The 144,179-nt window shown below is 35.7% G+C and overlaps 4 protein-coding genes and 6 long non-coding RNA genes across 54 annotated transcripts in view; 5 read left to right on the top strand and 5 right to left on the bottom strand.

Moving 5' to 3' along the window:
- Window positions 1-478, top strand: part of LOC137491393 (uncharacterized) — a 65,425-nt gene extending 64,947 nt beyond the window's left edge. The window contains exon 5 of the long non-coding RNA XR_015482799.1: window positions 1-478. This exon is cut by the window's left edge and continues 1,480 nt beyond it. This is a non-coding gene — a long non-coding RNA (uncharacterized LOC137491393).
- A 24,816-nt stretch (window positions 479-25,294) lies between these two features.
- On the top strand, window positions 25,295-47,658 carry ppfibp1a (PPFIA binding protein 1a). 2 transcript variants are annotated; one of them, XM_087247210.1, is made up of 25 exons: window positions 25,295-25,475; window positions 34,340-34,421; window positions 35,319-35,524; window positions 37,553-37,642; window positions 37,818-37,931; window positions 38,047-38,157; window positions 38,737-38,829; window positions 40,373-40,490; window positions 40,919-40,980; window positions 41,311-41,395; window positions 42,464-42,546; window positions 42,802-42,860; window positions 43,365-43,416; window positions 43,843-44,002; window positions 44,151-44,280; window positions 44,616-44,747; window positions 44,826-44,976; window positions 45,054-45,165; window positions 45,246-45,334; window positions 45,672-45,791; window positions 45,876-46,001; window positions 46,079-46,267; window positions 46,352-46,504; window positions 46,942-47,007; window positions 47,091-47,658. In XM_087247210.1, exons 2-25 carry the CDS (start codon window positions 34,358-34,360, stop codon window positions 47,166-47,168), a joined length of 2,643 nt encoding a protein of 880 aa, XP_087103336.1. In that variant the 5' UTR covers window positions 25,295-25,475; window positions 34,340-34,357; the 3' UTR covers window positions 47,169-47,658. The 2 variants fall into 2 exon arrangements, with proteins under 2 accessions (XP_087103336.1, NP_001038532.1); NM_001045067.1 differs by lacking the exons at window positions 25,295-25,475; window positions 43,365-43,416; window positions 47,091-47,658 and having other exon boundaries at window positions 43,896-44,002; window positions 46,079-46,271; window positions 46,352-46,435; window positions 46,855-47,005.
- Window positions 31,130-44,727, bottom strand: LOC147844642 (uncharacterized). The gene is made up of 3 exons (XR_015482795.2): window positions 44,585-44,727; window positions 35,259-35,444; window positions 31,130-34,907 (listed from the first exon to the last, which is right to left on the bottom strand). It is a non-coding gene; the product is annotated as an uncharacterized LOC147844642 (long non-coding RNA).
- A 1,018-nt stretch (window positions 47,659-48,676) lies between the features above and the next one.
- On the top strand, window positions 48,677-72,643 carry LOC108179116 (stabilin-2). Of its 26 annotated transcripts, none has more exons than XR_015482770.1 (9): window positions 48,677-48,881; window positions 49,328-49,425; window positions 50,814-50,911; window positions 59,019-59,180; window positions 60,366-60,455; window positions 62,224-62,339; window positions 63,440-63,510; window positions 65,949-66,098; window positions 69,064-69,238. XR_015482770.1 is itself a non-coding variant. In XM_087248043.1 (9 exons), the coding sequence occupies exons 6-9, from the start codon at window positions 63,505-63,507 to the stop codon at window positions 69,121-69,123; spliced, it is 300 nt and encodes a 99-aa protein (XP_087104169.1). In that variant the 5' UTR covers window positions 48,677-48,881; window positions 49,328-49,425; window positions 50,814-50,911; window positions 59,016-59,180; window positions 62,224-62,339; window positions 63,440-63,504; the 3' UTR covers window positions 69,124-69,238. The 26 variants fall into 26 exon arrangements, 14 of the variants coding, with proteins under 14 accessions (XP_087104169.1, XP_087104165.1, XP_087104166.1 ...); XR_015482769.1 differs by having other exon boundaries at window positions 59,016-59,180; XM_087248043.1 differs by lacking the exon at window positions 60,366-60,455 and adding an exon at window positions 66,173-66,256 and having other exon boundaries at window positions 59,016-59,180.
- LOC147844641 (uncharacterized) lies at window positions 51,167-58,188 on the bottom strand. Its single transcript, XR_015482797.1, has 3 exons — window positions 58,053-58,188; window positions 51,545-51,629; window positions 51,167-51,313 (listed from the first exon to the last, which is right to left on the bottom strand). It is a non-coding gene; the product is annotated as an uncharacterized LOC147844641 (long non-coding RNA).
- Window positions 63,435-65,524, bottom strand: LOC147844640 (uncharacterized). The gene is made up of 4 exons (XR_015482796.2): window positions 65,375-65,524; window positions 65,237-65,256; window positions 64,448-64,894; window positions 63,435-64,342 (listed from the first exon to the last, which is right to left on the bottom strand). It is a non-coding gene; the product is annotated as an uncharacterized LOC147844640 (long non-coding RNA).
- LOC108183374 (uncharacterized) lies at window positions 71,863-98,661 on the bottom strand. Of its 12 annotated transcripts, XR_015482784.1 has the most exons (8): window positions 98,614-98,661; window positions 97,634-97,729; window positions 96,795-96,840; window positions 96,154-96,223; window positions 93,032-93,129; window positions 91,309-91,402; window positions 90,407-90,490; window positions 90,163-90,309 (listed from the first exon to the last, which is right to left on the bottom strand). It is a non-coding gene; the product is annotated as an uncharacterized LOC108183374 (long non-coding RNA). The 12 variants fall into 12 exon arrangements; XR_015482786.1 differs by lacking the exon at window positions 90,407-90,490 and having other exon boundaries at window positions 98,489-98,661; XR_015482785.1 differs by lacking the exon at window positions 90,407-90,490.
- LOC147844639 (uncharacterized) lies at window positions 73,711-96,873 on the top strand. 5 transcript variants are annotated; one of them, XM_087248054.1, is made up of 6 exons: window positions 73,711-73,912; window positions 74,359-74,456; window positions 78,473-78,518; window positions 79,050-79,119; window positions 88,229-88,324; window positions 94,844-95,344. In XM_087248054.1, the coding sequence occupies exons 2-6, from the start codon at window positions 74,369-74,371 to the stop codon at window positions 94,871-94,873; spliced, it is 330 nt and encodes a 109-aa protein (XP_087104180.1). In that variant the 5' UTR covers window positions 73,711-73,912; window positions 74,359-74,368; the 3' UTR covers window positions 94,874-95,344. The 5 variants fall into 5 exon arrangements, 3 of the variants coding, with proteins under 3 accessions (XP_087104180.1, XP_087104181.1, XP_087104182.1); XR_015482779.1 differs by lacking the exons at window positions 88,229-88,324; window positions 94,844-95,344 and adding an exon at window positions 93,167-93,610; XM_087248055.1 differs by lacking the exons at window positions 88,229-88,324; window positions 94,844-95,344 and adding an exon at window positions 96,144-96,873.
- A 691-nt stretch (window positions 98,662-99,352) lies between the features above and the next one.
- stab2 (stabilin 2) lies at window positions 99,353-141,063 on the bottom strand. Of its 3 annotated transcripts, none has more exons than NM_001290178.2 (68): window positions 140,926-141,063; window positions 140,192-140,319; window positions 139,517-139,623; window positions 135,398-135,483; window positions 135,233-135,299; window positions 135,043-135,138; window positions 134,833-134,955; window positions 132,773-132,969; window positions 132,566-132,696; window positions 132,342-132,475; window positions 130,559-130,641; window positions 129,970-130,113; window positions 129,642-129,785; window positions 129,490-129,552; window positions 128,116-128,232; window positions 127,966-128,019; window positions 127,804-127,884; window positions 127,230-127,382; window positions 125,912-125,971; window positions 125,645-125,740; window positions 125,449-125,535; window positions 125,257-125,368; window positions 125,008-125,185; window positions 124,436-124,529; window positions 122,814-122,972; window positions 122,640-122,735; window positions 122,467-122,562; window positions 121,609-121,656; window positions 119,779-119,915; window positions 119,568-119,682; window positions 119,378-119,455; window positions 119,134-119,223; window positions 118,386-118,493; window positions 118,135-118,266; window positions 117,764-117,892; window positions 117,616-117,678; window positions 115,750-115,845; window positions 115,458-115,653; window positions 115,285-115,380; window positions 115,125-115,170; window positions 114,076-114,155; window positions 113,869-113,994; window positions 113,621-113,697; window positions 112,738-112,809; window positions 112,474-112,593; window positions 112,360-112,407; window positions 112,206-112,283; window positions 109,750-109,899; window positions 109,535-109,675; window positions 109,380-109,439; window positions 108,778-108,954; window positions 108,540-108,629; window positions 108,286-108,432; window positions 108,067-108,126; window positions 107,430-107,553; window positions 106,709-106,858; window positions 105,957-106,061; window positions 105,755-105,862; window positions 105,063-105,256; window positions 104,845-104,986; window positions 104,249-104,382; window positions 103,995-104,160; window positions 103,817-103,923; window positions 102,816-102,932; window positions 101,068-101,217; window positions 100,746-100,994; window positions 100,545-100,643; window positions 99,353-99,740 (listed from the first exon to the last, which is right to left on the bottom strand). In NM_001290178.2, exons 1-68 carry the CDS (start codon window positions 141,004-141,006, stop codon window positions 99,681-99,683), a joined length of 7,632 nt encoding a protein of 2,543 aa, NP_001277107.2. In that variant the 5' UTR covers window positions 141,007-141,063; the 3' UTR covers window positions 99,353-99,680. The 3 variants fall into 3 exon arrangements, with proteins under 3 accessions (NP_001277107.2, XP_087103339.1, XP_087103338.1); XM_087247213.1 differs by having other exon boundaries at window positions 99,357-99,740; window positions 132,562-132,696; XM_087247212.1 differs by having other exon boundaries at window positions 99,357-99,740; window positions 125,645-125,737.
- si:dkey-207j16.5 lies at window positions 110,320-113,669 on the top strand. Of its 2 annotated transcripts, XR_015482781.1 has the most exons (9): window positions 110,320-110,368; window positions 110,605-110,624; window positions 110,917-111,058; window positions 111,153-111,215; window positions 111,325-111,344; window positions 111,460-111,542; window positions 111,651-111,783; window positions 112,483-113,132; window positions 113,368-113,669. It is a non-coding gene; the product is annotated as a si:dkey-207j16.5 (long non-coding RNA). The 2 variants fall into 2 exon arrangements; XR_015482782.1 differs by lacking the exons at window positions 110,605-110,624; window positions 111,325-111,344 and having other exon boundaries at window positions 110,320-110,376; window positions 111,153-111,231.
- Window positions 141,064-144,179: the final 3,116 nt, after the last annotated feature.

Raw genomic sequence — 144,179 nt, 5'->3', positions numbered from 1 at the left:
TATAAGATTGAATCTGACTATTAAGACATTTATTCCTGCTTAGATAAAGCTGTATTTTTCCTTCTTAAACCTTAGTGTTGAATCACATCAAAATTATAGTGCTGAACTGACATGCGCCTCAGCCAAACAAACATGGATAATGTGATGAGGGATGAACTGCAGTCAGATGAGAACAGTGTCAGTAAACTCCTTTTTCTTTATATATATATATGCTATACCCAGCCTCAAAGCAGATCTATTGATAAATATTGATTCCTGTTCATGGATATAAATTTTTTTCCGAGTGACCCAGCACGACCTTTCAGTGTAATTCATTTCAATATTTTTTGTCTCTCAGTGTAATGTATTGCAATCTACATTTCAATATTTATTTACCAGTACTATATTTTGTCTTGAAAGGCTGATCTGACAATGGCAAGTTACCTACTATATATATTTTTTAAATCTCTTGATTTAACGTTGACTATTATTGCATTTGAAGAAAATAATTTATTTCAAAATATATAACAAAGTATGAAAACAATATAGTGTCTCAAACATGCAGGCAAGAAAGATACTGGCTAATAATTAGTTTATTTCATGCTGAATGTCACAAACAATTTATACGTGTTGAATTTAAACAGGCAAACTTAAATTAGTAATGTTCAACTTAATTTGTGTTGAAATTAAGCCCAATTAAATTGTTCACAACCACTTAACTTAAAAAAAACATTGAGTAAATCCAAGAAATCATCTATGAATATTTTTTTTTCAGTTCACAAGGAACAAAAAGGGCAATTTGTATCCATAAACATGAATTAATTGATAAATTTAATGTCATTGACTTGGTTGATAAATAGGTTTATGTATGTATTATCCAGAGTGCGCATTATACATTGACGATCAGGGAGGGGGAAGTTTTTCGGTTATGTTCGGTAATATGCCTCAGTGAACCAAATTTCATTGATTTAGTTACATCTACATGCATTCGCAATGGTTTGAACCGTAATAGGGGTGGTCAAATGTATATCTATTATTTTAATTATTAATATTATTTAGGATGCAGATCAGAGCAAATAATGTCCTAACTATTAAAGAGCAGACCCCCCATACATCTTGTTTTGATGTCCTTAAAGGGGGATCAAGCGTTAATTAGGGGGGTCAGATCCCCCCAAACCCCCCTGTATTTCGCACCCTGATATTAACTCCTTTATGTATGAAATTACACATGCATATGGTTTGAATTGAATCAGTAAAAAATGCTTTATAAATGCTATTTTTAAATTCCCACTACTGAGGTAGCTTACAAATCCAGTGACCCTGCAGAGAGTTCAGTGGCAGAAGCAAACAAAGACGAATGGAGATAGAAGTGTAGTTGCTGACCGCAGGGGCGGAATGAAACCAAATCAAGCATAGAAAAAGAAAGCAGCCACCGGCTGACAGGTAATAAGTATCGAAATCTGAGGTTACGCTCCGGTGTGCTCAGGATACCTAAGTCAATAACCACGAGACATCGACATTCAGATGTTGACATTCAGCTTGACTGACTAGCAAGAAAAGGGAAAGCTAGCTCCTCGTGTAGAGGAACACAAAAACACAGCTGTCCCTCTGAGTTTCCTGCAACCAAGACAAAGTGGCAGTGGCTTCATTCAATTGATCCCATCTGCTGAAATCAATGCGCATGACATGCTCTAAACTGTTATAACCCTAGGCACACGGCCTTTCAAACAAAGCTAAAATTCACAGGTTATGTACAATGCTTTCAAAAAGCAGCCTTTGAACAAGAATACATTGTGATTGTTATGGTATTCGGATCTTTTTCAGTTCATTTGTTCAAACTCATTAAAACAGTAGGAAATAAGTGCTTGCTTATGACTTTAGTCACTTATAAAAATGCTTTGGGTATTAGGAAAATTCATTTCATATCTAATTTTATTCCGCTTGCCTCTTGGCATTTCACGCTTACTGTCCTCACATTTTGAGGACATTCAGCAAACTTTCAGTACATTATCTTACAGATTTTAACATATTTATTTTTATTTTACAAGGAACAAAACAGTGACCAAAAGTGAGGTCTGAATTTTACATTTGCTTTTGTTTTTAACTACCACGGAGGCTCAGTGGTTAGCAGAGTCGCCTCACAACAAGAAGGTCTCTGCGTTTGCATGTTTTCCTTGTCTTTGCCTGGGTTGCCTGGGTTGCCTGTTTCCCCCACAGTCTAAAGACATGCAGTATAGGTGAATTAGATTAGGTTTATTGGCAGTGGTATATGAGTGCATGTGTGAATGAGAGTGTGTATAGGTGTTTCCCAGTACTGGGTTGTGCCTGGAAGGGCATCTCCTGTGTGGCGGTTCATTCCGCTTTCACGACCCCTGATAAGTAAGGGACTAAGCTCAAGGACAATGAATGAATGAAATTAAAATAAATAAATTGGAGCAGGTTGTGTTGAGAAAAGGAAAATGCTCAATTTGACAAAAAAACTGTAGTTTTAGTAGTTTTGCTTTTACAATGCCCAAAGAAAATGCATGGAAAACAAAAAATTTATAAGAGATAGAGTATACAACGTATAATCAGATATTAATGTTTCCACAATTATATTATTATCACAAATTAAACTAATGAAGCCCATACAAAAATGTTATACTATTAAGTAAGTGAAAGTAGAACTACCCTTTTATATTCTTAAAAAATCTATATGTTTAAATAAAGTATGGATTTTACTTGCCTGGACATTAATAATGGCCAGGGCCAGATGGAATCTACGGACATTTTTTTGCTATTTTTTCAGAGAATTTTGGTAAAAAATCTGTGGATTTCTGCGGAATTATTTTGGGAGTATCCAGCGAAGTATCATAACTAAAACCTTAATATATGAAATAAAAAGTAATAAATTACTAAATAAAAACTGAAATTCAGATTTACACATTTACTCAAGTAAATAAACAGAATTAATGATGGGCTTAAAATCTGCAGAAATCTGCGGAATTCTGCGCGTGCAGATTCCATGTGGGCCTAATAATGGCTGCTACTACATATAAAGTAGTCAAAATTTGACTCCAAAAACAAACCCATTTAAAAATTGTCCTGTCCGCTTGTTAAGCGTGACGTCACGCGAAGTGGCTTCCGGGTCCAAGCGCTCTATTCAAATGAATGGGAGACTCATGAAATGGTAATAATAAACATTTACAAAGCGAATTGTTACTTTTGAAAATCACAATTGCAATATATATGTCCATGCCTAATATCCAATGGCCAGAAAGCGATTCATTTTTTATAAATTGTTAAAATTTTGGTATTTGTTATGCAGCAAGCCCAGAGATTGTTGTGTACACTATGACTTTGTATAAAATTTACTTTAATGTGTAATATGAATAAAAAGTGATCATAAACGAATGATTTCTTAACTCAAATGAGCGGCGGCTTGGACCCGGAAACAGTATTACTTACGTCACCAACACGTCATCACTTAACAAGCGGATAAGAATGACTGCTGTTCAATAGTTTTAGGACAATCTCGATGAAACATTTTTAATGTTAGTTGTTACGCCCCATCTTTGAGTGAGAGGCGTTACATAAATGGAAAGACTGCACACATAACGCTGCTAAAGAAAATATATACAGATTTTATTTACACAATGATTTTCTATATAAAATTCATCTGTCAACTTCACAAGCTGACCAGGCTCAAATTCAAATTCACCAGCAAAAGAAACAAATGAAAACACTCTTTATTACCCTTGTTAGTCCCTTGTCCACAAAAAACAATCAATAAAAAAAGAAGGTACAAAAGAAAATGGCGCCAAGCTCCCCACTTACCATGTACAAATATTTACATTCAGCGAACAAATCCAAAATGGGTAAAACAGCAGAGTAGTCAGTTAACAGGCAGAGGTCAGACTTTTAATGTAACAGAGCGAGAGCTAATGCACTAAATACTGCGTCAGAATTTCCTCAGATGAATACACAAACTCTTATTCAATAAGTCTCGCTAACACACACATCACTACCAACCACAAGGAAGCTCAAAACAGCTAAAGTAAGGAAGGGTGTGGCATCAATTGGAGCAGGGGCAGGACCAAGCCAAGGAGCGATTAGCTGAGAAAACAAATACAAAGAACACTTCCCATGGTCACTTAAAATGTTCACTACTTTAGGCTCTTAACAAATATCCATTCATTCATTCATTTTCTTGTCGGCTTAGTCTCTTTATTAATCCGGGGTCTCCACAGTGGAATGAACCGTCAACTTATCCTGCAAGTTTTTATGCAGCGGATGCCCTCCCATCTCTGGGAAACATCCACACACACATTCACACACACACTCATACACTACAGACAATTTAGCCTACCCAATTCACCTGTACCGCATGTCTTTGGACTGTGGGGAAACCGGAGCACCCAGAGGAAACCCACACGAAGGCAAGGAGAACATGCAAACTCCACACAGAAATGCCAACTGAGCCAAGGTTTGAACCAGTGACCCAGCTGCCTTCTTGCTGTGAGGCGACAGCACTACCTACTGCGCCACTGCCTCACCATCTCTTAACAAATATGTAAAACAAAATTAAAAATAAAACAAATCTTTGGTTCTCAAGTCGAGATTCTATTTAGTTGTGCTGTGTGTTTATTCGTCTCACTTCCAACCTGTCTGGTAGTCCTGCCAGCATAATGTCAGTCACACACACACACCGACATCTTCACTCTCCTCTTTCCGCCCTTGTCTCGCCTTTTTAATTAACCTCCAGTCCACCCTTAAATCAATTCACACTGCTGAGATGTCTTGCGGATAACCTGTGCTTCCTCACTGAGCCCTTCTGCGATTGGCTGCCTCTCCCTCAATGCTTTCTGATAGCTAGACAAACACCCCTTCAATTGTGGTGTTTTTGCAGCGTATAGAGGACAATGCATTCAATTTGAGGGGATTTCAGTGATAGATATATAGGGTGTGTTTACTTTCATACTATTGAGATGCCAATTCTGGCCTTTGGTGTGCAGGGATTGTCCTCTTTAGACCCCTGTAGCTCCAGTAATATGGGTTTTACTTTTGTTTTAATTGGTCACTGAGCTGCTCTGTTGCTGTAGATTGGCCTTCATAGCTATTAGAGTTGATTGAGGTCAGATGTTAATTGCGGACTAGTTTTCATATGCGGATCTGTCTGTGAATCCTATTACTGGAAGTGAAAGCTACACCGCGGTGTCAACACGAGCAAAGCAGGAGGCAGGCGCATGGGGTATTGTGCGATGATGCAACGTTTGACAGGGTAATACTCTTTCTTTCAGTGTTAAAACTACACAGATGTGACAACTGTAATTTCCAGACGCAAGGGTTTTCTCGCTGATATTGCTGATGTCTAAACAATTTGTTTAAAGAGTTTGTGTGCTGTCCCGAGGCAACCAGGCATGATGGGTAAACAGGTTTTTTTTTTCATCATGCAATATTACTGATTGGATTCTCAGAAGTGACATTTAAAGATGGATCCGAGCTGTTAATACTTATGCAGCTTAAGAAAACATCTGGTCGGGTCAAACCGAGCTTCTTTTTTTTTTTAATTAGTTACTTTTTTTCCTATTTATTTGCCTTTGTATGAGCATTTGAGGCAGATTCACGTGAAATCTACACGTTTTTTCAGATTTAACAGTCTGTTAGTGTATGCTGTTATTGATTTGGATTTCTACAGTGCATCCGGAAAGTATTCATAGTCCTGAAAAATCACATGTACATCAGTATTCACAGCCTTTGCCATGAAGCTCTAAATTGAGCTAAGGTACATCCTGTTTCCACTGATCATTCTTGAAATGTTTCAGCAGCCTAATTAGAGTTCACCTGTGGTAAATTCAGTTGAAAAGGCTTACACCTGTCTATATAAGGTCCCAGGGTTGATAGTGCATGTCAAAGCACAAACCAAGCATGAAGACAAAGGAATTGTCTGTAGAACTCCCAGGCAGGATTGCACAAGGCGGGGGAAGGTAACTAAAAAAATTCTGCTGCTCTGAAAGCAGTGAGCACAGTGGCCTCTATCATCTGTAAGTGGAAGATGTTAGGAACAACCAGGACTCTTTCTAGAGCTAGACGGCCATCTAAGCTGAGTGATCGAGGGAGAAGGGCCTTAGTCAGAGAGGCAATTAATAACCCGATGGCCACTCTGTCTGAGCTCCAGCATTCTTCTGAGCGAACCTTACAGAAGGACAGCCATCCACAACAATCTGAATACTTATACTGTATGTGTGTGTCAGTGTCCGGATTACTGTCAGCTGTGGCAGGGGTAATTGGAGCAATGACTTCTTGGATTTGTAGTTCATATAATAGCAGATTTGTAGTCCAGGTGACAATGCATGTTTTCCAGCGATCTGTAAAGCCTAGATCGTTGGTGATCGTGACAATATCTATTTTGGTTATTAGTATTAGTAGTATTTTGTTTTTAAATGAATGAATAAATAATGCAAATGATAATCAAACAATATACATATTTACTGTTTAAATACTTTTTATATTGTTTGTATACAGGCATCATTTTATTTATTTATTTATTTATTTATTTATTTTATCTATTATTTATATTATTTTTATTAACACTATTACTGATATAACTTAATATCAATAAAATCTACAGTTTATTTGTTTGGTGACACCTCTGGCACAGAAATGCCTTAAAATGTTATGTTTAAGATCTTCTGATAGTTCTGGACTGCTCTGGCACAGACATAATTCGCATATTGCTCTTATTCTCTTCGATTTGCTGGACATATTCTTCCAGTTTCTGCTGTCCAGCTGCATTGTTTGATAAAATGCACAAGTGCCAGCATTTGTGGCCACAGCTGTTCATCAAACGCCTTCAGAATGCCAATAGCGGACATCCAGCTTTGCCCTCAGGGTATGTTGCATAAGACTCAGCGGGTTTAGGCGTCTTGCCAGGATTTGTCCGTAGCTGCTGCTGGACGCACAGTAGGTCATGAACGGCTCTGTGAATGTGCACTTAGCATGGTACCTTCCTCGTTAGAGCTGTTCACTCACAGATGGGAGAAAAGTGTGTGAGTGTGAAATGAGGGCTTTCTGCTCTAAGTTGCCAAAATTCGTACTTTGCAACCTTTCAGATATCAAAGCACGTGTAAAAACAAGAACAAAATAAAACACACCCCGGGATGGAGAATAAAAGAAAAGTGTGTGCGCTGGAGATTATAAAGAACAAAAAAAGGGAAAATAGATCATTACTAGAAAGACCAGAGAGCACAGACGTATGAATTTGTGTGCTAACGTATGTACCTGTCCTGGTGAGTGTATTTTGGTGAATAATGAAGGACAAACAGGCCTGAAGGGATATTGAAAAGGTTTCTGAGTGGTAAAGTCACTAAGTGCTCTTTCTCCTGGTAAACAGGGAGGATGGCTCTTACGCTTCAGAGATGATTAAATCTTTCTAATGGCCTTCAAATGTTTTATTTACTTCAAAAAGCTGTGCTTTGTTCTCCTCTGCAAAAAAAAAAAAAAAAAAATGGTATTCCACCATATGTCCATATTTACTGTTTAATTAGGAAATTTTCAGGGGTTGACAAAGTGGGCGCTACCAAGTTACATGGTTAATGATTAGTTTATTGGACTTAATTAGTTTATTGGATTAATTGAACTTACAAAATGTAAAAGTTGTAAAAGCCACGGTATTACCACATTTCTGAAACATAATGTTTTTTTGAAATTACTAATTGAAAAACTACTTGGCTAAGTAGAAAAAGAACCCTGAATATTCTGTCCTCATATACCATTCATAGTTTCATAGTTTCTGTCTACAAAAATATCTATCTATCTATCTATCTATCTATCTATCTATCTATCTATCTATCCATCCATCCATCCATCCATCCATCCATCCATCCATCCATCCATCCATCCATCCATCCATCCATCCATCCATCCATCCATCCATCCATCCATCCATCCATCCAACCATCCATCCATCCATCCATCCATCCATCCATCCATCCATCCATCCATCCATCCATCCATCCATCCATCCATCCATCCATCCATCCATCCATCCATCTTCTGTTTTTCTCTTGCTGTCTTTCGTTGCTGTTATTATTAAGCAACAAGCAACAACCCTAACCCACTAAATTTATACATATATATAAATATTAGATCACTTTCTGAGAGATAATGTGGAAAAAGGGTTACATGCACAGCTAGTCTTTTTCAGTCAATGATACACTTCCAGTGAAAGCTTTATGTGACTATTTTCAATTTCATAAGGTTCTTTTTCCAGCATCGATGTCAATTAAATAGACTTATAAGCATCCGTTTGGTTGTTAAAGCATAAAAAGAGACGAAAGACCGTTTAAACTCAGGTGCCGTCATTAGCAGCTGGCTAGCGCAGAAATTCCATAGAAAAGACTGGGGTAAAATTATTTTCCATATTTTAAAGAGATGGTGTGTAAAAATATAATTTTATGTTGTGCATCTTCTTTGGTCTAAGACCATTATATTGTATCTCAGCCAGGCAGTGAAGAACGCAACAATTTTGTATGGCATGACAATTTACCGGAACACAGCCGACTAAAATTAAAAGACCGCGTGCATAAACACTATTAAGGCTGTACAGTTTGTCTGTCAAGCAAGTAAATGTAAAACAATATCTAAAACTATTAAATGAGAAAAACATTTAACTGGCATAACAAAAATTAGCTTCAGAAACAAATCTGTAAAGAAAGAATAACTCTAAAACACCATAAACTGCCAGTAGCGGAGTGTTGTCATTAGTTTCTTGTTATTAGGCAATAGATTTTTTTTATACATATATAATGAATTCATTCGTCATCAACATACTCTGATCACAGATTTATGGTTCAGACTTGGAAATTGTTCTTCAAGGCAAACAGACTGGGAGTTGAAGTCATTAGTGTTTGTAAAAAGAACAAAAGCGCTTGATGGCCTCTGTCGCTCCTCTTCACTCAAGTGTGCTACTTTGTGTGCAAATGCAGATGTAAGTGCTTAAAACCTTGAACATTTGCTGCGGGAAAGAGTGACTTTATGCTTGAAAGCATACTTCAATATTAGCTTCGGTTCAGTGTGTGCACCAACACATATTTTGCAACATTGAAAAGGCAATGCCTGCCAAACCAGTTCAGATAATCTGTCTACATGTCTGTCTATCTATATGTCGATCAATCAATCAATCAGTCAGTCAGTCAGTCAGTCAGTCTGTCAGTCAGTCTGTCTGTCTTATATTTCTTATATTTATAATTTTACATCTAATATATAAATAAATTGTAAATGCTATATTTCTGAAATGACCCTGGTTGCTGAAAGAATAAGCTTTTCATTTACCCATTTTTTTTATTTGTATGCTTTGATGTTGTCTTAATCCCGTGCATGCTATTATCAAAAATTAGTTTATTTTGCTGGCATTTGGTTAAATGGCGAAATGCTGAGCATGTCTAGACATAGCCTGACCTTTATGGTGTTCTTGTTGGGTAAGACCTCAAAGCATTTGGCACAATATTAGCATAAGCGCAGACGAGCGTGCACACGGATGACCTTTTCCTGTTAGACAACAGTCTTGTGTAGTGGTAAGGTTGAGTTAGAAAATACAAGTGCATTGTTTGAGTACCATCAGCTGTTTGGGGCCATTCATATGTCATTTCGAGATAAACATCTCCCAAAGAGTAGAGGGAATTATTTTATGGGTTATTAAATGTTGGTAATGTGTCCTTTACCAATCTCTAATTGATTTTCCTAAGACACAACAAGCCTTAAGCATGTGATTTACGTGTTCTGGTCATTGAACATAGTCTCTGGTTCATCTTGAAATTGTTTGCAAAGTGAATGAATATGAATGTTGTTGTTTTTTTTTTCCTTCAAAGCATAAATGCTGATTTATGCTGAAAGCAAACAGATTGCTTTTAAACCTGAATAACCAAACGTAACCTTGAACATGGCCCTCGTAGGAGAAGGTGCAATACATTTCACAAAATGTATAAATATGTCCAAGGATCAGGGTCTTAAGGTTTAGGATTTATTTACTCATGCTGTAGTCAGTATGGGGGGGCGATAGGTGGCTCAGTGGTTTGCACTATCACCTCACTACATAATCAATCAATCAATCAATCAATCAATCAATCAATCAATCAGTCAGTCAGTCAGTCAGTGAGTCCATCCATCTGTCCTTCCATCCATCCATCCATTACTTTACTTTATCCATCTATCATCTATTTATCCATCCATCCAATTATTAATTTACTTATCTATCATCCATCCATCCCTTTATTAATTTATCCCTCCATCCATTCCTTTGTCAATTTATCCATCCATGTATATTTTTATGCATCCATCCATCCATCTGTCTTTGTTCATTTATCTGTCCATCCATCCATCCATCCATCCATCCATCCATCCATCCATCCATCCATCCATCCATCTATATCTTAATTAATTTATTCATCCATCCATCTGCCTATATCTTTATTCATTTATCCATCCATTTATCCATCTTTCCATGTATCCCCTTATTAATGTATCCATTCATTCATCCAGTCTGTCTATCACTTAATTAATTTATGCATCCATCCATCCATCCATTCAGCCACATATTCATCCATTCATCCATCCATCCATCCATTCATCCATCCATCCATCCATCCATCCATCCATCCATCCATCCACCCAGCCACCCATTCATCCATCCATCCATCCATCCATTCATCCATCCATCCATCTATGATCTGTCTGTCTGTCTGTCTATCTCTTTATTAATTTATCCATCCATCTGTCCCTCACTCTTTCTTTCTTTCTTTCTTTCTTACTTTCTTTCTTTTTTCTTTTTCTTATGTTCTTTTTCTTTTGCAGCAATATCTGTAAAATCAGTGCAATCTTTATCGCAATTTTTTTGCATTGCATCACTGTGTTATATACCGTAACAGTGGCTTTACCTACTGTATATGATAGGTTTTCTTAATCTGTGTTTAATCATTTCTCCTGAAGGATTATTGGATTTTTTAATCTTGGCATTGTGCCCGTGCCAATTAGACAGAACACATGTAATTAGTTCAGTGAGTTCAGACTTTCTGGCTCACATGCAATTGGCAGCGAGCTGAATCTGTGGTCTTTACAGGTGAGCCAGAACCACCGTTATGTAACTGTTAACCTTCAAAGTGCTTGATGTGTTGACAACTTCAAATGAGCATTTAAGCTGGATATAATGATCTTGGTAAAAGAATTATGTAATGCCGACAGTCAATCAACTTCTTGCTGTACCCCCCACCAGCACTTTATCTTTTTTCAAAGGCACCAAACAGCGTCCAGCGTTGTTACATAATGTGTAACAACGGCTGCGGTCATTAAATACATCAAATGTTTACACAGGAGCCTCATGTCAGATGCTTTTTTTTCCACATTGTTTTCTTTTGGACGATGTGGGATGTCAAAAGAGGATTAGGTTTTACAAACACTCTCTGCAGAAAATCACTATCAAGTCTATTTCTCATCAAACTGAGCCCTCATATCGCATGCTCCCAGGAGACCGGAATTAAAAGCTGCTCTGTTTTTATGGCGACAGTAATGAACCATGCCAGTCAAAGTAGCACATTTGAGGAAGAAAGTCAACACAGAAATGTACTTCATTCAAATGTTCGAAGGCATTTTGTTTGGATGTTTGTGAATTGCTGATAGCAAAGTCAACTATATTGTGATGACAGGGTCAGGCAAGAAAAGAAAGTGGAGAAGTGCAATTGTTTACAAAATTAAACACCAACAGCATAAACTAGAAACAATGAGTAGCACAAGATAAAGAGTCACCAAAACAAGACACGGGTGAACATAATCAATGAAGAGTTGTAGAAACAAACTAGAAATTGCGGAAAAAAGAAACTAACGTTCAAAGATTAGAATCTAAAAAATTGTAATTATCATACAAGCAATAAGTATAATTGCATATGAGTATAAATGTAGCTATAAAAATAATATTGTTGATAAATAAATTGTGTGGAACCCAGCATTTTTTACAGTGAACAGAATAAAGAAACTCATAAACATTTGGAAACACTTGAGAGTGAGTAAACAGCGAGTATTAAGTGAGTTATTCATTTTTGGGTTTTCATTTTATCTAATTAACAGTACATACCTAAAAAGTACACAAGTGTATCTCTTGAAATGTGTAGGTACTAATGTGTACCTTTAAGGGTACTAATATGGACCCTTAAGGAACAAATGTATACCTTTAAAAAAGTACCATCGCTTTTTTCAAGATATAGAGTCACCAAACAGAGCCAAGACCCAGGACACACTGGAGGGACTATGTCTCTCAGCTGGCCTGGGAACACCTCGGGATCCCCCCGGAGGAGCTGGAGGAAGTGTCTGGGGATAGGGAAGTCTGGGGTTCTCTCCTAAGACTGCTGCCCCCGCGACCCGGCCCCGGAAAAGCGTCAGAAGAAGAAGATGAATGAGAGTCAACAAGGCACAGGTGAACATAATCAATGAAGAGCTGTAGAAACAAACTAGAAATGTAGGGGGGAAACAAACGTATATAGCCCATACAAGAAAGTACATACCAGCAATACCTTTGCCTTTCTGACTTTTAATGCCCATTCACATGAAGGATGACTATACATGTAGCTATAAAATAATATTGTTGATAAATCAATTGTGTGGAAACTTTTTTTTTTTTTACAGTGAGCAGAAAAAGGAAACTCATGAACATTTGGAAACACTTGAGAGTGAGTAAAGAGTATGTTATCATTTTTGGGTGAACTATCTCGTTAACAGTGCATACCTAAAAATACAAAAGTCTCTCTTAAAATTTGTAGGTAGTAATGTGTACTTTTGAGCTGCTAATATGGACTCTTTAGGAACAAGTGTGTTCCTTTTTTAAAAAGTACCATCCTCTTTTTCAAGATATAGAGTCACCAAACAAGACACAGGTGAACATAATCAATGCATAGTTGTAGAAACAAACTAAAAATGATGGGGTAAAAAAAATAGAAACTAATGTAGCCAAAACAAGGAAGTACATTCCATTCACAAGTTCAAAGATTAGAATCCAAAACCATTTTAAATATCATACCAGCGGTAAGTTTACCTATCTGACTTTTAATGCCAATTCACACGAATAACGAGTATAAATGTAGCTACAATAATATTATTAGCGACAACACCACCACATGATACTGTTTAGTCTAGGTTTGTTCTGCAATTGTGTTGTCTGCAGTTTAAATGGATACTCATTGTCTTTTCATTGTCTGTATTTAACTGAATGATCTGAAAAAAACTACTTTGTGATTTTATTTTATTCTAAATATTGTAACCCGTTGGTTTTATCTTGATAGTTAAGATGTCAAACTATAGCATTGGTATTAGTATAGTTGTCATCTTTCTTGTCAATGGGTCTTTAACATTTTGGGCCTTTAACTTTTATTTTGACAACGCTAATAAATCTGCAAAGAAATATGCTATGCTTTCAATTAATTGGTTTTAAAAACCCATTCATCTTAGTAAGCAAGATGGAACAAAAAAAAATTGGAATTGGATAGTGTATTTTGGCCTTTCTGCTTTCCATAGTTTGCATTACAAATATCATATGCGGCTGAAGTCAAGTGTGAGTTTGTGGTATCCACTCAGCCACTTACAGTGAGTGATTTACAGCTTCTATCAGAGCGTCATTTGTTGAAGAGGTGGACATCTGAACTAATGAGTTATATGATATTGGAACAGGTGGTCTAATGCGAATCCTCCTGTCAGCATAATTTAATTTATGTTCCAGATATGGCCATTTGCATAACTCTGGCTAAATGGAAAAGAGGAGTGATTTTGTTCGACCCATCCATACAAACGCCACCATACAAAGCTATCAAATTGCTTGCATTCACATGAAAATGACTTGGATTAATTGATGTGCTAATGCTTTATAATTGTGTGTCTTTCGGTTTTATTTTGTTTTCAGTGTAGCAATTAGACGGATAAGCGATGTGTCTTGATGGCAGCATATTGTGTTTAAAAGCTCCGGGGAAAGATTATATTTTATGCATTTTTTTCTTTAGCAATACTTAATTACAGTTTAACTTCAAGACAAACAGATTGTAAGTTGTTAAAGCGAATAATGAATAAAGGATCAAACCTGTGAATCTCAGTAGTCCTCGTAGCTTGATTTAACACAAGTATGTGGACGGCTTTCAGAAATGATGTAATTACTTAGTGTAGTGGAGCAGAAGAGGCAGTAGACTGTCTGAAAAACTCAATTATTTCAAAGGACAAATAATTATTATCGCAGCAGTATAATGCAGTTTTGAGCGAAAGAAGTCAAGAAGACTTATGAGCAAAGCCTATGAAAAATGCAAAAAGGAATTAGCACCAAAAGACACTAAAGAAACGGCATCTTATCATAACAAAGAGAGCATACTTTTTGAGAGGACATTTACATGCACATATTGATGAGCAGTTTTTAGGTTGATACAAAGAGTGAATTGATGAAATGAACTAATTATGAAAAACACTTCAACAGCATTTCTTAATCAAAGTTAAAATCCAAATTCATGCTAGTGTTGGAAAATAGGGATCATTTTTTATTATTTTTGTCTCTTTTTCTTTTAATCAAACAATTATTTGTATTGGTCATGTAAGGGTCATATGTTAACTGAACTTCTACTGTTGTGTGTGAGTGCTGTGCATACTAATTAGCATTTTTGCAGAAGTAGATAGATGCGGGTCCAAAATTAAATTCAGCTCTGCAGAAACTTCCTGTCTGAAGAGAGGTGTTAAATCTGAACACAGAAAGTTGTATGCTTTTTTTGTTGTGCAGAGAATTCGTAGAAAAAGAGGAAGTATGTCTAAGGTGCGGCCAATGGAGGACTGAACAATGACTGACAAATGACGTTACACCAAAACTCCACCTGTTAATATCAGTTGTGTATATATGCTGGAGTCAGGAAATGTTAGTTGCGAACCTCTTGAATGTAATTCTTGGATTGCATTGGGGTAACGTAACCCAGAGCTCTGTCATCGAATTATTCATTTGTATCTAATAAATTACTAATATTTTTGGCATTGAAGAAAACAATCTCCAGACCTTTTCTTATTGAACATGCATGGAATTGGCTTGATATTCCAACACTAGTAAACGTTAATGCATGATGAATTAGCTTTATTTTCGTTGACTAACAAAGATGAATAAATACTGTAATAAATGTATATGTTCTTGTTTGTTTGTCATGTTAAAAAACGATATGATCAATTAGTCCTGACAGAATATGTTTTAGTTCATTGTAGCGTATTAAACTACGTTAATCATGTTCTAACTTAATTTTATAAGTTGCACAAGCTGTTTTAAGTCAGTTTAAGAGAATATAAGTTCAATGGAATATAAGTTCAAATAAGTTCATAAGGTTTATTTGATTCAGCTTAAAAAATTATGGCAACCAGGATTTTTTACAGTGTGAGTTAACTTACATGAACTAATACAACCTTGTACAATTGTAAAGTGTTACCCAAGTATCTCACAGCCTACACCAATAAACAGCAGCAGCTTGAAGAGTTGATAAGAAGTGTGAAATTCAAAAGTTTACTCTGTTTCTGCCAAATGTTGACCCTCTATCTGAATTTTTGCAGAAATTAAAACAATTCTTCCATATTTTGTAAGGAAGTATGTCGATCATGTACATAATCTGCTTCAGGGGTCCCAATTCTGATGCTCCGTTTTAACTTCATGTTGACAACAGTATAGTTATGCTGGCTAATCGTCCTAATCAGGGTGACATGGTGGCGCAGTGGGTATCGCTGTTGCCTCACACCCAAGCACTTTCGTAGTATTTTCGTAGTCCATGTGGGCCCCACGCGGGCCAGCCCATGTGGGCCCCACGCATTACTTTAAATGCAAATGTGGTTATTAAGAGTGTAATCTTGGAATAAAGATGCTATATGTGCAACTGAACCAACGCTGATGAAAGCAATGTAGTTTAATCAAAAAGCAAACTGAGCATGTGCGCAGAAAAAAAACATACCCGCGCGCCTCATGCACGCACATCTCCTGCTTGAAGCTGACATGCTCTGCTCCCAGTGTAAGTCCCGTTTGTGAACATGGACGCCGGAAATATAGCCGCACTGCTCACACTCCGCTCATGCATTGTGAAGCTGGCGTAATAGACTTTTATGCGTAGGTGTCAGCACATAGTGAGTTTTGCAAGTCTAAAAAGAGGAATGATAAGTCAGGGAGAACAGACTTAATAAACCTAATTCTCGACCATGAGTTGGGTTTAAGACAACACACAACAGATAATTCTATAAAACATGTTTTTTTTTTTTTTGTATTTTATAGAACTGTCTATAGACTATTGCATCTTTACAATGTCAACAACTCACTCATCCACACAAATGCAGGAGAGCAGGATAATGTGGAGAATCTCAGTGGGCAATCAGTTCAATACTGCAGCTGGAAATCAATGCTGAACAAGATGAGGATCAGATCTCGACACACTGTACAGTCTCTTTGAGAAAGCCTCTGCTGTGACTAAACCTCCCATTGGCTGAATAAACAAAAGGCCAAAGTAACCTTTGCTAAGTAGCATGTTGTGTGTGGCTGCAGTCTGAATGTTGTATTTAGAAGCAGACAACTCTTGCTGGATGTTCTGTGTGCATCTAAAAATAAATGGCTTTTCACAAAGCGCACAAGGACATTTCTGTCAATCTTGTTATCATCAGAGAGACAAAGGGGTACAGTATATATGTAGCATGATGAGATTAGCTCCTCAATTTCATTATCCGCATATCTTTAGCTTGCTTGCCATTATCCTTCAGCTCACAAGCGACCTGTCAGAACAGGGATGTGCAATGCATATCACTATTTTTAGCTTGGATAGGCTCCCGAAAATGAAAACAGAGGGTCTGAACATAATTTATACTGCCATTCCTGTCTTATTTTCCCATGCTAGGCTACTCAAATGTCTTGCGCTATGTGAATGATTGACAGTAGTACGGTTTCTTTGAAATTCCCTCTGCAGAAGTTTTTAACAATGATGCTTCAATAGTGACACAGGCTCATTCTGAAAACGTAACTCTGTATACATTTCTGGAGATTGTGAATTATATAGCCAGAAGCATGTGTGGCTGCATTTCGTCTTCAAAATGAACGCTACGGGGCGGTGTCACATTGTTCCTTTTCCCGCTTACCAGCTGACCGCTTACCTCCCGCTGTAACCAGTTTGTCCACTACTGTAACATTCCAGTCAAATTAGGAGTCCTCTTGGCATTGCAGAGTTCATCACAGCTCCATTATACATCTCCGCCATTGGTTTACAGTAACCATGTGCTTTTCACCATATACAATTCATCTGCTCATGACCTTCTTTCAAATAACATTGTCATGTTTGGTTTCATTTGACAATTTATGACTTTTTTATGACAAACAAAAAATGATCAGAGACATTGATGTATTTCAATATATAATCTATTTGCTATTGTTGAGTCATTGCCTGAGGACAGTATTTTAATGTAGTCTCCATTTTATCTCCTCAACTTTGCGTTCATGTTTAGCTGGTTTTTGGGGTTTGGATTTTCATTAAAGTTTATTAAAAATAAAAAACCTGAAAAATCACATGCATATACGTATTCACAGCTTTTGCTCAATACTTCGTTGAAGCACCTTTGGCAGCAATTACAGTCTGAAGTCTTTTTGAATATGATGCCACAAGCTTGGCACACCTGTCTTTGGGAATATTTGCCTATTCCTCTTTTGCAGTACCTCTCAAGTTCTATCAGGTTAGATGGGAAGCGACGGTGTACAGCCTTTTTCAGATCTCTCCGGAGATGTTCAATAGGATTTAGGTCTGGGCTCTGTCTGGGCCACTCAAGGACATTCACTGAGTTATTGTGAAGGCACTCCATTGATATTTTTCCAGTGTTGATTGGGTCATTGTCCCCCTGGAAGATGAACCGTCGCCCCAGTCTGAGGTCAAGAGCACTCTGAAGTGCCACTGTGCTCATTATAACTTTCCGAGCAGCAGATTTTTTTTCTGTAATCTTCCCGAGCCTTGTGCATCAAAGGTCTACAGACAATTCCTTTGTCTTCATGCTTGGTTTGTGCTGAATTTACCCCAATTAAGCTGCTGAAACATCTCAAGAATGATCTGTGGAAATGTAGTGCTTCAAGGCAATACTTATGTACATGTGCTTTTTCTGTTTTTTTATTTTTAATAAATTTGCAACAATTTTAAAAACTCTTTTTTTCACATTGTCATTATAGGGTATTCTGTGTCGAATGTTGAAAAAATAAATGAATTTAATCCATTTTAGAATAAGGCTGTAACAAAAAAAAAATGTGGAAAAAGTAAACCGCTATGAATTCTTTCCAGATGCACTGTAAGTTTCTCTATACAGTATGCTAGTTTGTTTCATTCTACTGTCTGTATCTTTAAACGTGTAACTTAATAAACAAATTTGCCTGCGTTAAGGCGTTAAGATTCTTTTTGTCAATAATGATAACAACTTTGATGGAGTCAAAAAGATTAATTACAATGGAGTCAGATAAATAATTAATTGAAACACGCCATCCTTGAACTGCTTTCTGTTTTTGACTATTGGTTTAGAATAGCACCATAAGCTTCAAGCCTTACAACTGTGAAAACAGGGTTCAAGTCCTGTGAGACAAAAACAAAAGCCAAAAAATAAAAATAATTAAGTAAATAACAGGGTGAGAATGTGGTAAAATCTGAAAACGGGGTAAAAAAAACAGGCTTTTCTTTTCTGTATTGCTTTTGAAAACACTGTTGGTTGGGTTTAGGCAGGGGTCACCAACCCTGTTCCTGGAGAGCTACCTTCCTGCAGAATTCAGTCCCAACCCTGATCAAATACACCTGAACCAATTAATAGTACCTAAAGCAGCACTTGATAATTAAAAACAGGTGTGTTTGGTCAGGGTTGCAGCTGAAATGTGCAGGAAGGTAGCTCTCCAGGTTGGTGACCCCTGGGTTTAGGGAATTGGGTGGGCAGGTCAATCTGTGATTGTGAAAACACTATTGGTTGGGTTTAGGGAAGGAGGAGCGTGGGTCAGTCAGTCAGTCAACACACCCTCTGATGGATTTTCGCGAGAAGAGTTTGAGAGAAATTAGAGATTTAAAAAAGTGTACACAGTGGCTTCTGATGGATTCGTGAAAAAAAAAAAAAAAAAACGTAGCTCCTGGACGTATTTGGCGCTCTCCAGTAATGTATAAAGGGGTACGTAATAAGAATGAGCCTGGGTTGTTCAATGGAAACCATTCATCAGTCAACATTATTTATTTTTTAATCTCCTTTGGATCCTTGAGTGAACAGACTTTCAGAGGAGGGACAGAAAGCTCTTGGATTTGATTGAAATATCTTCATTTGTGTTCTAAAAATGTGTTTGGAGCGATGTGAGGGTGAGTAAATGATGACACAATTGTCATTTTTAAAAAGTAAGCCTTTATGGGATCAAACTAGCGACTGCGTGGAGAATTAATGATCAAGTAAACAGGATATTTTTCAAGCCAGTGAAAAAAAAAGGCTTTAACTTTTGTCATGGTGAAGTCCTCCGCTAACAAAACCACGCATGAGTCACTGCTGGAGCCATTCATAGCTGGAACACAACTAAGAACAACTCTGAATGACCATCAACACTACACACTCACGATTAGCAGCACTTTCTCCCCCAGAACACTCAATCAACAAGCAACGCTGGTGAGAAAATAACATCATGGCTTCAGCGTGACTTTATTTTAGACTCTTCTAAAAATAATTTGTTTACCGAGAACTTTTACAATGAGTATTTAGAGGAGAAAAACAAAAGCGAGCAGAGCCATGAATAAAAAATGAATCGGGAAGCCGGTGGGATATGAAGAAGCTTCATTGTAAATGAGCGATGAGCTGTGTTTTTCTTATAAAACCCAAGATCCATCTCATCTATCTGACTAAGAGTGGCTTCATGGCTATTTCTTTACTAGGTGTCACAAAGTGCCTTCCCTATGGCGATTCCCCTGCTGAGATCTGGGCTTCTTGTTATACAGGCTCCCAGCAACCACAGATAATTACTGAATGTTGCAGGGCCTTCCATACTACCACAGGCTATTTGTAGACTTCTGCCTCTCTTTTTTTCTTTTTAAAGAGACAGTTCGGCTGTGAATGAACATTCTGTCATTCAGTTATTTAGACGTCGAGTCATGTCTTTCTTTCCTATGAAGGAAACCAAAGATACTGTGAGATATTTCTTTCATCCATACATAACTAAGGAAAAAATAAGTGGGAAGACAAAAATAATGAAATGCTGATTTGGATCTCATTGACTTTACACATCTATTTGAGAAAAAAATGAAGATACACTTGGATATTCTAGGATTCTCTCTATATTGGATGTAAGAGCCAGTTATGCATAATTAATTTGTGATAATAGATAAAAAAGTTCAAACATATTAAAAATAGATATTGAAATATAATTTGAATTCATTGTGAATCCTGTGTTTCTGTGTGGGGTTGCTCGTTCTCCCAGTGCTTGCGTGGGTTTTCCCCGGGGTTCTCTGGTAATTTCGAAAGTTAGCTGAACATACCAAACTGATACCATAGCCAAGCTCTTAGCAAGCCATACATCTGTACTTAGCCTTCCTATATCTGTCATTAGCCAGAAATAAGTCGAGGAGTTCATCAGAGAGGGGTCTGGCTGCAGACTCTGTGCAGATGCAATCTGAGCTGCATCCAATGCTTTTTAATGCGCTCACCTAACCGCTAACCCTACCCCTCACAGTGATGTCACTAGCTCCATTGAGTGCGTTGTGTATGACATTACACTCTCAGCTTGCATTATAAAGGCTGCACTCGATAATAATCCTGTTCATCAAGATCTACCTGAGCTCAAACTCCCCTCTCGCCACGCAAACCGGAGGGAGCCCTGGGCTCTATCCCAGGACAGCATGCCAAACAAGCTGTATTATCAATCATCGGCTAAGTGTGAACTCTTGAAATATAGTTTTATGTTCCAAATCTTATATAATTTGCAAAATAAAAAATATTGGATAATAAATATGGACTGACAATGTTGTGTTGCTTGTAAATAAATATAGACATGTAATTTAAAAAAAAAAATGTATTATTTTATCATAAATAAAAACAGAGAATGCATATTTTCATATGATTTTTTAAATGCTGAAAATCTTTATTTCAAATTGAGAAGAAATGCCATCAGTAGTTCATAGGATAAAACTGAAATTTCTCACCATGGGCTCCAACACAACATTTTAAATCTTCAGGTTTGAATAAAAAAGGTTTGTAAATGGTTAGAAATGTACTATTCATTCTTATTTTTTTAAGGCAGCTCTGTAACAGGCATGGGCCAGTATAAGTTTCAGACGGTATGATAACCTTGGGTAAAATACCACGGTATTGTGATCACTGCTATAAAATAAGTTATTTTTAAATGTAAAAAAAATAACTTTTTTACCCCTTTGAACAAAATTTATTTTATTTTAGGAAACATTTATAATATTTTGGTAGAGTAAACATCTCAGAGTAAATAATTCAAGTAAATAATTGACTTCTACTCTCTTCATTGGTTTCAATACACTGATTTATTTACAACACATAAAAAATACTTACACCATAGGAACAGTAACAGTAAATTTTTGTGGTTTTAAAACCTTGACTTTTCTAAAACGCCGTAAACCTGTAAACAATTTTTTAGGCTGTAAGCAACAATAATAAATCATAACTAAATAACAAAATAATGCTATTTACAACTTTCATCATTTCCATCTTTCATCCCTCCAGTGAGCCTGATCTGTTTGTGACTGAATGTTTGTGTAGAGCTAAAGAATTGCATTTTATTATGTTATATTATTAATCTAAATGAAAAAGATATACTAATAGCTTATTTCGAACGAATAAATCATTTGTTGCTTCAGATTTACTGTTTTAGCACAGGGGTTTCCAAACTTTTCAGCCCACGACCTCCAAAATGACAATGCCAGTGGCTTGCGACCCCCAACACTCTCTGAAATGGTAATATAAACCTTGCACACAACGTCACACTCATACCAATATGCCCAAGTCTATTCATAATTTTGGAGAACGCCACCATGTTCAGTTGTGGCCAGTTCTTATTGTAATGTATTTACTTTTAATGTGTCAGAAAGTTTAATCTTTAATGTGCTGCATCTGAAGCTGTTTGTTTAATATAACATAATCACCCCAGGGGTCGCAAAAAAATCAAAAGGCTGATGGCTTTCTGTTTGCATGTTGTTTTTTTAATTTTTCTTATTAACATGTCAACAGTGGTGCTATTAATACTAGTATTATTTGTTCTTGAGTAGGTTATGAATAAAATGTGATCATTCTAATGGTTTAATAAAATGAACTTGTCACCAAGCGACCCCCAGTCCCCCATCATTGTCCCGACCCCCACTTTAGGAACCACTGATTTATCACACAGCTTAGAACAGCTGACTATATAATTGACATTCATTAGTTATGAAGTATTTATAAATTAATATTTTAATGTTACACATAATTTGGCTGTTCTTCGTTTCTACTGCCTAAATGATTAGGGCTGAAGAATTCAACTAACTTTATTATTAAACAAAAAAGGTGCTGTTAATATTAGCATATTTAACTGAGTTGTTGTTTTCATTGCACTTCATTGTTCCCTCGCATTGCCTGATTGGTAGTATGTATATTTTTAATCACAGGCATTGGACAAGTGTTCTATTTGTAGCTGAATGACATTCTTGTATGCATAGAGGCGAGTCTGTGCCATGCAGTTGCCCAGGTGAGAAGACGAGATCGCTGGTCTTCTTCCCGTTAATTAACATGCTGTGTCCTTATACACAGTGGATGAAACAAACAAAGGTCATCTCTATGACTCTGACACCTTGATGGAAAAATGATTACATAAAAAGTCCTTTATGTTCCAGGTTCAGTGTGGGGTGTTTGCTGGAATAAGTGTCTCCGTGAGTCACTGGTTTCATTCAGAGTTGGATTTAAACAGCTTCTGCTTTCTTATTGAGGATCTTCAGTAATATTTGGTAGGTATAAATGCCTCTGTTTACTATGGCTAAATTCAGAAATGCCTCCGCCAACACACAATTTCTGGGATTCACTTCGGATTTATGAGAAATTACTTTGAATACACAAGTTGTGTGTCCTGTATTAGTATAGTCCGGATTGAGATTTGGATTTTTGCCCTTGTGGTGCATTTTTTCCACCGTTTGCAGGAGTGACAGCTTGACCTGCGGTATAAACTCTTGTTCCTTTGGGCTAATAAGTGGGATGTTTGTGCCATTGAGGAGCAAGGACTAAAAATGATTCCCTATGAGGCTGGTTGCCATGGACACAAAAGTGCCTCTGGATCCAAAAGGCAGAGAAAACACAGCAGACATTACAGTTGAGTGGAAGTAACTTCACTTGTGCCATTTGTCAATGGCTTACAACAATAAAACATTGGCTTAAAACTAAGCACTAAACTAAACCAAGACCATATACAATTACTTCAGATCCTTAAATCAGGGCTCTGACTTTGAAGAACAATGTTTGAACATGTTGGTGCCAGTCACTTTTAGCACACCATATGAGTATATTAAATACAAAACAGATATCATTTCAATGCAGTCTCATAGTAAACCATGGGTTTAGTGGATTACCGTAGCTGTCAGATGAGTATAAAGTTAAAGAACTTAAGGGTTTAAAGAAGGATATAGCCGTTTCATTTAACTAAAAATGCTTGTATTTGCCTGCCATCTAGTGTGAAGTGTTTGCAAATAATAACTCTGATCATAAAGACAGCAAGTAAAATAATATGGCAAGCATGATGAAAGTTTTATATTCTCAAGACACACATATAAAAATGCTACCAGTATAAAAGTAGTGTGATGCGGAAGAATATGTGTAGCAATACTCATTTTTTATTTGCAATAAGCAAAATGGCAATACTCATGTACAATGGCAATGTTGAACATCAAAAGTAACACACGCATGATTGTATTTGATGTGTATGTATAAGCTGAACTGGTTGCAAAATGATCATTTAAATGTTATTTGTTACTTTATTTATAAATTTTAAATTTGTGATTGGAAATAGTGAATGTAAAACATGATGTAATATCATTTTCATTTTATTCTAACTTTTGCAGGTATGCCATGAGGAAAGCTCATTGAATAAATACTCTGCCGTTTTACTAATGCTTTGCATATTACATTTATTAATGAATTTTAGGGCAGAGCAGGGATAGTAACATTTCTTACCTTTCTTGAGATATTGTGCAGACTATGTGTGTGCAGACTTCATAGAGGACAGTAGACTGATCACAAACTGCTTTTGAGTTTTTCTCTTGTAAAACTAAAATAAAACAAATAAATACAGTTTTATTTGCTGTGGGTGGTGGTGGTAACATTTCATTGGTGTTACGTTTTGTTGTTACAACTGACCCAAAGTATTGTAGCCATGAATTAGCTCACCTTACAGCTAACAGCTAAAACATTAGCATCAACAACATGCATTAAAACATCTATACAGACACAGCATTGAAGTACTTGAACTTTAATGGGTTTTACTACAAATTGGGCATCGGTCTCTCAAGAAAGTGAGATAAATACTTGACTTTGTTAGCTCATATATATATAAATATATATATATATATATATATATATATATATATATATATATATATATATATATATATATATATATATATATTTTTTTTTTTTTTTTTTTTTTTTTTCTCCCAAATAAAATCTGCTGTTTGCCACAGGACTCATATATTCATATATGTAACGAGGACTAATATGTACATGTGTGCAGGGAATTTGTTGATCTAACTAATCTCTAGTTGTAGAAACTTGAAGTGTTAAAACCATAGACCGTAAAAAATGGCAACAACTGCCCCGTGATATTAATATACATTATAAAACATATACATTACTTTAAAAGACCACAAGAGGGCGACATTCAGCTGTTAACCTGTGGGATGCTCTTACTGCAAGTTTTGATGCACTTCGCAATGGAACTTTATGTATTACACTGGAATAGTGCATGTGTCGGAAGATACTAAAACACATAATCGTTTAAATATCTGTAAATTAATTTATGATAACTTGTCATCAGAGATGAAGAACCCCATTGACGCTTTAATTTAAATAACTTTCATAGCAATTGCAAATCTGAAATTAATTGCTAAATGAAATGGAACCATAGTGAACAATCAGCTTATTATTTTTTTTTCATTCAAACCTTAACATATTTGGCTAGATCTTTTTTTGTGGTTGTTTGTTTGTTTTGTTTTTTGGCTAAATCTTTGTAAACTTTGTTAGATCGGTTTGTTTGTGTGGATAAATTTGCGCATGCGCACTTCCGCGCACAACTCTCAACTCAGAAGTCTGAAAGTTTCACCGCTGCTTTTGGAGAGAGACGCGTTTAACTCATTTGTACACAGTAATATGAAGGACGCTGGGGAATAGCTGTTGATTTCGGACACAATCATCTGCTGAAGGAAGTTATCATTTCAACTATATTTTGGGACTCTTTGTTACATTAAAAGGTAAGTCATCTCCGATATTTATAAACAATAATCTTCCACTTTAACTGTAACGCACCTGAGAGTCATTTGCTTGATTTATGTACGCCTTTTCTCCTTTTGTTTACTTAATCTGTATAGCTTTCTTACATATTTACAACATTTAAATAAGCTATATAATACGTGCTTTGTTTAAAACTATACTGTTTATTTATTCACATTTGATTACAGTTCTTATTGCTAGAGATGGACTATTATATAGATATTTTTGTTGCTAGAGTTTGTAACTTGTGTGTTGTAGAGGAGTGTTTTATCTTGATAAATACTCAATATATTGACAATGCTTATTTTGGGTGTGGGTGTGACGCTTGGTTGTGTGTGAGTGAGTGAGTGAGTGAGTGAGTGAGTTAGGATGTATATGTGCACACAGTAAAGATCAACTAACTATGTAACTTCCAGGGAGGAACTGTGGCCTTTCAGGGCTGGAAAAGGTTAGCTATGACATCAATTTTTTTTGTATTCTTCACATATAAGCCGCTAAATTGCTCCCATACAAGCTTGAAGTCTGGCTCAGATGTTTCCTATCTTGTCCTCCACATGTTTCCTTGTATTCATTTGAAACAAATGACAGATCCACTACAACAACATGCCAGAATCAAAGCCTTTTCACTATAGCTGCTTGCAGTGTTTATGCAAAACCTGTATTTGAGTAAGAAATGAAAGAACACTTAAGGATTTTCTATTAATTGGTTAATCCTGACCAATAATTTGTTCCATGATTACATCTGAATGCTATTAACACTGTTCAAACTATTATATAAAAAGTCTAAATCTGACCACTTTATTACATTTTTGAAGCATCAAAGACACAAATCACTTCTATAGGTACATAAATATCTCATTTTGTGTTCTGATTATCAACTGCCCTGAATAAAAAGCCATTATTAAATGTTTGAAGCATACATGGCAGAAATCACTCGGGTATATCTTATTTTGTGTGTTCTTATTGTATGTTTTATGGCTTTAAAATGATGCAAGGACTAGACTAACCCTTCAAGGTTTTTACTGATGGACTGCGGGTGTACAGAAGATATAAATGCTTGGGAAACGCTGATGACTCTGGTCTCCATCAGCCAACAGCTCGCTCCTCTTTAAAAGGGATGCTGCTAACATACATACCATACCTTTAAAGTACTTTATCAAACCAAGTGATATGTGATGGTAGCAAAAACTGACATTGTAATATTTTCGTTCACTGCGATATGAATGCAATTTCACCAGATGACTTGAATAGCTTGCAAAGAATTCATCATTTTAGATTGATTGGGATGATTCTATAGGGAAGCATATCTGCATAAAATATCATTTAAAAATTAAATACAACAGAGAAAATATGCAATTAAACTAAGGCTGCATGATAATGGAAAAATCTGATATTGCTTTGTTGAATTTCTTTTATAAATATTGCAATGAATAGTTTTATAAAATGGTTTGAATAGCTTTAACTGTGTTCAGGTACACAATCACAATGCAAAAAATGCCTTTCTTACATTGCTTTGTCTTATTTCTAGTAGAAATATTCTTAGATAAAGTAAAAATATTGTATTGTTTTCACTTTTAACTCAAAAAGAGTTTTTCCTTAAATTTAAATTTTTATTCCTTCATTTTATCTGCCAACAGGGACGTGAAATAATCTTGTTTTTGCTTTGAGATGTAGATATTTGGACTAGAAACAAGACAAAGTTCAAAGCAAGTATAATTATATAGTATAATATACCAAACATCATTATTTTTTGTGCCCAAATGTTTAAAACTCTTGAAATGCTCAGTCACAGGCCTTAAAACCACATGCAAATGATGAACTTTTACTCTATTGTGGTTGAACTTGGTAGTGACTCTGTGGTCAACTAAAATTCAGACTCAACACTGCATATCTTGCGATGTGACTATTGCAGATGCGCACATTGTTAAATCGATGCTGGAACAGTTGTGCAGCCCTAAAATAAACAATGATTTATGATTTTCTGAGGAGTCAAACAGTATTCAGAAGCAAGAATTAAATAACCGCTGTATAATAGGGTTGCACGGTTTACCGGTACTATGGTAGTATCGTGATACTATGGCTCCAAAATACTGGCGGTGCCACTTTAGTTTGTAAACGGTAGTATTGTCATTAACGGTCTATCTACAGTAGATAATGTTGCATGTGGAAAAGTCACTAAAATGCTCACACGTTTGTGCATCAATAGACCATTTTATTTGAATAGTCTGTGGAGCCCTTTAAGGTTGCAAACTGTGTAGAATTTCCACATTTTATGGTAGTCTATTGTACGTTTTCTGACGCTTCAGATCGAATCTGAATCAGTTCATTTCTGCTCCTGTGAATATGATTTAGTAGCTACAACAACTGCGATAATCTCTTAAAAAGAGCAACACACAAAGTTACATTTTGAATAATTTACCTGACAATAGATACTGGAAACATTAAAACTGAGTTTTTGACCACTTTATAACGCCTAATTTGGTTGGAACAATGCCTATTTTAATATTAATGCAAATTTAATTTGGTAAAATTTGTGTCTTTAATTTAATGTATTTTTGTTGGCCAGTTTTTAACAAAAAAAAAAAAAAAGAACGAATACATTTTAGATGAAGTGACGTGCAAATATTTTTTGAATAATAAAGGAATCATTAATGCAATTCAAGTAGGCCTATTATAACATAAAATCTAGTATTTCTGTAAATTTTCTTTATTTTGTGGATTTGAGTTATGAATTACAGCACCACAATACTACTTGGTATCACAATACTACAGCTAGTACAGTATTGTAACATGAATTAAAGGTCAAAACAACCCTACTGTATAATAATAATAATAATAACAGCACTGTATCAATTTAATTGAATAAATAATTACAGTTGAAACCAGAATTTTACATACACTGTATAAAAAGGCACTTGTTAATGTGACTAAACTTTTTCTCTTTAAGGTAAGTTAGGATTATCAAATTTGTTTCTGTTATGCCTAATAGCAGAATAATGAGAGAGATATTTTTGAGAAATTGTTATAACTTGAAAGTCAAGTTTTCAATCCTATAAAAAAAATTGTGGGCAGAGTTGAAAAAGCTTATGCAAGAAAGACAGTCTACAAATCTGACTCAGTCACTCCAATTCTGTCTGGAGGAATGGGCCAAAATTCATTCAAAGTATTGTGAGAAGTTTGTGGAAGTATAACTAAAACATTTGACCAAAGTTAAACAGTTTTAAAACTAAGGCAAAAAAAACAAACAAACAAAAAATCTCTCATTATTCTGGCATTAAACAAATGTAAATCATTTAGGTAATCCTAACTGACCTAAAATTGTAAACGTTTAGTATGATTTATCATCAGACATTTAAAAAAAACATGGTTATGTTCCTTTTTTTTAGAGTGTATGTAAACTTCTGGTTTCAACTGTTCATAATGTACAATTAATCTTTAAGCTACAGATTTATTTTATAGTGCCCAGATGGCTTAAATTTCCTTCAAATTCTTACAGTCAAGTCTTAAAGAAACATGTGAATAATAAACCTTCACTCTAAGGTTAAAATATATGTTGTTAACTGTAATGTCTGGTCATCTACATTGCAGATCCCTGCGATGTGACTATTGCAGAATCGCACATTGCAATATCATTGCTGAAACGATATATCGTGAATCCCTACGAGATGACATATCATTAACTTCAATTCAGGAACTCGAAGCATGTGGCAAATTTAAACTTGCACACTCCCACATCCAGACGAATGATTAGTAGTGGATAAGACCTCAGCACTATTACTGCCAAAGGCCACATATGTGTCTGGTCTGTGTGTTTGTATAGAGTAGAGCTCAGTAGCACACGCTCCATCTGAGGGACAGGGCTCAGCCTGGATAACGGCACAGCCAGCGAGTTGTTTTTCTTTCAGACTTCCCCCACTCCATCCCCTATCTCCACATCTGGCCAACGTCAGAGTATGTAAATAAATCAAAACGACTTTTACCTTTGTGCTCGTAGGCCTGCCTGGGCACCAAGCCAGCCACGACCGTCCCTCCTCCAGAGCCTCGCTCAACAGCCCTTTAAGGGAATATCAAGCCTGGTGATTATTGGTTAAACACATGAATTAATTTGCACGAATGGCTTGATATTGCTTTGGCCTGAGGGCGGTTGTATGATATCTATGTTTAGAGGAAGTGCTGATTGTGAAGGTATGCGAGAGGGAGCTCACATCTGGAGGAGTTTTCCAGCAATCTGGAAGAAAAGGGGGAGGTTTTTAGGGGGGAGCTGGTCATCAGGGTCATGGAGCGACTGGTGCATGGTACAATATGGATCTTCTTGGGAGCAGTGGACGAATCTTTGAGGAAGCAAACAAAACACCTAGTGCCAAATAATTCAGTTTTTCCTCCTCTTTCCGAATGGAAATGTAATTCCTCAGTCCATTTGTGACTGATTAAAATGTGCTACGTTTACTGCTGGAAAGTATTGTTCAGAAGTGAAGTGGAGCCAAACATCACTCCACGCTATCACATGCAGCTTGCTTTCATCCATATGATTTTCCATCTAGGCTTTGTAAAATGGAAACTCAAAATAAATGTGAAACGAACAGAGTAAAGGGATTAGGGCTGTACGATACTGAAAATATGTGACATGCAATATTGTTGATAAGCACTGCGATAGCGATAATTCTTACGCTAAATCATTTCCCCTAAAACATGCTATTTTTATTAGCTAAATCATTAATTTATGTAATGACATTAAAAATAAACAGGTTAAAGATATTTTTCAGATCTAATTAATTTTAAGTCAGTCTAAAAAACTGTCGAGGTGCAAACATTTAGTCTTTAAAACACTGAATGAGTGAAAACCTCAGTAAATAATGAACTCTGGCAATTAGTGTTTATTTTCAGCTCTGGGTTCACCTTACCACAAGCTTTTTTTGTTTTTAAAAGATATCTAATAGATGTTTAAACAGTTGTCTTGGCTAAAACAAGGCTAAATTTGGACTGTCAGTGAAAATCTAATAGGCATCTAAGAATCAAACAATAAGAAATGAATGACGACACATTTACAGTCGGTCTATTTGACTGCTAGTCTGGGTTTGGGCTATTCTTAGACGTCTATTAAATTTTCACTGACAGCTCAAGTTTAGCCTGGTTTTAGTCAAGCTGTCTATGTTTAAATGTCTATTAAACGTCTATTAAACACAAAATTGTTTGCAGGGTTCTAGCGAATAGCGGAACAGTAACTACCGGATAGATAAGATAGTGAGGCCTAATCTAACTGGTCAAATTTAGATAAACCAATGTATAAAATAAATGTATTGGATGTACTATTATTACGATAATGATGCTATTGTTGCAATGTTATTTTGCAATAGAAATGTAGTGCAAATATGTCAATATTTTCTGCAATATATGTAAGGCAATATATGTAGTCATACTTTAATTGGGGGAGAATCTGAAAGCAAATAAGGTAAAAATGAAATGTAACATAATAATTAGTGAAAATAAGGAACGTCTCATCAGATATGCAGCCAACTGGAAAAGAGATATGCACATCAATATACAGTAGCAGCATTTTTTATGACACTGTTTAACAATAATTTATATTTTTACAGTACTGTGACCGTTGGGTTTGTGGTTGGGGTGGAGGTAGATGTTAATAAAATACAATAAATGGGAAATTTAATAAATGATATAAATAACTTTTCCCAGAGATAGGTTGCGGATGGAAGGGCATCCGCTGCACAAAAACATGCTGGATGAGTTAGCGGTTCATTCCTCTGTGGCGACCCTGGATTGATGGAAGGGACTAAGCCGAAAAGAAAATGAATGAATGAATGAATGAATGAATATAAATAACTTGACTTCCAGCTGCAACCATATCCAATCTAGCAACAACCATGAAAATGTTGTATACAAAGTACATTGATTTCTTATTGTGTAATCATAAAACAGGCCAAAGTATATGCCTGCTCAATTTATAGACTTCTACAATAGTAATAAGTAAAGCAATTATCAGTTTTAGAGTTTCTCCATGCAGCCAGAAAATCTAGGGCTTCCCCATAGGAAGTGATGCAGGCAGTTGACTAAATACAGCTCTTTTTCCCCTCCAGGGATGTGGAGAATGCTTTCCGCTGGCCAAACGTAACTTGAAAAGGCGCTGATTTCAAGCTGGGGCTGAGCTCCACTTTGGCCAGTGTTTCTATAGGTGGTAATGGCTCTGGATGTCAGTTCAAATCCAGCAGATCATTACTCTTATTTTACTCCAACTTTCATATTCAGTGAGGATTTGTTTGTTGTGTTGTGGTCAGAAGCTTGATTTGGTCATGTGGGCTCTAAAACAACACTTGCCACAAGGTGAACTTTCAGCAAGCGTGGTATACAAAGAGCTCTTTGACTTGAGCAAATCTGATATCCATAAACGCAGGCTTGGAACGCTCGTCTTGCTGCTTAAACTGTGAAGGGACGTGTGGGCCGATCTTGCCCTTTCTGATCAGATAAGTTCTTAATTGAATAGCTTAATGTTATAATGAGAGAAGCTTGAAGAATGCTCTTTCTCTAAAGGGGTTGCTTGTAAAGCGATGAACAAAGACCTCAGTGTTGGTGGTTGGGATTTCTAGCTCTCTCGCCCAGTTGATAACAAGATTAAGTGGGGTAATTGTTTGGAGTGTTTTGCCATACCATTTGGCTTGGTAATTGTGACCAGCAATGAGCAGCATTTTGCCCTATTTAGAGATGGGTCAGTTTAACTTACTGTACTATTCATTGAGCAAGCAACTAATGTGCCTTTTACTTTTGTTTGTTTGTAGGTTTAGTGCACTATTTAGCGTGCCAAGCTTCAGCTGGTCAGTGGTTTACAAAGTCAAACACTTGGAAATGTTGTAACACCTATAAGCATTCAGTAAAATTGATTTGGTCATCGCATTGTATGTATTTATTCTACCTTTCACAAGACTATAAAAATGCACAGCAGCTGATGACATATTACATCCTTGGAATGTTTTTATTTATATTGGATTATCGCTGTGCTTTAAGTCTTAAGTTCATCACTTATTAGGCAATTCATTCATTTTAGCAAATACATTAAATAGAAACTTTATAGTTAAATAAGGTCAAATATCCAATATTAAATTTAAAACAAATTATACAGTAGGGCTGCATGATATTGGACAAATGACTTTGCAATGTTTTGTACTTCTGTGATTATGTATTGCAATATGCATACAATTTCACCAGATGACTTGAATACTTCTATTTTGAAAACAATTTATTAATTTTCTATTGACAGACATGATTCTGTAGGGGAACAAATCATGCATGGAATGTAATAAATAGATTACAAATATAGCTAAATGTAGGAGCAAACATAAAAGTGAAATAAACAGTGCTTTATGGATTTCAGGCTAGGCAAATTGTACTCAGGTACAAAAAAAAAGTAAAAATTCTAACCCAAAATAACACTGCAAAGATGTTACTGTTTAAACGTTCAAAAAAGTTACTGAAGGAGTTTAAATGCTTTAAACTCTTAGAGCTTAAAAAAAGAACCATTATGGTCAAACTCTGCAGTGACTCAACCAATCTCAATTATTTTGAGATTCAACAAAAAAAAAGTATTTTGAACTGTGTGACTATATAATCCCAACATACAGTTGCAATCAGAATTATCAGCCCCTCTTAGAATTTTCTTTTTCTTTTTAAATATTTCCCAAATTATGTTTGAGCAAGGACATTTTTACAGTATGTCTGATAATATTTTTTTCTGCTGGAGAAAGTCTGATTTGTTTTATTTCGGCTAGAATAAAAGCAGTTTTTAATTTTTTTAGAACCATTTTAAGTGCATCATTATTAGTACCTTTTTAAGCTATATTTTTTTCGATAGTCTATAAAACAAACCACTGTACAATTACTTGCCTAATTACCCTGCCTAGTTAACCTAATTAACCTAGTTAAGTGTTTAAATGTCACTTTAAGCTGTATAGAAGTAAAATATTACTTACTGTCATCGTGGCAAAGATAAAATAATTCAGTTATTAGAAATGAGTTATTAAAACTACTATGTTTAGAAATGTGTTGGAAAAAATCATCTTTCCGTTTAACAGAAATTGGGGGGGGGGGGGGGGGGGGGGGCTAATAATTCTGATTGCAAATATATGTAATCCCACTTTAGCAATGCAGATTCTGCGATGTGACTATTGTGGATGCGCACAGTGCGATATCTATGCTCAAACGATATATTGTGCAGCCCTAATATAAAGTACATGTTTGAATCCATTTACTAATATTTAATGTGATCTTTTTAATTTCTCATTTTAGCCTTTGTTTTAGTACTTTTTATGGTTTAAATGTATGTATGGTTTGACTTTTTTAATATTTTTTTATTTGGCTTTTTTTCATCTAGCATTTTATTTTTAGCTGCATTATAATTCCTAAAAAATATTTTTTTACATTTTTGTTTTAGTTATGGATGCTTATGCAGAGTATTTTACATTTTAATGTGTTGCTTACAAATTTGTTGATCATAACTCTGTTAGGTTTTATTTGCATCTTAAATTTTAATATTGTAGTTCTTGGGTGGAGAAGACAAACTTCTATAGAGCTGCGAGCCAATGGCACTCACAGGCCGGACGTGAAGCCTGTGGGACTTTGTTTTGAAGGTCTGGAATTCCAAGCATTCCAACACACAGAAAAGTCCTGGGAGAATCATGTCATTATCCCACACACACACACTGAGTCCTCCTATTCTGCATAGGGGGAAAGTAATTCAAAATAGTGCCAGAGAGGAGGCCGTCAGATGAAAGCAGGACTAAATCTGCACCCCTAAATGCCATGCAAAGTCAAATCTAACTTCTGAATGTGACATTTGCAGGTTTGAAGCAAGGTAATCATGATGTGTGATGCCAGTGAAATGTTGGCAGCTGCTCTGGAGCAGATGGATGGCATCATTGCAGGTACGACTAAATAAATATGAAATACTATGCACAAAAATGACCTATATCTTTACAGACAGTCACAAACCATGTGATCACGAATAAAAAAAAAAAGTTCACAAAAACAAAGTATTTTTAGGGGCAATGCTTGCACATAAGCCAGCTAAGGGAACACATTTGTGCTCTGAGTGTTTCTGCAGATATATAAGAGATGAGGGTATGCGTCGTGAGCTGCATTACCAGCTTTTTCCACTATTTCAGCGCTGATGAATCTAATGTGTATTCAGTATGCGACCACAATACTGTCCATCTCTGAGCAAATCAGGGGCACATCAGAGACAAATGGATGTCTTTGCCTTCAGCAAGACCGAATCTCTTGAAGGTCATGCTTTTCCATTCATTCTGTAATCGTGGCAGTGAACGTCCCGCTGTTTACATCATCTGACAATAAGCCACCAGAGCGCTGAGGACACAGTCATCCAACCTGTGTTTTGTTTTTGGAAAGTGCTGAAAGTGGTTACAGAAAAACAGTGATTTAAAGGCGAAGTCACTCCAAAATGACATTTAAAAATGACATTTAAATATTAAATAAAGCAAATGTGTTTCAGCATTTTTACATTAATCATTTTGCAAGCTATCATTAATATATTTATACTATTTTTACAATACTGATGAGATAGTAAAAAGTAGTCCATCTAGATCATTTTCCACGCAGATGAAAATTCAGTCATTAATCGCGGATAATCATCATTTAATGCCCAGCAAATACCACAGATTTGACATATATAATGTGCAAATTATTTGAGATTTATCTAAATTTTTGTTGCTTGTTGAAGATTCGTCTTTAAAAAATCTTACCTCATCCGTAAAATCATCATTGATCACCTTCATTGATCCTCATTCTTCTGCTCACCGCAGGTTCTAAGGCCATGACCTACACCAATGGTCTGTTTGATTGTCAGTCACCAACTTCACCCTTTCTGGGCAGCATTCGAGCGCTGCATCTCCTGGAGGACCTGAGGGCTGCGCTGGACTTAATGGATCCTGAGGAAAAGGAAAATATGCGCAGTCAAGTGTCTGAAACCACAGCCGAGGGTCTGATGGAGTGGCTACAAGGCAGATTGGTGGGTGTTTTTCTCACATAAAATAATTTCCCATGATTATCTCATGTTAAATGATGTTATGGTAATCTGTTATAGCTTTATTAAGGTTATCTGTTGTACAACTGTTATAACGGGGACAAAGAGTTGACCTTATGTTTTAATAATACACTCTTATAAAAGTAATTCAGTGTGTTTATATTATAAAAAATAAAATATACAACTCATTTTTATAAGCTAAATCAAAAATAACCTGAGTTGGGCATCATTGATCTGCTCTGCATAATGTCTTTTCATTTACTTTTAGTTTATTAAAGGTCCCGTGACATGAAGAGCTTTGAAATGTGTAGTTTTGTCCAGTAGCTGACGTAAGCTTAATTGAAACATGAAGAGAGGGTTGGACATAGAGTAGTTCCTCCCCTTTTTAAAAAACAGCCAATGGTCTTTTGTTTTTATCACAGCTCTGCCAGTCAGTGGTTGAGGTCAAGCGCATTAAATGAGAAGCAAATGAGAATGGTCTTGAAGGGGGCGGGGCATTTCAGTTATTAGAGAGCATTTGATTGGCCAAAATTTAATGAGAACGGAAGTATGTGGGACGTAAAAAAAAAGTAGTTCCTTTTATGCAGAAGTGACAAACTGTAAGCTTTGAGTGTTTATATCAGGTTTATGTCTATTAAATGCAAATTGTGCCACTGTTTTGGAGAACACTGGCTGAAAGGTGAAGTTTTATAAACCAATTTCGAGAGAATCACTTGCTATGATTGACCACAGCTGGTCTCACATCATCAATCACTAACCAACCAATCAGACGCATCCAAATGCATCTATATAGTCTGCCTTCTTCACCTTTTTCGACAAAACTCCCCTTCAACCCCAACTCCTTACACTCTTTCCTGAATCCAATAGCAGGGGAGTTGTCGAGACATACCTAAGCTTAGACTCCCCTCTCTCCCTGCTGTCTAAATGGAGGGAGCCCCAGGCTAGTAGATCCTCAAGGCTCTCTCCAGGGAAAGCATGCCAAATATGCTTTTACTTATTCAAATAGTAACTAAGTGTGAACTCTTGAAATATCCTTAAAACTAAGACACTGATACTAACATCTTTTATTTTACTTTCTCTGGACTTGTAAGGGTAAAGTCTAGATCCGATACGTGGCGGATGGGAAGTGCGATATGCACATCAGTATAGCAGTATCTTTATGACACTTTATAACAATAATTCATATTTTATAGTACTGTCACGGTTGGGTTTAGGGTTGGGGTGGGGGTAGGCCTTAAAAAATACAATTTATTGGGTAATTTAAAAGACAGTATACATAATACCCGGTACAACTACTGTTATTATGTTACAGTGACGGTTAGGGTAGGGGTAGATGTTTATAAAATACAATAAATGGGAAATTTAATAAATAATATAAATAATTCTCGTTAACTTCCATCGGCAACTGTATCTGGTCTAGCAGCAACCACTTTTAAGAAAATGAATGTCAGTTTTGGTCATAGTTTTGTAAATGGTTACCTGTTTGATGCCAAATGGAAAATGCAAAAAAAAAAAAAAAAACTACATCACGTTTTTAAATGAAATATTCCTCTGTGTGTGATGCAATGACCCAAGTGTTTTTCCCTTTGAATTTTCCATCCTGAACTCCAGCCATGATTCATCTGGATTAAGCACACTTCATTTCCTTGGCCCCTTTTTCCACATTCAACCTATCTTTGTGCATGCTTTCTTTCTTTTCCTCTTCTTAGCATTAAAATCTTACAATGAGAAAAACTTTCACATGAGCCTCATATAGTATAGCATCTTCACTACCAACCTCACATGATTCACAGATGGCAGCATGTGATTTCTTTTACCGGTCCTTTGGAATTTTGCGTTTCACTGCATTCGGTAAACTCTTTAGATCCTGCTAAATCAACTATATGATGCGTGTCACACAACATAGTTCAAGTTCCCAGTAAATCTGCTGTGGTTAATTGGAAAAGTCTTTCCATGCGTGTGTAATGTAGAACCAAACTATGTCTAACACTAAGCGTTTGTTTGTGTTTCCAGACCAATGGCCATGGATCTGCAGCAGGGGATTTGGTCCACCAGGAGCGACTCTCTCGCTTGGAAAGTGACAAAGAATGTTTAGTGCTCCAGGTGTGTTGTCAAAACCAAGTCCAGACCCTTTATAGCTTGCCTGGGATTTTCCTGTTGGATTAGAAGTGGTGCACTGCTGCTGTTCTATTGACTCCCCTTTATAATACAACCATTGTAGTTTCTAAATGGCACACATCAAACAAACTCAAGAAATACTGACCTCTTATCTATTTAGGTAAGTGTTCTGACTGACCAAGTGGAAGTCCAAGGAGAAAAAATAAGGGACCTAGACTCGAGCCTTGAGGAACATCACATGAAACTGAACGCTACAGAAGAGTTACTACAGCAAGTGTGTGGTTGTTTTTATAAACTTATGTTCGATAACAAAAGTGCAAAGCATTTAAAGCACACTGTACACTGTATTAAAGGAACAGATTACCCAACTTGTTACTTGTATTGTGTAGGAGCTGCTTAGCAGGAGTACTTTAGAGGCAGAGAAACTGGAACTGTTGACCGAGATATCGAGTCTGAAGCTGAAGCTAGCTGCTGCAGAAGGAGATTGCAGAGAATGTGAGGTACTGAGCACACGTTTGCAGTTTCACAGGGCACACAGTCCAGCAGTCCTCATAAATTAGAGTCTCCAGCAATTAATCAGAATTGCTTTGAATGCAAAAAAGAATGAACAGGACTGACAACATGTACATTTCATGAAATGAAACCTGGCTATTATGGTTTGACCACCTTGAGGTTTCCACAGTGACACTCATTGCTTTTTAATCCTGCAGCTTTATCCAGCAGAGGGTGAAATACTAAGTGCTGGAGCCGTTTCCTGTTATAAAGCTTTTTTTTTTGTGCTCTGTTTGAGTCCAGACTACACTGGACCCATTCAGCTTTCTCTCACTTGCATGAGCCCACAGAGGAGAGTTTGAGTTTCACAAACCAGCAATCCACAATGGACCAAACGAATGGGCAGGGTTTCCTTCATGTTAGATATAGATTTCACTTTAAATATACTTTATGAACTTCTCAGTTTCAGTGTCCTTGCGTGATTTTATTTTCTTTTTTCGACAAACAATTTAGTATTTCCTTTAGTCTGTCAGTGTCCAACCCAAACTTTTCTTGTCCTCTAAATAACATGCTCTCTCTCTCCTCAGGGTCTTTTTCAGGATGTGAAAGACTTGCGCCTCAAGTTGACATCCATGGAGAACGAGAGACAACACTATGAGAGAAGCCTCATCTCAACTAAAGTATGTGTGCCTCATGGTCAGGTGATAATTACACAACATCAGATTAGCAGCACTGAAGTGTAACAGCAAGCATCTGTTCACGAATCACTTTACCACACAGAGAAATCCTTGAGTAATTCACTTCGGCCATCATGGAATGTACTAAACTAATGAACTTTATCCTCACACTCAAAGCAGGACAAAGGCTCATAGCTGGAGGTCCTGTCTCTTGGTTTTTCTACCTTTTACACACATTGAATGTGATTTGTTCACACCACATGATCCACTTTTTCCCTCACCTGAATATAGCTTTAATTAAGGGTTGCACTTCTAGTTTGGGAAACTTCTATTCAAAATAACCAAAACAAATGAAAAATAATACACATCCGTAGTTGAAAACTGAGTGAGAGTGATGCTTGGATCTATTTTTATTAGTTATGAAAATAACACTACGCCTGGTATTTTAACGTGAAAATAATATCACAAACATCTCTGAGGCCAATGCTTTTTTTTCTGTGTACTTTTCTCTTTGTACAGAATCTTAGGGATTACCCATGCTCTGCATTTTGATTAATAATGTATAAACAGTGAAAATAACAGTCCCACCTTTTAATTAATTCTTTAAAACACTTAAAACTGTTTGTTTACAGTTTAACTGAAGTTACTCCCATATATACAATTCAAGTGTCATGGGCAATGTTGCCAGATTGGGCGGTTTTGAATTTGGTTGTGCAGGTAAAAAAAATGGTATTGCGGATTGACAAAATTTGGGCGTTGGGCATATAAACGTAAATTTTATATGCAACTTACTTAACAAAACATATCTGTGTGCTCCTACTCCATTTAGTTAGTATTGACCAGTGCATAGTGCAAACCGCATGGGCTCACCTACAAGAAGAAGTGAAGGATAGTTGTATCAAAAGAGTCCCCTGACAAATCAGACTCCCCTTTACAAGCATCACGCAGCGCCTGCAGTTAAACTCACAGCGGTTTTTCATGACGCTTTTATCAATCTTTTTTTTCTGCAATTGACAGCAAGAACAAACATAAGCATTGGCTGATTGACAAGCAGCACCTAATTATGTTCAAAATGTATGAATTTATACCACATTTCAAAAGTGAAACACTCTAATAGGTAGTGTAATCTACACAACATTAAGTGCAGTGTGTTTGTGAGAGGGGTTTTGATGTGATCTGGTTATGCTTTGGTTCTGGTTTTAGTTGCTGTATAGTTAAAAAATATGACGGTTAAAGTAACTAGGTTAATTGCAATTTTAAATAAATTTAAATTAAATGAAATATTAATGAAATATTGTGGGCGTTTGTTGTGCATTTGGGCAGGTTTTGGACTGGAAAATGTAAGCTTTATCTGGCAACACTGGTCATGAGTTGTATGAATAACATGGATGGATGTTTTCCCCCTTGTATTAGCTGTACTGTATATTAGCAGTCCTGGCATTTTTGCTTTAAATTAGAGCCAAGTAAATTTGTGGCACATGGTGAGCTTATTTTTAGGTCTGAATTGAATGTGCTGTGAGACGTTTATTGTGTTTTTATTGGTCAGGAGGAGCTGATATCACTACAGAAACAGCTGGAGGAGAGAGAACAGGCATTTAAAAGAATTCAAGACCGAGGCGTCCCAGAAACCTTAAACACTGAACAGTCACAAAGCAAAGAGAGAGGTACTGTATCACTCTATTGCAATGATCATGGGTGAGAAGTTGTCACATGACCATAATACAGATGGGCTAATAAATCCATTTGCAGCAGAGGTTGTGCACTTTAAATGGATGACACAGGAATAAAAATATTTTGGTAAGATAAAGAAAAAAGTACCCCAAGCACATTATAAGCTGAAGAAAAAAAAAACATTGTGTTGGAATGTATGAAGGATTGTATTACGCATGTCTAGACTCGCTTTTGATTGATGGTGACCTGATTTTGGCAGCACTCTTCTGCTCTTCTAACTGTGATTTGCTAGATCTGCATATATTCACTCACTTTATTTATTCCCGACTGCAAATCGAGTTGACTGATTCCTGAGACACGCATGTAGTGGAAGTCTGTAGTCTGAAATGTTTAGCCTGCTGCTTTTGTGTGTGTTGTTCAGATGTGGAGGTGCAGAGATTGAGGAGTGCGATGGAGTCTCTGAAGGCGACTAATGAAGAGAAGGTATAAACAATATGGCGTCCTGCTGTTTTTGCTGCAGCGATCACATCAACCACCTGCCAGCTCAAACATTACTTCAAAAACGGTGGTTTCTTAATTAGAGCCTCCCCACAATCTTTCAATTATTTAACAGCTTCAGATGTAGCAAGAGAAACTGGACATTAAATAATTTATTTACAAAGCATGTGTAAAACAGATCAAAAGTGGCAGGTAATCATTTTAAAGTGTTATGTTTGAGATTCAATCATATTATGCAGCATGATTCACTGAATTATAAGAGAAATTAAAAATAATGTCTTTATAATGTCTTAATGTTTTATTGTGAATTGTTAGGATTTCAGGATAAAAGAGCTGCAGCAGTCTTTGATCCATTACAGGCGGGTTCAAGATATAGGGAAAACTGTGCATGTGTTAAAAGGTGAGCTTCATTTTTGTGTCTTTTAGTTAATTTCACTCACTCTATAAATGAAATAATGATATGCTACATTACATAACTTTAAAAACCATGTTACCTTGACTTGAAATTAAAACAATAATACTAGTGCGTTGAAAAAATGGTACACTACCTGACTAAAGTCTTGCCGCTTATCCAAGTTTTAGGAACAACAAATTATAACTTGACTTCTAGTTGATCATTTGGTATCAGAAGTGGCTTTTTTATCCTTCATCATTCTCAATAATGTTCATGTCTGGTGGCTGGGCTGGCCAATCCTGGAGCACCTCAGCTTTCTTTGCTTTCAGGAACTTTGATGTGGAGCCTGAAGTATGAGAAGCGCTATCCTGCTGAAAAAATGTGCCCTCTCCTGTGGTTTGTATTGTAATGGGCTGCACAAATGTCTTAATACCTCAGACTGTTGATGTTGCCATCCACTGAATGTAACCCCAAACCATGTTTTTTTCTTTACCAAACTTGACTGATTTCTGTGTGAATCTTGGGTCCATGTGGGTTCCCAATCATCACAAATACTGCAGAAGACCTATTGGATGCAGTTCAACAGATGATTTATCTGCAAAATCTACCTTCTGCCACTTTCCCAAATAATCAACTAGAAGTCAAGTTATTATTTGTTGCTTTTACATCCAGCATCAACGACAAGACTTTTGTCAAGCAGTGTATAAGTAAACCTTTCACATTTTTTTTACAGCTACAATTATGTAAAATCATCTCTGTCAAAAATACAAGCTCTTTATATTTCCTTTAAAGTTACATTTATGATAAAAAAAAGCATTATATTTTCTTTAAAATGCTTTCTCCGCCATCATGATGAAACAAACTGCTTGCTGACTGAAAAACAAAATGCAGCCATTAAACGCATCTATAGCGACATTCATTTACTCAATTTGACTCTCGTGTCTGTTCTCCCTGAGTCTTTATTACATTTAGGCCAACAATTATTTTGATCTCCTGTATTTTCCAGAAAGCTTTTGTCGGCGTTTCAGTCTAATAGCTCTGGCAATTTGTCCTGTCTCATGACTGTTTTCCCAGACAACCTCAGTGACGAGGACACAAGAGAAGGGCTGTGTGACTCTGAGATGCTCTCCACTGGAGGAACAGAGGAAACTGATGAAGTATGAGCCTCTTGCACACATGCTTATGTACACAGGATGTTCCTCAGACTTCCTTTTAAACCCCCTCCTTCCACTTTCATTGTGATGCTCTAACAGACAATAACAGTTAACTTTTTTTGTTTTTTAATAAAGGGGTTGTTTTTGTTTGGGAGCAGCATCCTGTGATTTCAGCCGCTGCCTAGTTCATTGAAATATGACTCCTCAGGCAAAATACTTGACATTTATTTTTGCTGCTCGTTCTTGTTTCTCTCACAGCCTCAGCTCATTCCATGTTCAGAGCTGCTGCCTGAAGTCCCACATACACCCACAGACAGGTCTGTTCTCTTAATCAAGTTGATTTTACACATGACATGGTGTATAAACATACTATTGAAGTGTTTTTCAAGAATAGGGTGCAATGTAGTCATTGAAATAAACAAGGTGGATGCATATTTATCTATTCAAAGCTATATTTATATTCTGGAACTTTCATGAGCCATCTGTTGTATGTAAAAGATGTGAAAAGATTTTGAAGTCAGCCATGTGTAGTAACATTTATGTGGATCAAAACCTTTCATCAGTGCACTGAAACTATTTCAAAAGCACTAAAAAACCTTCTTGATTTAAAAATGTTGACTACTGCGTATATAAATATTATCAGATAAAATTATTGCTTAGCAAATGTAGCGTTTTCTCCAGGAGATCATGGGATTTCTTCCTCTATTTCTTCAAAGAGTAATTGGATACCATTTGTACCCTATTCTTGTTTAACCACTTAAATAATTTAATTAAATAACTACATTTGTGTGGCATGTATTACTTCAATTTTTGTTTTTCAGTGTTTCTGAAGTACAGCAATCTGAAAGGTCTCCTTTGACTAGCAGTAATGAGGTACTGACTGTAAAATGAGAAATGATGAAATGCCCATTTAGCCTGAGGTCTTATAAAAAATGCCATGAACATTCAGCTTTCTGGTGTAGTTTAAAACACCACTTGCACACAATAACAGCTCATGTTAGCACAACAGCTCCATCTACAGATACTGGCCCCTACAGCGAATTACTACAGTATACCTGACATAAATAAACCCAATTCATTGACAAACACATAAAAAAACACAATTAGCAATTCATTTTAGATACTTTTCCACACTCTGATTACATTTACAATGGTTGTTGATTTTCTAAGCATCTAAATTGTCATAATTGTTTTAGACCAATTACTTGAGAGGTTTTTTCGGGGGGAATAGTTTGTAAAAATAAAAAAAAGTGTTGTATCTTGATCAAGATCTTTAAACAATTACTTATAATATTTTAGGATGAAGCAAGCAAAAACAGAGGCTTTCCATCCATCTCCCCGACTCAGCCCAGCTCAGGGAGAAATGAGAGTTTTGGCAGTAAGAAAACTCGCTCCTCTTTTGGACGTGGCTTTTTCAAGATCAGAGGGAACAAGATGACAGGCAGCGCTCCCAGTCTAGGTGACTTTTGCCAAACCGTGTCTGTTAAACAATGTCGTATACTTTCTTTCTATATGAAGCTGTACTGTTTTAAACCAATTTTCCACTTTCTTGAAGAAAAGCATGCTTGTTGTTTGTAAGATTAACTCTATTATTGGCTTTTTGGCAGCTGAGGGAGAGCAGAAGGGGACGGAGCACTTGGATTTGGCCGGAGTGCAAACTAAGAAGCAGAAAGCATTGGACACACACTCACCTGATGGGAAGAAGAAATCAAAGGGCATCATGAAGTTATTTGGAAGGTGCTTGTTTAAAAAAAATGTAGTTCACTCCAAAACTCATCCTTCACCCTCAACCAAATCTGTATGAATTTCTTTGTTGAACACAAAGGAAAATATTCTGACAAAAGCAGCCATAGTAGGAACAAAAAACATTATGCAAGTCAATGGCTGCTTTTGTTCCAACACTTTCCATAATATCCTGTATTGCGTTCAACAGATGACAGATGTCCATAAAAGTTTAACCACTTAAGTGTGAAGAAATGAGGAGGACATTTTCATCATATGTTATGTGTAAGATGCACTGAGTGTTAAGACAAAATATCACCTTCTAATCATATTTAAAATGTGTTGGTCAGGATGAAGAGAAGTCAGTCCACCTCCTCTGACCTGGATGATTCTCCAGACTCTGAGTTTCAGAGAGGTGGAGTTCGAGCCACAGCGGGACCCAGACTGGGCTGGTCACGTGATCTGCAGAGGAGCAATAACAAGTACAAACCGCTTACTTATCAAGAGTTTTTCAATAATCATTGTGTTTGATTTGGGTGTAACTCGTGTGTTTCTCTAAGTGAGCTCAACAGTGCATTTTCCCGCTGGAGTAAAGAGCAGGTGTGTGAGTGGCTGCAGGAACAGGGACTGGGCTTATATATGAATCAGGCCCAGCAGTGGATTAAATCTGGACACACTTTACTGAAGGCGTCTCAGCATGATTGGGAAAAGGTCTCCGCATTCTTAAATGTCAACAGTGGGTTATTGTGTTGTGTGCAGTATTATATTTTTCTCTGCGCTTGCTTCAGGAACTGGGCATCAGGCATCCTCTACACAGAAAGAAACTGCAGCTGGCTCTTCAGTCGCTCAGCTCAGAGGACGGAGATGCTATGGGCAAACTGGACTACAACTGGGTTACTCGTAAGTAATGCTAATCTGTTATTAATAACAAATGCAGTGTTGATTTTGTTATGATACTAATTATTTTCGTTATGCCAAAGAATGGCTGGATGATATCGGCCTGCCCCAGTATAAATCTCAGTTTGATGAGGGCAGAGTGGATGGACGCATGCTTCACTACATGACTGTGGTAGGTGTCACGTATACAGTATACAAATCAAAGTAGAAAGGTCAAACATTTAAAAAGACAAGCAAGAAGCATTTGATTAAAGGGTAAAATTTCTACTCAACATTTACTCTCCTCCTTATGAGTTTTTTTCTTCTGTTAAACACAAAGTAAGACATTTTGAGGAAAGCTGAAATCCTGTAACCATTGACATCCTTAGTAAGAACAAATACTATATAAGACAATGGTTATAGATTTACAAAAAAATTTTAAATAACTTTTTCTTTATTTATTTTACATCATTTTGTAAGTATAAACTGCATCCACAAAAGTGAGATTGACTCGCCATGTCTTTGTTCAGGATGACCTGCTGGGTCTGAAAGTTGGCAGTGTGCTTCACCATCTCAGTATAAAGAGGGCCATCCAGGTTTTACGCCTCAACGGCTACGACCCAAACTGTCTGCGCCGTCGACCAATAGAGGTAACATACCCTGCCTTCCTGCTGACACACACTTTGCTTCATTCACTTATAATATGATTTAACATCTTTCTTTTTTATTATTAGAACAACGCCACACCAGCTGAAATCTGTCAGTGGACCAATCACAGAGTGATGGAGTGGCTGCGTTCAGTGGATCTGGCAGAGTACGCCCCCAACCTGAGAGGAAGTGGAGTCCACGGAGGCCTAATGGTACATGCGATGAACATGTAAAAGCAGATTTACCACATTAAAGTTGTTGTACTACGATTTATACTTGCATTTCTCAGGTTTTGGAGCCCCGCTTCAATGTTGAGACGATGGCCCTGCTTCTTAACATCCCACCAAATAAGACGCTGTTGAGACGTCACCTTGCGACCCACTTCCATCTTCTGATTGGTTCGGAGGCACAGAAACAGAAGCAGGAGTATCTGGAAAACCCTGATTACACTGTGCTCACAGCCACAGCCAGAGTAAAGGCACGTTAAAGCTTATGAATATGTCAAAAATAACTGTGAACTCCTTTTTGACAGCAGAAATGTAATGTTGTCTTCTGCTTGTAGCCAAGAAGACTGTCATTCGGAAGTTTTGGGACACTGAGACGAAAGAGGCAAGAGGATATGGAGGAGTATGTTTGCCCTATGGATGTGCAAATGCCTCAAAGCAGCAGTTTCCATAAGGGCATATATGAGGACAGCTTAGATAAGCTGGAGCAGGTACTGCAAATGCAATGACCAGAATGCAATGCTGCTAAAATGGCTAATCATAGTGCAAAAGCTTGTTATAATTGGCTATCTCTACTGGTTATACACAAAACACTCATATGAGCTGTAAACATTTACTAACATTTTAATTAAGCTTGAAGCTTTCAGAAAAATGGCTGAATACACTAAGCTGCATATTATTATTTCCACACAAGATGGCGCCAAACCCTCAAAAACAGCAGAGTGACAAATCATCACTTAAATATGTATATGAACAAACTCATTAACACTCAGGATGGTTCATAGTACTGAGTTGACCCTCTGTTATTAGTTTCAGCAGTTGTTATCTGGGAACAACATAGCTTTGAATGTTGACTGATCTGCTCATGTATTCCAGAGAGCTGTGTATATGTTAAATATTGTACATGATGTTATGCATCTCTGTGCAGATGGAAGACTCTGAGGGTACAGTGCGACAGATCGGCGCTTTCTCAGAGGAAATCAACAACCTGACTGTAAGAAAACTGTGTAAACGTTCCAGCTGTTTTGTATCTGTTGCAGTTATTTATCCTCCTAACGCTGATCTCATGCGTTTCAGAGCATGCTGAAAGAGGAGGAATTCTTCAGGGAAGCGTCGCCTCATTCACCTGAAACCAGCGCCACAGATGACGACTAATGTTTGAACATGACAATCATTGCTTAAGTCTGTAGTTGTGAAATTTCCCAAAGAACTGAAACCCTGCAGCACGACACTGTGATTTTACTATGAACAAAATAAGCTCCACTAGCAGGATTGCGCTGTGAATGCAATAGTGTAACCTTGTGTTATTTATTCATTTCGGATCTGCAGTGCATCCTCTCACTGAAACAGTATTTATGTGTTTGCACCAAGCTAAAAACCAAAGACTACAAATCAAACGGCGATTATTTCTTAAGGATTTGATTGTCTTTTATACTCTGGCCTGGTATTATGTGTCTGTTTGCTGCATGTTTTTGTAATTTTTTCTATTTGAATGTTGTGGTAATTGGGAGGGAACGTTGTTAGAATTGCCTGCAAACTCTTGATATTGTTATGCTATAACCTTATCAGTGAATATCACGTACTGTGTACTGTTTTATGCATGTTTATGTCAAAGAAAGTTCAATTAAAGCTATTTTTTTCCAAATCCAGTCTGTTTTGCATGTTTCTTGTAAATCATCATTTGAATGAGCGTATGACTTTGGGGGAAATCATCTATCCTGCAGTGATTATGTGGCAGAAATTGTAGTTTGAGTTATTTATAAATTTAAAGCTTGAAAACTGTTGAAATTAAAAGTGACAATCTGTGCATTTTTGGGGTTTTAAAGACAGAAAACTTTCAAATACAAAATGTTCGAGGTTTAGTGTTTAGCCAAGATGCATGAGACAACTTTCCATCTATGCTCCAAACATCTTGTGCTCTCTAGTGTCAGAAGAAAGAAAAAATAACATGCCTTGAAATCAAAATGGCTGCATGCTAAAAAAATGTGCCAAAAAAAAGTTGGGGACCATCTTTGTAACTCTTGTTTGTGGGGCAGTTGTGGCCGTATGGTTAGGGAGTTGGACTAGTAATCGAAAGGTTGCATATTTGATTCCTGGACCTGGCAGCAATTGAATGTGGGAAAGTCAATGAACTCTCCTAGTGGCAGTGCTGAGCAAAGCAGCCCCCAATTACTCCCTGGAAGCAATAGTGGTAGGCTCTGACCTCTCACCAATGTGTCAAAACAGAGCACCTATTGGGAACCCATTTAAATAAACATCTGCCCAAAAAAAAGGTACAGACTAGATGTTTGCTTAATAATTTCTTTTGACAAGCACACTACAGGCCCAGTGGCTCAGTGGTTAATTTTATTGTTGCACACCTCAAATAAGAATATAGTTGGGAATTTCAAAAGAAGTACCATTAAAATCCTTGAAGAGAACATCTTCAGTCGCATAGCGGTTAGAGCATTGTGAAGACTGGGGTTCTGATCTCACCGCTTCAAGCTGACAGCTCGCTCTCTGCAACTCTCACATGGTTGCCCACTAAAGCTAAGCCGGTTTGTGCTTGGTCAGTACCTGTATGGGAGACTAAATGACTTATCAGACTTTTAAATAACGCTGCCTTTAACGTTCTCCATCCGCTCCACCAGGCGGCGCGCGCGACTTCCCGTTCACTCTGAATCACAGCTTCAGGATGTTGACAGTGTGACGTTTGTTTTGGTGCAGCAGCAGCAGCACGAGTGTGCAGTTTTCAACACATAAACTGAAGATGACAGCTCAGCGACAGTGTTTTAATGTCACTAAACAACATTTAATGCAGTCCGACAACTAAAATAACCGACACACGCTGAGATAAAGGACAGGAATGCAGTGAAAAGCGACTCATCTGTAAGTAACTGTACAGTATTTCTCCTGCATTTCCTCATTAAGTCTTTATTCTTTGTACTTCAGTCGTAGTTAAGTTCATGTTTAGCACTTATTGAAGTGTCTTTAGTGATATGTTTAAGCAGAGCTCTCCTGTTTGTTAAACAGCTTTGTTTACATGCTGCTCTCTGTCACTGTCAGACATTTAGGAGCAAATGAATTGGTAGTTGCTGTTTAATATGTAAAGGCTCAGAGTTAAACAGCCTCTCATTATAAAGCAGAACAAGACATAATATGTGTCAACAAGTCAGTTTGTGAAGCTCTGATGTTCTGCTGTGTTTCTAGAGCTTGCACAGGCAATATTTAGGCTGTAAATGTGTATAATTCTGAATTATTAACTGTAATATCTGTCAGAGTGTGATGTTTAGATCTGCTGTTTGACAGTGTCTCTATTTCTGTGTTTCCTCTAGAGAATGAGGGATGTGTTTGGACCGTACAGTCAACAGAAGCAGAGCTCCGGGACGTTTGGACTACATTTACTGGCGTGATGGACGTCTGCTGCGGACAGGTAAGACCTCCCGCTCGTTTTTGTGTTATGTGCTATCGGTTACCATCACTTCCTTTCTGGAGAGGTCACCTCTCTAGAAAGGAAGTGATGGTAACCGAAACGGGGAGAGAAGGGACGGGGGTCTGGATTTTTATAGAGCTAAATTTTTTTTTTAGTAAAAAGCAGCATAACCCCTGCTGTACATGGCCCCGTAGGTCAGGGGAGGAACGTTTCATCCTCCCCCTTCATTCACGCCGACACTCACACATATTGCAGTGATCTGGCTGGGATGGAACCAGCGACCTCTTAACCCTTGAGGCAATGCTCTACCGCTGAGCCACAGTCACATACCTAATGATGTGCTGGAACTTATATTTGACCTGTTCGCCTGTAGGTTAGGCAAAGAGCAAAAGTGAGCTGAGCCTGGATTCGAACCCAAATTTCTCTGACATCGTTAAACATGTGCTCAGCCTGACATGTTTCTGATTGAAAGCTGAACGCTCTAACCACTGAGCCACAGAGCTTGTACATGTCTTGAGGTTTATAATCCGAATTTTGTTGGATCCTGTGAGCATATTAACAGTGAAACTCAAGCAGTAGTGGGATTCAAACCCGAGTCTTCAAAACATAAATCTAATGCTCTAACCACTGTACCATGGAACTAGTGTTTTACATCGAGGTTGTATTTCGAGTTTTGTTGGATCCCCTAAGAATTTTAACGGTGAAATACAAGCAGCTGTGGGATTCAAACCCGGGTCTTCAAAATGGAAATCTAATGCTCTAACCACTGAACCATGGAGCTTGTGCTGTCTCTGAGGGTGTAATGTGGGATATGTTGGATCCCCCAATGATTTTAACAGTGAAATTCAAGCAACAGTGGATTCAAACCCGGGTCTCCAAAATGGAAATCTAATGCTCTAACCACTGTACTATTGAGCTTGTGTCTTCCATGATGGCTGTAATTTGAGTTTTGTTGGATCCCCAAAAAATATTGACAGTGAAATTCAAGCAAAACCTGCTGTCTGAGGCTTTTAATTTGAGGTTTGTCGTATCTTTATATAATTTTCCACAGTGAAATTCCAGCAGCCGTGGGATTCAAACCCAGGTCTTCAAAGGGGAAATCAAATGCTCTAACCACTCAGCCAATGAATAGTCTACACGTTATACGTTTAATGACGTCTTCATATATCCACTTAGAAAACTATGATTTAAAGATATGTGACAGCAAGATTTGAACCCTGGGCTCTTGTGTGGAATCCCAATGCTCTAACCACTGAGCCACAGAGTTTGGTTTATGGTGATGAAGATGAAGCTGCTAAGAATCATTTGTTAAACAGGGCTTTAATGAGAGATTTGATGCATATGAGCACTTGTAATTCCCATTCTTTAATTGTTCCTCTGCTTTTAAGCCCCCCCATCTGGAGCAGTAGGAGGTGAGCACCAAGCGAGCATTTAGGAGTTAAGTGCCTTGTTCAAGATCAAGTTACTTCGAAGGAATCAGAACCAGGTACCACCCAACATGAATAGTCCAAGTCCAACTCACTGACCACTAGGCCACAGCTACCCAACCCTTTGGTTACTCTGTTACCACATGCTTTAGATAACTGAATGCTGCTGTTTAATAATTACTTAGAAATTGACAGATATTTCATCAAATAGAAGTTGGTGTTGAAACAAATGACTAAACCAGTTTTTATGAAGTTCATTAAATATAGGAAACTGGGTTATTTAAGTATTGACACAAAATTACAAACAATCATGATTCTTATGAAGAACTTTATTAATTATTCAAGCAATAAACAGCATCATTTGAACATTTAGATACTCTGTAGATGAACTGGAGTCCTGCAGATCTTGATTAGCTGCTGCAGGTGTTTTTAATCAGACTGAGGCTCATCAGGATCAGGAGCTACGTTAGACACACAAACATCATCTATCAACTGTTGTCCACATGAGGGAGCTGACTCACATTAACAAAAGAAACAGAGTATTGAACTTGACTAAACTGAGGCAATCCAGACCCCCGTCCCTTCTCTCCCCGTTTCGGTTACCATCACTTCCTTTCTAGAGGGGTTAACCCTCCAGAAAGGAAGTGATGGTAACCGATACAACAGAACACAAACACAAAAGTGAGTCTTACCTGACCATCAGCAGATGTCCAAAACGGCTGTCCAAATGTCCTGGAGCTCTGCTTCTGTCAATGGTCCAAGCACATCCCTTATTTCCTAGAGGAAATCCAGAAATAAAGACACTGTCAAACAACAGATCTAAACATCAGACTCTGACAGATATTCTAAGCAATACTTAATAAATAAATAACATTCATGCTTACTAGACAAATATTTGCAAGTCTACAGGTAACGATTCACTGAATCAATGATCTATTTAGAGCAAGTCTACATTTAATGATTCAATGATTCAAATGACCCATTTAGAGCAAGTGTACATGTAACGATTCACTGATTCAATGATTCATTTAGAGCAAGTCTGCAGGTAACCATTCAATGATTCATTTAGAGCTAGTCTACAGGTAACAATTCACTGAATCAATGATTCAGTCAAAGCAAGTCGACAGGTAACAATTCACTGAATCAATGATTCAGTCAAAGCAAGTCTACAGGTAACGATTCACTGATTCAATAATCCATTCAGACTAAGTCTACATTTATTGATTCACCGATTCAAATGACCCATTTACAGCAAGTCTACAGGTAACGATTCACTGATTCAATGATCCATTTAGAGCAAGTCTACAGGTAACAATTCATTGACTCAATGATCTAGTCAGAGCAAATCTACAAGGTAACGATTCACTGGTTCAAATGATCAAGTCAGTGCAGATCTACAGTAACCAATTCATATGATCCAAATTAAGGCTCATCCATTTAACTGGTTGCAAATTGCATGTAATGTCCTCTGAAGTGCACTTTGCAGTGAAAACAAATTACTGACTAACCAATGTAAAATTGTTAAATATCGGTGCAAATATAAAAAAAAAAATCAAAATAATATTTTCAGGCATTAAAATAATGTACATTTTTATTTTCTTATTATTATTTTTGATTCATTGAGTGTATAAAGGTTGTGACCCATTTCTATTTTAAAATGCAGTAAAGTTGTTTGGTGTCACAGAATCGACAACTGGAGTTTACAAATAAATGTAAGTGCAGCATTTTTCTAGGATAGTTGTGCAAAAAAGTTATAAATAAAGAGTTATAAAAATATTAATAAAATAATTAAATATGATAAATACATACAAATAAACATACACAAGCTAAATACAAACATGCATAAATAAACAAAGACGCAGCCTGCAATGTTCCTCACTATGTGTTTTATGTTTGTCATTTATTGTACAACAAGTGCAACAAAAGAATTTAATATAATCTGGCTGCAAATCTGTTTACATGTACTCTAAGCAGTGGTGAAAGAGTACTGAAAATCATACTTAAGAAAAAGTACCATTACTTTCCTAAAAATGTCGCGCAAGTAGAGTAAAAGTATGTAAATATTACTCAAAGTAGGAGTAAAAAGTAGAGCTTTCAAAAGTACTCAAGAGTAGTAAGAATTACGCTATAAAAGCTGATGGATGCATTTACATTTAATTTGTGCATGTGTGTGTAAACGTAACATTCTGTAGTGCATCTAGTTATTGCCCAGCAGGCACAAAGACGTTAATATTAGGTTAGATTTAGGTTGTGATATCAGGTGACCAAAATTCAAGGTCTAGCCAGCGTCTAAGGACAACATTATTTTGGATGTCCAATAATGACATCAAATGACATTGATATTTGGTTAATTTTAGGTTGTTTAAAAATGCAATGTACAACGTCAATCTGATGTCATGTTGATGTCTTGTGTCTGCTGGGTGTTTAAGGCCATTTCGGTCATCATACAGTAAACATACGTTGTCTTCTCATCAGTGACATGCATTGAAACAGTCTCTGGGTTATGTATTTTTTTACTTGGGTCAATACATATAAAGATTTTGAACATCTTCTTGGGCATTTTTAATGCTTCCAAACAGTTTGCTGCAATTATAAATCGCCCATGTCTTGAGGTAGTTCATTATGATGCAATTTACCTTCTATGTGCGATTTGATTGGACGGGAATCAATATATATATATATATATATATATATATATATATATATATATATTATTATTATTATTATTATTAAAATTTATATTGGTGTATTTTCTATTTTAGCTGATTTCAATCGATTTCTACACCAGCATCAGTACTTTCTGTTTGTTTGTTTGTTTTTTTGTTTTAAACAAATTGCATGTTTTTTAATGAAAATAATTTAAAAATAGTAGTTATTTTCCATATAATATATGCTTTTAATATATATTTCCATATATTTAATATATTTCCATATAATATATGCATTTTTTCTTCTTTAATTACAGCCTTGGATGTGACAATGATAAACAAAAAACATAAATTTTAAGACATTCATATTTAAGGCAGTGTTGGAAAAAAAATGTTTCCATTAAAGCCCTGAAAGGACAAAAATTTCCATGTCCAAACACTGTCATAAAAACATTTTTTTAACTTTCCCTCTCTTATATTTTTCATCAGTTCTAATCATAATAACCAAATTTCCTTTATTGTCAGAATTGTAGTCTTTTACATGCTTTCTTTACAAAATGTGAAAAGTAGTACTGATTTTAACGCAAAAAAGAAAAAATAAGTCAAAACATTGTTTTTATGACACCTATAACTCTCAATTTTTTTTTTACCAGTTTTGCACCAGTTTATCAGGAAGTGATGATTTAGTTCTCTTTGACTCATTGAAAGGATATTTTGGTTTATTCACAAATGTTTTATGTGATATTCCAGTTTAGCAAATGTTAATTCCTATCTTTGGATGAAAACATAGCTATTGTCTGTGGCTGCAATATACAGTGCTCAGCATAATTGAGTACACCCCATTCTAAAATTTTTTATTTTTATCAATTTCTCAATAAATATAGGCAATGTATTTTGGTGCATTTAAACAAAACAGATTTATTAAACAGATATATTTATTAAAATAATATTTTAGTCATTAAACATATTTAGAAATTGAAAGATAATGCAATTAAATTCAAGCAAAATATTGAAAAAAATAATTATAATCTACAAAATTTCAACCAAATGTTTCTTTTTTTTTTGCTTCTCTTGATTTTTCTTCTTTTTTTATTTATATTTAATATTTTTCTATAACATATAAATCTGGCTGTACTAGTTTTTGAACCGTTATTATGAGTTGTTTTTGTTAGATTAGCTCCAGATTTGGCTTCAGTACTGACTGATCTAATGTATATGCACAAATATAAAAGTGTATAGCTTCCTATTAAAAATATCAATTTAAAAGATGGGGTGTACTTATATATGCTGAGCGCTGTAGCTCTAGAGAAAGATACCTTTCAGAAAAAAAAAGACTCAAGCTTCATATATCTATTTGGTTTTAAGTAAACCAGTGTTAACACAAACGTTGTCTAAAATCTACCATATTAAAGAAAAACTGCATTTTCTCCAGGTGAAATCAAATTCAAGGTGTTCAGGGGCTTCTGAACTTCTATATGAAAATCAAGCTTACTTAAATAAAAAATAAAAAAAAGTGTGACCAAGGAATAAAACATTTGAAGATTTAAGTTTGATTAAAACAAATAATAAAATCAAGACTCATTAACCATCTTTGACCTACAGTAATATTCATAGCAAGGATGTGGCCTGATGGGGGGATTTCTAGTACAAATTATTTATTTTTGTCAAACTTTTTACAAAAACACATATTCAAACCACACACTTGACATGTAGCATACCAGCATACCCACACAATTAAAGCTGCATATAATTTTCATAAGACATGAATAAAGCGAGCATTTTCTTAATATGCCAAACTTGAAAAAAAAAATGGCACCATCAAGTAAAATATTTCACAAATTTAAATTATAAAGCCTCTCCATAGAATGAAAGCCTAGATATTAAGAAAAAATTCATCATTTTATAGTTAAATGATACTAAATAAAAACAGTTTAATGGGTTTAAATGATAATTTTTTGTCCAAAAGTCCTGAAGGAACTTTTTGCAAGTGTAGAAGGAAACAAGGGTGAAGTATTCAAATGTCAATAAAAACACTTACATTTATGCTGTTAGAATAAACACAGGGAAAATTATTTAAAAAAAAACTAAACTGAAATGGAGAAACATGTGCAAAGGTTTGCATGAGTGTTTAGTATGTCTGAGTAAAATATTAATATTTGTATGATTCTACAAATGTCTGATCACATCTTGTCTAAGTTTCCAATAAAATATTGTCATCTTTCTTTCTAGGAAATGTTAATTTGTCAGAATATAGGGTTATTCAACTAAACTGATTTCTGAACTCTTGCGAAAATAAAATGTGTTGTCTTTAAATGGATATAAGCTATGAATATAATCTGAAAACATGTCACCATATTTATGCCAAAAAAAATCTAAATAAAAACAACAAAAAACATGTTTTACTCATAAATATAAATGATTTCAAATCGGCAAAACATTTCAAGTGGATCTCTTTTTTCCATGGTTGATTAACAAGCTAAAACAATGTACACTGAAAAAAATGTCTGCAAAATTGTTGCAAACTATTTATTTGTGTTGAATTTAAACTAATAAAATTTAGTAATGTTCAGCATAAACAAATTGTTTACAACCACCTAACTTCGAAAGTAAACTCAAGGAATCATCTTTGAATAATTTTTTCAGTTTAAAAAAACACACATTATTTGTTCAAGTATGCACCTTTCATTGATTGTTTAACTATTTTAATGTGCAAAATATAAGGAAGAAAATAAAACGGAAAAATGTATTAGCTTTTATAGTTAAATCAAACTGTAGAAGTCAAGTAAAAGTACAAATCCTCCAAAATGACACTTAAGTAATCAAGTAAAATTACTTGAGTATTTTACACCCCTGTTATTATACTTCACACGAGTAATAATTTGTATCATTAAAACAGTAGTATATGAAACAATGAAAGCAACGTTTACTATAAATGTACCACAATCATATTGCATTACCCGCTTCAACATTAAATAACTCTTGCACAATATTAAACCTTAAATACCTCTTTTGAACAATATTCACCTTTATTACCTCTCTTGCACAATATCCTGCACAACGTTGTTCAGTCTCATGTTAAAGTACTTGTATAGCCTGTCTTATGTAGTTTAAGTATTTTATTTTATTTTATTTTATAGTAAATGTTAGTTATGCATAGTTTTTTTTTTAAATAGCTCTTATGTCCAGTGTCGTGTTTGTATTTATGATTAATCTAGCACCGTTGTCCTGCGAGACACAATATTTTATTCCTCTAGCTGAATGACAAGCAAACTCCACTTTACTTGACTTGAAGTATTTGTACAAAGAAAAAGACAGAATAAGAACATGTAAGAACAATAGTTGAAGTAAAGTTGGTTTAATATACCCATATTTGATCTTCCTCCTTAATAATATCATTTTAGAAAAGTACTCTATGTAAATTCCAATTAGAGAAATCATAATGTAAATTAAATAGTGCCAATGTTGTCAAGTGGTGCTCGCTGCAGAGTCATTTGAGGAGAGGTGAGCTCCAGAGAGGGGGAGCTTAAGCTTGAGCTCCACTTTTTTGCACTTCTTCTACGAGTGATGTCACTGGTTAGGGGTGGGGTTGGTGTACGCATTAAAACAGCTTACAGGAGGAGGAGCGACAGCTCATGCTCCCCCTCTCTGGAGCTCACCTCTCCTCAAATGGCTCTGCAGCGAGCACCCTCTCAATGTTGTTTTGAAGTCATATTTACATGCAATTTCACACCAAAATATTTAAACTACCATGTTAAACAATATATAAAGCGTGTCACAAGTTGTCACTGAACGAATGTACGAATATAAAACCAAATTTACCGAGTATGAAAGCATGTCTGGTAAACAGTGAATATGTAGATTGAGGTAAATTTGTTTTTATGTTCGCCCATTAGTTGTGACACGCTCCCTCCATTGTTTACTATGGTACTATATTGCAAAATTGCATGCCAGTATAATTTGTATAATAAGCAACATTGGCACTATTTATTTGACTGAACAATGTAGTACTTTTGTCATTGGTCAAACATGAACAAATGTGCGAATATAAAACTAACTTTAGCCCAATTATTACAATTGACTTTGAACAATGTACTTTGGTAGTCATTGACTGCTAATATAATTTCACTATTTAGAATTTTCTTACTTTTCTGAAATTATATTATTAAGGAGAAAGTCTGAATATAATGTGAATCTTAAACCAACTTTACCTCAATACCACCATAATCAAACAATTCATGATTGAGGTAAAGTTGGTTTTATATTCACAAATTAGATCAGTGACAACTTGTGACACGCTTACTATATAATATATATTAATATATTAATTAAGCTTAATATATAATAATAATATATTAAATTGTTTACCATGCTTTGAATATTCGCTGAAATCGCATGTAAATATAACTGAAAACAACATTAGCACTATTTATTTGACTGAACAATGTTGTACTTTTAATAGTCATTGGCATTTAGAGTTATTAAGGAGAAAGTCTGAATGTGTGAGTGTAAAGCCAACTTTACCTCAATAGAACAATACTGTAAATATACTCACAGGTGAGTCGAGTTTCACTGCATTCCTCCACTTTATCGCAGCGTGTGTCGGTTGTTTTAGTTGATATGTTGTTTAGTATATAGTATATATGTTGTTTAGTGACTTTAAAACACTCTCACTGAGCTGTCATCTTCAGTATTCAAAACAGTTCACTATCCAAAACAAATGCCATGCTGCCAAGAAGCTGTCAGACTAAACGTGAAGGCGCGAGCACTGCCTAGTGGAGCGGATGGAGAACTGCATGACAGATTCTAACACATAATCGTATAATAATAAAGCCTGCAGGGTTAAATATGTATCAAAGTTGGCTAGACGAAATTAAAATCACTCAAACACAATTTAAGTCATTCAAACTCAAGCTAAAGTCGATTAATGTGCACAATGCATATGACCAAAGTTGATTGTCAGCTCCCTCTTGTGGCTCCCCTCCTGAAAAAAAACTGCTTAAACCAGCCTATGCGGATTGGCTGGTTTTAGCTGGTCAACCAGGCTGGTTTTAGTTAGGCTAAAGGATAACCAGCTAAAACCAGCTATGTCAGCTGGTTTTAGCTAGTCATTTTCCAGCCTTGCCAGCTACTAGGACCAGACTGGAAATGGCTGGAAACAGGAAGTGGCCAAAACCTCTCTAAAACCAGGCTGGTTAACCAGCTAAAACCAGCCAACCAGCCTAGGCTTTTTTTAGCAGGATCATAAATGTATCAGAAGGATTAATTTGTAATCAGTACAGGACAAACGTCAATATTAGCCAGTTCCAGGTAAGATGACATTTCATGCATTTTGTAACCTTGATTTTTGTGTGTGTCTGGGCTTATGTTAAAAGAAAGCCAGCTTTGACCAATGAGTTCAGCTGTTAAATTGAGAGATGTACTGTTGTGTTGAATGCAAGCACATGCTCAAATTGTAAACAAGACTTTTCGTTTTGCAAATTTGTCTTTATTTGTTTAAAATTATGGTGTGGCGAAGCAGTGGCGCAGTAGGTAGTGCTGTCGCCTCACAGCAAGAAGATTGCTGGTTCGAGCCTCGGCTCAGTTGGTGTTTCTGTGTGGAGTTTGCATGTTCTCCCTGTGCTCGTGTGGGTTTCCTCCGGGTGCTCTGGTTTCCCCCACAGTCCAAAGACATGCAGTACAGGTGAGTTGGGCTAAATTGTCCGTAGTGTATGAGTGAATGTGTGTGTGGATGTTTCCCAGAGATGGGTTGCGGCTGAAAGGGCATCCGCTGCGTAAAAACTTGCTGGATAAGTTGGTGGTTCATTCCGCTGTGGTGACCCCAGATTAATAAAAGGACTAAGCTGACAAGAAAATGAATGAAATTATGGCGTAGCATGTTAGCTCACAGTTAGACACATTTGTTTACATATTCATGCAGTGCGATTGGGTTGTTGTCATGACATTGCGTTTCCAAAAATAAATATGGTCATCGTTTTCCCCCAAACAATTATTTCACAAAAATTAGTTTACAGCAATTTTCAGAACATTCCCTGGATTTAAATGGTTTGAGTAAAATTGTAATTATTACTCTTACAATTTTTTAGTTTTTAAATCAAATGCTTATGTTTTTCAGATGCCACATTTTTGAAAGCCTGCTTCATGCAGATCCAGTGTCAAGCATGGTTTGCTTCTTATTGTGGCTTCTTTTGGTTCCAGCAGTTGGACAAAAAAAAAAAAAAAAACCTTTGGGTTGTGTTTTTGTAATTGAGCCACTAGATGGAGACAAGGGACTGTCTTTATTTTGTAAACGAGTCAGTGACTGAATCATTCATACGTTTTTCATCCCAATTTCGTCAAAAACATGAAATATTGACTGAATATTTGCATTTGTTTGCTGAGTTATACAAAAACAACACGGTCAACCACACAATTTTATTATCCATTGCCTCTTAATCATATTCAAATATAACACAGTCAAATATAAAAATGAAACCAATATTAGTGCGTTTAGTTCGTTAGATACTTAGTTAGTTGCGGGCACACTTTACGGTTGTTGTTGTTGTTTTAATGCATGCTCACTGTATAACATGCCTAGAGTTCATTTGAATAATTCTTACTAAAAATTATTTATATTAAATTATTATTTTATATCTGAAGTATGATTGTTTATTTATTTATTAGCAAAATTGACATAAAAAATCTCTTTGAATTATTGATTTGCTATATTTTTAATTTTCTTGTCATTTTAACATTTCTCCTAATTCTAATGGTTATTTCTATTTTCTCGTTTCTTTTTTGTGTATTTAATAAAGCAGTAGAACTATTTTTCATGAGTTCTAATATCTGTGATTACAGTAATAATAATGCTTCATTTGTTTATTATCAGATGAGCAGAAAGAGAAGATGCATGTACAGCCAGCTGTTGCATGGAGACACATTGCTGACCATTGGTCATTCTTGTGACAAAATCCCCATTGTATGTACATTATACAGTCATTTTGTTTTCACAGCCTTCAGGAATTCAGCATGGACCTTTTTTTTTAGAATATCCATTTATTTTACCAAAAACACTGTTGTTCTAAATCTAAAGCTCTTTAGGCTTATATCAATGTTTCAATATGCTTTACAGCTGAGAGAAGAAACAGGTACACTAAACACCAATCACATGAAAAAATTTGTGTAAAAATGAAAATATTTATTTGGTCAAACTTAATTGTTGTTTATAGCATTAAAAAAAACATTAAAAAAAAAAAAGTAAAGCAAAAGTGTGTTCTCCAGAAAACAGTAAAGAACACATCAGTGTGTGAACACAACTGTGAAAAGAACACAACTGTGTGTCCATTACCTGCAGAAGCGGCATGTGGGCATAGGGTTTGGTCATCATTCACTGACAGCACTAGGCTCCGATGAATTCCTCTATTCTTTTAGAATTTAGGATTTAGAAAAGGAGAAAATAGGGTAGGTAAAAAAAACTATATATTTCAGATGGGTGGAAAACCAATTTTTTTCTGGACCAGAACAGCAGTGTCCCATCCCCATTGGCCTATATATTTTTACATTTGTGGAGTGTGTATGACTTTCTGCATAAGTGTAGCATTGTGATTGGTTGTGTTTAAAAAAGGCAAGCAAATTGATTCCTGTTAGAATTGTGTTTTAGGTAAAGAATTGTGTGTAGTGTTTTGAAAAAAAAGTGAAAATTGAGATCAAGGCTTTAAAATATCTTCTGCTTTTGGAGATTTGAGGTGTAGTTTTGCATTTTGAGTGAGAGGTTTCAGAAACTGTGTGACAAAAAAAAAAAAAAAAAAAAAAAAAAAAAAAAGATTTTGTGTGTAAACAGTTGGGAAAAAAATAAGCAAAGACATCCATGCTATATTTCAATTACATGCAAAATTGCTTGTTGGGTGTGAACCAGGGGTGTGCAAACGTTTGGTCCTGGACGGCTGGTCCTGCATAGCTGAGCTTCAATACTAATCAAACACACCTGAGCATGCTAATCAGTGTCTTCAAGATCACTTGAAACCTATTAGCACGCGTGTTTGATTAGAGTCAAGCTGCAGTCACACTGGCGTTTGATAATGCGAAATTCTGTCATGCGGCGCTGCAAAAGGGGAGGGATAAAACAAGATTATTAGACATAAAAAAAGCGAGGGATTGCTCCATATTATAAATTTCTGTCCAGAGAGGTCATGTTTTGATCCTCGATTGGTCTCAAACAGTCAAGTGATGCAATTTCGCAGGTCAGAGTTCACCGATCTTGAACTTTGCACTGCAGCAACCTGCAAAACTTGATGCATAACCCATGCGTTTCCGGTCTGACGCATTCGTGCGTATGCCAAAAAAAGTCTATGGAGGGGGAAAAAATTAATCTATGGGAGGAAAAGCCCAGTGACCGCAGCTTTAGAGCTAAACTAAACATTACACCGAAAGAACAAGATTAGTTGAATTAGAAACAGCTGCACCTCATTAACTGAAGGTGTGGTTTGAAATTGGTTTATAGCTTCACATTAATTGCAAATACCCCTCACCTTTTGGATTTCTAACTGGGTCAAATGCTTTTGTGACATGCTTACATAGGGTTTGATAAACTTGTTTTAAATGTAGCTGCTTGGTAGGTAGCTCATATTACTGAAGTTACATTGCAGGATTTCAGGGGAATGGAACATATTGTGAAAATATTCATCTCAAGAAAACTAAACATTTGTAGAGTGATTTAATATAATACATTGTATTATCTTCAACCCAAGCTATAGATGCATGTGCAGAGAGGAATGGAGGTTGCTCAGCCCATGCTGTGTGTAAGCATACTCTTCCCAGAAGGAGAATATACATGTGCCATCCAGGTCATGCAGGCAATGAAAAAGTATGTACTTGTAAATGTAAATGTGTACTTTTATAATTTGTTTGTATGGTAGTGTACACAATTAATAGTAAATGTTATTTACAACATCAAGTAACATATTAGATGACTAAGAAACTGTTTAATTTTACTTTCACATTGTATTTTAATGCCTTTGTGGACATCTTCCTTAAGCCATGAATCCATGCCTAGATGGTGTAAATGGGAAATGCCCTGTTGATGGTAACTAGTCACAAAAGCCCTAATAAAGAGGCTAGGACAAACTTACTAATTAAATGGTAAAAAAAATAAATAAATAAAATTTTTTGGATTGCTTGTAAAATTGTTATTACAGCAGGTGTGTCAGACTTAGTTCCTGAAAACCATATCCCAGTAAAATTCCTACAGATCTACATGTTTTCTACCATTCTTTAAGAATGAGTTTAAGCAAGTGTCTAATTAGGAGTAAAAGCCAAGTTTTGCAGATCTATAGCCCTTTAGGACATGGAGTTAAACACCTCTGCATTGAAGTATATAAAAACAATCATGTATAGCTAAAAATGTATTTTGTATACTTGAGTTTGGGGCACAAGCTTTAAATTTGTTTATTGCTTTTACAATGCAGATTGTGTTAAGACTGCTTGAAGTTTTACCCTCTTGAAGCGTTTAATTGCAACATTGACCAAAAACACCAGTCTCTAATTACAAAAATGCTCTCAGATCCTGGTTAAAAGTTATTTTAGGACACCAAAAATTCAATAAAATGGTGCCGCAACTGCAAAAATTTTTATAGCCCATGGACAAAAAAAAAAAAAAAAAAAAAAAAAAAAAAAAAAAAAAAAACACACCATTCAACAGAAATAGGTTAAGAACATTTAATTAAAACCGAAACTTCAATTCCTAGAATCACAATCCTGCAATCACACAGATGGAGAGACTTGTAAAAGGCACCCTGCAGAAAAGTACAGTAAACACAAAAACAAGGATAAATTTGATCCCCAAAGCAACCAATTTATTTTAGGAAACGGCACAGTAGGGATCTGCATAAAAGGCAATTTGGGCAAGTTTAATCTTAATATTGACATGCATTTATTCTAGAAATTGTTTTTTTTTTTTTTTGACAGGAAAATTGTATTTATCTTGGAAATCATGGCCTCTACAGTATTTGTCTTAAGAACAAACTTATAGAATGCAGGTAAGAGTGAGAAATGCAGCATACAGGGGAGTGTTAAACTTAATGACTTGGTTGAAGCTGAAAACCAAGCTAAATATCTCATTTTAGTATACAGACATTAGTGTTATAAAGCCGTGAATCAGACATAACGGCACAATTATTAACAAAACTTGATTTCACAACAAGTATGCACAAAGGCTACGAAAACTTAAATGCTTAAACTGCAAACTTTAAATAATTTGCAACCATTTACAAGCATTTCCTGCAAACCTAAATGTAGCTTCGTTAACATTTTACATTTAAAGAGATTTGAGTGGAAACATTTAGCATGGTTGTCCAAATATCCTAATTCTTAAATTAAAACTTTTCAAAAAAGTGGGTTTAAAAAAAAAAAAAAAAAATTCTTCGCAGTTAAACAATTGATTTGTCAAGTTAGTGCCTATAAAACTTGAACAGCCCAGATTTAAGGAATAGAAGATACCTCAAACCTTCTCCAATATACCTACCTGTAGTGTAGCCCAAGAAAGACTAATGGGACTTGATTAGCTCTACCAGGTGAAGTTAATTAATGTTTAAGCCAAACTCACTCTTGGAGCAGTACTTAAATGTTAACTCACCCTCACTTTCCAAACCTCTAACATGCACTTGTGGATCACAAAATAGTAAAGTTTAGTTACAGAATAGTAATGTTAATTATAGAAAATTGATAAAGTGTGAGAACATCTCTAGTTAAACTTACCTGCAGTTAAGACAGAGCTGATTAGATGGATCAGGTGGACAATTAGGGTGTAAGCTGAAATCATGCTCCTGCAGCACCCAAATAATTAGCTCACTTTCCAAACCACAAATTATCCTTTAGGAAATTAGAAAGTTAAAATTACAAATAATTAGATTTCAGGTGTATTTATTTAAAAGATTGAAGCAGCAAAGAGTTGAGCACTCAAAATAATTCACTCACCCTTACTTTCCAACCTCAACCTGTGGAACATAAGGATTAGTTTAAGAACGTAGGCAGAGGGACTTAGATTAACCAGGTGCATTTAAAATATAAGCAGCAAGAATTCAGCAGCACCCAATTGTTCACTTATCCTTACTTAACAAACCTGAGAAAATGACATCTTTGGGAGTCACATTAGAACTGATATCCCATGATGGGAAGCAGACACGCAAAAGTAAAAAAAAAAATAATAATAATATTAAAAAATTCTTCATGCATTTATTTAAGTTGCATCAAGAGTGAAGCAGCACCCAAGTGTTCACTTACCCTCACTTTCACACATCAACTTGTGGAACTTAAAAGGGTTGGACGAGGAACAAAGCTAAGGAACTTGAGTAGATTGAGGTGCATTTTAGATTTATAATTCAGCAGCACCCAACATGTTCACTCATTCATTTTCCAACAAACCTGGAAAGAAAAAAAAAAAAAAAAAAAGAAAAGAATTGTTGCAGCAAGAGTTACAGGTTACAGCAAGAGTTAAAAAAGGTTCTCACCCTCACTTTAAAACATAACCTGTCGAACCTAATAAAATGTTAGTCTAAGTACATAAGGCTGAGGAACTTTAACTAACCAGGTGCATTTAATTAAGTTTGAAGGAGAGAAGCAAAAATATAAAAAAAAAAAATTAAAATAATAATAATAAAAATGAGTTAAACCCGAGAAAATTAGACAGGCACTTGATTAGGTAGTTCAGGTGCAATCAATTGTGGTTAAAGCTTAACTAGAATAATAAGTTAATGAAAAACTCACCTTATTTCCAAACCTTTAACCTGCGAAGCCAAACAAACAGTATGTTAAAGATTAAGCACACCATTAGAATCCACCAATACCATACAAAGAAAGGAAAAAGGCCTTATAACAAGTATTGGTAGAAACGGTTTCATTTACCTTTACTAAAAGCAGGATATTAAACAACAAGTGACAATGCCGCCCTGCAAAACAATAACTGGAATAAAAATAAGCATTTTAAAAATGAATAAATCCCTTACTAAAAGTCACCATTCAAGAACCACAAGCACTGCTCCCATGAAGCTGTTTACAGCAAATGGCTGAAGCTGGCTATTTAAGCACTAGAGGTACAAAGAGTCTAGAATCTCATTGGCTGACAAGTTGAACGATCGTTTGCTCGTTAAAAGATTATGCAAGCTGACTGGCTGGCAGACTGCAGTAGTGAACCTATTAGCTTGCAGCACAAGCTGAAAGATCAGTCAGGATTGTTGACGCAAGTGACTGATATCTGCTGACACTTTAAACAGTAACTTATATAGGAACAGATATATACTAACTCAAAAAATTTCAATGATTATTTAGTAAACGCAAAATTTAAAATTTAATGGTGCCATTGTAAGCTGAAGCACAACATTTTTAACCTTCAAATAGTCTTTATATCTACATAACATAATGAAAATTAGTAACATGTACTGTGATGTGATTTGACTAATATGTTTTGCTTTTTGTACAGTCAATAGATCTTCTAAAGCGGACTCCTGAAAACACCAGAATCATGAGGTACCACATAGTGTGCTGCCGGACCCTCCTTCCACAAGACCTCATGCAGCCTCGTAACCTGACCACACTTTCTGGGGACATCCTCTCCATCACATACTCTGAGGTACAGTGTGCCTGATGCATAAGCAAATAACACGACAGCAAATGAAACATATTAAGCACACGATTTGTTTCCAGGATACTATATACATCAATAACAAGGCCAAAGTGCTGTTCAGCGATATTGAAAGCAGCAATGGGACTCTGTTGGTTAGATTGCTGGTAATCATGACAGTTTCCATATTGTAAAATGACATTTCATTTTACTTCAGCACATCACCATATTTGACAGAGAAACATAGTTGGTTTGATGGTATTAAGACAACTTGATTTTGTCAGATGATACAGTTTTCTTTTATTCTGCCACTATTAATGCTAGGTGCATTACCATAACATTTTTGTCTTTATTGTTAACTCCATAACTCCTATCTTTTGTTTGAAAGAAGTCTCTTAAATTTCCCAGTACTGGGTTGCGGCAGGAAGGACATCCGCTGCGTAAAACATATGCTGGAATAGTTGGCGGTTTATTCTACTGTGACGACCCCAGATAAATAAGGGACTAAGCCGAAGGAAAATGAATGAATGAATGAAGTCTCTTATATTTACCAAGGCTGCATTTGTTTTATCAAAACTGTTGTAAAATCAGTTAAATTTTGTGGTCCCCCGAACCCAGTTTTTCCCATCAGAGCGTGCTGAGCTCTGTCACAGTAAAATAATGTCTAGGGTTTCAAAACTGCTATATTATTTGTAATTAATCTGTTTGTTGTTGTTTTTTTTTTGTATATATACAGGTTGTTTTAGCTATGAAAAGCTATGAACAGAGATTAATGATGATGAATATATGTACAGGTTGCCAGTAATAATCAGAAGTATGCATTTAAATCTGAACATAATTGCTAACGTATACTCTTATAATATATACTACTATATACTTATACTATATACCTCTAAATTCTGTTGTATTACAGGCATTATTAAATGTCCAACATACTATCATTTAAATAACTGCCCTGCTTAACCCTTTAACTGCCTGCTCTATTAAATGGTTCACCACAAAGAATGACTGTTTTAAATAACGAATAATAACTACACTGCATTGTTGGTTTACAGAAAAATCAAACATAATCCTGTTGCACTTCTACACTTGATTTTGGTTTTACTGTAAAAAAAATACAAACAAGAAAGCATGTTAAATGAAAATCTGAAATATTTGATTGATAATTCAAAAACTAAAGATGATTTAGTGTTCAGAAATGTTTTATTTTGATTATGTTTTAAATAAATTGGTCTTACACTTCATATTTTCAGATTTTTCATATTATGTGTAATAATTCTGGTACTTTTACCATAAACTGACATATCAACCATTTGGTAGAGGCTGATATTTCAGAAATAGTGAGATGTCTTGAAAAAGAAAATGCAATTAAAACGAGATACTTTAATACTCCTTTTGTAATATCTACACATGCAAAAGGACCATCTGTAGCTTTGTGTTGGATAAAATGCGGTAAAATTGGAGATCATACCCACATTTTTTGTGACTGTCCTAAGATTCAGGAATTTTGGAAAAATGTTTAAAAAGAAATAGATAAGATATTAGATACAAAAATATCCCCTCGATCCAGTTATGTGCTTACTGGGAGCACTGTCCAAAGAAAGTTTATTAAGGAAACAAGATTTGTACTAAGGATATTATTACTGGTTGCAAAAAAATGATAACAGTACATTGGATGGAAGAAAGTTCTTCAAATGTGGCTCAGTGGATTCAGAGGTATACACGGGTCTGTATAATGGAAAAAATGACTGCATGCATGTCTACAAATGAAGGCTGATATTTTTCTGAAGAGGTGGAAAAGTATTTAGAGGTTGCTTAATCTATCATCATTGTAATTTGATGTAACTACAATGCAACACAATGTAACTTGATGTACAAATGTATCCCCTGTGAAGTAATTATGATGGCAATACCTTTTATTTTTATTTTTTATTTGTATTTTTTATTTCTATTTTTTTATTATTATTTCTTTTTTTTCATGCATCCATTCGTGTGTAAGCGGTAAAATTGTTGGGGAAAGGATTGTTCTGAAAAATATATATATATATATATTAAAAATTCTTAAATAAAAAGTTTTAAAAAAAAGAAAAATAAGAAAATGCATTAAGTGTATTAACTAGCAACATCAGGAGTGAAGAAATAAAATTCCAAATAAAAATTTGTGTTGGGGCAGTTAAAGGGTTAACTTGTAAATTCTTTTGCATTAAAAGCATTATTGAATGTTCACCATACATCTTATAAGGTTGCAGACATATTTTTGTATTAACCTATACATAAAAAGAACCTTTATACAGCATTCTCTAATCTTTACACTTATTTTGAGTTTTTTTTTTTTATTTATGCTTACTTTTAAGAACTTTTATTGTCATTTTCAAGAGTTTTCATTAACTGACCTGTTTAAAGCACAAATTATATAAAAATATAATGTAAATAATGAAAAAACTAAAAGTGTTAAGGTTATTAAGGTTGTGGATTCTGTTCATCGTTTTTCAGAGTTGCAATTATTTGACACATGCTTAATTATCCAAAACACAATGCACCTACAATGTCTAATTATTTAGACTGCCCTGCTTAAAGCACTCATTAAGATAAAAAGAATGAATTATAATTTATTATAATTTATATATATATATATATATATGTTGTTGTTGTTGTTGTTGTTGTTGTTATTATTATTATGATTGTTGTTATTGATTTTTATCATAATTTTTTTCGTTTAGTTTTTTGTTTGTCTACTTGTGTTGGTGTTTATTGTGTTAAGTGAATCATAAGTGTGTCGTTCTTGTCATATGTAAAGCACCACCATGTCAGAATGAATTGCTCCAAGGGGATTAATACACATTTAAACTAAAATTACTTTTTATACATATATACATTTTGCAGTAAAGGGTCATTTTATTTAAATTTTCAGAAGTATAGGTGTCAATATCTAAAAAGGTGCATTAAAGTTGATGTGATTTGTCTTTTGTTAAAGGAAGAAGACAAGCATCAAGTGATTTTCAGTGGAGTCTTTGAGCTCCTGCAGGACAGCTGAAATCACCTCTGAAACCAAGCAGTCAGTGCAGCTCTCTTTCTGAACACAAGAGGAAAATGTGATAAAGGATTTAAGGAAACAAATAAAAATAAAGAAGTGTTAAGGTTGTGGATTATTTCCATCTGCTTTAGTTTTCTTTGTGTTGTAATTATTTGACACATGCATGCTTAATTATCCTGCACCTGGACATCATTTTCAGTCAGGTTGAATGATGAAAATCCACACCATCATGTTGGTCTTTGGGAAATGGTGAACTGGTTGCAGTTAATACAGTACACTCAGAATTAAGAAACAAATATAATAGATTTTGCACCTGAAATGTTGGAAGAAGGTAAACAGGTAAGAGTACTTGCTTTAAGAATTGTGTAAAGATTATATGACGATGTTTGACACATTTTATACCTAAAACTACATGATATATAAAGATGTGTACATCAGATATGTTTTCTATTATTGAATTTCGTCAATGCAAGATGAGTTGGATGATTTATCAAAAATGAATCCATGTTATTCTGGTCGAGATCTTGACAGAATCATATTTTAGTTTTTATTCTCGCTCTCCTCTGGCTGAACATGAACATGTTGATACACTTATTGACCACAAGAGGGAGCTCATATTTCTTATCTGCCTAATACACATTATTTATTAACATGCCAATATTTACATTTCATCAAGTATAAAAATGTCAACATGAAAGTCGTTTTGGAATATAGTCAATAATAGTTGAAATCTCTTGCGGTAGAAACTGCAGTTTTTCACCCACTCCACTAGGCGGCAGAAGCAATGCTCAGCTCGACTCAACACGAATCAGGTGGGAAGACGTAGAACTTCAGATGACAGCAGCACGCTCGTCATGACAACGTGAGTAATGAAAACAAACAAACACCACGTTTTGCGTTTACAAACACGGGTTCAATGAAAATGTGTTGCACTGAATATAATATGAAATACTGAATGTTGTCGACTGAATAGAGCTGTTTACAAAGGTAATAAACGGTGGCTTGATTGTGTGGGCGTTTCCGCTGTTTACAACAGCAAATATTTTATTATGAGTTTCCAGAACATGTTTAATAAAGGCGGATTGAAATGCGGCATTGACCACAAGCCTAAATACTGGAATAGTAGCGAAAGAAATGTGATAGATTAGCTGAAACATTTATAAAAGTATAATTGAGTATTTACATTACAATGTATCTGCTTTTCTTAGGAACCGGAGGAACGTCTTTGTCCTAATAAAAAGTATTGTAAATCAGCACAAACGTAAAGACTTTTACACATATTTTACTGCACTTTTTGATTGAAATGAACACTTTGTCAGTCATCAAAATGTAGTTTCGATAATGAGTGTTTACACGCTGTCAAACAATGTGATTGACTGCAAATCTGACCAATGAGTGTAGAAATGATCGCGCTTCCCTTCCCGGATTGGTTATTTTTTGGGGCAACCGTGGGAGGAAAATTAAAAAAGGGGGCGTGTCTATGATTTTAGACATCAATTTTTTTTTAATCAAAAATCTAAAAGTATTTAATTAAACATTGACTTAAAAACAAATTTGAATATAAGAAACTGGTAAAATCCTGATCAAATTCCTAACCCACACTTGTTTTGATTACTAATCCTATATATATATATATATATATATATATATATATATATATATATATATATATATATATATATATTATTTATGTGTGCTTCTTTGCTCTTTAATTTTTCAGTTAACCTAACAATTTTTGTGTGCTTTCTCTAGAGAATGAGGGATGTGTTTGGACCGTACAGTCAACAGAAGCAGAGCTCCGGGACGTTTGGACTACATTTACTGGCGTGATGGACGTCTGCTGCGGACAGGTAAGACCTCCCGCTCGTTTTTGTGTTATGTGCTATCGGTTACCATCACTTCCTTTCTGGAGAGGTCACCTCTCTAGAAAGGAAGTGATGGTAACCGAAACGGGGAGAGAAGGGACGGGGGTCTGGATTTTTATAGAGCTAATTTTTTTTTTAGTAAAAAGCAGCATAACCCCTGCTGTACATGGCCCCGTAGGTCAGGGGAGGAACGTTTCATCCTCCCCCTTCATTCACGCCGACACTCACACATATCGCAGTGATCTGGCTGGGATGGAACCAGCAACCTCTTAACCCTTGAGGCAATGCTCTACCGCTGAGCCACAGTCACATACCTAATGATGTGCTGGAACTTATATTTGCCCAATTCGCTTGTTGGTGGGCCAGAGAGCAAATGTGAGCAGAGCTGGGCTTTGAACCCAAGTCTTTCCAGCAGCCTTAACCATGAAGAACATGTGTTTAGCCAGTAGCGCCACAATGACACTCATGTGTGTTTCAGGAGTTTATGGCACTTTGTTGCACATAATGACACCAAATTAATATTTGCAATAGTGAGGATTGAACCCAGAGAGGTTTTCACTGAACCCATGATGCTATCCAGACCAGAACCAGTGTTTTACCACTCACACCACTGAGGTTTTCACACTGAAAGCTGCTTTCTGAGCTCATTTGTTTTATATTAAATGGCTACGGTGGAATAAAAGCAATGCTGGGATTTGAACTCAGGGATTCATGTTCACAGTTCAACACTTTTATCTGCTGAGCCACTGAATCTGTGCTGATTATAGACAATCACAAAACCATGACAAACAAAGCCAGACACTGAGCAAAACGTGAATCACTTGATCATTTCTCGCACATTATCTAATGTATGTTCATATATATGACAAGGCAGTTTTTTTAATGTTTCTTTGTTTTTTTTATTAATAGGAAAAGAACACAGAAGTGAAGACGGTGTGATCAAGACTGAACACAGGTCAGTTACAAGCTCTTATACAGTATATAGTGAGAGTGATTTTGAAAAACAGCTTCATTAGGCTTTATGATTATTTTCTTTGAACCAGTTCGATTGATTTGAAGCATTTACAGCGGTCAAATTCAATGAATCAATTCAATTGATTCAATTAAATTGATTCATTGATGTTTGGACTGTGTTCTTATTGGCAGTTACACCATTTCAACCTGTAGGTGTAGAGCAATTCAATTAATTTGAATTGTTCAAAGCAATTCATTTCTATTTAATGTATCATTTTAAAACCTTTATTTGAATACAGCCACATGATATTGTCCTCTGCAAAGTTTCTATCAACACATTTCTGACAGAGACTCCTCCCCTGCTTATCGTCCAATCTCTGTGTGCATAGTTAACAAGCATGCTGACATCATCCATAGCAATGGGCTGAACCCCGGCCTCAATCTTAGCTCAAGACATCTCTCCAGTAAACCTTTGAATCTGCAGCTTTGTGAATAAGTTGTAAAAGAAAACTCTTAGCTTAAAACTTTTTCCGATGTTGAGGAGAAGATAAGTTTTGTGAATACGGACCCTGATTCACAACCTGTTTTTAGGAACCTGTGTGTATTTGATAAGAGAAACATGTAAAATGTGGAGCTCTGTTGGTCCCCAGGACTGGAGTCTAAAACAGACATCAGTGTAGATCCATTCCAACAGAAGTCATCTAATAAGAAAAAAAACAGGAGGTTATTTAACAAATATTGCATCCATTTGAGTTCATTCAGTGAATAACACAAACACATTTCTCCTTAGTCTAAGAGAAAACGTTTAAATCTATAAATTCTGAGATATTTTCTTATTAAGTTTAGGTTTAAAGCAACTCATTTTTGTCTTTCTAATTCTTGTCTTCTTCTGAGGGGGGAAAATGAATTTTGTAAACCATAATTCATAATTGCCATAAACAAAAGACTGAAAATATAGATGTTTACAGGTTTTAAATATTTTCGTTTTATATTTAGTAAAAGAAAATATACAATCCAAAATATCATTAGTTCTAACTAGTGTTTGATGTTAATGCAGACACACTTACTGTCCAGCAGGCGGCGCTGAAACACAGATCTGATCTCATGAAATTTGTGTCTAAACCTAAAATCTGTGGCTACAATGCTCTTTATATCAGTAACATAGACATGACAACAAGAAATCATGGTTCAACTGTAATCAATGATTATAAATATCATTGCTAATAACTAAACAAAACATACATCGACTTAAAATGTACACATCACTATAAAAGCCGTCTGAGTTTTGATTGTTTACACATTGAGTGCGTCTATTTGAGTTAAACACAGCTTTTCTATTTTACCCCATCAAAGATTATTCAGCAAAACTGCTATAATACACTTAGATTTACACGTCTAGACCCGCCATAAATAACAGGATTGCTTTCAAATGCGTTTTATTCATTGATTTCTCAGCCCTCTTACCTGCGACTGAACACCACGAGCTCATGATCTGAACAACACTGATTCATGTCCACACGAGGGCGCTGACGACCACATCTTGACTTATTTGGCACTTGACATTGAGCTATTTAATAACCTACCTAATAGATGCATTATAATGTCTGGATGTCTACATTTTAAATTATGCATATCTGGAGTTTAAATGACTTATCAGACTTTAAATAAACTAGGCTTTAACGCTGTAACTCGTCCTGTTAGGGACTCTAGTGCAGTTCTCCATCCGCTCCACCAGGCGGCGCGCGCGACTTCCCGTTCAGTCTGACCCAGAGCTTCAGGATGTTGACAGTGTGACGTTTGTTTTGGTGCAGCAGCAGCACGAGTGTGCAGTTTTAAACACATAAACTGAAGATGACAGCTCAGCGACAGTGTTTTAATGTCACTAAACAACATTTAATGCAGTCCGACAACTAAAATAACCGACACACGCTGAGATAAAGGACAGAAATGCAGTGAAAAGCCACTCATCTGTAAGTAACTGTACAGTATTTCTCCTGCATTTCCTCATTAAGTCTTTATTCTTTGTACTTCAGTCGCAGTTAAGTTCATGTTTAGCACTTATTGAAGTGTCTTTAGTGATATGTTTAAGCAGAGCTCTCCTGTTTGTTGAACAGCTTTGTTTACATGCTGCTCTCTGTCACTGTCAGACATTTAGGAGCAAATGAATTGGTAGTTGCTGTTTAATATGTAAAGGCTCAGAGTTAAACAGCCTCTCATTATAAAGCAGAACAAGACATAATATGTGTCAACAAGTCAGTTTGTGAAGCTCTGATGTTCTGCTGTGTTTCTAGAGCTTGCACAGGCAATATTTAGGCTGTAAATGTGTATAATTCTGAATTATTAACTGTAATATCTGTCAGAGTGTGATGTTTAGATCTGCTGTTTGACAGTGTCTCTATTTCTGTGTTTCCTCTAGAGATTGAGGGATGTGTTTGGACCGTACAGTCAACAGAAGTAGAGCTCCGGGACGTTTGGACTACATTTACTGGCGTGATGGACGTCTGCTGCGGACAGGTAAGACCTCCTGCTCGTTTTTGTTATGTGCTATCGGTTACCATCACTTCCTTTCTGGAGAGGTCACCTCTCTAGAAAGGAAGTGATGGTAACCGAAACGGGGAGAGAAGGGACGGGGGTCTGGATTTTTATAGAGCTAATTTTTTTTTTAGTAAAAAGCAGCATAACCCCTGCTGTACATGGCCCCGTAGGTCAGGGGAGGAACGTTTCATCCTCCCCCTTCATTCACGCTGACACTCACACATATCGCAGTGATCTGGCTGGGATGGAACCAGCGACCTCTTAACCCTTGAGGCAATGCTCTACCGCTGAGCCACAGTCACATACCTAATGATGTGCTGGAACTTATATTTGACCTGTTCGCCTGTAGGTGAGGCAAAGAGCAAAAGTGAGCAGAGCCTGGATTCGAACCCAAATTTCTCTGACAGCGTTAAACATGTGCTCAGCCTGACGAATTTCTGATTGAAAGCTGAACGCTCTAACCACTGAGCCACAGAGCTTGTACATTGCATGACTTGTAATCTGAGTTTTGTTGGATCCCCTAAGAATTTTAATGGTGAAATTCAAGCAGCTGTGGGATTCAAACCCGGGTCTTCAAAATGCAAACCTAATGCGCTAACCGCTAAACCATGGAGCTTGTGCTGTCTCTGAGGGTGTAATGTGGGATTTGTTGGATCCCCCAATGATTTTAAGAGTGAAATTCAAGCAACAGTGGATTCAAACCCGGGTCTCCAAAATGGAAATCTAATGCTCTAACCACTGTACTATTGAGCTTGTGTCTTCCATAACGGTTGTAATTTGAGTTTTGTTGGATCCCCAAAAAAATATTGACAGTGAAATTCAAGCAAAACCTGCTGTCTGAGGGTTTTAATTTGAGGTTTGTCGTATCTTTATATAATTTTCCACAGTGAAATTCCAGCAGCCGTTGGATTCAAACCCGGGTCTTCAAAATGCAAATTGAATGCTCTAACCACTCAACCACAGAGCTGGTCCTCACTGTGAGAGTTGTAATTCCAGCCTTATTGGATCCCCAAAGAATGTTAAGAGTGAAATTAAAGCCTGCATCTTCAAAGGCTCTAACCACTGCAAGTTTAATGGAAGGTTTTATTTATAATTTAGTATCTGTTTGACTCTTTATGCGAAAGCGTGATTTGAACTCAAGACTCCTGGTTGAGTAGCTAACGCTCTAACCACTCAGCCAATGAATAGTCTACACACATTACACGTTTAATGAAATTTTTTCATGAATCCACTTAGAAAACTATGATTTAAAGATATGCAATGGTGAGATCGGAACTCTGGGCTCTTGCGTGGAATCCCAATGCTCTAACCACTGAGCCACAGAGTTTGGTTTATGGTGATGAAGCTGCTAAGAATCATTTGTTAAACAGGGCTCTGATGAGAGATTTCATGCATATGAGCAGGAGGAGGTGAGCACCAAGGAGTTAAGTGCCTTGTTCAAGATCACGTTACCTTGAAGGAATCAGAATCAGGAATAGAACCTAGTACCACCCAACATGAATAGTCCAAGTCCAACTCACTGACCACTAGGCCACAACAACCCAACCCTTTGGTTACTCTGTTACCACATGCTTTAGATAACTGAATGTTGCTGTTTAATAATTACTTAGAAATTGACAGATATTTCATCAAATAGAAGTTGGTTAAAACAAATGATCAAACCAGTTTTTATGAAGTTCATTAAATATAGGAAACTGGGTTATTTAAGTATTGACACAAAATTACAAACAATCATGATTCTTATGAAGAACTTTATTAATTATTCAAGCAATAAACAGCATCATTTGGACATTTAGATACTCTGTAGATGAACTGGAGTCCTGCAGATCTTGATTAGCTGCTGCAGGTGTTTTTAATCAGACTGAGGCTCATCAGGATCAGGAGCTACGTTAGACACACAAACATCATCTATCAACTGTTGTCCACATGAGGGAGCTGACACACATTAACAGCAGAAACAGAGTATTGAACTTGACTAAACTGAGGCAAATGTTATTCCAATCCAGGGTGCCCACATGTCCTGGAAAACCTGGAACATGTATAAACATGAATGAAGTCTCCAGTCCTGGGTTCTGTTCTTCGTACCTCGCTTAAATGATCTAAGATGATTTGGCAGATCCTGGATCTGTTTATCTTGATAACTGATCTCTCGCTAATTTGGTTTTTCAAACAAGTTGGCGAATCAGATTAGAATGTCATGATAAACTGATTTGAGATCGCTGCGTGTGTTGGGAAGGACTGATCTATCAATCCTCGAAATCATGATCAGCAACGCAGCGATTGGCTAATGGCACAGCAGCGTAATGACATCATCTGATTAATATTTAATTATCCATGTCAGCTAAATTACATAAAATGAGCAGCAAACCGTTTGTTAAATATGAAAATTATTTTACACCTTGTTGTGGGCTGCATGCTTGGCCCTTTCATGTGTCAAGAGTTTTAGTTTTACAGTTCGAGCTGATTTTCCTTATTATAGTAGCCATAGTAGTATTATTGTAGCCTTTTTTAATGGGTGTAAAGAATAACTGGATGTTTACAAAAACATTTTGATATTGGTAAAGGTGTCTGCAACTTTTGTGAAGCATCAAATCACCGGCATATTAACTGTCAAAACATGTTTATGACTGCATAAATGTATTATTGCGTTTAAAAAAGTTACACATTGTACATGTATCATACACTAATTGTACTAAAGCGATCTAAGTTCATATCAAAGTTTTCTCTTTGCACCAGCAGGTGGCAGTCATATATATATAGTATATAGTTAAAAAAATATTACAATTTTCCCAAATGTATATAACTACTACTGTAAGAAAATATCAGAATTCGGTACACACTTTCTGAATTATCTTTGCATGAATTAAGCCGATCTATTCCTGTTTATAGGACTTAAACCTGCTTCCGACCAGGTTTGAGCTAGCAGAACTGTTGCTATGATAATAAGTCTCAGATCAGTTTTGAAGAACGAAACGATCCTGGATCATATCAAATCGTCAATAACCAAATCCAGCTAACTGAGTAATCCACGTACGAAGAACGGACCCCTGGAAAACACATGGAACATTAGAGAAAACATAAATTGTCCTGGAAAACAAGTTTCATTGGCAGAGAAAAGCATGAGTTTTAAATGTTTATGTTCTTTAAAGAGCAGTTTAAAGTTGGTCTAGCATTTTTTTACCATGTTAACCATGTTCTGTTTTGGCTATCGTTTTTGTGTTTTGTGCTATCGGTTATTATCACTTTCTTTCTGGAGAGGTCAGCTCTCTAGAAATGAAGTGATGGTAACCGAAACGGGAGGAGAAGGGACAGGGGTCCAGATTTTTATAGAGCTAATTTATTTTTTTGTAAAAAGCAGCATAACCCCTGCTGTACATGGCCCCCGTAGGTCAGGGAACCAGCAACCTCTTAACCCATGAGACAATGCTCTACCGCTGAGCGGTATAGGTGGCACAGAGTAAGCGTGAGCAGAGCATGGCTTTGAAGCCAAGTCTTTCTAACAGCCTTGCCCATGGAGAACATGTGTTCAGCCAGTAGCACCACTATGGCACTCATGTGTGTTTCAGGAGTTTATGGCACTTTGTTGCACACAATGACACCAAATTAATATTTGCAATAGTGAGGATTGAACCCAGAGAGGTTTTTACTGAACCCATGATGCTATCCAGACCAGAACCAGTGTTTTACCACTCACACCACTGAGGTTTTCACACTGAAAGCTGCTCTCTGAGCTCATTTGTTTTATATTAAATGGCTACGGTGGAATAAAAGCAATGATGGGATTTGAACTCAGGGATTCATGTTCACAGTTCAACACTTTTATCTGCTGAGCCACTGAATCTGTGCTGATTATAGACAATCACATAACCATGACAAACAAAGCCAGACACTGAGCAAAACGTGAATCACTTGATCATTTCTCGCACATTATCTAATGTATGTTCATATGTATGACAAGGCAGTTTTTTATGTTTCTTTGTTTTTTTTATTAATAGGAAAAGAACACAGAAGTGAAGACGGTGTGATCAAGACTGAACACAGGTCAGTTACAAGCTCTTATACAGTATATAGTGAGAGTGATTTTGAAAAACAGCTTCATTAGGCTTTATGATTATTTTCTTTGAACCAATTTGATTCATTTGAAGCATTTACAGCGGTCAAATTCAATGAATCATTGATGTTTGGACTGTGTTCTTATTTGCAGTTACATCATTTTAACCTGTAGGTGTAGAGCATTTCAATTCAGTTCATTTGAATAGTTCAAAGCAATTCTATTCAATGAATCATTTAAATTGATTCAGCTAAATTGATTCATTCAACATGTCTGGACTGAGTTCTTATTTGCATTTACACCATTTTTAGCCTGTAAGTAAATCCAATTAATTACATTCTATTTAATTCAACTGAGGTGTTTAGAGCACTGCAGTTCAATTCAAAGCCTCGTATGAAGTGATTCACATAAAAGATGAAGCTGTCATATAGCAACTTACAACATAAACAATTCAGAAGCCAAATAAGCCACCATTATAAGAATTATTTAAAATCTGTACATGTTGTTGTACCTTCCAACAGACAAAGGCAGTATCCCCGAGTTAGAGGAGATCATGATCACACACTTGAAGCTGAGGATCACCATCCAATGGTAAGCACATCTTGTTTTTTGCAGATGATGTTTAAACAAATGAACTTCAGTTTAGTCAAGTTCAACCACACAAGAAAGAAGAAAGGGCAGTGAGGACATGAACAAACACATTGCTTTGACTGCAGATAAAATACTCTCCTCATGATTCAGTTCACCTGCAAATTTATATTTATGGATCCCTGTTGGGCTCTACACATTCAGTCTCTTATTTAAAACATCTGGGCCGTATTCACAAAACACCTCAAAGCTAAAACTAGCTGCTAACGCTCCAATTTACAAGGAAAATATTTTAGTGTGAGTTCTGATTGTAGGTATCCTAAACATTTGCTTTAAGAGTATTTCACAAAGGGTTTTAGCATTAAAACTAGATCAAAAATTAACTGGGTAATACAAAGAAATGAAATCTTACCCTCATGGCGAGAAGCCATTATATCAGTTATCCCGAAGGAGGGTAAAGATAGAATGGACTGTGGTAATTATCGGCCAATTAGTGTGTTAAATGTTGACTATAAACTTTTCACTTCTATTTTAGCACGAAGACTAGAAAAAGTTCTTCCAGAAATTATTAATTTGGATCAGACAGGCTTTATTTGTCAAAGGCAAGCAACAGATAACATCAGAAGAACTCTACACATTCTTAACTTTATTTCAAACAACAAAGTAGAAGCTGCCATGTTAAGTTTAGATGCTGAGAAAGCCTTTGACTCAGTGAGATGGAGTTTTCTATATAAGGTACTAGCAAAATTTGGATTTCACAATAACTTTATTGAAATAATTATAACATTATATGATAGGCCTTAGGCAAGGATTAAAATTAACGGGGAATTATCTGGTTCTTTTAATTTAGAACGGGGTACGAGACGGGGGTGCCCCATTTCACCCCTTCTCTTTGCCTTATTTATTGAAACTTTAAGCCAATGGATTAGGCAAAATCGGGCAATTAAAGGTATAGATATGGGATCTGGGGAGCATAAACTAGCCCACTTTGCTGATGATATATTGATATATATGTGTGAACCCTCTAAGTCACTCCCAGTATTATTTAACTTTCTTGAAAGATATGAGGCCATATCTGGTTACAAACTTAATGTTACAAAAACTCAAGTAATAACATTTAACTATAAACCACCAAGACAACTTAAAGAGAAATATAACTTAAAATGGGATACTGAATCAATTCAATATCTGGGAGTGAATTTACCTGCAGATCAGTCAAAGACATATAGTTTAAATTATGGTCCCCTGAACAAAAAATTAAAATCTGATTTATTACGCTGGAGTCTTATTCCCCTCTACAGTCTAAGCTCAAAAGTAGATTCAGTGCGAATGATCATTTTACCAAAATTATTGTATCTATTTCAAACTCTTCCAGTAGAAATAGCAAATCAACAATTTAGCGAATGGAATAAATTAATATCTAGATTTTTATGGCAGGGGAAAAAACCCAGAGTAAGATTTAAAAGTAGTCCCACCTTTTCAGCAAAATGGATTGAAATAGAAAAAGGGATAATGGAAGAATCCCCACTATCGGCCCTAATTGCAGATTGTAAACTAAGAATTAAAATCAATAAAGAAGCAAACCCATGGATTAATCTACTATTTAAAATCTGGCAGCAAACAAAAAAATATGTGGTTTGTAAGATGCATCAAGAATATTAAGATGGTGTGCCTACGATACTGTCTTCATCCCCAACCAAATAGATGACAGATTTCGAATATGGACCAAGTTAGGAATTTCTAACTACTACACCTTTTTTGACAAGGGTACATTTCAAACCTTTGAATCTTTAAAGGAAAAATATGGGTTTAACCAAAGTGACTTTTATAGATACCTTCAAATAAGACATTATATTAAATGTAATGTTAAACCAGAAACATTAAAAGTTGCAGAGACAGGAATAATAAAAGTGTTTTTATCAGTGAGCAAGGCCCAATCATGTACTAAGATCATTTCGAAATTATATAAGGGATTTCGCGAATCAGTATCAGAAAATACATTATATGTCAGAGATAAATGTAAAATGGAGGGAAATCTGAATATCTCAGATGAAATTGGGGTAATATTTGTTCAACCCAATGGAAATGTACCAGCTCTGCCATGTGGAGAGAATTCTGTTGGAAGAATGTCTTAAGGTTTTTTATCATACCATCACAGAAAATACATAGAGGAAAGGGTACTAGCTGCTGGAGAATGTGTGGGGAAAAAATAGCTAATCATTATCATGTTTTTGGGATTGTCAGAAATTAACCCCATATTGGAAAGAGATTAAAATACATCTAGATTCCATTTTTGAAGTAGAGATTGCCTTTACCTGTGAATCTTTATATTTAGGTAATATAAATTTGGATGGATGGATTAATAAAGACAAGAAATTGCTATTTATTCTTTTGGCAGCTAGTAAAAAAGTAATCACAAAAAAATGGTTAAAATTAGAGTCACCTACAGTTGAAGAATGGATTGGTACAGTGCACACTATATATGTCATGGAAAAACTATCGTTTTCATTAAGAACACAAACAGAATACTTTTTTTCTAATTTAGAGTAAATGGACTGAGTATATTTCACCAATATGCCCGAATTTTTCTTGAATTGTAACCTAAATGTAACATTGTATAAATAAGTATGTTTTCTTCTTTAAAGGAAAACTTTTAAAGGACTTGTAGCTCCCCATGTGTTACTGTTCATAGTTGTTCTTCTAGTTAAAGAGAAGAAAATACAAAGCATATACAAGATCTGTAAGTCTCTTTCTGTATGAGAGAATATGTAAGATATATATGTATTTTCTTCTGAAAACTCAAAATAAAAAATGAAAAAAAAAAAAAACTTGATCAAAAATCAGTGAAATGTAAAGAGTAGTGAAGTCACTCAGAACAAATGACAGACTATCCTAAAATGGCTGTTTACAGCCGTCTGGCTTGGAAAGAAAACATTTTAGACAGAAACATTTCACCACAATTAGCTTTGAACAAGTTGTCGCCTTTAACCAAGAGGTATTCACATAAGAAAATAAATATGTTTTCAAATATAAATACTTTCATTTACTTCAACTTCTAATTTAATTAAACAATTTATTTATTACACATTTAAAAAAAAAAAACCTGACAAAAAAAAATAAATAAAAAAAAAAAAAAAAAATATATATATATATATATATATATATATATATATATATTTTTTTTTTTTTTTTTTCAAAAATAAAAACAAATACTATAAATACAAATGTGGCCTTTTTATATATTGTTCAGAGCATTTGTACAAAAAAACAAAAACAAAGTAATTTAAAATTAATATTTGCCTAATTATTTTCTAAGAAAATACAGTAAATTAAAACATTAGAAGTCTTTATGTAATGACTGTCAAATTAAGAGTAAGGAATTCAATTCTTTACTTAAGCCCTGGTCAGATTACACAATTTAGGCACGATTTTTTTAAAGTACGGGAGTCCCAGAGATTCATAAACGACAAATAGACGTCGAGACACAAGATTCAATCTTTTCTTCTCGTGTAATGTGGCATAGTTCACGACAACTGATCCCATGCCTGCGACACCTCATGACACCGTCGCAGAAAGTCTAGCATGTTTAATCTTTTCTCGTTCTTTACTACGAGTTCCAACACGTGGGTCACACGGCCCAATAGGAGCACATAATTTATAAGTTATTTTAGTGGGTGCTGCTGTTAATGACCTGGTCAGGTAATAAACAAACAGACTGCATATTTACAGATGGGTTGGTCACGGGTGGATATGACCAGTCTATGACTATGCAAACTTTAACTACTTTCTTTAAAGTATTAAAGTGTTTTAAGCAATTTTATCTGACAGACTGGCACTAATATGCCGACATCTCCATTCTGAGTTCACTCTTCCAGTGGCACCAGCAGGATTTTAATCAAAGTTATCCACATATCCAGCACCACCCCGCCCCATCATCATCCCTTATTTTTATTTCAATCTCAAAAAAAACAATGATGCTGTCAAAGGCTACATTTATTTGATCTCACGAGTGAGACTGAGAAAATGAAAGCACATCATTGTATTTTAATAATTTAAATTATTAATTACAATAATTAATAAATATAATAATACAATATAAAATTAATAATTTGGCTACTTTTAATATATATTTTTGTTGGTCAGTTATCTACAAAATAAACAAGATTAACCTCTGAGGCGAAGTGCTTCAAAACCAGTCCGCTATAGCCTATGCTTCAGCTCCTGTTTTGTTAAAAAAAATAATAATCTAACGTAAATCAAATTAAGTGAAATATTTACTTTCAGAGAAGCCTATATTAAACTGCTTGTCACTGTTAGTGACAAAACCATTCTGTGCGTCGGTATATAACAATTTAATACATTTAATCAAGTAAGTATATATATATATATGTATTTTTTTTTTTCACATCTCCCACCATGCAAGTACATACAAACTTTAAACACACAAACACACACCTTTATTTATTCTTATTGTTTCTTGCTTTGTCAATATATCGTAGTGTATACTGTTTAATAATCATTTTACATTATTTAAAAAAATAAATAAATAAAAATGTAAAAATTTAATAAATAAGCAGCTTGTGCCCTCTGCTCTCGGCAGATGACACTGCTCTCATCTTTCCAACAGAGTTTGTTGTAATAAAAGCATGCCCTGCTTATTCATATGTGTCATTAATTATAACAGTTTAATATAGGCTTCTCTAAAACTGTGAATATTTAACTTTAATTTTATTAAGGCTAGATTATTATTTCATTTACCAAACCAACACAATTCCATGGCAACTCGTGTTTTGGCGCTGAACGGCTGAAGCATATAGTGGGCTTGTTTCACTTCACTTCGTAGGTTATTCTTTTTTCTTATTTATCTAGTAATTAACTGACCAGCGAAAAATACATAACAATTAAAATACAAATTATAGCTAACGAAATTCGTTTCAAAAAGATATTTTTTCCAAGAAACATATATGAATTATATTTTTGTCTGTGCCCGTCCAACTGTGCGGTGATGATTTCGCTCCGTGGAAAATAAGGATTTCATTAACTCTTCACTGCTTCACAGCTGCAGATGTTCTTCAATAGCGATTTTAACACTTTAATATAGGAAGTCCTCGGCTATGCAGAGACCATTATTAATCAGAAATCTAGTGTACATAGTTTTACGTTTGGAAGTGCAGTCTTGAATTTTTAAACAGTCGGCAAGCTACTGAAAAACAGATGTAAAACATTGATGAAATGTAGTTTTCAGTCACGCTCATGTAAGTCATATTCAACTCGTTTAGTTTTGCCTTCATTCATTTTTTATTTCTGTTGTCAACACAGAATTTATTTACAACACATTTTTAAACACAATAGTTTAACTAACTCGTTTCTAATATCTACTTTATCTTCCACAAGGTGACAGCCAGTGAATAATATTTTACAAGTTATTTTGCAAGACAGATGTATTCAGACAAAGTCCCTTTAAGTATTTTATAGTCTTTTATGCAGATTAAAGTGTAATTTAGACTTAATCATTTAACTACGAAAATTAAAATAATTAGTCAAATTATTTTTTAACTGATTTGTTGTTTAAATCAAAAATATACAGTAAATATTTCTTAAGGAGGCTAATAATACTGACCTTATTTTTATAAAAATTAAAAAATTTTATTCACGAAATAAACAATAAAAATAGGACTTATTATGACTCCAGAAAAATTATTTTTTAGGAAACACTGTAAACATTTTCAGAAACATTATTGTAAATGAATGGGAGGGCAAAATAAATTGACTTCAACTGTAGGCCTGTTAAAGTTTACAGGTGCAACAATGTGCCTTGATGTACTTAAATGTTATGCAGAGTTCAGACTGCATGATTTTCCAACTAGTCGTGTCACAGATGTTTTCACACTGCTTGACTATCTGGGCTAGCGTTTCGTCGCTGCTTTGTTTACACTGCAAGATGCATCGGTGACGGGGACATTCACATTGCATGACTTTACTATAGGGAGAATCGCCGACAACTTCGTCCAAACTACGCCTCACAGCCAAAAACACGTATTATAGCTTATCTTTTGTTATTAACTACATAATAAGAAAGAAGCCTTTAATGGGGTTGAACATGTACAAGTTTGCTCACCTGGGTTTAAAGGGAATTAGCCATTTCTCCTCAACGTTGATAATAAACTAATTTCTTTCTGTATGAAACGTCAAACAGACACGGTGGCTCCTGAGTCCTGTCAAACCTCCACTAGTTTTCCCTCCATTTCGTGGGTCCAAATAAACCGAAAATGAGCGCTTTTAACTTCTCCCCCAGCCTCCCACTGGCCTGCAGCAGGTATACACACACACACACACATACACACACAAGTGAAAGCTGCTCTCTCATTGGCTGTAGGCGATCGCTAATGTTATTTTCAGTCAAAACTCAATTCACACGGCATGATTTGCATCGCCGACAGCTCCAGATATTCAGCACGCCAAATATCTCGCAGGCATCGGCGACTCATCTGCGATTCTCTCCGATCGCGTCTTTGATAGTTCATACTGTGTGATTATCACTCACGTGCACGAGCAGCGATTTACCTGTGATTTCAGGCATTTGTCGGCGATTTCTCAAAACCTGTCGGCGAGCCAAAATCGGGGCTAAAATCACGCAGTCTGAACTAGGCATTAGAGATGTGTTCTCCTACACCACTACAAGATTATTTTGAGTTTAAGTTATTTATTATCTTGCTTATGAAGACTACAGAGTGATGCTTGAACAAAAATGACTTTGAATAATGTTTTAAGTATTTTGCGATATATATGTTAAAATGTGCTCCTAAAAGTATGTGGCCCCTGCCCGCCCCCCACAGGTTAGTAGTAAGCTAATGTAATTTCATAATGCAAATCCTAAATTCATGCTAACCAACAAATGATCAAAGGAAATGTATTAGTATAATACAATATGAATTGATGTTTACTTTAAACTGTAATTATATTGTTCTATTAAAATGATTTTTTTAAATATTTTGTCAAATAATTTTTTTTAGGAGTCATCCACCATCATTTTGTGGCTAAAAAGTACCGATTCAGGCACCGGTATCGTTTTAAAAGTATCGATTTAGCACCGGTATCGAAAAAAACCCAAACGATACCCAACCCTAGTAAAATGTGGAGCTTTGTTGGTCCCCAGGACTGGAGTCTAAAACAGACATCAGTGTAGATCCATTCCAACAGAAATCATCTAGTAAGAAAAAAAAAAAAACAGGAGGTTATTTAACAAATATTGCATCCATTTGAGTTCATTCAGTGAATAAAACAAACACATTTCTCCTCAGTCTAAGAGAAAAAGTTTAAATCTATAAATTCAGAGATATTTTCTTATTAAGTTTAGGTTTAAAGCAACTCATTTTTGTCTTTCTAATTCTTGTCTACTTCTGAGGGGGGAAAATTAATTTTGTAAACCATAAATCATAATTGCCATAAACAAAAGACTGAAAATATAGATGTTTACATTTTTGTTTTATATTTAGTGGAGAAACACAGATTACCACATATACAATCCGAATTATCAATTGTTTTTTATTAATACAAGTTCAGTACACATTGTTTGCTTGTGAAACTGTATTTCTGCAATCATTTTCATAATATACTGTTTGTATGAGTTTCCCACCAGAATCAAGGTATTTTCACCATGATATATTCTCTCCACACGGAATAAAAGCGCATCCAGCTTCGACAAACTAGTCAAAAAACTAACTCTACTAACTAGCTTGATATTAATGCAGATACACTTACTGTCCACCAGGCGGCGCTGAAACACAGATCTGATCTCATGAAATTTGTGTCTAAACCTAAAATCTGTGGCTACAATGCTCTTTATATCAGTAACATAGACATGACAACAAGAAATCATGGTTCAACTATAATTAATGATTATAAATATCATTGCTAATAACTAAACAAAACATACATCGACTTAAAATGTACACATCACCATAAAAGCCGTCTGAGTTTTGATTGTTTACACATTGAGTGCGTCTATTTGAGTTAAACACAGCTTTTCTGTTTTACCCCATCAAAGATTATTCAGCAAAACTGCTATAATACACTTAGATTCACACGTCTAGACCCGCCATAAATAACAGGATTGCTTTCAAATGCGTTTTATTCATTGATTTCTCAGCCCTCTTACCTGCGACTGAACACCACGAGCTCATGATCTGAACAACACTCATTCATGCCCACACGAGGGCGCTGACGACCACATCTTGACTTTTTAGGCACTTGACATTGAGCTATTTAATAACCTACCTAATAGATGCATTATAATGTCTGGATGTCTACATTTTAAATTATACATATGTGGAGTGTAAATGACTTATCAGACTTTAAATAAACGAGGCTTTAACGCTGTAACTCGTCCTGTTAGGGACTCTAGTGCAGTTCTCCATCCGCTCCACCAGGCGGCGCGCGCGACTTCCCGTTCAGTCTGACCCAGAGCTTCAGGATGTTGACAGTGTGACGTTTGTTTTGGTGCAGCAGCAGCACGAGTGTGCAGTTTTAAACACATAAACTGAAGATGACAGCTCAGCGACAGTGTTTTAATGTCACTAAACAACATTTAATGCAGTCCGACAACTAAAATAACCGACACACGCTGAGATAAAGGACAGGAATGCAGTGAAAAGCGACTCATCTGTAAGTAACTGTACAGTATTTCTCCTGCATTTCCTCATTAAGTCTTTATTCTTTGTACTTCAGTCGCAGTTAAGTTCATGTTTAGCACTTATTGAAGTGTCTTTACTGATATGTTTAAGCAGAGCTCTCCTGTTTGTTAAACAGCTTTGTTTACATGCTGCTCTCTGTCACTGTCAGACATTTAGGAGCAAATAAATTGGTAGTTGCTGTTTAATATGTAAAGGCTCAGAGTTAAACAGCCTCTCATTATAAAGCAGAACAAGACATAATATGTGTTAACAAGTCAGTTTGTGAAGCTCTGATGTTCTGCTGTGTTTCTAGAGCTTGCACAGGCAATATTTAGGCTGTAAATGTGTATAATTCTGAATTATTAACTGTAATATCTGTCAGAGTGTGATGTTTAGATCTGCTGTTTGACAGTGTCTCTATTTCTGTGTTTCCTCTAGAGATTGAGGGATGTGTTTGGACCGTACAGTCAACAGAAGCAGAGCTCCGGGACGTTTGGACTACATTTACAGGCGTGATGGACGTCTGCTGCGGACAGGTAAGACCTCCCGCATGTTTTTGTGTTATGTGCTATCGGTTACCATCACTTCCTTTCTGGAGAGGTCACCTCTCTAGAAAGGAAGTGATGGTAACCGAAACGGGGAGAGAAGGGACGGGGGTCTGGATTTTTATAGAGCTAATTTTTTTTTTAGTAAAAAGCAGCATAACCCCTGCTGTACATGGCCCCGTAGGTCAGGGGAGGAACGTTTCATCCTCCCCCTTCATTCACGCCGACACTCACACATATCGCAGTGATCTGGCTGGGATGGAACCAGCGACCTCTTAACCCTTGAGGCAATGCTCTACCGCTGAGCCACAGTCACATACCTAATGATGTGCTGGAACTTATATTTGACCTGTTCGCCTGTAGGTGAGGTAAAGAGCAAAAGTGAGCAGAGCCTGGATTCGAACCCAAATTTCTCTGACAGCGTTAAACATGTGCTCAGCCTGACGAATTTCTGATTGAAAGCTCAACGCTCTAACCACTGAGCCACAGAGCTTGTACATTGCATGACTTGTAATCTGAGTTTTGTTGGATCCCCTAAGAATTTTAACGGTGAAATTCAAGCAGCTGTGGGATTCAAACCCGGGTCTTCAAAATGCAAATCTAATGCTCTAACCGCTAAACCATGGAGCTTGTGCTGACTCTGAGGGTGTAATTTGGGATTTGTTGAATCCCCAAATAATCTTGACAGTGAAATTCAAGCAACAGTGGATTCAAACCCGGGTCTCCAAAATGGAAATCTAATGCTCTAACCACTGTACTATTGAGCTTGTGTTTTCCATGATGGTTGTAATTTGAGTTTTGTTGGATCCCCAAAAAATATTGACAGTGAAATTCAAGCAAAACCTGCTGTCTGAGGCTTTTAATTTGAGGTTTGTCGGATCTTTATATAATTTTTCACAGTGAAATTCCAGCAGCCGTGGGATTCAAACCCGGGTCTTCAAAATACAAATCGAATGCTCTAACCACTCAACCACAGAGCTGGTCCTCACCGTAAGTGTTGTAATTCAAGCTTTATTGGGTCCCCAAAGAAATTTAAGAGTGAAATTAAAGCCTGCGTCTTCAAAGGGGAAATCAAATGCTCTAACCACTGGACATGTTTAATGGAAGGTTTTATTGATAATTTAGTATCTGTTTGACTCTTTATGCTAAAGCATGATTTGAACTCAAGACTCCTGGTTGAGTAGCTAACGCTCTAACCACTCAGCCAATGAATAGTCTACATGTTATACGTTTAATGACATGTCTTCATATATCCACTTAGAAAACTATGATTTAAAGATATGTGACAGCGAGATTTGAACTCTGGGCTCTTGTGTGGAATCCCAATGCTCTAACCACTGAGCCACAGAGTTTGGTTTATGGTGATGAAGATGAAGCTGCTAAGAATCATTTGTTAAACAGGGCTTTAATGACAGATTTGATGCATATGAGCACTAGTAATTCCCATACTTTAAGTGTTCCTCTGCTTTTAACCCCCTTATCTGGAGCAGATGAGCACCAAGGGAGCATTTAGGAGTTAAGTGCCTTGTTCAAGATCACGTTACTTCGAAGGAATCAGAACCAGGAATCGAACCAGGTACCACCCAACATGAATAGTCCAAGTCCAACTCACTGACCACTAGGCCACAGCTACCCAACCCTTTGGTTACTCTGTTACCACATACTTTAGATAACTGAATGCTGCTGTTTAATAATTACTTAGAAATTGACAGATATTTCATCAAATAGAAGTTGCTTAAAACAAATGACCAAACCAGTTTTTATGAAGTTCATTAAATATAGGAAACTGGGTTATTTAAGTATTGACACAAAATTACAAACAATCATGATTCTTATGAAGAACTTTATTAATTATTCAAGCAATAAACAGCATCATTTGGACATTTAGATACTCTGTAGATGAACTGGAGTCCTGCAGATCTTGATTAGCTGCTGCAGGTGTTTTTAATCAGACTGAGGCTCATCAGGATCAGGAGCTACGCTAGACACACAAACATCATCTATCAACTGTTGTCCACATGAGGGAGCTGACTCACATTAACAGCAGAAACAGAGTATTGAACTTGACTAAACTGAGGCAAATGTTATTCCAATCCAGGGTGCCCACATGTCCTGGAAAACCCGGAACATGTATAAACATGAATGAAGTCTCCAGTCCTGGAAAACACATGGAACATTAGAGAAAACATAAATTGTCCTGGTAAACAAGTTTCATTGGCAGAGAAAAGTATAAGTTTTAAATGTTTATGTTCTTTAAAGAGCAGTTTAAAGTTGGTCTGAAAACACATTAGCATTTTTACCATGTTAACCATGTTTTGTTCAGGCACATTAACTTCCATTTTGATAATCACAGTTTTACCGTAAATACGGTTAAATTCTAGTTGGTGTTGCAAATCCATGGTTAATTTGTGGTTCCTATTGTCGCTGTAGTTAGACCATTGTTTTGGCACCTTGGATTGGAATAACATTTGCCTCAGTTTAGTCAAGTTCAATACTCTGTTTCTGCTGTTAATGTGAGTCAGCTCCCTCATGTGGACAACAGTTGATAGATGATGTTTGTGTGTCTAACGTAGCTCCTGATCCTGATGAGCCTCAGTCTGATTAAAAACACCTGCAGCAGCTAATCAAGATCTGCAGGACTCCAGTTCATCTACAGAGTATCTAAATGTCCAAATGATGCTGTTTATTGCTTGAATAATTAATAAAGTTCGTCATAAGAATCATGATTGTTTGTAATTTTGTGTCAATACTTAAATAACCCAGTTTCCTATATTTAATGAACTTCATAAAAACTGGTTTGGTCATTTGTTTCAACACCAACTTCTATTAGATGAAATATCTGTCAATTTCTAAGTAATTATTAAACAGCAGCATTCAGTTATCTAAAACATGTGGTAACAGAGTAACCAATGGGTTGGGTAGCTGTGGCCTAGTGGTCAGTGAGTTGGACTTGGACTATTCATGTTGGGTGGTACCTGGTTCGATTCCTGGTTCTGATTCCTTCGAAGTAACGTGACCTTGAACAAGGCACTAAATGCTCCCTTGGTGCTCATCTGCTCCAGATGAGGGCTGTTAAAAGCAGAGGAACAATTAAAGTATGGGAATTACTAGTGCTCATATGCATCAAATCTGTCATTAAAGCCCTGTTTAACAAATGATTCTTAGCAGCTTCATCTTCATCACCATAAACCAAACTCTGTGGCTCAGTGGTTAGAGCATTGGGATTCCACACAAGAGCCCAGGGTTCAAATCTCACCATTGCATATCTTTAAATCATAGTTTTCTAAGTGGATTCATGAAAAAATGTCATTATACGTGTAATGTGTGTAGACTATTCATTGGCTGAGTGGTTAGAGCGTTAGCTACCCAACCAGGAGTCTTGAGTTCAAATCACGCTTTCGCATAAAAAGTCAAACAGATACTAAATTATCAATAAAACCTTCCATTAAACATGTTGAGTAGTCAGAGCCTTAGATTAACCCCTTTGAAGTCGCAGGCTATAATTTCAGTTTTATAATTTCTTTGGGGATCCAATAAAGCTTGAATTACAACTTTTACGGTGAGGACCAGCTCTGTGGTTGAGTGGTTAGAGCGTTCGATTTGTATTTTGAAGACCCGGGTTTGAATCCCACGGCTGCTGGAATTTCACTGTGAAAAATTATATAAAGATACGACAAACCTCAAATTAAAAGCCTCAGACAGCAGGTTTTGCTTGAATTTCACTGTTAAAATTTTTTGGGGAACCAACAAAACTCGAATTACAACCATTATGGAAAACACAAGCTCAATAGTACAGTGGTTAGAGCATTAGATTTCCATTTTGGAGACCCGGGTTTGAATCCACTGTTGCTTGAATTTCACTGTCAAGATTATTTGGGGATCCAACAAATCCCACATTACACCCTCAGGGACAGCACAAGCTCCGTGGTTTAGCGGTTAGAGCATTAGGTTTGCATTTTGAAGACCCGGGTTTGAATCCCACAGCTGCTTGAAATTCACCATTAAAATTCTTAGGGGATCCAACAAAACTCGAAATACAACCTCGATGTAAAACACTAGTTCCATGGCACAGTGGTTAGAGCATTAGATTTATGTTTTGAAGACTCGGGTTTGAATCCCACTACTGCTTGAGTTTCACTGTTAATATGCTCACAGGATCCAACAAAATTCGGATTATAAACCTCAAGAAACGTACAAGCTCTATGGCTCAGTGGTTAGAGCGTTCAGCTTTCAATCAGAAACACGTCAGGCTGAGCACATGTTTAACGCTGTCAGAGAAATTTGGGTTCGAATCCAGGCTCTGTTCACTTTTGCTCTTTGCCTCACCTACAGGCGAACAGGTCAAATATAAGTTCCAGCACATCATTAGGTATGTGACTGTGGCTCAGCGGTAGAGCATTGCCTCAAGGGTTAAGAGGTCGCTGGTTCCATCCCAGCCAGATCACTGCGATATGTGTGAGTGTCGGCGTGAATGAAGGGGGAGGATGAAACGTTCCTCCCCTGACCTACGGGGCCATGTACAGCAGGGGTTATGCTGCTTTTTACTAAAAAAAAAATTAGCTCTATAAAAATCCAGACCCCCGTCCCTTCTCTCCCCGTTTCGGTTACCATCACTTCCTTTCTAGAGAGGTGACCTCTCCAGAAAGGAAGTGATGGTAACCGATAGCACATAACACAAAAACGAGCGGGAGGTCTTACCTGTCCGCAGCAGACGTCCATCACGCCAGTAAATGTAGTCCAAACGTCCCGGAGCTCTGCTTCTGTTGACTGTACGGTCCAAACACATCCCTCTTTCTCTAGAGGAAACACAGAAATAGAGACACTGTCAAACAGCAGATCTAAACATCACACTCTGACAGATATTACAGTTAATAATTCAGAATTATACACATTTACAGCCTAAATATTGCCTGTGCAAGCTCTAGAAACACAGCAGAACATCAGAGCTTCACAAACTGACTTGTTAACACATATTATGTCTTGTTCTGCTTTATAATGAGAGGCTGTTTAACTCTGAGCCTTTACATATTAAACAGCAACTACCAATTTATTTGCTCCTAAATGTCTGACAGTAACAGAGAGCAGCATGTAAACAAAGCTGTTCAACAAACAGGAGAGCTCTGCTTAAACATATCACTAAAGACACTTCAATAAGTGCTAAACATGAACTTAACTGCGACTGAAGTACAAAGAATAAAGACTTAATGAGGAAATGCAGGAGAAATACTGTACAGTTACTTACAGATGAGTCGCTTTTCACTGCATTCCTGTCCTTTATCTCAGCGTGTGTCGGTTATTTTAGTTGTCGGACTGCATTAAATGTTGTTTAGTGACATTAAAACACTGTCGCTGAGCTGTCATCTTCAGTTTATGTGTTTAAAACTGCACACTCGTGCTGCTGCTGCACCAAAACAAACGTCACACTGTCAACATCCTGAAGCTCTGGGTCAGACTGAACGGGAAGTCGCGCGCGCCGCCTGGTGGAGCGGATGGAGAACTGCACTAGAGTCGCTAACAGGACGAGTTACAGCGTTAAAGCCTCGTTTATTTAAAGTCTGATAAGTCATTTACACTCCAAATATGCATAATTTAAAATGTAGACATCCAGAAACTATAATGCATCTATTAGGTAGGTTATTAAATAGCTCAATGTCAAGTGCCAAATAAGTCAAGATGTGGTCGTCAGCGCCCTCGTGTGGGCATGAATCAGTGTTGTTCAGATCATGAGCTCGTGGTGTTCAGTCGCAGGTAAGAGGGCTGAGAAATCAATGAATAAAACGCATTTGAAAGCAATCCTGTTATTTATGGCGGGTCTAGACGTGTAAATCTAAGTGTATTATAGCAGTTTTGCTGAATAATCTTTGATGGGGTAAAACAGATAAGCTGTGTTTAACTCAAATAGACGCACTCAATGTGTAAACAATCAAAACTCAGACGGCTTTTATGGTGATGTGTACATTTTAAGTCGATGTATGTTTTGTTTAGTTATTAGCAATGATATTTATAATCATTAATTATAGTTGAACCATGATTTCTTGTTGTCATGTCTATGTTACTGATATAAAGAGCATTGTAGCCACAGATTTTAGGTTTAGACACAAAATGCATTAGAACAGATCTGTGTTTCAGCGCCGCCTGCTGGACAGTAAGTGTGTCTGCATTAATATCAAACACTAGTTAGAACTAATGATATTTTGGATTGTATATTTTCTTCTACTAAATATAAAACAAAATAATTAGAACATGTAAACATCTATATTTTCAGTCTTTTGTTTATGGCAATTATGAATTATGGTTTACAAAATTCATTTTTCCCCCTCAGAAGTAGACAAGATTTAGAAAGACAAAAATGAGTTGCTTTAAACCTAAACTTAATAAGAAAATATCTCTGAATTTATAGATTTAAATTTTTTCTCTTAGACTGAGGAGAAATGTGTTTGTGTTATTCACTGAATGAACTCAAATAAATGCAATATTTGTTAAATAACCTCCTGTTTTTTTTCTTATTAGATGACTTCTGTTGGAATGGATCTACACTGATGTCTGTTTTAGACTCCAGTCCTGGGGACCAACAGAGCTCCACATTTTACATGTTTCTCTTATCAAATACACACAGGTTCCTGAAAACAGGTTGTGAATCAGGGTCCGTATTCACAAAACTTATCTTCTCCTCAACATCGGAAAAAGTTTTAAGCTAAGAGTTTTCTTTTACAACTTATTCACAAAGCTGCAGATTCAAAGGTTTACTGGAGAGAAGTCTTGAGCTAAGATTGAGGCCGGGGTTCAGCCCATTGCTATGGATGATGTCAGCATGCTTGTTAATTATGCACACAGTGATTGGACGATAAGCAGGGGAGGAGTCTCTGTCAGAAATGTGTTGATAGAAACTTTGCAGAGGACAATATCATGTGGCTGTATTCAAATAAAGGTTTTAAAATGCCGGGTAAGTGAAGAATTGAATTCCTTACTCTTAATATGACAGTAAATAAATAAAGACTTCTAATGTTTTAATTTACGGTATTTTATTTATAAAATAATTAGGCAAATATGTTTTAAATTACTTTATGTATTTTCTTTTTACATATACACTGAACAATATATAAAAAGGCCACATTTGTATTTATAGTATTTGTATTTATTTTTGAAAATATATATATTTTTGTCAGGGTTTTTTTTTTATTTTTGAATGTGTAATAAATAAATTGTATAAATTGTTTTATAAAATTATAAATTGAAATAAATTAAAGTATTTATATTTGAAGGCATATTTATTTTCTTATGTGAATACCTCTTGATTAAAGGTGACAACTTGTTCAAAGCTATTTGTGGTGAAATGTTTCTGTCTAAAATGTTTTCTTTTCAAGCCAGACGGCTGAAAACAGCCATTTTAGGATAGTCTGTCATTTGTTCTGAGTGACTTCACTACTCTTTACATTTCACTGATTTTTGATCTAGTTTTAATGCTAAAACCCTTTGTGAAATACTCTTAAAGCAAATGTTTAGGATACCTACAATCAGAACTCACACTAAAATATTTTCCTTGTAAATTGGAGCGTTAGCAGCTAGTTTTAGCTTTGAGGTGTTTTGTGAATACGACCCCAGATGTTTTAAATAAGAGACTGAATGTGTAGAGCCCAACAGGGATCCATAAATATAAATTTGCAGGTGAACTGAATCATGAGGAGAGTATTTTATCTGCAGTCGAAGCAATGTGTTTGTTCATGTCCTCACTGCCCTTTCTTCTTTCTTGTGTGGTTGAACTTAACTAAACTGAAGTTCATTTGTTTAAACATCATCTGCAAAAAACAAGATGTGCTTACCATTTGATGGTGATCCTCAGCTTCAAGTGTGTGATCATGATCTCCTCTAACTCGGGGATACTGCCTTTGTCTGTTGGAAGGTACAACAACATGTACAGATTTTAAATCATTCTTATAATGGTGGCTTATTTGGCTTCTGAATTGTTTATGTTGTAAGTTGCTATATGACAGCTTCATCTTTTATGTGAATCACTTTATACGATGCTTTGAATTGAACTGCAGTGCTCTAAACACCTCAGTTGAATTGAATTGAATAGAATGTAATTAATTGAATTTACTTACAGGCTAAAAATGGGGTAAATGCAAATAAGAACTCAGTCCAGACATGTTGAATGAATCGATTTAGCTGAATCAATTTAAATGATTCATTGAACAGAACGGAACTGTGAACACTTCAAATGAATTGAATTGAATTGCTCTACATCTGCAGGTCAAAACGGTGTAAATGCCAAAAAAAAAAAAAAACAGTCCAAACATTAATGAATCAATTTAAATGAATCAGTTTAAATGACTCATTGAATTGAACCGCTGTAAATGCTTTAAATGAATCAAACTGGTTAAAAGAAAAGAATCTAAAAGCCTAATAAAGCTGTTTTTTAAGATCACTCTCACTATATACTGTATAAGAGCTTGTAACTGACCTGTGTTCAGTCTTGATCACACCGTCTTCACTTCTGTGTTCTTTTCCTATTAATAAAAAAACAAAGAAACATTAAAAAACTGCCTTGTCATACATATGAACAAACATTAGATAATATGCGAGAAATGATCAAGTGAGTCACGTTTTGCTCGGTGTCTGGCTTTGTTATGTGGTTATTGTCTATAATACTCTTCAAGCCTTGATACACAGCTTCAGCACAGATTAAGTGGCTCAGCAGATAAAAGTGTTAAACTGTGAACATGAAGGCCAGAGTTCAAATCCCATCCCCAATATTTGCAAACATTAATTTGGTGTCATTATGTGCAACAAAGTGCAATAAACTTCTGAAACACACATAAGTGCCATGGTGGCGCTACTGGCTATACACATGTTCTCCATGGTCAAGGCTGCTGGAAAGACTTGGGTTCAAAGCCCAGCTCTGCTCACATTTGCTCTCTGGCCCACCAACAAGCGAATTGGGGAAATATAATCTCCAGCACATCATTAGGTATGTGACTGTGGCTCAGTGGTAGAGCATTGCCTCAAGGGTTAAGAGGTCGCTGGTTCAATCCCAGCCAGATCACTGCGATATGTGTGAGTGTCGGCGTGAATGAAGGGGGAGGATGAAACGTTCCTCCCCTGACCTACGGGGCCATGTACAGCAGGGGTTATGCTGCTTTTTACTAAAAAAAAAAAAATTAGCTCTATAAAAATCCAGACCCCCGTCCCTTCTCTCCCCGTTTCGGTTACCATCACTTCCTTTCTAGAGAGGTGACCTCTCCAGAAAGGAAGTGATGGTAACCGATAGCACATAACACAAAAACGAGCGGGAGGTCTTACCTGTCCGCAGCAGACGTCCATCACGCCACTAAATGTAGTCCAAACGTCCTGGAGCTCTGCTTCTGTTGACTGTACGGTCCAAACACATCCCTTATTCTGTAGAGAAAGCACAGAAAAATGTTTAGGTTAACTGAAAAATTCAGAGAGCAAAGAAGCACACACACACACACAAAAAAAAAAAAAAAAAAAATATATATATATATGATTGGTAATCAAAACAAGTGTGGGTTAGGAATTTGATCAGGATTTTACCAGTTTCTTATATTCAAATTTGTTTTTAAGTCAATGTTTAATTAAATACATTTAGATTTTAGATAAAAAATTGATGTCTAAAATCATAGACACGCCCCCTTCTTTAATTGTCCTCCCACGGTTGCTATTGGTCAACTTTGACACACCCCGAAAAATAACCAATCCGGGAAGGGAAGCGCGATCATTTCTACACTCATAGGTCAGATTCGCAGTCAATCACATTGTTTGACAGCGTGTAAACACTCATTATCGAAACTACATTTTGATGACTGACAAAGTGTTCATTTCAATCAAAAAGTGCAGTAAAATATGTGTAAAAGTCTTTACGTTTGTGCTGATTTAATACTTTATATTAGGACAAAGACGTTCCTCCGGTTCCTAAGAAAAGCACAGATACATCGTAAAGTAAATACTCAATTATACTTTTATAAATGTTTCAGCTAATCTATCACATTTCTTTTTCGCTACTATTCCAGTATTGAGGCTTGTGGTCAATGCCGCATTTCAATCAGCCTTTATTTAACATGTTCTGGAAACTCATGGTAAAATATTTGCTGTTGTAAACAGTGGAAACGCCCACACAATCAAGCCACCGTTTATTACCTTTGTAAACAGCTCTATTCGGTAGACAACATTCAGTATTTCATATTATATTCAGTGCAACACATTTTCATTGAACCCGTGTTTGTAAACGCAAAACGTGGTGTTTGTTTGTTTTCATTACTCACGTTGTCATGACGAGCGTGCTGCTGTCATCTGAAGTTCTACGTCTTCCCACCTGATTCGTGTTGAGTCGAGCTGAACATTGCTTCTGCCGCCTAGTGGAGTGGATGAAAATCTGCAGTTTCTACCGCAAGAGATTTCAACTATTATTGACTATATTCCAAAACGACATTCATGTTGACATTTTTATACTTGATGAAATGTAAATATTGTCATGTTAATAAATAATGTGTATTAGGCAGATAAGAAATATGAGCTCCCTCTTGTGGTCAATAAGTGTATCAACATATTCATGTTCAGCCAGAGGAGAAATTAAAACTAAAATATGATTCTGTCAAGATCTCGACCAGAATAACATGGATTCATTTTTGATAAAAAATCCAACTCATCTTGCATTGACGAAATTCAATAATAGAAAACATATCTGATGTACACATCTTTATATATCATGTAGTTTTAGGTATAAAATGTGTCAAACATTGGCATATAATCTTTACACAGTTCTTAAAGCAAGTACTCTTACCTGTTTACCTTCTTCCAATGTTTCAGGTGCAAAATCTATTATATTTTGTTCCTAAATTGCGAGTATACTGTCTTAAGTGCAATCAGTACACCATTTCCCAAAGACCAACATGATGGTGTGGATTTTCATCATTCAACCTGACTGAAAATGATGTCCAGGTGCAGGATAATTAAGCATGCATGTGTCAAATAATTACAACACAAAGAAAACTAAAGCAGAAGGAAATAATCCACAACCTTAACACTTCTTTATTTTTATTTCCATTTGTTTCCTTAAATTGTGCTTTAAGCAGGGCAGTTATTTAAATCATTGCATGTTGGACATTTATTAATGTCTTTAATACAACAGAATTTAGAAACTGCTAGTAAACAAGTTTTAAAAATGACATATTCACACTCATCACACACCAATCACACACATGCACACACAGATTCTGATTTCTCTGTCTACTGTTAGCATGTAAAGTCCCATCACTGCAACATGGAGTTCACATTTTCCTCTTGTGTTCAGAAAGAGAGCTGCACCGACTGCTTGGTTTCAGAGGTGATTTCAGCTGTCCTGCAGGAGGTCAAAGACTCCACTGGAAATCACTTGATGCTTGTCTTCTTCCTTTAACAAAAGACAAATCACATCAACTTTAATGCACCTTTTTAGGATTTTAATACCTATAATTCTGAAAAATAAAATAAAATGACCCTTTACTGCAGAATTTATATATGTATAAAAAGTAATTTTAGTTTAAATGTGTATTAATCCCCTTGGGGCAATTCATTCTGACATGGTGGTGCTTTACATATGACAAGAACGACACACTTATGATACACTTAACACAATAAACACCAACACAAGTACACAAACAAAAAACTAAAAATTAATAAAAAAATAATGATAAAAATCAATAAGTAAGAGTAAACTCAGAGGATGTGTAAACATTAGAGAATGCTCTGTATGGGATCTGTTTATGTATAGGTTATTACAAAGAACATGTCTGCAACATTATAAGATGTTTATAGTTATAAAAATGTATAAAAGAGAGACAGAATGCTATCTATAAGGTATGTTCTTATTAATATCAATATTGCTAAAATGCCCTTGGCAAAATCTGGGAATGTTGGTTCATGATTACACATTTTAATGTAAAAATAACCAATACAGAACGTTGAATATGCTCTCTTCAGGTATTTACAAAAAACAAGTTCTTGTAATCTTGTAATTTATGGATTGTTTATGATTAATAATGTATAATAAATATTTCTAACAGAGATCCTTCCTGCAGCATTGTGGGAAGGTTGGATATTGGTTACAAAAATAGAGTTTGCCAAAGTAGTCTCATATTATTCTCTAAAACAATAGTCTAATGGCAGCTATAGATGAATGAGCAGTGTTTGTGTCTCTTCTGTTTGACTCACTGACCGTTGGTGGTTGTTCTTTAGTGGCAGGAGCAGCGTCGTATACAGGATTACTGATGTTTGGACTGGATTCTGTTGGGGTGACATCTTCCCCTTCATCCTCCTAACATTACGATAAAGAATAATTAAAAGTCAGCAAATCAAATATGTATGCATATATATGATTTCTATCAGCTCAATAATATATAAGCATGAACACAAAGACCTTAAAATAGTGGAACTGGAATGGCTTTGTTTTATGTGTGTAGAAATTGTATCCCACGAATCCAGCCACTACGATGAGAATGATGAGCCCCAGGACGCCGATGCCCAACCCAGCCTGATGAGCCGGGTGGAAGGAGGGAGTTGGAGGTGGAGGCGCTTTCAGAGGGCCCTGCAGAACGTGGATCACCCCGTTGGATGCAAAAATGTTGGAGTCTATGACATACCGGTCGTTGATGTATCCTGAGGAGGTCTGAGACAAGCAGTGTTTGTCAATGTGAGTCGAATGTGTTGACATAATGGATGCGAGTTGCAGATATTCTCACCATTTTTTGAGGGTTCTGGAGGTCAGGCACACCGGTGATGGTCAGACTGGAGCCCAGTCGTGTTCGGACATGAGTGACGTTAATAAGGGCCTGCAGTATTAAAGCCCTCCCATCCAGGAGATGGTGCTCTATGTCTCTGCCACTTAAAGTCTGGTCAACACATAAGACAAATAAATCCACCTGATCTCACAGGGAAGCATAAGTTGTTTATGTTTTGTCAGTTTAGGCTTATAGGGTATATGTCGAGCTAGTGCTGTTCCCATGCTAATACACTTCTGGTGACCTGTTATTGTGAACTTTTTTCCATTTTATACGGTTCCTTATACAGCATCGATGTTGTAATGTCATAAAAATACATTCAGTTAAATAAACATTAGCATTTATTTAGTTGCTCAAGCGTAAAATGAGACAAAAAGCCGTTTACTCGCACGCGCCTGTCAGAATCGGCAGACTAATGCAGAAGCTTCATTGAATATAATGGGGTAAAATAAATGCTCGTATTATAAAGATATGGTGGGGGAAATGTAATTTAATGCAGTGCTTCTTGTACAATCTGAGACCCACTTTAAATCGGATATCACTCAGCTAGTGGAGATCGCTGATTTTTAAAGAAAACAGACCTTAAACGCACCGGATTTTGCATTGGCATTCACTTCGCCGGAAGCGCTTAACCCAGGTTACTGGCAAATTAAAAGTCCTATTAGCATGCTTCGGCATATACCCCATTGGGTATATGTACAGGATCTTTTTCAGCCAGCCTAAGCGCTTCCATTGAACTGCCTATACATAATAAAATCGCCATGTTTAAGGTCTGTTTTCTTTAAAAAAAAAACAGTGACCTTCACTTGTAGATATACGATATAAAGTGGGTCTCAGACCAGACAAGAAGCACTGCATTCAATTCCATTTCTCCCCACCATGTCTTTAAAATATGACAGTTTATTTTACCCCAGTATCTTTAATGGAGTTTGTGATCTAGCCTGCTGATACTGATGGTGCTAGCAGTAACATGATCTTTCTTCTCGATTTACGCTTGAACAACTAAATAAATGCTTAAGTCTATCTAACTGAATGTATTTAAATAACATTACAACAGTGATGCTGTAATAGGAACGTTATGAAATTGAAAATAGTCACATGAAGCTTTCCCCGGGAGTTTATCATTGGCTGAAAAACACTAGCTGTGCATATATGCCATTTGTACAAATTCATACGAATTCAGTCGTATGATTGTGTGGTGTGGCACCAAACCAAACCGCTAATCAAATCACACTAATGTGTACGAATATAAGTACTATAATAATAGTTCATACAAACTCTTACGAATTAGTGACTAAATCAAAATATTACATATATTTTTATAAATCTTAACTATTTTAAATGTCGTAAAAGTTCATAAAACGTAAACGTTGTGTTGAATGTTTTCAATAAAGACTTTAACATTTACACAAATTCAATTTTAAATAAATGCTGGGTTGTACTTCTTTATTTAGTTTTTTACTAATAATCAAAAATCCTTTCACAAAAAAGAACAATTGCAAAAACATATCTAGCAGTTTTGATAACCGTACTATTAGACATTATTCTACAAAAGAAAACTGTATCATCTGACAAAACCATGTTGTCTTAATACTATCAAACCTACATTTCTCTGTCAAACATAGTGATGTGCTGAAGTAAAATGAAATGGCATTTTAAAATATAGAAACAAAATATTGAGAAGTGTAGCAGAAGGATGTGGGAGTCACCTGGTTGCTATAGAGACCATCGTTATCAGGTACAAACAGAGTGGACTGGATAGTGATGTTCCGAAGGCGATTCACGAATGCTTTTCCTGATGCAGATGTTGAAAAATTCAGGATTTGCTGAAAAAGACAGAACAGTCGGTCACACGGTACAATTCTTGCTATTAATAAACTATCAAGTATGACTTTTACCTCAATAAACTACTAATTTGTTGCTTATCAATAGTTATCAGGGTAGTAGATATTAGGTAGGATTATGGATGTAGAACACAGATGTCAAATCCAGTTCCTGAGGAGATGTAGTTCCACACAGTGTAGTTTCAACCCTGCTTCAACACACTTACCTGTAGGTTTCAAACACAACTGAAGGACTCAATTAGCTTATCAGGTGTGTTTAATTAGGGTTGGAACTAAACTGTGCAGAGCTGCAGTCCTCCAGGAACTAAGTTTGACACCTGTGATGTAAAATAAGATCATGCAGAATATATAAGTACTAATAAACAACCAATATATTAATAATAGGCAGGTAGTAAGCTACTAGTTAAGTCAGTGTGGACCGGAAGTTGCTGAGATTTTTTTTTCAGTATGTTGATGTTCTTCCAATTGTAAATGGAATATTGAGTAGGGGGCGGGGCTTTTTTTTGCATCATTCCCTTATAGCAAACTAGCTGTAAGAGGGGCGTGGTTAAAAATATAGTGGCTGAAGCCATTAAACTGATGTCAACAGAGAAGACCGCCAATCCAAATACAGAAATGGTCAGACTTTAATTGATTGGCTAATTTTTTCAGTGGATTAATATGAACAGATTAATTTTTAGAAGAATTACAATGTGTGCTAGTAGTAAATTTAGACTTCACACAGAGTTTAAAGGTGAGAATTGGTACCTAAACATGTTAAAACTTTAACGACAACAAAAAAAAAACCGAACACATTTCAACTTTAAACACACAAGAATTCCATCCATTACAACATAACTTTGACAATTAACTAAAATTCAACTTACAGACAGGAAGTTAGACAGGGTCGGTGTTGCAGAGAGAACCTGCATCAAGTTTCCAGTACAGGAGAATCCATCACCAATGTAGCCAGTTTTACATTTACACTGCACATCTGAAACACACACATTCTGCTGATATCCAAACCTCACAAAAGCCATTTTAAAAAAAAAAAACGTTTTTTACCTTTCACTCTGTAGCAGAATGTGTCCCACGTCTCACTTAGGTTATTCCGAACCCCGTAATCCACAATACCAACGTGTCCGGAGCCACATCTAGGGCTAGAGAAGCTCATGGGATACGCGACCCTTGCTTTGTCAAGCCAGCCTGCTGTGCACAAGCTGTACCCTGCCTGCGGGATAAACATTAACACCGGGTAACATTTAGACAAGGAGCCCTAGTGGCAGCCAAAAACCAAAGTATTCTTTAAAGAGCACCACCTGCTGCGCATAGGACAGCTGCATGTAGGTAGCGATGGTGCTTCCCGCCTCCTTGCAGGCCTCCTGTGCCATGGTGTAGTTGAGCTTGTATGTTCCATTGGTGGAGCGATAATGGAAAACCCCTAATGTTTTATCTGAATGATGAGAAAGAGATGCTTTCTTTTTAAATCAATTAAGCTGACTGCACAGATGAGATTTTAAGGGCACCACAGGGTTAAAAACCATTAGCATAATATAACATAGGGCTAATAATTTGGCTTATTTGCAATAATAACAAATAGATTTGTTTAATTTTAATAAATGAATAACTTTAACATCTTAAAATAACTTAAATAAACTTAAAGACTTTAATTATATTCACAAATCATGGCACAAAAGAATGTTGACGGTAAATATTTCAGTCATTATTAAAAACTGCACTAAAATATTAATCAAATTTCATATTATTCCAATTTAAGTAGTCGTTTTAAGTGATGGACAATTTAAATACATTCAGAAATCCTTCTAATAATATAACAATAATTATAATATCTAATAATTTGCTTCATTGTAAATTAAAAAGAATCACAATACTCCTGCATATGAAGGATACATACCCTCATGGTGCAGGTCTGTGCACTGAGCATCTGAATGGCACTGTCCGTTATCTACTAGACAGCGATTGACAGGCAACACCTTTGCTTCACAATCGATCCCATCACCAACGTAGCTATCTTTACACTCACATTTCCTCTTACCCTGGAACACAAAACACATTACATACGCTTTATGGACCCAGAATTTGCATTATATTAAATATGAATGTCTTGCTTACAGGTCCAGTCATGGTGCAGGTGGCGTGTTCATGACACCCTCCATTTTCACCATCAACACAGGGGTCGATGGGTGTGCAAACAAAACCATCGCCAGAAAACCCTTGGAGACACGCGCAGCTCACTTTCTCCCCCTTCTGACTGCATTTCGCATCCTTTGAACAGCCGCCGTTCCAGTACTTGCACATATTGGCCACTGCAGAAGAGATCACAGTACAGTATGTGAATGGTTTGTTTTATCATCGACTAGTATCAATTTATTGAGATCTTAATGTACTGTGAGAAAAAAAAAGGTGACTCAACTTAAAATGAAGGCAACAAACTTCAGGACATTTTTGAGTTTACTCACCTTAAATCAAGACAAGTGCAGTAATTATGTTAAAAGTTGAGTCAACTCAAAAATGTCCTGAAGTTTGCTACCTTAAAATTTTAAGTTGATTCAATTCAATTCAATTCAGCTTTATTTGTATAGCGCTTTTACAATGTAGATTGTGTCAAAGCAGCTTCACATAAATGGTCATAGTAACTGGAACAGTGTGGTTCAGGTTTTAGTGTTTAAGTTCAGTTCAGTTCAGTTTAGCTCAGTTCAGTGTGATTTAATCATTACTGAGAGTTCAAACACTGAAGAGCAAATGAGTCACTGAATCATTGAAAGCACTGAGTCAACTTAGTTTTTTGTACAGTGTGTATGTACCTGTGCAGGTGATACCATCTCCCTCATAGAAGGGCTTACACACACAGGTGTTGTTTTCCATGCAGACGCCCTTCTCATGGCAAGCAGGATTGCAAACAGGACCATCGGCTAAAAAACAAAAATCAGACATAAGGGAACTGCAGTTTTTACCCTAATCTGGTACTTCAATTAAAAAGGAAAAGAGTAACAAGAGACTGCGTACCTAATTTGTTTTCACATTGCGGACCAGTCCAGCCCTCTTCACAAAAACATGACCCGGTACCTTGAAGACCCTCATCACATGACCCATGTTCTGTGCAATTGCAGGCTTAGGAGGAGGAAACAATAGAGGAGTTCATTAAACAAATCATATCTGCATTTGTAGTTTAACTCTATAGTTATTGATGCGTATTAGAAAAAGAGATACACAATACATCAACTGTTCCAATCTATCAGCAGAAAACTAAATTAGATGATATTTTCTTGAATTAAACGTAGTACAATTATAAATTCTAGCATCAAAAGCATTGTTAACACAAATAATACAAATATAACAATAATAAAATAACATTATAAAGAAAACAAACGCAATAGATAAACATTTGTAAATGCAAATAATCAAAAGGTTCAGCAATAAAAAGAATATTTCTGCATTTGTGAATGAATTTCAATGATTCAGTGACAAATACAGTTTTAAAAGTTACTTTTAAAGTAATAAATGAAGCAATAGTTGAACCCTAAAGTGTTTACTATTTTGATCACTGCTGCAGGCACTATAGGCAGTATTAGGATGCAATATATAAACTTTTATTCCAGTGATTCTATGATAAGCACAGAATTTATGATAATGTGTGGCTGAAAAGCCTAAATACTGAAGCTGTTTCATACAAACAATTGCTGCCATTGAGTTAAATGAACTGCAAAACTGATTGTTTGTTGTGACGGTGTGCAGAACTGCATTGAAAAGAAACTCACCGTTGCAATCTGGTCCAAAATGGCCATCCAAACACGACTCGCAGGCTACACCTGTAAATCCAGTGTCACAAGTACAGGTGCCATTGCCTAAATGATCCTCATCACATTTTCCATGGTTGCTGCAAGGAGATTGTGGACCTCCAGGGCATGCTGGAGAACAGGGTAATATTTGTCAGCTGGCAACTTGTCTATGTCTAAGGCACTGGTTCTCAAACTGTGGATCAGTGGCTTCCTTCTAGTGATATGTGGATGAATCAAATATGTCATATGTACATGCTACATGTACTTAAATAAATTATTAAAAAGATTTATATATGAATATGATGGCATAAAGCCTATATTTATGAGGTCTGGGCAACATTTCCAGGTGCTGATAAACCAGGAGTTTTTTCTCTTTTTCTTTACTTTTTAAAAACAATAGCCTACCATTTTGAACTTTTTGAAGCACATTTTAATTGAAATGTTTTTAATAATAGTAACTGATATGCATACACTTTAGCTGCTTTACTGGACCTAATACGCGACTGTATTTCAATACTGCTCATTACGGTGGTTCTTGCAAAGACAACTTTTTTCTGAGGTGGTACTTGATGACAAACGTTTGAGAACCACTGGTCTAAGGCATTCTCTGGTAAAACATTGTCAGAATTGATCTCAGAGCTCCAAATCCATTACAGCTCCAAGGAAATGACACATATTAGTATATTGAGACACTGCTTACCAAGACAGTCCCTGCCGTAGTACCCTGAACAGCACTTGGGCTTCCACACGACCACTTTACATGTTGATTGACATTTTGATCCCCTTGATATAACAGAATCTGGAAGGACACACTCTTGTTCTCCCTAGATTGAAGACAACGTAAATTTATGATGTGATTAACTGAAACATTACAATAAAAATAAACTACTTTAAATCTGAAAAGGACTAATCATCCATAAAGGAAAATTCTGTCATCATTTACTCCACTTGTTCCAAACCTGTGTGCGTTACTTACTTCTAATGAACACAAAATAATATATTAATGTAATAATTATAGTATATATAAATAGTATATATATTCTTATGTGTTCAGCAGAAAACAGAAGCTATAATACAAGCTTGGAAGAACTTGAGGGTGAATAAATCATAAGCATGTTTTATTTTTGGGTGAACTATCTCTTTAATATATATTTTAACATGTTGTTTATTTCTGTAATGAATTCTCAGCAGCATGTCAACTGTTAACACTGTTGAACATTAATGTTAATAATGATGCATTTCTTCATACTTATTTTTGGTCAATTTAATACTTCATTGCCATACTCCATAATATAATAATACTAATGCAAGGTTTTAATGTAATAATAAAAAATTACCACTGGCTTGCTTCCAAGTGGACAATCCATAATACTGCTCCCACAACTCCGGCAAGCTAACTATTACAGCAAAAGAAAAAAAGCACAATGTTTTTCAACATACTTGATTTGAATCTGATCACTTTAAATTGAATACAACATAATACACACATTCTGCAACGTACTACAAGGATATTATTTTTACCCATTTAAAATGCTTAAAAGTTAGCTGGGACCCACCGTGAAATCAATGGTTTGCCTGTGATCACAACGTCCCCCAAGGCTTGGAGGATTCAGCAGACATTCAATGCCATAAATCATGCCTCCATTAAAATCAAGATATCTCTTTACAATACGACAGCCTTTATGATTCACATAAAGCTCCCCCTAAAAAAATCAAATAATAATAATAATAATTATTATAATAATATTAATAAATACAAGATACGACCCAATATATACATATATGTGAAAAGAAAGGCAAAATATCTCACTATTTGCTCTTCCCCCATGCAGGCCACTGACAGATCTGAGCCCTGCTGAGTTTTCAAAGAGCTGGCGTAGATGAGTTCTGAAGCCATGAGCTAGCAGATATGCCCACACACAAATTTGAAACATATAAACGATGCATTAGAGATCAATACTGTATTTCCTTTCATGATGAATCAGTCTATATCATTAATACCAGCATGCACTTGCCAAAAAAATTGAAAACACTGGATAGAGGCCAACCTTGGTGTCCCGCAGGATGTGGTATCTGAGATACTCAGATAGTTTATCACGATTATGCATTGCATACAGGAAGTCTTTCTGCTCTTGAGACAGAGCAGACATTGCATCATCCGTGGGCATAAACAGTGTGACTGGCTGATGAATCGGGTCCATCACCAACTTCAATGTATCAGTGTCCTTAAGGCAAACAAGTTTTTAAAGAATTCAGAGAAAAATAAAGTGTTTTTTTGTTAATTCCCCTTAATTTTATGTTACATAATCTTGAAAACAGATCTATAAAACCTTACTTTACTAACAAAGTGTGTTCTGAGGTTAATGATTTATGTAAATAACACTGTATAATTCAAACAGTATTTGACTGTAGGACAGTTATGCGGTATGTTACTGTATTTTAAAGTTGCATTGTGAAAATTGCTGCATATTTTACAATAAAGAAACACATAACTTACTGTAAATACACATACAGCAAGATAAATAGTGCTGTAAACACAGTACTTTTGCTTTAATTAATTTACATAATTCACTGACAAACTACTGCCAGTAGTTTCATGTAGAGTTTACAGGAAGTTGTTTACAGTGTACTAATAATGGTGCTATTTTACCTCAAGAAGCTTGAAGAATGTCTTGAAACCATTGGCACTGGCCACTTCTGAAAAGTTACGCTGTCAGAAAAAAATAGATCTGTGTTATTTAATAATCCCATGCTTGATTTATTCAACTTGGTATTACTAAATAAAGGCATCCTGCTAATGCATACCGGTATGATGTCTTGCTTTTTGTCTTCCCGAATCTCTAATCCAGGTGGGACCAGGACAGAGTCGATCTCGTGTAAAATTCCGTTGCTGCTTTCAATATCGCTGAACAGCACTTTGGCCTTGTTATTGATGTATATAGTATTCTGGAAACAAATCGTGTGCTTAATATGTTTCATTTGCTGTCGTGTTATTTGCTTATGCATCAGGCACACTGTACCTCAGAGTATGTGATGGAGAGGATGTCCCCAGAAAGTGTGGTCAGGTTACGAGGCTGCATGAGGTCTTGTGGAAGGAGGGTCCGGCAGCACACTATGTGGTACCTCATGATTCTGGTGTTTTCAGGAGTCCGCTTTACAAGATCTATTGACTGTACAAAAGCAAAACATATTAGTCAAATCCCATCACAGTATCTGGTACTGATTCTCATTATATTATGTAGATATAAAGACTATTTGAAAGTGGAAAATGTTTTGTTTTAGCTTACAATGGCACAATTAAGATGTTTTTTTTTGCACTAAATAATCATTGAATTTTTTTGAGTTAGTATATATCTGTTCCTATATAAGTTACTGTTTAAAGTCTCAGCAGATATCAGTCACTTGCGTCAACAATCCTGACGGATCTTTCAGCTTGTGCTGCAAGCTAATAGGTTCACTACTGCAGTCTGCCAGCCAGTCAGCTTGCATAATCTTTTAACGAGCAAACGATCGTTCAACTTGTCAGCCAATGAGATTCTAGACTTTTTGTACCTCTAGTGCTTAAATAGCCAGCTTCAGCCATTTGCTGTAAACAGCTTCATGGGAGCAGTGCTTGTGGTCTTTGTATGGCAATGTCTGGTAAGGGAGTTATTCATTTTTAAAATACTTTTTTTTTTTTTCTTCTTCTTCTTCTTCCAGTTGTTGTTTTGCAAGGGTGCATTATCATAAGTTGCTGTTTAATATCCTGCTATTGCTAAAAGTAAATGTAACTGTTTCTACCAAAACTTGTTATAAGGCCTTTTTTTATTTTTATATGGTATAGGTTGATTCAAATGATGTGCTTAATCTTTAACAGTTTTTGTTTGGCTTCACAGGTTAAAGGTTTGGAAATAAGGCAAGTGATTTTTCCTTAATTTATTTTTCTAGTCAAGTTTAACGCTAATTGATTGCACCTGACCTACCTAATCAAGTGCCTGTCTAATTTTTGGTTGCTAATTATCTTTCAATCCTAATGAAATACACCTGGTCAATGTAATTAGGCCCTCAGCTAATGTTCTTAGACTAGCCTTTTATTAAGTTCCACAACTTCTGTTGGAAAGTGAGGGTGAGTGAACCTTTTTGAGTGCTGCTGAACTCTTGCTTTAACCTTTAAATTAAATGCACAATATAATTGTTTTTCTTTCCAGGTGTGTTGGAAAATGAGGGTGTTAATGTTGAGTGCTGCTGAATTATCAATCTTAAATACACCTGGTCAATCTACTTGCGTCCCTCAGCTTTGTTCTGTGTCCAACCCTTTCGTGTTCCACAAGTTGATGATGGAAAGTGAGGGTGAGTTGACATTTTTTGATGCTGCTGCACTCTTAATTGAACTTAAATGCAAAGTTTAGTTTTTTGACTAACACTTGTGCGCTTCCCATCATAGGATATCAGTGAGTTCTAATGTGACTCCTAATGTTGTCAGTTTCTCAGGTTTGTTAAAGTGAGGGTAAGTGAACAACTGGGTGCTTAATTCTTGCTGCTTCAATCTTCAAAGTGCACCTGGTTAATCTAAGTTCCTCAGTTTGTTCTTAAACTAACCCTTTTATGTTCCACAGGTTGATGTTGGAAAGTAAGGGTGAGTGAATTTTTTTTATTTGCTATGTGCTTAACTCTTGCTTTTTTTTTTTAAATTTATTTATTTATTTTTTATTGCACCTCAAATCTAATGCAGTTTAATTTATTTCCTACAGGATAATTAAGTTTGGAAAGGTGATTATTTGGGTGCAGCTGTATCATTTTTGCTTCAACCTTGTGCAATAGATCTAAACTGCAGGTAAGTGTAACTAGATATTTCCTTCTAATTCTCACTTAATATATTAATCTTCAAATTTTGTATAATTGACATTTTCTTCAACTAAACTAACTTTTTTGTGTCTACAAGTACATGTTGGAGGTTTGGAAAGTGAGGATGAGTGAACATTTTGAGTACTGCACTGAGTGAGTTTGCCTTAAACCTCGATTAAATGCACCTGGTCCAGCTAATCAAGTCCCTTTAATCTCAGGCTTAATTACAGGTAGGTGTATGGGAGAAGGTTTGAGGCATTAACTTGCATCTGGGTTTAAAATTATAGGCACTATAACTTGACTAGTTAGAACTGTTTAACTGCAAAAATGCTTTTAGTCTAAATCATCTTAAATCCACTTTCTTTTGAAATGATATAGATTTGTCAAAAGTAATGCTTTAAGAATTAAGAGTGACAACCATGCTAAATATTTTTCCACTTGAATCTGTTAATATTTTACAGTAGGTTTGCTGGAGCCGTTGTGTATATAATAGTCTTCAAACCTCAGTTTGTAATGCATCGTGCTATTATGTCTGATTCTAGACTTTAAAACACTAATGTCTTTGTGTACTAAAGTGAGATTTTAATTTTTGACTTCAACCAAATCATTGCAAGTTTAACTCTCCCCTGTATGCTGCTTTTCTCACTCTTACCTGGTTTTTATAATTTTCTGATCTGAAGGCAAAGACTGTAAAGGGGCCACGGGTGTCAAGTTCATAAATACGGTTTTTCTGTTAATAATAAAAAAAAAAGGGGGGTTAAGTCAATTTCCAAATGAAATGCATATCAATGTTAAATTAAACTTACAAACATTGCCTTGACAAATGCAGTCCTTGCAGTTTCGATTGATAATTCCTAAACAAACAAAAAATTAGTTGCAGTAATGGGAATTAAGTTTATTTTTGTTTTTCTTTACTGTACTCTTTGCAGGGTATATTTGCAGATCTCTCCATCTCCAACATAACCAGCATGGCATGTGCAGTTCCGTTGCAGGGGTCCTGTCATAGTACAAATGGCTGCCCTATGACATCCTCCGTTTTTCTGACAAAATTTATGCAGTTCAATGTGAATACAATGTTTGTTCGATATAATCCAATTTTTTTTTACTTTAACTTCTAAGTAAAACTACATGTTCTTAAAGCATAAACTGTTAAATATGGTAATATTTTAAGCAGAAGCATGTACCTCCTTACAAAGATTGATAAGTTCACAATTCTTTCCATCCTTATAAAATCCCTCCTTGCAGTGGCATGCTGTCTGAAGTAGAGAAATTCTAATTAGTGATTTATAAGGGGTCAAACTCAATTCATGGAGAACTATAGCTCAGCACAGTTTAGTTCCAACCGTAATCTCATCTGATCAAACCAATTTAAGCTTGTCTAATACCTGTAGTGTAAAAGCTGGGCAAAAACTGAACTGCAGAGCTGTAGCCCTCTAGGTATTGTAATTTGACATCCATTGTATTTTCATTGTTAGTAACCTGTCTCCATTTAAGCATTTGTTTTAGCTATAACTGAATTTTGAAGTTACAGCAATGTTTTAGTAAGTATTTTGTCTTGAATTATTTTCAAATGCTATGTGTGTTCTTTAACTCTGCAGGAAGGCAAAGTTGCATGAATAGGGATAAACACCACTGCTGTACATAGTTCAACTGCAACCCTGTTTGAACACTACTAAACTTGAACAGGATTTGGAGTATTTATATAATTATAGACTGGTGTGTTTGATCAAGGTTGTAGTTGAATTTTGGACGAGGGTAAATCTTTAAGCAGCTTTAACACTATCTACATTGTAAAAGCACTAAATAAACTGAAGTGGCATTTTGAACTATAGATTCTTGTTTTCATAATATTCATTTTCATTGTTTAAATGCATAAACTCATTTGTTAAGCATGTTAGAAAGGTACAGGTAGAGTTGGTGGAATTTTGCTGAGCTTTGGCTTTCAGGAACTAAGTTTGACATTCATGCTGTTAAAAGACAGTTTAAAAGCAATTTAAAACGAGATTGTAGTAAATGTATGGCTTTTACACTTATTTAAATACTAAATTCAACCCAAACTCTACTTACTTTATTAGGGCCTGTATGAATGCAGTTACTATCCGCATGGCATCCTCCATTTACACCATCCAGGCATGGATTGATGGCTTAAGGAAGATGCACACATTAAAATATTAAAATACAATGTAACAGTAAAATTGAGATGGAGTATTTTAATCATCAAACATGTTAATGGAAATGTTGCAAATAGTTAACTATAGTATTAATTATGTACACCCCCATAAAAACTAACTGTAGAAGTACACATTCACACTTACAAGTGCAAACATTTCCATCGCCTGCATAACCTGGATGGCACATGCATATTCTCCTTCCGGGAAGAGTGCGCTTGCACACCGCATGGGCTGAGCAACCTCCATTCCTCTCTGCACATGCATCTATAGCTTTAGTGGATGATAACAGCATGTATTATATTAAATAACTTCTGATATGTATTATATTAAATGAGTTCTTAAGATGAATACCTTCACAATATGTGCCGTTTCCCTGAAATCCTGCAGCACAACTACAGTAATATGAGCTGTCCACCACATTCACCAAGCAGCTACAATTAAAACACAAGTTTAAACCATGTGTTTGTATGCAAGCATGTCACAAAAGCATTTGACCCAGTTAAAAACCCAAAAGGTGAGGGGTATTTGCAATTAATGTCAAGCAATAAACCAATTTCAAACCACACCTTCAGTTAGTGAAGTGCAGCTGTTTCTAATTCAACTAATCCTGTCATGACACCCTTTGGTGAAATGTGATTTTTAATGAAGTATGCATTTACCCAACAACCTTTTAGATGGTTTTTCTTGTTTGCATAATCCAGCCATCAAAAAACAGGCCACACACACACACACACACACACACACACATATATATAAAATTTAAAAAATAGCGTACTGCTGTAATAATTGGAAATATGTGTAAAAAGGTCAACATTTGAAGTGAATCATCACTTTTCATCAAAACTATTTAACAGCCATTCTTGTCTTGGGACAATTTTGATCCATTTCAAAATCTTGATTACTAAACAATAGTCTACACCCACCAAGCAATTTTGCATTTAATAGAAATCTAGCATAGTTGTCTTTGCTAAAAAAAAAAAAAAAAAAAGAAGTGATAGATGCCTAATAATAGCACAAATTACACTGATCATCAAATAAACAGACAGAATTCACATTTAGTTATTTATTCTGTTGATGACCAGACTAGTTTTGGGCTATTCTTCGACATCTATAGCCTTTTTAAAGCAAAGATGTCTAAGAATAGCTCAAAATTACACCAATCATCAAATAAACAGGCAGGATTCATGTTTAATTATTAGGTATTTCATGACTAGTCTAGTTTTGGGGTATTCTTAGACATTTACTGTATTAGAATTTCACTGACAGCCCAAACTTTGCCTTGTTTTAGTTAGGACGTCTATTAGACTTCTTTAAACAAAATAATGATGGCTGGGTGTGCTTTTCAAAGCATTAAATAGTAGAATAATACCTCTTTGATAGTAATTAGAAGGCAAACTTACTTGGCACTGCTGTGGCACTTTCCTCCGCACATATCTGATTTAATAGCTGAAAACAGTCCACATGGCTTCATTTTTATTTGCAGTTTACAAAGTATTTATGTGATGAATACCTTTTGAGATCAGTGCATGTGTGAGTTTATGCAGTAGGTTAATATCATACCAATGTCGCAGTTTACTCCTCTCCAGCCCAGATCACATGCACAGCTGCCATCTCCATCTATACCATCTTTGCAGCGTCCGTGGACACACTTGCACTCTAAACAGAATGTACAGCTATTATTAAAGCTCATTGTTATATCAGAACACAGTATGAGCCTTTTAATTGGCTAATACCTTGATCACAATGAATTCCATATTTGCCAGGCTGGCAGGATTCACATGCGGTGCCGTTAAAGCCCTGGTTGCACAGACAGACCCCTGTGCCATTGATGCCGTCTTTACATATGCCGTTGCCAAAGCAAGACTGATCTTCGGATCCCGGGCACTTCTCACAGTTGATACCATAATGACCCGAACAACATATTCTTTCCTTTAAAAAGAAATTGATATTTTACTTAAACATGAACATTTTCCATGCTGAATTCCAGAAGGCTGTGAAAACCCAATGACTGTATAATGTACATACAATGGTCATTTTCTCACAAGAAAATTTACATCCAATGGTCAGCAGTGTGTCTCCATGCAACACCCGGCTGTACATGCATCTTCTCTTTCTGCTCATCTGATAATAAACAAATAAAGCATTATTATTACTGTAATTAACAATAGTCGGAATTATTTAAATGAACTCTAAGCATGTTATACAGTGAGCATGCATTGAAAAACAGCAACCCTACAGTGTGCCTGCAACTGACGAATGAACAAACTAACTAAACACACTAGCAATGGTTTTCTTTTTTTACTTTTATCATATGATTATGACCGTGTTGTTTTTTGTATATATTACATATAATATATGTATATTACGTATAACAAATGCAAATATTCAGTCGCTATTTCATGATTGTGACAAAACGTGTGAATGATTCAGTTACTGACTTGTTTACAAAAAATAGACAGTCCCTTGTCTCCATCTAGTGGCTCAATTGCAAAAACACAACCAAAGGGGGTTTTAGACAGAAGAATTAAGAAAAATGTAAAAATGACTTGAAATAAAAAAAAATATAGCACATCAGTGTTTCAAAAATAATTATGTCAATTGTGCTAATAAATAAATAAATAATCATAATTCAGGCTTTAGACAAAAAATAATAATGTAATATAAATAATATTTAGTGGGAATTATTCTAATGAATTCTAGGCATGTTATTAAGTGAGCGTACATTAAAAAACAACAACAACCCAACAGTGTGTCTGCAACCAACTAACTAAACACACCAATATTGGTCGTCTTTAATATAATTAAGAGGCCATGGATAAAAAAAAGTGTGTGCCTGACAGTGTTGTTTTTGTATAATTTAGCAAACAAATGCAAATATTCAGTCGATATTTCATGTTTTTTAATGAAATTGTGACAAAAAAAGTGAACGATTCAGTCACTGACTCGTTTACAAAAAAGACTTGTCTCCATCTAGTGGCTCAACTGCAAAAACGCAACCAAAGGGGTTTTTAGACTGAAAAATTTGGAGAAATGTAAAAATGATTAGAAAATGTAAAATATAGCACATCAATGTTTCAAAAAGTATGTTTGTCAATTGGGCAAATAAATAAATAAATTAATTAAATAAATGATCATGCTTTAGACAGAAAATGATATTGCAATATAATTAATATTTGGTAAGAATTATTCAAATGAGCTTTAGGCATGTTATACAGGGAGAATGCATTAAAAACAACAACATTAGTTAGTGTGCCCACAACTAACTAACTAATGAACTAAACACTAATATTTTTTTCAATTTTTTTTTACTTTTATCATATGATTAAGTGGTCGTAGATAAAAAAAAAAAGTGTGCCTGACAGTGTTGTTTTTGAATAACTCAGCAAACAAATGCAAATATTCAGTCAATGTTTCAATTATTTAAAATTGAAAATTTTTTTTATTTTTCAAAATTAAAAACGTGTGAATGATTCAGTTACTGGCTTGTTTACAATATAAAACAGTCCCTTGTCTCCATCTAGTGGCTCAATTGCAAAAACGCAACCAAAGGGGTTTTTAGACAGAAGAATGAGAAATGTAAAAATGAATAGAAAATTTTAAATATAGCACATCAATATCTCAAAAGGATTTTTAAGTCAGTTGTGCTAATGCAAACAGCATATATTTTGCAATTTTCTTTAATGTCATTCTCATTTACTTTATTAAATACATTTTACAGTAGTTTTACTACTAGCAGTTGCACCCAGGCAAACTAAACAGAACAGAAGTGATGTAATTATAATTGTGTGGATGTATTGGTGGACATCAGTTGTGACACTGCACAAATGTTTTCAACTGTGACTATAAAAGTGAATCCTCCATTATAATTGATCAAATATTTTTGACACTCACCACTTTTTTAGTTCCTGAAGGACATGGGTTTATAATTGTTTGGAAACAGTCCATGCAACGTCCCTACAGACACAATGTACACATTAAGGATACCCGTTTCAGTAATACAAGACTGTAATATCTACTAGGTTAAACAGTTGTACTGTACCGAGAAAAGAATACTGGTAGCTTTGTCACAGCGATTGCTGGGGATGTTGAGGACAGCAGATATGATGTGAATGACGCCTTTACTGGTCTCCAAGTCTGTCACATTCACCTCAGCCTCATTTACAAGCAACTACGATAGAAAAATCCCAAATATATCAATGATTAAATATTTATGACAGAAATGAGTTGTGTTGCGACAACATGAAGACATTTAAGTTGTTAGATTGAACATAAAACAAATAAGCTGTCCCAAAATAAACTCAAATATTGGCTTAATAAGCTCAATTTAATCTCTAAAAACTCAACAAATGGCTTATTATTTTATAGAAGTAGTTTGAACCGACAGCAAACATTAACATATCTGGCACGCACTCTCTTATCTTGACGGAAAAATCCCAGTTGGTATTGGAAGCCCAGCATGGTGTCCTTGTACAGTCCATCCACCAAATCTACGTCTTTTAAAATCTCAGTCAGTATAATGTGATACATGGTCACATTCAAATCCTAGAAAACACACACACACACACACACACACACACACACAAAATACATGATGCAAGAATGAGATGCTATACTGCATAATATTAAATAAGGCTATGCATATTAGTGTGTTTGTATGATACCAATGATTCTTTGCCTGTTCTTTTTAGGTAATCTTGTATTGCGTTGTCTGTTGGAGCAAACACTGTAAAACCCAAAGATTCCTCCATTTCGTTTGTCAGGTTGTGGTTCTGGATAAATGCAAGATAAGTAGAGTAAGATCTTTGCTTTTCAGTAATATATTAGATATACCGTTAGCATGTGCATGATTATGGTGCTACACCCACTACAGAGAAAAAAAAACAACCCAGAAACATTTACAGCACAAAATTATTGGAACATGGTTAAAATGGCTCAATAATGTGAAACACTAAAATCAACAAACTAGTCTATAATTTGACAATTTAATTTAATAATTGATTAACTAATCCGAATCCCGGTTAAATTGATTATTTACACTAATATTTAGTATATATGAATATAGTAAAAATATGAATATTTACATATATATGAACATGTTCATTAAAAATATGTCATAATACTGTGAAAGAAAACTAAATGATTTAATTGAAATAGCCTATAGGTTGTAATGAAAAATGTACAAATAATTCATGAACATGCAACACATCAGCTCAATTACATACAATAAGTAATACATTTTAAAATAATCGCATTATTAACACTTTCATAATAGCATTTTGGTGGCCCATTTTAACCCAATGGTCAACATTGTTCTTTATTTACAGTACTTCAACTATAATTTACAGTCTATAAATCTAAAGATGGATGGATGGATGGATGGATGGATGGATGGATGGATAAAACACTCACCAAAAGAGAGCCATAGAAGAGAGAGAGATCAGACCTCTTTTTCAAAACCTGCAGTAAACCTTCACTCATCTGCTGCTCTGGGATCAGCACCTGAAGAGAATGACACACTTGTTCAATCTGTATTTGTTCTGCATTTGTATGTGCATATATACAAGTCACACACAATTTTACAACCTTTTCTGCACAAGCTTATTAGTAAATGATGTTTATTTGAAAACAATACAGAGAGAGGCTGGGGTCGTACTGTGTCAATAAGATGTATAACTCCATTCTTTGCTGCCATATCTCCAAATGTAATTTTTCCTCCTGCAACAATGGTTGTCTGAATAAAAAGACAAAAAAGAAAAAAAAAGATATAGAAAACCTCTTAAAGGTTAATGACAGACACAATTGGATTGGGAGTAATCAGCAAAGATAAGATGTTTTCCTCTTACATCATTGGTCGAGTAAACAGGAAGTGTCCTTTTCAAAAGGGAAACCAGTCGTGGGGGTGGGGATGGGGAGGTGTTAAGATCACTGAGAGTAAAACTCCCAGAAAGGATGTGATTTCTGTAAGAGATTAAAAAACAGCTAGTTAGTGAAAATGGGCTGTATGTATAGTAAATTAGCTGATGGGGCTGCATGTAAATTCAGTGCTGTCCTTACTTGACAAGACTTGGAAGGTTACTGGGGGTCATCCAGATGTCTTTGTCTTCTTTACTCATTTTCTCTATGGCTTGAGCCGACGGCACAAATAGTGTGAGATTTTCTCTCTCTGACAGCAGCTGAGAAAGTTCTGCTTTCTATGATGTGTTCCAGAAGACAAACAGTCAAAAATTATAGTCTAACAAGAATATATGAAAATAAAAATCAAAAAAGTTAGCCTTGAAAATAAATAAACAAACAAACAATCATATTTCAGACAGAAAATAAAAATGTAATATAAATAATATTTAGTAGGAATTATTCTAATGAGACATGTTATTCTATTATGTTATGCATGGTATACATCTAGACATGTAATGCTAACTTGCTAACTAACTAACTAAATAAACAAAAATATAAATAAAATAATAAATAAAGATACTAATATTGGTTTTCTTTTTCTTTTTTTACTTTTATCATATAATTAAGAGACAGTGGTTAATAGTGTGTGCTTGACCGTGTTATTTTTGTATAACAAACAAATGCAAATATTCAGTTGATATTTCATGTTTTTGACAAATTTGTCACGAAAAACGTGTGAATGATTCAGTCACTGACTTGTTTACAAAATATAATACAGTCCCTTGTCTCTATCTAGTGGCTCAATTGCAAAAACGCAACCAAAGGGGTTTTTTGAGACGACACCATTTTTGACAACAACAAAACTACGCAGTATTGTGTATTTGTGGCCACAAAATACAATATTCTAAATTTTAGTTTTTGAAAGAAGAAGAAGAAAAAAAGAAGTAATTTTTGTGAAAAGTGTGACCATGGGTTTCGGCCTAACCTGCATAAGTTTTGAGTATTTAGTCATTTCAGCAGATTCATGTGCACAGGGATTGTTTAACGTTGCTACCTGCACATACAGCCTCTGAAATACTGCTTAGCAGAATTATTCAAATGAACGCTTAGCATGTTATACAGTGAGCATGCATAAAGCAACAACAACCCACCAGTGTGCCACTAACTAACTAACTAACTAACTAACTAACTAACTAACTATTTATTAATTAATTCATTCATTCATTCATTTTCTTTTTGGCTTTGTCCCTTTTTTAATCAGGGTTCGCCACAGAGGAATGAACCACCAACTGGTCCAGCTGTAATCCAACACTGGGAAACACCCACACACTCTTGCACACATTCACATACACTATGGTCAATTTAGCTTATTCAATTCACCTGTACCACATGCCTTCGGACTGGAAAATCCAACTGACAAAGCAGGGGCTCGAACCAGCAACCTTTTCTTTTCTTTTCTTTCTTTTATCATATAATTAAGTGGCCGTGGATCAAAAAAAAGGTGTGTGCTTGACAGCGTTGTTTTTGTATAATTTAGCAAACAAATGCAAATACTCAGTCAATATTTCATGCTTTTGATGAAAAAAGTGTGAATGATTCAGTTACCGACAAAAAATAGACAGTGCCTTGTCTCCATCTAGTGGCTCAATTGCAAAATCGCAACCAAAGGGGTTTTTAGCCAACACCATTTCTGACACAAGTCACACAACAACAACAAAACAAAGCAGTATTGTATATTTGTGGCCACAAAATACAATTTTCTAAATTTTAGATTTTGAAAAAAGCAATTTTACAAAAAAGTTGAGCAAAGGTTTTGGCCTGACATCTATAAGCTTTAGTCATTTCAGCAGATTCATATGAACAGGGGTTATTTAACGTTGCTACCTGCACACACAGCCTCTGAAATACTTGGCAAATCAATGATAACTATTAGCTATAGTTGCTTTTAAACAAATGTCAACATAAAAAACACACTAAAGTGTAACTTACGGAGATCCACTGGTTAAAACCCAGAAGATCTGGGTTTGTCGACACCTCCTGAAAAGCAAAATGAAACAATACATAGAATATTTATCAAATCAAAAACTCCTTTGAAGCAATAGCATCTGAGAGAGTATATCGTTTAGTAATGCCCCACCTCTGCATAGCATAATTAAAATGTATTCGACAATAAGAGAAACGCAGACAGCGCAGACAGAATTGTGCCACTCCCAGACTACATAGTAAACAGTAACTAGGTTTAGGTTTAGGTTTGACTTTATTAATCCCCAAAGGGAAATTCACATGTCACAGCAGAGCTCTCCATAGTAAAAATAGATAAATAAGTTACATATACATATAAAAACCCTAATAAAATTACATTTCATACTGCACACCTTATTTCCAAAAAACAACGAGTAAACACTTGTCCATATCTAATATCTAATTCAGTTCAGCACAATTCATCTGGTATGACTTTGGTTATACAATCTGATCACTGTTGGTAAAATAGACTCCCTGTATCTTTCTCTGTAACACCGGGGTTGAATTAATCTTGTACTAAAAGAGCTTGATAGTAGTATGCTTGTATTTGTAATATTCATAAAAAGGCAAGCAGAAACGGCTGCTTCTGGTGTACAGTCAGTGGACATGTATTTAGTATCCCATGCTGGCACAGGAGAGGGTTTGTGAAAGGAAGTGTCACCTGCCAGTTTTGTTGTAAAGCAAGTCTCAAATTGAAAATAGCACCTAGTATTTAGCCTTATATATAGCGCTGGACTGAATTTACTAGAACTTCATCTATGTTAAGCTGCTTTCACAGCATCTACATTGTTAAAAGTACTATGGACATAAATTAAGATGTATTACCTGCAGTAAAGTCCCATAACAAATTTTCCCGTCACCAGCATAGCCATCTTCACACACACAATGCCATCCATCTGGGTTCAGGAACTGGCAGGTGGCCTATGGGAATGTGGGAAAATTACAAGATGTGGCTGATATTCATCCAATCGCATGCCTTGTTTGGTCTGAACACTGACCAGGAAATGGCATCCACCCTTCTGCTCCACACACTGATTGACAGGTTCACACTCCCTCCCGTTGCCGTGGTAACCACTTTTGCAAGCACAGTCAATCTAAGGTGGGATAACATTCATCAAAAACCCTGCAGATCTAGATAGACGTAGTTCTGGAAGCACGACGGCGTCTCTCACCTGTCCTGGCCCCACGTAGATGCAGGTGGCATTGGGGTGACACCCTCCTCTAGATGGATCCAGACAGTTATTAATGGCCTGGCACTCATCTCCATCCTCCCTCCATCCACTCAGACACTTGCACTTGTGTGTCCCGGGACCAGTCTTTATGCATATGGCCTGAGAGGATACGAGAATACACATATTATCATGACATGCTTAAGTGAAGCACGAACACACAGATGTATAAGGATTAATGATGTACGTTCACCATTTATTTATTGTAATACTGGCGTTCCACAGGGATCAATACTTGGACCAATTTTGTTTAAGTTATACATGAATGATTTACCTGCAGATTTACGACACAGCAGTATATACCCACACAAAAACCAAAGAACTAGCTGCTAACAAACTTACTGCTGCATATAAGAAAGTGTCAGACCGGTTACAATGCAAGTAAAACTGCAGGAATGCTTTTTTTAATCAAGTAAACTGAGGAGCATTGCCAGATATTTAAGTTAATGGAGAAGCAATAAACATTATTGATCATTTTAAATATGTAATTATGGATTCTAATTGCTTTAATTATCTAATATAAATCGAATTGATTTATAGAAACATCAGGCATCAGTTATTAAGCTAAACTTTTTATGAATACAGTGGTCTTGCCTCATTTATCTTATTGTACTACAAGTTGGTCCCACAGGAACATTACAACATTAAAACCATTGATTATTATTCATGAACAAACTAAAGCTTTTAGTTAAAGGGGCAAGGAGCTATCATTACTGTAATTGTATTGAACAACATAAGGCAAGGTTTATTTATAGAGCAGAATTTTACACAACCGTAGTTGATGCAAAGTGATTTACAATAAAATAAAATATTTAATAAATAAAATAATAACACTTTTATTAAAAATATAAGAAAAGGAAAAACACATTTGATTTTTATTTTATTTTATGCTGATGTGTGTTTAATGTATAAAATATTTAATGATCTTGCACCACCACCTCTTAAACAATGTGTGATTGTCTGCAAGGACAATATATGATGTAAATTAGCTTTATAGCAAACTCTGGCACAACATGTCATGTATTAAATTGTCCCTGTATGTATAAATAAAAAAATTATAAAATAAAGTAAAATTAATTAAGTAAATTAATTAAAAAATTAAATTAAATTAAATTAAATTAAATTAAATTAAATTAAATTAAATTAAATTAAATTAAATTAAATTAAATTAAATTAAATTAAATTAAATTAAATTAAATTAACTCCAGTTTCCCCCACAGTCCAAAGACATGCGTTACAGGTGAATTGGGTAGGCTAAATTGTCCGTAGTGTATGAGTGTGTATGTGAATGTTTGTGTGGATGTTTCCCAGAGATGGGTTGCGGCTAGAAGGGCATCCGCTGCATAAAAACTTGCTGGATAAGTTGGTGGTTCATTCCGCTGTAGCGACCCCAGATTAAAGGGACTAAGCCGACAAGAAAATGAATGAAAAATAAAATAAAATAAAATAAAATAAAATAAAATAAAATAAAATTAAATTAAATTAAATTAAATTAAATTAAATTAAATTAAATTAAATTAAATTAAATTAAATTAAATTAAATTAAATTAAAGCATTTGACTTACATTTTTGCTGCAGCCTCCGCGATGAGGTAAAGCGCAGGGATCACTTTCCATGCACATGTATCCATCTCCTTGAAAACCAGGTTTACAAACACACCTAAAATAAATCAATGTAACAGAAACAAGAAATATGCTACTTATGTTCTTGTTTTTTTTTTTTTTTATTAGCAAAACCCTGTAAATATCCCCTTGCAAAGAAAGTCTTTCAATTAAAAAAAAGAAGTAAAAGACACATTTTTAACATAAGATAAAAAATTTAACGAATAAATTATAACAGAATAATAATACTACTTTAAGAGTTCAAACTTAGCTATTGCTTGATAATATCAGCAGGCTTGGCATGCTGTCCCAGGAGAGAACCCTGAGCTCAGAGATAATTAAACCCAAGGCTCCTGCCTGGTCAATGACCATGTAAGTAGTTCTCGAGAACTCCCCATGGTAAAAGAGGAAAGGGGGAGATGGGGTGGATGGGGGGATTTTTTTTTTAAAACAAAGATAAGGTAGTGCTAGATGGTTTATATCTTTGACCACATGTGGTCTGTCTTTTCTAAATATGAGAGCCCCTGATCACTCACGTGAATGCTCCTTTATTGGACACACAGTTGGCGTGTGCATGACAGGGCTGGTTTGGTCCACACGGCTGGGTCTGCAGCTCGCAGTACTCTCCGGTATAGCCGTCTTTACAGGAGCCCTGCTTACATTTCCCACTGGCTTCTGGATGGTTATCGCATGTGCCATGTATGCACCAACAGGCTGGAAGCAAAAACACTACTATTAATCAGCTGGAATATTCACAAACCTCATTCAATGAAATGAATTTGTACTTTTGTCACAGTTCGGGCCATATTTGTTGGAGTCAGCGCAGTATTGGCAGCGCGATCCTTTGAACTTGGGCTCACACTGGCACGTGCCGTTTCCATCAATGCCTTCTGAGCACTAAAACAAAAGACAATAGGAGCTTATTTAATAAAAAAATACTACATAGTACACAAGGTATGAATGTGTGTAGGATTTACCGTCCCGTGAGAGGAACAGGGGGTGGTAAAACCACCCGGGCATGGGGAACAGTCAGGTCCAAAAAAACCTTTACAGCACTGAGGAGTCTAGTCAAGACAAATAACGGGTAATACGACTTTTGATAAGCTAGACGCAGCTGCAAATGATGCATAAATGTGTTAGACACAAAATGTCTAAAGTTAAATAAATACTCACAGTCTTTGTGTCATTGCAGATGTGGGAACAGCCAATGCTGGGTAAGCTCAGGCCAAGTTGCTTCTTATTGAAAACACAGCCTCTTCTGTATGCCTTCTGGAGTCATAAAAAGGTGGGGAAAAGCATCAAAGTAGTGTCACTGAGCACATTTTTATGAAAATTAATGCCAACCTAAAGGGTGGAATTTTAAACAAAGCTTTCATAATCATTTTTATGTAATCTTTATTGTTTTAAATTTTAAAATGCACTAATATTGAAAAAAGTTACCAGTGATTCACCAGTTGGACAAGTAGATTTGGAGATAAGTGTACAGCTAACACATGGAGCCTGTGACAAAGAGACAATGATCAATTATTACAAACAGCTGGAAGGCGACCTGTGTTGTAAAGAGAGAAAAAATAAGGTGAATCATGTACATGTTGAAGAAGTTAGTTATCTTAAAGTGCCCTCTCTGGTGTTGTAGTGGTGTCACTGTGTTTATGGTTTACATGTCGTCATTATAATATCCTGTTATGCTCTTTTAAACGTTCCAAATTTAGTTTAGGAGGTCTTACAAATTTAGACCAGGAGTACCCAAACTTTTTTCTTATGAAGGGCCAAAATCCAAGCTTGATTGAGAGCTCTGCGAATGTAAACATTGCAAACCGTATTACATTAAGACTGCCATGGAAAATTTCTTTATGTATTTAATAATTTTTAAAATAAATAGAAAAAATTACTTTGTATTTACTAATGGATTCTAATTTTCGAAAATGTATATTATTTTAACGGACATATTACAATAAAACCATTTTTAAAAATCCACTTATAAAACAACAGAGTTCATTGCCGAATACAGTGGTAATGCTGAACCGTGCCTTTGCCTTGATTTGCACGCCAATGTCTTTTGCTTTGTCCCCTTCTCCTTAAGTGACAGTATGTACATTTCTAAACAATCTGATTTATTTGCAACATTTGAGTGGAGGATTTAATTTTAGTTTGCTTTTTTTGTTGCTCAACAATAAAGCAAACAAACAAAAGGTTAAATGAGAATCTCTGTTAAAGGCATTCCCCAATCCTTCTCAATCATTTTTCCATTGGCGGGCCAAATCAAAGGAAACAAAGGGCCAACTTTGGCCCACGGGCCCTAGTTTGGGTATCACTGCTTTAGATATAACTATAATCAAAAATCTATTTTCTCATATAATGCACTAAAACATTAACTTCATTTCACAGTGCATGAAATGTCTGTCAGAAACCAAACTGTGCCTCGCCAACCTGATTTCACCAAGTAGGACATGTTCCTGGATTAACATCTATATGTATCCTGGAACAACATTTCACTCAGCCAATCAGAATTAAGGGATGCTATTTGTGTTTATGGTGAGTTTATGCACTTCAACATGAGTGCTATCCAAATATTAATCCTGAATTTGGAAATAATTTAAAGTTATGGATGGGTTTAGTAGTAGGGAATAGGTACATTTTCCAAACAAAAATGATGTTCCAGGACCAACACAGATGTTAATCCAGGAGCGCATCGTATTTGGCAAAACTACGAGGTGCAACTGTGCCTATATCAGCAAAATTGTATATGATTGCTTACCATATACTTAATGGGCTTTATGATGTCACACCTGTGAGGTAGGATGGGCTCTATAGACGGAGGTATCAGAAGACCCTCAAGTGAATGAAGACGGCCATTCTTTGCTTCAACGTCCAGTTCAATTACAGATTCCCCATTGACTAGAATCTGCCCCTATATGTGACAAAGTCAAATATTAAAAGCATTTTAATTCCAAAATCATCCTTAAAATGACTAATTATAAGAGCTTTTGTTTTCAGGGGCATCACTTTTATGTATTTAGACAATGAGGGCAATGGGATCACTAAAAAATGAAGAATCTGTCTTCATTTACCAAAGTGTTGTAAACAGTATGGAAAAAATGGTCAAAGGGGAGCAGAAACTGTCTGGTTACCAACATTCTTTAACTTATCTTCTGTATATGCTGTACTGTATACAGTACACATACTTAACGGTAAGTAAATGATGATAGATTTTCATTTCTGGCTGAACTATATCTTGAAATACTTCTGATGGCCACTGAAATAAACGTTCAAAATGCATAAAAAACTAGATTTAATGTTTTCTTTTTTAGCTGAATAGAATTATTACTTACAGCAGTAGTCACATTAAATGTCAGGATCTGTTCAGCCATGGTCACAGCACGAGGGTTTGACACAATAACATAGGCGCTTAGCTGTAAATACATATGACAGCCATTAGTAGTCAATGATTAAGAAATGCATTTGAACACATTTGTAGCCATCTGTATACAAACCGGAGTCGTGGACACTATGTGATTGCGCATCAGTTCAAGTAGTTTGGTTTTACCCTATAAGAGGAAAGAGAAAAGTAAAGTGAGGCTGATGACAGAACATACATTTATAAGTTAAAATGATTAAAAACCAGTTGTTATATTGTATGCTACCTCTTCAGATTTTAGGTAGGCTAAATAGTCTGGCTTCATCAAGGCAAAAGCCACATTTGTTGGCGCAAACAGTGTGTACGGTCCGTCTTCTTCTAAAACAGTTGCCAAATTGGTTTTCTGGAAAAAATAAATGGCAGAATTTAATAAGGAAATCCTTAAAAATATCATGATGGCCATCACAGGAATCATTTCAAATAGACAGTTGTTTTAAATTCCAATAAAAGGGACAAAAACGATATTAATAAGTCAAAACTCCCAATGACCCACAACAGTAAACAGGCTTTTTAAAATTTGAAAGATATTAATGAAATATCATTTCTAGCACAGATCAAATGTTATTTAAGGGTTTTTTAGAGTTTCAAGAGTTCACACTTAGCATGCTGTCCCGGGAGAGAGCCCTGAGCACAGATGATCCTCCAGCCTGGATCTCCCTCCTGTTTTATCGGGTTAGAGGGGAGTCTGAGCTCAGGTAGGTCTCGAGAGCTTCTATGAATTCATTCATTCATTCATTTTCCTTTGTTTATCAGGGGTTGTCTGATAAATTGTTGCCTGTAGGTTTTACACAGTGGATACCCTTCTGTTTGTAAGCTGTTTGTAAGTACTAAGAAACACCCATACACTCTCACACTAATATACTACTGCCATTTTAGTTTATTCAATTAACTTATGCTGCCTGTCCATCTCATCTGTCTTTCGGACGTTAAACCGAGGTCCTGACTCTCTGTGGTCTTTAAAAATCCCAGTTTCATCCTGGCCAAATTTTCCCACTGGCCAATGTCAATCATGGCCTCCTAACCATCCCCATATCATAATTGGCTTCATCACTTTGTCTTCTCTCCACCTATCAGGTGTCTGGTGTGGGGTCTGGCGCAAAATGGCTGCCATCCAGGTGGATGCTGCACACTGGGTGGATGAGGACATTCCCCCCTATGTGTAAAGCGCTTATTATTGCGTGTAGAGTGCCCAGAAAAATGCTTTATAAATGTAAGTTATTATTATTATTATTATTATTATTATTATTATTATGTCTTTGGACTGTGGGGGGAAACCGAAGTACCCGGAGGAAACCCATGCAAGCACAAGGAGAACATGCAAAGAGAACATGCACACAGAAACACCTGCTGGCACAGCCGTCAGCCAACAGTACTAACCACATGCCATCCTATCCTGAATTAAGCTAGAAAAAAGAAAGGAGTCGTGGTGGATTCTTCAAGACGAAAATGACTAAGATAAAGAAATCCGGGTATTTATGTGTGTTTTGGATTCATCTGATTGGTAGATCATAAGATAGCTAACGTGGGACCAGCCGTGGCCAATGATTAGCATGTGATCCTCTCGAAATCAGTTTATAAATAAACTTCACTTAAATCTCACCTCAAGCAGAGACTTAAACTGAGAGAACTTTCCATTTTTAGAGAGAATCTCCAGCAAGCTTTCCTGAAAGTAAGAGATAAAGGAACACTGTTGGCTCTTTCGAATAAACAAGAACAGCATTCGATGAAGACAACACACCTATTTTCACACACCTCTTTCTCGCTGATCACAGTGGAAGGAACTGCATCCATCAGCTTGTCGATCAAATGAATCATTCCATTTGAGGCAAAGATGTCAGACTCCACGAGCGCTCCTTTCTTACGGCTACCATGAAGACGTATCTTCACCTGCTCTGCCTTTAAAAGAAACATTTGTCAGATTTACGTTCAATGATTCTCTGGCGTCACACGTAGCAAAGCACACAAGATCTGAACAGGAAAGAGTCCGAGTAGTAAAGAAACAGGATGTGAAGATTCCTGCATTTGCACATCATTGAAAACAACTGGAAGACACACACACAACCTGCATTCAGTTACCTACATCTATCATTGATTCTGCACCCATGCCGGTGAGCGTATGGAAGAGGATTCCCTTCTTCAGAGACTCAGAGTTCACCTCTCCAGCAACCACGTGTAGCTTAGCAAGATAGCGAGCTTTCATCTCGTCAGCCAGCAGGGATTTCACCTGGAGCAAAAGCATGCTGTTAAATGTATCCGTATTATTTTCTTGTAGTGTGTAACATAGCTGTTTTTGTAAATGTAAAAGATCTGCGAAGTACTTCAGGATGGCAAAATAAGGTAGATATGATCAACAAATCATAGTTACTGAATGTGTGTGCTGCTTACGCCAACCTGATTTCACCATGTTGCTAGATCTATGTTGATCCCGAAATAACATTCCAATCAGCCAATCAGAATTAAGGGATATGTTTATGTTTCTGTTAAGTTTAGGCTTACGGTTAGGTTTATGCACTTCTACATGATTGTTATCCAGCTATTGATTCCCTCTGATTTTGGGAATAATTTACAGCTATGCTTGGGGAATAGGTATGGATTACATAAAAAAAAAAAAGAAAAAAGATGTTTCAGGATCGCATCATACTTGGCAAAATCATGACTGCTTAACTTACAGACGTGCCCTTAAAAGCCTTGTTCACTGGGACAAACACGGTAAATGGTCCACGAGCGGTTAAGAACCATCCTGTGACTTGATCTGAAACAGCAGAAATAATAAAATGAGCACTACATTGTGTCTTTTTTATATTTATCCTACCTTTAACATAAGGAAAAAATAATAATAATTTATTCTCAGTATTGTGAAGGCTTCAGTATGGTGACTGAAAGAAGTGCATGTAAAAAAAATAAACACATTTAAATACAAAAACACCAGCAAACTGAGACAATTATCGTCATCGGTTTGACAACACATGCGCATACATTCTCACGAAGCATGCAAACACAGAAACCCCTGCTTCCCGTTTAGAGTCAGTGTTTAAAATCTAATCATACAGTCTCTTGTTGTTTGTACACTGCAAAAAAATGCTTTTCTTCCTTAGATTTTTGTCTTGTCTAAATATATAAAAACTCTTAAATCGAAGCATTTAGCAGACAAGCTAAACATATTGTTTTAATAAATAATATGACAAAAGAATTTTCCCTTAAAACAACAGTCTGCCAATGGGCTAAAACATGACTGTTTGGTTGTTTTAAGAGAAAAAATCACCTAATTTTGGAAAACTTGTGGAAAAACATTTACATTCTGAGAAAACTCTTGCTAAGATGGCATTAAAATAATCCTTGATTTAATGTTAATTGTGCAGTTTGTCAGATTATTTGGGCTAAAAATACGCAAACAGCAAGAAACCGTAAATCCAGGATGTTAAAAAAAAACACTTCTCCGATTTCTGACAACTCAGCTGCCTCTAAACAGGAAGCAGCCGGGGTCATTACATTTTTAGGGTGTCCTGACTGATGTGATCTGCTTGATGTGATTTCTCTACTTGTGTGTGTTGTGAGATTTGCATGCAAGCTTGTTATAAATCATCATGATGAAAATGGTGTCTCCATTTGTTAGCATTTTTGTATTTGCATGTGTTTGCAGCATGTTTGAGCTCTCTCAGCCACCATACTTCAGCCTAATCTTAATTTCTGAAACAAACAACAATAACCCTCCCTCCAGTGGGATTGGTTCCCTGTAAACCCTAATGTTCAAAATAATTAAATTGATTGAGTTGTATGAACTCAATTTTCTTTTCTTTTTTTTAATTCTTTGTTTGATTTTAATGAACATACAAACGTAAACAAAAAAAGGGCAAAGACAAATGTATCAGTAGACAAGTTTAGCAGCAAAAGGCAAAGAGAAAAAAATGTAAATACATTTAAAAATAATAATAATAATAAAGAAATAAATAAATAAATAAACATACAAACAAAATACAAAAAAAAAAAAAAAAATTACACAAAGTTATGCCGTGGTTAAGGTCACACATATTGTGAAAATACATCCGATGTGTTCATAGAGTCAGAGGATCATTAGAGGCATCCATATTTTTTGAAAGGCACCCCCTTTGTTTTTTTAAGTAGTATGTATTTTTTGCTAGATTGAACTCAATTTTCTAAAACAGTTCTACTAACTCAAATAATTTGAGTTTGTGTGACTTTTTATAGTTTGTGAGTGAATTGAACTTATTACATATATATTTACATTTGGCTTTTCATGCTATATAAAAAGTGTGATCAACACAATAAACTATAGCAACCAAACTAAAAGCTAGTGTTAAAATAAAAAGTTGAAGAGCCCAACTAAAGCAGATGCTGACCTCCATCATGGTGACTTCAAATTAACAACCATTTCATTAAATGTGTCTGATGAAAAATAAACACTATGGAATGTATTTTTAGCGTGTCACTCACTGAACAGTGTGATGGCACTGGAGAGCTGACCCGTCCATTTTCCTCCTGGCTTCGAATTCATTTCATTCAGCTGTTGAATGATGTCCCCAAAGCATATTTTTCCATTCCCAATGAAACCTTCGCGGCAGTTACATCTGAAATTATTACAATTGAAAGTGTATTTAGGTTCTAAATTTATGAAGAAGGGCATAAATAAAATCAATCAAATGAAATCCGTCACCTACTCCACTGTTCCTGGTTCAGCTGTGGCACAGGTGGCGTATTTATGGCAGGAGTCTGGTTTGCACAGATCTATAATACTGCAGCCCTGCCCTTCAACAAACTTCTCGAATCCCTCCAAACACTCACAGTGAGCCTGTGGAAAACAGCAAACTGTAAATAAAGTGTAACATTCAAGCATTTAATAAGGGAAGTTATGAATGCAAACACACTTTTCCAGGACCGTCATACACACAGCGGGTAGAGCCAGATGTGCAGTTGCCTAGATTAGTCTGGCATGGGTCAATGGGCATGCAGACTCGACCGTCGCCACTATAGCCTTCTGTACATGTGCAGACATGCTTGTTCGGTCCCGTATGCGCACACACTGCATTCGCATGGCACACACTCCTCAAGCACGGGTTGATTGCTGCATAATCAATGTGACATATAGAAAAGAGCATTTGTGAGTTCAAAAAGGTCATAACAAACTACATTTAAAGCTGTGTTACATTTGTTTTGATGCTTAAAATCAGCTTATTTGCATATGTATTGATAATAAAATCTTTAAAAAAATGATCACACTGCAAAAAAGGCTTTCTTGGATTTTTTTGTCTTGTTTCTAGTCCAAATATCTAAAAATACTTAAGTCAAGAAGCATTTTCTAGACAAGCAAAATATATTGTCTTGTTTTAAGAAATAGCATGTCAAAATTAAGTGAGTTTTACTGCCAATGGTGTAAGAAAAATAACCCCTTTTTTTTTTTTTTAGTTTTGACAAGATTATTTTTCTTACCTCATTGGCAGGTTATTTTGCTTGTTTAATGTGAAAACTCACTTAATTTTGACTCATTTCTTAAAACAAGACAATATTTTTTGCTTGTCAGGAAAATGTTTTTTTTATTTAAAATGTTTTAGATTTTCGAAACAAGACAAAAAATAAATCCAAGTAAGAAAAGCCTTTTTTTGCAGTGAAGCCTACAGACAAACCACTTGCAAAATGACAAAATGACTTGCCTAATTGCCCTAACTTGCCTATCTAACCTAATTAACCTATTAACCTTTAAATTGCACTTTTAGCTGAATACCAGCATCTTTTTAAATAAATATTTAGTAAAATATTATGGACTGTCATTGGCAAAGATATCAGAAATCAGTTATTAGTTAGTAAAGCTATTATGTTTAGAAATATGTTGAAAAAAAAAACACTGTTAAACAGAAATTATAGAAAAATATTTACAAAAATAAATTCAATTGCTAATAATTCTGATTCTAACTGAATATATAATATCTTTTTAAAGGAAAGAGGGGGAAGAGTCGGGGTGGATGGGGGTTCTTTAAGATGAAGATGACTAAGGTAAAGAAATCCAGTTATTTCTGTGTGTTTTGGATTTATCTGATTGGTAGATCATCAAATAGCTAATGTGGCACCAGACATGGTCAATCATCAGCATGTGACCCTCTCGAAATTAGTTCATAAATAAGCTTTCCTTTTTAAAACTATTATGTTTAGAAATATGTTGAAAAAATAACTTCTTTGAACAGAAATAGGGAAAAAATATTTACAAAAAAAGGCTGTTAATTCAGACTTTGACTATATAATATCTTTTTGAATACTTTGTAAATAAAATTATTAATATATTGTTAAATTTATTCAAGCAATACAATTAGGTATGATCACTATTTTAATCACATATAAGGAAAAAGGACATGATTATTTTGCTTGTTTTAAGGAAAAACTTACTTAAATTAGGCATATTATTTCTTAGAACAAGACTAAATCTTCTGCTTGTCTGGAAAATGCTGTTTTTGGATATGAGAAATTTTAGATTGAGATCAAACGTAAATTTCAATTATGGATTACAATTAAGTATGATCACTGAACTGCATATAAGTAAATGTCAATAAAAATGTTTTGTTAATATGCTAACAACAAATGTTCATCAGTAGGTTCCTTGAAACACTAATTAATACGCTCTTCTATAGCTTCTAATATGCTTTTATAAATATATATTTAAAAATCTTGCATTTGAACTCATATTATGTTTAAATCAATGACCCATTTTAAGTGTTTTTTAAGACAATAACCAATTATTGTTATAATGTCATATAACTGACACATTAAGACACATTAAATTGTTATCACACACTGAAAAAAAAAAATGATTCATTGGATTTGCTAAAAAAAAAACTAAGCTATCTGGTTGCAAACAATTTATATGGGCTGAATTTAAACAAACAAATGAAGTTAAACATTACTAAAAATATAATATGTAATTTTAGTATATACTCACATGTACACTGTACTCCATCCCCTTGATAACCAGGTTTGCACTTGCACACAAGCTGCCCTGTCAACATTTCCTCGATACAACGAGAATCCGGCCCACACTGCAAAGCAGCACATGCTGGGAGCTCTGAGAAGAAAAAAATACACTCACTCAAATGCTGCTTTAATGTGCAATGTCCCACTCAAAGAGAAATTTAAGAGTTCAAGGGTTTACCTTGGGCGCAGTCTAGGCCGGTGTACCCAGAAAAACATGTGCACTCTCCTGTTCCTTTCAAACCGCTGCTACACAGTCCATTCTTGCAACGACACACTAACCAGCACAAGAAATTCAATAGACTGAATACAAACACAAAAGTACCCCAAACCAATTCATTCAGAAGTACAGAATAAAAGGTTTTCTCTACCATTACTGCAAGTGGGTCCATATAAGTCTGTTTTGCATTCCTCGCAAGCTGCTCCTGTAAAACCAGACTGCAAAAAATGAAATAAAATAAATAAACACCTCCAAAAGTTTGATTGACAGCAGTGTGCTTGATTCAGACAGAGCAAAACAAGGAAAGCAAGCTCACTGCGCAAGTGCAAGTCCCATTGCCTGCTATACCATCAGAGCAGACTCCATTATTGCTGCATGGCGTCGATGCTGATCCTGGACACTCTGTTAAAAGAGTAAAGGCAAAGTCATGGGTATGAAAATGTTTTAAAAATAAAATAAAAAAACTAACAAAACAATTGCAAAGAAATCCCCCTATGATACTGAATTTTTTCATAATAATAATAATAATAATAATAATAATAATAATAATAATAATAATAATAATATCATCATCATCTTTATTATTATTGTTGTTGTTGTTATTATTATTATTATTATTATTATTATTATTATCATTATTATTATTATTTTCATTATTATTATCATAATTATCATTGTTATTATTATTATTATTATTATTATTATTATTATTATTGTTGTTATTATTATTATTATTATTATTATTATTATTATTAATAATAATAATAATATTGTTGTTGTTATTAATATTATTGTTATTATTATTATCACTATTATTATTACTTTTATTATTATTATTATTATTAGTAGTAGTAGTAGTAGTAGTAGTAATAGTAGTATAAAATTAGTAACATATTTAATTATAAATAATAATAATAATAATAATAAGGAGAAGAAGAAGAAGAAGAAGAAGAAGAAGAAGAAGAAGAAGAAGAAGAAGAAGAAGAAGAAGAAAGAAGCCTTTTCTATTGCACATCATAAGCAACATGCATCAATGCATTAGACAACCTTAACTATGAGAACACCTGCATTTACTGAGCTGTGTTAATTCTAGTTAACCAACTAACTTAAATTAGCAGAGACATTATTTATTTTACTTTAATATCTTATCAGAAACAAAAATGAAACTAAATGCATAAATAAATACTCTAAACAATTTTTAAGGTAAACCAAAAAAATACTTAGTTTTGAGCTTTATTGTCAGTGAACAGTGTGTATTTTTTAAGTATTTGCGATGCTAGGGGTCTTAGTGAGAGGATATGAGTTAGCAGAGCTCCTTTGTTCTTCAAACAGCCCCTCGCCTGCTCCACTGACCCTCAACTCTTCTTTTCCTTCCCTCCATTGTGGCTCTGATAGTCCTGACAAAAAACCCTTCATCAAAACCAAACCCATCTTGTCAAACCAGACACATCAGGCGCAGACGTGACACCTCAAATAAAAACCACACTCGCAGCATGTGCAGACTCTTACTCATGCGCAGAGCCGCTTTCTGCACATTCTTCACATTTTCTGCACTGACTGTGAAGAAAAACTGCAAACACTTTATAAAAACATCGCCTTTGTTAACGTTACTGCTTTTATGATTTTGAATGATGCTATTTTAAGGTGTCCATATAATGTAATGTCAACTAAAAGGATTAGAGTTTGGTTTAGGATTAGTTGCATGTATAATTAATTAGTAATTAAAATAAATACACATACAGTGGAACTAAGACACATTAAATTCTTATCATGCTGTAAAAACAGATTCATTTGACTTATGACTACATGTTTTAGAGTAAATGGTTGCAAACAGGGGCGGATTGGCCATCTGGTAATTCTGGCAAATTGTTACAAGAGACTGGTCAATTTTGCCTGGGAACACTAAAGTAAGGGGTGGGAGATGAACACAACAGGAGGGTTATTTAATGGTTTAGAAATATTGCTGTTTATATTTGCTAATATATCTATTTGTCATATTGTAAATAATTTTTGTGGAATTATGGGTTGATTTATAGAACTGTTAAATAATAAGCTAATCAACATTTTGCGACTTGATTATACCTCGACATTTAAAGCAGCAAACAAACCGAAGTATTTACACTGAATTATGTGTAAATGTTTTAACAATGTGACTATAAATCTGCCTGTCAAACATGACATCGGGTATAACGGGAAAAAGCATTTCCTTTCATAATGCTTCACTAAGCTTCCACAATGCTGACCCATTTCAAAGACACAAAGGTCAAATCATTTAACTCCTGAAGAACAATGCAGGAAGCTCTGCTGATAAAAGACCAAAAGAAAGCAAGACAACTTTCAGTAACTTAAGTGCTTGACTCAGCAAACTCAGCGGGATCAGTTTGAGCGCTGACAGACTGAGGAAATACTGGAAATGAGGCTGTGGATCTGCACATTCCTGCAGCACAAACCTGCCATATCTCTATCAGAGGGAAGGAAATACACAATCCTCTTGTTCCACAAAGTATCAAAAGTTCCTTCATAATTTTTACATCATACTATACTGTATCAATAATACTATATCAGTTCATATACTGGATATCTCGCTCCCAACTACCATGAGAAACAACACCGTCATGGTCTCATGATCACATGAAAAGTTAAAAACGGGAAAAGGGATGAAGTGTATGTTCGCATTCATGCATACGATTTAGTCAAACATTCCTAAAAGAACGCTAATAAAATTCCTCTCATAATTTGGAAGCGATCCTCTTGTTTGGATCAAATGAGAAATTCTTCACGATCCTGCTGGATAAACTAAAATCCTACTTCCCAGTTTACTTCTTCTGGAAGTTCAGTTTATCCAGCAGGATTTGTAGTTATTTTTGGACGATGGCCGCTTTTAATAGTCTCTTGGGGTTGACAGAATTACGATGAATCGTAACAGACATTCTATTAGTATTCCTTTACTACATTCAAAAAATATATATTTTGACGCTTGTTCAAACTACTTATTTATGAGTTGAAACAACCCAATTCTTGATTTTTTTGGGAAAACTTAAGTGTGGTTTATTCATAAACTACTTTCGAGAGGATCACTTGCTTATGATGAAAACGGCTGGCTCCTTTTTAGCTCCATAATCTGCCCAATTAGATGATTACGGAAGCATTATAAATAATCTGAGTTTTTCACTCCAGTTATCTTTGTCTTGAAGCTCCGCCCCCCTTCCACCCCTACTTCCTCCCCCTTTTCCGATAGGGTGACACGGTGGCCTAGTGGCCAGCACTGTTGCCTCACAGCAAGAACACGCTGGTCAAACTTATCGGGCTGGTTGGTGTTTCTGTGTGGAGTGCACATGTTCTCCCCGTGTTCGCGTGGGTTTCCCTCGGGTTCCCCGGTTTCCTCCCACCGTCCAAAAACAGAAACCACAGCTAATCGACTAAACCAAATTATCACCCCATACAACCTTAGTTTACACTTCTCACAGTGACATGCAGGGGAGTTCTCGAGATCTACCTGAGCTCGTACTCCCCTCTCGCCCTTCTAACGGGAGGGAGCCCCAGGCTCGAGGATATTACAAGCTCAGGGCTCTCTCCCGGGACAGCATGCCAAATACACTTTATTGATTATCAGCTAAGTGTGAACTCTTTAATTGTTCTAAGTTCAATTAACTTTAATTTGTAAAAACAATTAAATTAACTTAATCGTTTTGTGTTGAGATAACATGAAGGAATTGTGTGGAAGCCATCATTTATTACAGTATACACTCGATCAAGATGATTTTGATGCTTGTTCAAACTACTTCAATAAAATGAGCTGAAACAATACAAACTTTTGGGATAACTTGATTGTTTTATATTCAATCCACTTAAATTTTCAAAAACTGATAAGTTAACTTAATTTCTTCATGTTGTGCCAACACAAATCGATTGTGTAAAACCCAGCATTTTTTACTGTGTACACACCAAACAATTATTTTGCTGCTTGTTCAAACTACTTATTTAAAGTTTGCTAAAACAACACAATTAATATTTTTTAGGGACAACTTACTTGTTTCATGTTCAATCCACTTAAATTTCTTAGGATAACTTTGTCTAATCAATTTGTGTTGGCACAACATGAATGAATTGTGTGGAACCCTGCATTTTCTTGTGCAGAAATAACAATAATAATAATGTTTTCACACTTTGTTCCCCAAAAGGGGAAGTTCCCGTCCTGTTTGTGTTTCAGATTTGTTAGCGGTGGCATCAGAACAGTTCCTGTCCATCTCTTCCCATCAAAATATTCCCTCAGCGCATCTTCCCCCATTGAATGACGGAAATACCACCAAATGAAATGTGCCAAATTTGTCACTTGTGGACCATGTCCAACTGGTTTCAGATGTCAAACGTTTTCTATGGAACACTTGAAATGGATTCTAACCCAGAAATTCTGCTTCAAAGACCTTAAACTTACCCATGCAGTCATTGCCCCAATAACCTCGACAGCACTGGGGCTCCACCACTTCTTTGAAGCAATTAAACGAACAGCCCGAGATAGAAAAAACAGGTGTGACATAATACCTAAACACACATAGAGAGATTCAATTACTGACTCTGTGTGTTTTTTGTTTATATAAAAAAGTGCATATAGAAAATCATCACACCCCTTTGAAATAATTACTTAATTTGTCATCCAGCCTGAAACCAATTCATATTCCGAATAACTTTGCAACCTTCTGTGCCTTTCTCTAGCTTTATCCTGTAGGTGTTATGAAAGCAGGGGGGAATGTGAGTGAAGGTATGTATTTTCACAGGGTATGATGATTTTTAAGCACTGTACAGTACAAGCATATAGTAAGGGTGTCTTCTTCCATTGAGTTTTATTATTTGTATACAAAGACTGTGAGTAAACTCTTACCAAAAATGACCCACCCTATTTGAAAACATTTTAAAGCCCATTTTAGGATTTTATGCACATCATATTTTTTTCTATCCAACATGTGCATGAAAAAAATAAATGCATGGAAGCATAGCTAATGACATTCTGTAATCTTCATCACTGATTAGAGATTTTACTGTCTAAGTAGACACCTCTGGTTCTCGTGAAGCAAACAAAACCATGCACACACACACAAACACGAATATGTACCTGCAGTCCCTATCGCTTGTGCCTGGTGGCATCTTAGCGTATCCATTGGGACACTTCGCTAAATGTGATAAGGAGCAGGAATGACACTTGGATTTAGTTACCATCGTGATATCCTTATCACAGCGCTTCTGAAAACAGACACAATCACACACATATGTACAAGGGATATTAATAATCACAACAACAACAGAATGCAAACAAATGTGCTCTCTTTCATACTGCATATCCCAAAACTAGAAAAGTAGGAAAATCACATTGAATCTTGACACCTGTCGCTGATTTTCCGAGGAGATTAACCTGATTCGTTCATGACTTTGCGCCTGGCCAATGACATTCTAGGGATTATTTTACCCAGCATTCCCGAGTGCATGTTAAACAATACATGTCAAATCAGGGAATTTCTGAGTGAGTAACTCTTAAAGTGCCACATTTACTACATTTTTACTCTAAAATGTAAACATTTGTAGCAAAAATATCCCTGTAGGGAAGTGAAGATTGATATTAAAGCAAACTGGATGTTTATGTTCATCTGTGCCAGCTTCTACACTATTATATAAATGTTAACAGGACAAAAATATAGCATAGCAAGCTTTTGACTAAGACATATTACATTTCTAATTAGTACAAACCTCCTAAGTGCACATATATTTAATAAACAATGTCTTACCTTGCTCTAAAAGTAATATAAAGTCACAAATAAACATTCACGTTACATAAATATGTGTGCATCTCACCTGTGCACCAGCCACCCAGAGGATCTCAGTTCCCAGCAGCAGAATCAAACCTCCACAGACGACGTCTAGAAGGAACGGCATGATGATTACACTTTCAGTTTCTTCTTTCTGGCTCTCTGAGGTCCTTCACCAGACTGTGGCCACACAAGTTGGCCTTCTGCCTTTTCAACAATCCCTCTCTCTCTCTCTTTCCTGTATGAAAACATCACGAGAGTCAGAGAGCGACACCTTCCTCTAAAATGCCAGGCGCATCCATAAATCTGTTTCACATTACACATAAATAGGCTTTCAATGAGCTGTAAAAAAAGAAGTAACCCATTGACTATGTGATTAGAATGATCTGAGACAACAAGGTGCACTTGATTAGTATTGCTTAGGATATAAATGTTTTATTTTATGATACATTTTCCCTTATTAATAATATATAATAATATAATTACTTTTGGAATAGTTATTGCTGTGTTTCTCAACCATGTTCATAAAGGACCACCAACACTGCATGTTTTCAAACTGCATGTTCTTTCAATCACTGCTAATGAGCTGATGATCTGAATCAGGTGTGTTTGGTTAAAGAGACATGGGAAATATGCAGAGCTGGTGGTCCTCCAGGAACATGGTTGAGAAACACTGCTTTATTATATTTTTTTCTTTTCTTCTTTTAATGAAAGCAACACGAGGGGCAGCCAGAGGAGACTGTATTGTCCACTGTGGAAAAGTTCCTTTGGTCAGGGTGCCTTTTCAATTACAGCAGCACAGGAGTGGAACTCTATCCCTGCACTCTCAGAAATAAAGGTACGCGAGCTGTCACTGGGGTGGCACCTTTTCCAGAGGTACATGTTTGGACATGAAAGGTACATATTGGTACCTCAAAAGTATGTATTAGTACCTAAACATTTTAAGTGGAACACTTTTGTACTTTTTAGGTACTAATATGTACACTTGAGGTATTAAAATTTGTAGCTTTTGAAAAGGTACTCCAGTGACCTTTTTTTCTGAGAGTGTGGGAGCATCAGAAAAATAACTGCTTACAATATGTTCAAACAAACATCTAAAAATCTTGTTTATAGGACATCAGATGTGTGATCATTCATTCATATTAGTTTGTACCCACTATGTTACAACACTGTAAAAAGCAAAAGCTGTTATTTATTATTTAAAATTTGTAAAATATAATAAACAGATGATGGGTTTTGCTTTTGGGGGGACAATATCATTTCTCAAGAAGATTTAAATCTAGTTTAAAATCTAGCCAATTTAGTTTATTCAAATCACCTATAGAACATATCTTTGGACTGTGGGGGAAACCGAAGCACCCAAAGGAAACCCATGCCAACAAGGGGAGAACATGCAAGCTACGCATAAAAAGCCAACTGGTCCAGCTGGGACTTGAATCAGTGACCTTCTTGCTGTGAGGTGACTATGCTAGCCACTGTGTCGTCATTTACGATTTACTATAAAGAAAAGATTTCGCTGACTTTTTTTGATTGTAAGTGACCATCGAGACAGATGGGAAGAAGCTGGTCGATTTCCAGGAGCATTGAAAACTGTTGTGTATGTGTGTTCTAAACAAATAGAGCTGAAGGCAGAAGAATCACAGGATGTCCTCACTCATAAATAAGCCAAGTGGTCAGGTGAAGATACCCTAACACACACACACATTTCCTGCATGTCTGCTGCATCATGAATTTCCTTTCATAGTTCCAGAACTTACTAAGAAATTCCTTCCAGACCGCATGTGTGTGTGCATATATTTGCCCATGGTCTGGTTAGTGTTTTATAATCATGAGAGTGCATACAGTGTCTTGTTTTAAGACTTACACACATATTTTGGCTGCCTTTTAACAACCGCTTATGAAAACTAATTCAAATGACCATGAGCACCTACTTGTCTAATCTACCATGAAACATCTAATTAAATGCTCATTTTAAATGTTCTTATCCAAACAGCTATAAAAAATTAAACATGTATTTACCCATTTTAACTGCAATTGACACCCCGACCGCACAAAAACACAATGTGCAGCAATATGATAACATGGAAAGTGAACGCAGGCCTGCTAACCACAAGAATTGTTTGTTCACGATAGGGATTGCTTTCTGATTTGATTCCTGAACATCGTATTTATGCATTTGGCTTTGATCCGGTAGAGGAACAACAGCACATTTCCACAGACCCAAACATATTTATTGCAATAACGTAGGCCTACAAAGGCAAATTTATTATAAAGCTAGACAGCTAAAGTAGTATTTCAGAGAAATGGTTTTCATGAATATAATTTATGCATCAACGTTAGACTGATTTGTAATTTTCTACTTGATTTGCAAAGGAAGTTGTGCATGAAGTTTCTTTATTCAGCTTTTTTTTTGTTGTTGTTGATGAAAGCTGTTTTCTGTGATTGTGGACTTACTATTGAATAAATGACTAGGAATAACATGCCAATAAATGTTCAAAGTATTACAATTACCAGTGTGCTCAATGCATTAAATACTAATAAAGTATAAGAACATAAAGTTTGTAGCATCAAGCAGTTTTATATATAGCTAAACGTTATTAGAAGTGAATAAAACCAGACTAGATTGTGTCAAAACAGCTTAGAAGTTGTAGTAAACTGAAAGTCAATCCAGCTTTCAAAGTTCAGTTTAGTTTAGTTTGGTTCAGTTCAGTGTCCTTTAAAAAAAAAAGGATATCTTATTGTTGTTCTAATTTTATTTTAAGCACAAGAACAAATAAATTCAAAATCCACATTTTTGTATCTTCGTATATGTATGCACATATTTTTTATTATGTTAAAAGGCTGTATTTAAATAGACATCTTTTTTATGAAAAACAAACCATTTGATGGTGATTAGAAAGCAAATTTACACATGTCTTTTGTACTCAGACACATTTTGAAGGTACATTTTAGAATTTTGGACTTTTTAATCTTGCTTGGGTCATCATTTTGAAGGTGTTTCTATAGTGTACGTTAGATGTTAAGTGATGTTTTTGCCATGTTAAACTAAAAAAAATTACGTTTGACATTTTTAGGTAGACAACTTAATTGCTTTATGCTCAATCCACTTAAATTTGTAAAAACTATTAAGTGAACTCAATTCCAAACATAAATCAATTGTATGGAACCCATTGAACTTTTATAGAGTAAGATGGCAATATTATTTAGTGGCTAAATGCATTGGTTGTTGAGGTTAATGGCACATTAATCCACTCAAACTGTGTGTGTTGTGTAGTGTAAATATCACAGACAAAACATACC

Source organism: Danio rerio, chromosome 4, assembly GCF_052040795.2.
Source record: "Danio rerio strain M-AB ecotype USA chromosome 4, GRCz13ab, whole genome shotgun sequence".
Taxonomy (NCBI): domain Eukaryota; kingdom Metazoa; phylum Chordata; class Actinopteri; order Cypriniformes; family Danionidae; genus Danio; species Danio rerio.
The sequence above is the reverse complement of the archived record's forward strand: the minus strand, read 5'-3'. Positions and strand labels throughout refer to the sequence as shown.

What these genes read in the sequence shown, in the direction of transcription:
- LOC147844639 (XM_087248054.1), top strand. Translation starts at nt 74,369, where the DNA reads ATGTGTTTGGACCGTACAGTCAACAGAAGTAGAGCTCCGGGACGTTTG. An exon ending in TGGACGTCTGCTGCGGACAG is followed by an intron (nt 74,457 to 78,472) that starts GTAAGACCTCCT and finishes TTTTATTAATAG; the next exon opens with GAAAAGAACACAGAAGTGAA. An exon ending in TGGACGTCTGCTGCGGACAG is followed by an intron (nt 88,325 to 94,843) that starts GTAAGACCTCCC and finishes TTTTCTTATTAG; the next exon opens with ATGACTTCTGTTGGAATGGA.
- stab2 (NM_001290178.2), bottom strand. Translation starts at nt 141,006, where the DNA reads ATGCCGTTCCTTCTAGACGTCGTCTGTGGAGGTTTGATTCTGCTGCTG. An exon ending in TGGACCCACTTGCAGTAATG is followed by an intron (nt 135,139 to 135,232) that starts GTAGAGAAAACC and finishes TGTGCTGGTTAG; the next exon opens with TGTGTCGTTGCAAGAATGGA. An exon ending in TCCAGAACCCTCAAAAAATG is followed by an intron (nt 100,995 to 101,067) that starts GTGAGAATATCT and finishes TGCTTGTCTCAG; the next exon opens with ACCTCCTCAGGATACATCAA.
- LOC108179116 (XM_087248039.1), top strand. Translation starts at nt 62,307, where the DNA reads ATGTGCCATCCAGGTCATGCAGGCAATGAAAAA. An exon ending in GTCATGCAGGCAATGAAAAA is followed by an intron (nt 62,340 to 65,948) that starts GTATGTACTTGT and finishes CTTTTTGTACAG; the next exon opens with TCAATAGATCTTCTAAAGCG. An exon ending in AGCACGCTCGTCATGACAAC is followed by an intron (nt 69,986 to 70,877) that starts GTGAGTAATGAA and finishes CTTTCTCTAGAG; the next exon opens with AATGAGGGATGTGTTTGGAC.
- ppfibp1a (XM_087247210.1), top strand. Translation starts at nt 34,358, where the DNA reads ATGATGTGTGATGCCAGTGAAATGTTGGCAGCTGCTCTGGAGCAGATG. An exon ending in CAGAAGAGTTACTACAGCAA is followed by an intron (nt 37,932 to 38,046) that starts GTGTGTGGTTGT and finishes TGTATTGTGTAG; the next exon opens with GAGCTGCTTAGCAGGAGTAC. An exon ending in AGGCAGCGCTCCCAGTCTAG is followed by an intron (nt 44,003 to 44,150) that starts GTGACTTTTGCC and finishes GCTTTTTGGCAG; the next exon opens with CTGAGGGAGAGCAGAAGGGG.